Source organism: Dermacentor variabilis, chromosome 8, assembly GCF_050947875.1.
Source record: "Dermacentor variabilis isolate Ectoservices chromosome 8, ASM5094787v1, whole genome shotgun sequence".
NCBI classification, from domain to species: Eukaryota; Metazoa; Arthropoda; class Arachnida; order Ixodida; family Ixodidae; genus Dermacentor; species Dermacentor variabilis.
In genome coordinates, this window is record NC_134575.1 from 72,318,835 (window position 1) to 72,443,579 (window position 124,745).

Here is a 124,745-nt window from a genome sequence, read left to right on the forward strand (position 1 = left end):
GGTGGTCGTTAGCGGTGCCTGTGTATGCTGGAGCGGGTGTAGTAGGTTGAGGTCCTATGTATCGGTCTATCAGCTCTTGAAGAACTTGTGCGTCCGTGCCCGGATGGGTGTGAATAATTTTTTGCAAGTTGTGCTGTTGTGTGTTCTTGCTGTTGGCCGGATCGAGGAGGTAACGGAGGATATTCCACGTTTTGGGCAGGTTTGGTTGCCGCTCCATGCTGTCGCATGTGCTGTGCCAATTTTGACGAGTAAGTTGTCGTGCGTAGTCTTCAATGTGAAGGGTGAGAGTACTAATACGTTTCCTGAGCGTTCGGTTGAGCTTGTTGTGTTTGTATCTGCGTTGCAGACTGGCGAGGGCTTCCCACATATGCAGTAACTTGCTATCTGCCTCCTGCAGATTAGCTTCCTCAGGCACCAATTTAGTGGCTTCGCTCGCGTCTTGCAGCAAGGATGCGACCCAATCTTCGAAAGGGGGTTGGGTACCCGAGAAAGAGGTGAGGGCTCTGGCCTGCCAGAAAGCGTCCCAGTTCGTTATGCGGAGTTGACTGCCCTTAGGCTTTCGCGGGCCCGCTCGAACTGTTGTTTGGATTAAATAGTGATCGCTGCCCAAGTTGTCTTGTGTGTTCATCCAGTCTGCTTGTGGAATTCGTTTTGCGAATGTTAAGTCCGGAGTAGTGTCTCTGCTAACGCTGTTTCCCATACGGGTGGGACAAGTTGGATCCGTGACAAGAGTAAGACCTAGATTCTGTCCGTCAAGCCATAGTTGTCTTCCCTTTCGGCGGTCCATTGGGTATCCCCATGGCACCGCAGGGGCGTTTAGGTCCCCTACGATGAGCAGGGGGGCTCCCCTAGCTACTTGATCTGCTTTGGTGAAAAGTCGTAGAAACCTATGTTGTTGTTTGGGGCTGCTGTACACATTGAGGATGAAGAGACTCTGCTGCTTGCGCCTTGCAGACGGGATGATCTCCAGGAAAATGTGGGCTGCTGTATCAATGCCTGTGTGATGCTGTATAAACGGAATGTTTCGCTTAACTAGTGTGGTTACCTGGGGCCTGCGGTTGTCATCACAAACTGCGGTGTATGCCGCGTATCCCGACAGCTTAGCCGCTACTCCGGTCTCTTGTAATGCGATAACATCGGGGGAAGTATGTGGTGCGAGAGAGGCAATATATTGCTCTAAGTGCGCTCGTTTTCGCCGGAAGCCCCGGCATTTCCACTGCCAAATGCAGTAGGTAGCACGTTCTGGATTACTCGCAGCCATCTTTGTCGGGACGCGAGTACGGCTTCTTTAGGGGACCTGCTCTGGGATGGAGTAGGGTGTTTTCCAATTCTGTCAAACGGGTGTTGTGATTTTGAGCCAGAGTCGCGACCATGTCTTGAAACACTTTGCGCGTGTCGTCCATGTTTTCCTGTCGCTGTTCTCTTGCCGCAAAGGCTTGCTCAATTCTGGGCAGTAGTAGCGTTTCTAGTTTCGCAGTAAGGAGGTTGTCCATTGCGCGTTCGAGAGCATTTGCAATGGAGGCGTCGAGCAACGTGGCAAGCTTACAGTCTATTGCTTCGTTGAGGTTGCGTTCTATCCGCTGTTGCAGCTCAGTGAGGGCCTCACAGTTGACATTTCCTTCTGAAGTGTATGCTGGTGGTGCCGCTGTTGCGATTGGTTCGAGAGCTTTGCGCTTGTGCGGGGTTGGTTGTTGGGTGGTTTGCGGGCAATCTATTGCAGGGACAGGAAGGTTGTCTGCATTTGATGGTAAGTGTTTGGGTTGTGTGTCTGCAAGTTGTGATTTGAGCTTAGCGTTTTCTGTCTTGAGGTATTGTATCTCAGCACGTAAGGATCGGAGCTCATGCATGAAGCTGTGCATGGTACCGTCACTAACTGTGTTCACTGAGGTTGCTATAGGTTGTGAGGTGTGACCTGTGTGGGAGACAATGCTGGCCCAGCTTACCTTGGGGGGTGTGTCTTGCACTTTAACTGTGGTCGTTCGAAGGCTTGCGTTTCCTTGCTGCTGCGGTGGTGTTGAATCCGGTCCGCTCCGGGAGTGACTGCGTCCTTGTGACTGACTGCGACCTCGGGAGCGGCTGCGTCCACGAGACCGACTGCGTCCTGCGGTTGTGGTGTCGGCTTCGGTGTTGGCAGAGCTGAGTCTCCATTTGCTGAAGTCGATGACCCCGTCTCCTGGTCCGCTCCTTGCTGTCCCAGTCGTAGGCGTTGCCATCGTCGTTGGAGTAGGAGGTGTGGTGTCTGGAAGCGGCGATGGCAGGACTTATCACCAGTCGGGTGGCCTTTGCCGCAGAGCGCGCAGCAAGGGTGACAGGGGTGATCAGCCGGTGGATTTACTGTGTCACAGCTCTTGCATTTCTTCTGGGTTGGAGTGGGGCATACATCGGCCCTGTGGCCGACGGTCCCGCAGATGTCGCAGACCTCGATGCACTTCTTATGTAGATAGCATTTGTATTCTGCTCCGCGGTAGTAGACATGGTACGGTACTTGCTTTCCGTCGAATACGATGAGCACTGAATTAGTACTGCCCATTCGTCGGGCCTGCAGAATCGTAGGGTTCTTCTTGTAAACGAGACTGTTGGTAATGTCTTCTTCTGTGTCATATGCAGGGAGGTTATGTATGACTCCTTTGGCTGTGTCCTCCGGCAGTGTGACGTATGCTGTGGCTGCGTAGCGGACTGCTCCGATGGGGAGGCTGCAGATGCGGCAGTATTTTTCGGCGTTAGACATGATTGGCGTGCTAACTACAATGACGTTATTATCCGTGCATGAGCGGTAAATGTCGTCCTCTGCTTCTTTGGTTGTAATGCCCGTGATCTGTAGTATTGAGTCGCGTATCTGGGCGTCTCCTAGTTTGGACACGTTGAAACCGTCTCTTGGGCGTATGACGATCTTGATATCATTCTTCGGAAGTCGTGGTTGCCGTGGTGCGCGTGGGCGTAGTGCGGACTGCTGGGTACTCTTGGTGCGTGCGCTTGCTGTTGCACGGAGGGAGCCATGTATGGGTAGGGATGATGCCTGCGTAGTCTGTCGTTGCTTACGGTGGCTGACAAGCCACCCTGCCTCAACGGTAACTTCTTCGGGGGCTATTTCCGTGCCCTCAACCTCTACTACCTCCATAATGAGGGGAGGGGCTGCGCTTACTTGATCTCACGGGGATGCGAGTCGTTGGGCGAAGTCCTCGGGAGCCGGGACTGCGGCAGCGACGCCGCGCACCTTCGGAGCTGCGGCGCACCTGTTTCTCGGCCAGACGGAGCAGCTGAAGATCTTGTTAGGGTTAGCAATCTTGTGGTCGTAGAAACCCTTGTCCTGGGTCCCTGGCGTCGGGACTGGTCTTGATCGGTAGCTGACCACTTCCGGAAACTGGTTCCGACGTTAGTTCGAGTCCAGCGGTGATTGTTTGGCCACAAGAGTTTGAAATATACGGAGCCCATACGAGGCGCATCCGGACAGTTGCTGTTCTATTGGTTAGGAAATCTTTAATATAGCCGTAGGTCTTGCGGCCACACCCCGTCTTGCGCAGGTTCTCGAGCACGCTGGCGTGGGACACGTTGTCAAAGGCCCCTTTGAGGTCCAAAGCCAGTATACCCCGGGGCGGGTGCCTCGTTGCTCTTTAAATAGTTCGTGTAATTCGATCAGGACGTCTTGGGTACTCAGGTGCTGGCGGAATCCATACATGGTCACCAGCATCTGATTTGTCTCGTCCAGGTGTGCTTGAAGTCTTCCGAGAACCATGCGTTCCATGACCTTGCCCACACAGGACGTGAGCGAGATAGGGCGCATGTTCTCGATCGTCAGAGGTTTGCCAGGTTTAGGTATGAACCGTACCTCGGCCTCTTTCCAAGCTGCGGGCAACTTCGAGCTTTCCCATGTTCTGTTGATGTGACCCAGGAGCCCGCGTGCCGCCGCATCACTCATGTTATTGAGCAGCTTGTATGTAATGGCGTCCGTTCCGCATGCGCTCGTCTTATTACTTTCGTCTATGGCTGTTAATAACTTCGTGATGGTGAACGGTTCATCTAATGCCGGATTTTCCGGTCCCCGGTACTCCTTCGGTATCGGAAATCGCCCTATCTCCGTCTTGAGGTGGATAGCCTTGAGGTCTTCAATGAGCCTTTGGCCTTTGCCATCGTAAGCGTTGAGAACTTTCGTGAGGTTACGGTTGGTTGCGGTCTTGCTGCTCAACGGGTCGATCAGGTGTCTGAGCAGGCACCAGGTTTTTCGCGCCGACAGCTTTCCCTGCAGCCCGTCGCACGTACTCATCCAGTTCTCTCGGCACAGCTTGGTTGCGTATTCAGCGATCTGTTTGTTGAGGAGCGCGATGCGTTTGACGAGCTTCTTGTTTCGACGTTGACGCTTCCATCTTCGTGTGAGCGAGTGCCGCGAGCAAAGAGTCGGTTCTAACAACCATTCTGTCTTCCCGCTGGGCTTGCATGTTAGTAGAAAGTGCTACAACTTCTGCAATGCTTTTGCGAGAGGTCACGGTAACTACAGCAGTCAAGAGGCTAATGTGGCATCGCCCAGGTAGTTCCAGAGGGTATTGTGCACATTCGACGCAGTGCAAAGGTCCAAACAAGTTTCTGACGTTAGATTTCTTCTCTGCCGCGCTCCTGTCTTGTATACACACGCTCTGAAGCACACCTGGACACAGTGTGCCAGGCAGCAGCAGCGACAGCAGCGGGATAGAAAAAGGAAGAGGCAAAGAAAGCTCCGCTTGAAAGGGCCACTCCGGCAGTTTAGCTATGTCCACTGCTCTTAATCAACTGTTGGAATATACGTACTCTTTTACACTCCGATTATCTGTGCCATACAATATGGCTGCAAGTCACTTGGTTTTCCTGAAAATGAATTTTGGAGATTGGTTGCGTGTTCCCGACTAACATTTTACTTGCCACCATGTTTGTGACGTCAGACAGCCCTGCCACTGAAATCGTCAGTCTAGTTCGGAAAATCTGTAAAAGCTGTGTTACAGCTTGGCATTGGCATTAGCGCCACGTGTACTGCGCGTTTAGCAGACATTCTGCGTCTTCGCTATGGCAGTGTAGGACCCGACGTCTACCCATCGCGACATCCCACGACGCAGCTACCCACTTCAGTTTCGACATCTGATCGATTGGTTATATGATTGAATTTCTAAGCAAACTGAACCAACCTACTAGTGAGTGACAGGACTGCCAATGCCCATTTGAACATATCCTAATATAGTTTAAAAAAACCCGCGTAGCCCTTTAAAAAAACTTGCCACTAGTGGGAGCCAAACCTCCACCCTCCGCATACTATTAGTGAAGCATCTAAAGGGCCAACAATATGTACTCTGTTACATAACAGGAAACGCTAAGGCTAGAAGAGAGACCCCCCTATAGATCAATGACGTAGGTATGCATCATGTAATTCGATGTAAAAGTAATTTTCATATGGCAAAATATGCATTGATTACATGAAAGCCGTCGGGGATCTCTACCTATATGCTGTTAAACGAATGGAGTGACATGCATCTGCAACCAGCAGCCACAACGCATCACTTGCTCTCGCAACCAAAATATGGCACACTACATTATTGGAAGCGACAAACATTCAACAATAATAAACCACTCACCGTAAGTTTACATGCATACATATCAGTAATATATGAATGCATTCTGTAGAGAATGTCGCAGATCAAATACGACTGTACGGCCAAATACATGGAGCGACTTTTACGACCACACAACATTCCGTAGCTTCAGCAGCATTGCCTGCCATGCATGGAACAGAGTAAGGCATCTCTTGTGCATGGCAGTGGTCGCAATCTGAGCTACCCTTGCAATGTGCTCATCATCACTGTGGAAAAATATAGAAGTGCCATGACGAATAAACAAGCTGCAAATTTCGATAGCCACAGCTTCAACTTCAGCGAGCCTGCGTAACCGCTGCAAAGTGAACAGCAACCATCAGACTTGAGTGCAAGACAATGATGTGCCGTTTATTGTCTCAGTCATGGGCAGTGCCTATTCGAGGCCGCGCAGCTCCCTCTGGATCTTCATCCAGTTGTTGAGGGGACCGTGGCCACCGCGGTAGTGGCAATAGCAGCCGTCTGGCTTCAGCCTGCCGTCGGCACGCATCTCCTCGTACTCCTCGGCGTCCCACTTGGTGAAGCCCCACTTCTTGGAGACGTGCACCTGCAAAGAAGGCATTGAGAAAGAAGGCTCAGGATTCAAGCTCCAAGTCAAGCTGTGACAACTATTATAAGTCATTTTAGCCCTACATCCCTGGCCATTCATTTCACTTGTGGCATCTTTTGTTAAAGCTCAAGCATACCATAATACCACGCATAATCCAAGTTTTTTTTCTCTAGATTTTACCATGTGAAATTACTGCCCCATACTCTAATGTTGAATTCCAATGGCGGAGTCGGAGCAGCCGACGGACTCCGCGAGCGAGCACTCGACTCTGGCGTAGATCAACGCCTCCAACTCCACGAGTGGAACACAACCTGCGCCGCCGGAGCAAGGCAGAAGCGGAACTTCTATCGCAGAGTTACCCAGGATACCTTGCGTGTTGTCATTTCCTTCTGCTGTTGGCTCCCAGTACCGCCGCACCGGTCACTTGTCTCTTCAGCACCGTTCACCTGTTGCTTTTTTAAAAGTGCGGAATGGATATCTCGCCAAGCATGCAGCAGCTTTTGCTTCCTCGCGAGTCGTGACCGGTGGCGCCTCCAAGCAGGCAAACGCGGTAAAGGAAACACGTCACGCAGAGTGCCGGTCCACTCCGCCGATTTTGGCGGAGCATCTTTTTCTGCTCCACGGAGTGACTCCCTCTCTGAATCCACTCCGACTCTCTCATTGGAACACCTACTCCCGCCCTCACTCTGTCATTGGAACAAACTTGCTCCGAAACGAGCAGAAAAACTTGCTCCGACTCCGCCATTGGAATTCAACATAAGCAGATCCCAACAATTTTCAGCCCGAATTCGCAGTTCCTGTTTTGCTATTGCTCGGAGTTATCAGCTCCATGCACCTTCATCAGACACCAGTGTAACCATGCTCACTTTACAACGACCATGCTTTGCACGACGTCAGGAGCATGAAACAGTACGTTTGGCTACATTTCAAAGTGATTGTAGCTGCCAACACCACCAGCAACTGCACTGCAGGGAAGCAGTTCGGTGTGAAAGAGTACACAGGAAGCAAGCAGAAGGAAGCCCTCTTGTACAGCAGCTCGACAGGAAGTTTCCAGGGGACTAAGAAGGACTGTTTCCCGAAGTTGAACTGGACCCAACACTTAGATCAAGAACGAGCTGCACACCTCGCTGTCAACATCAAGTTGCTGCAAGCAAAGGCAAGGGATCGCTAGAGAAAAAGTCATTCCGAAGATGGACTTCATGGCAAATAAGCACTGGCTGTCTAATTTTATGAACGCTGGATTTTCTTTACACATGCGCATGTCGGTATCACAGAAGCTGCCATAACCTATACAAAGCTGCTTGTGGTCTTTCAGCATCACATGATTTTGCTGCTTAAGTTGGCCAACTTTCAGCTGGGCCAGACTAGCAATGCTGATCAAATGCCACTGCAGTAGAACCTTGTTGATACGTTATAGGAAAAAAATTCGAGAAAGCACACACTAACCGGGAAAACATTCAGTCTGAAGACACCAAGAATTACGCAGGCAACTTAGTTGACATCCACGTAATTCGAAGCGCTGCGCGAATTGTTGCAGCACAAGTCACCGACAAAAGAAGGACAAGTGGGGGCTGAGCGACCCCAGACACACTGTCCTCACGGCTTTGGCAAGCTTGCAATTGTATTCCTAGAATTAAGCCTGCGTCAGCAGCTCTTTACACCTTTTTTGAGCCGGGCATATTGGTGGGAACATACGTGCCCACTCACTGCGAGAAGTTGGACATGAGATGCCAATGCGCATGAAGCTGGCGACAACCGAGAGACAGTTTTCCTTTACGAAACCAAAGCAAAATCAAGCTTGCAGGCGACGCCAGAATACGACGCCATCCATGTGAGACATGACGCTCACCTCGCACCACCTGCGTCATGGAACGGTAGCGTATTTGAGTATGGTTGCAGTGGCACAATGTCACAAGCACTGTGGCACGGATAGGTGAAGATACTTATGGCAGTTGGGTCGGTGGCGATAGCTGTGAATGCGGCATGTGACGACCGGGGAAGAGGATCTCTGCTGATACAGCAATGTAGACCGAGAATACGCTAACATTCTCAAGCGAGACGGGTGGACAAGTACTGCGGAGAAGCTGCTGTGGTGGGCGACTACCGTTTTCGATCACGCGCACCTCTTGACTACTCATGTTTACGTGCATCCAGTGGCCAGCAAATGTACGACAGATTGGCAAAGTACTGAAAATTAGGGGTGAAAGACTGGTTTCCGGGAACATTACCCGTTTAAAAAAGAAGCGTAGCTGTGTTGGGCCACTTGTTTTCTATCGCAAACGATAGCACCGAAAAATCGCACGTGACGGGATCGTAATAACGAGGTTTTACTGTTCATCTGGACGTGCCCCCAGCACTAATGGTGCTGCAGAAAAGCTCCAGCCAATTTTCCATGACGTAAAGTGGAAATGAGAAAACGCATGTCACCGCAACATCCGGCACAGCAGACTGATGTTCAAATGGAAGACTATGCCAGAAAACAAGTTTATAAGATATCTTGTCTGCTGTCAAGAGAAAAGATGAATGAAGCACTGGTGCTTGATTGGATGAAGCCTGTGTGGTGTCGGCCACCCAGAGCACTGCTGGGGCTCCATTACAACTTGTCCTGGAAGCTTTTCAATGTCACCTGCCTGACTTCATGAAGCAACTACAATAAAACCTCGGTAAACCGTACCTGCTTAAACAGTAGTTTAGGTTTAAAAGTAGTAAAGCCAAATACCCAACTCAGTGGCCATTGAACACAATACGTTTTGTATCCGCATAAACCATACTACCTTACTGCGTACAGATCGGTCAACGCATAGCGTTTCCACTTTTCATTGCACAATCACGGAGGTGCGTCGTCTCCATTGGGCGGCCCGGCAGAACAACAAGCCTCAGAGATCGGAAGAACGGCCTCCAAGCGCCCTGTGCGTTTGCCCATGAAGCCACATCGACATCATTATGACATCGGGCAAGCAAAGACTCCCATATGCTGAAGCTTGGATAAAAAACATCGGGTGCTCAGCATAGAAGGAAAATTGTACATCGTTCAGGCTATCGAGCGTGGCAAGAAGTCAGCACTGGCATGCGACAGGGATCTACCGTTGGATATGGTGTGTCGCATTTCGAATGCGAAAAGATGTCTGCTACAAGGTTTACTTTTCACCTTCATTGCTTCTGTTGCCGAGGTGTTGCCCAACAACAGTGGCAAGGACAACACAAGAAGCGACAGCAAAGACCTGTGTGGTATCGTAGCTGGTTCTTTATTCTATGGTATCGGTACTTGTCATGGCATTATCGTAATGACACCAAACTGGCGACGCCACTATAGTGCTGCTTTCAAACGAAAAGTTTGAAAACATAGTGTTGCAACGTCAAACGTTCCAAGCCGGGCAGGACTTCGGCATCTAGGTGAAAAATGTGAGTCGTCGGAGGGCTAACGGAGGACACCTTCTGCATCTGCCGCAACGATGAGATGACAGCGATAAGGAAAATGAGCGTGCGATAACAGAAAGGAGCTGTTCACCGAGATTGCGCAAGAGATGTGCTACACCGTCTGCACATGCATGGGCGCACAGACGCAAGCTTGCGTGCAGTCTGGGCTATAATAGCGAGAAGGCTAGCAGCGACGATAACGTAGAATGAGCTCGACATGTTCATATCAAGTAAATGCTGTTTTCATTTTGTGAACGCTGTCCCCACTTTTTGTTCGGCCTACCATCGAAGTACGCTTTTTTTAATTTTTTCTGGAATCGGACATTCAGGGGTCGGCTTAGAATCGGGGCCGGCCTAGGTTCGAGTAAATACAGTAATAAATATACAGAAGTTTCACTTTGCCAATGCACAAGCAATGATATGGACACTCCAGGGGCATCATCGCAGTGCTCCCAATGAAGTCCAGTGGCGATAAGATCGTTCCCGTGCACCACATGCCATATAAGCAAGTGAAAGCGTGCGATGGCAAGAAAGATCGTGCCCAGGGGAGGAAAGCGCGGAGGGAAAAGGGCGTGGCTTGCACTCTGGTAGCAACTGCATATTCTGCACAGCGACACAAACCACATCTTGAAAGCGATCTGCAGATGTGACGACTTTGGAGGCCGTACACTCGCGGTCGGCCTGCCGCCACTTGCGTTGCTGCTCCGTCCTTCTCGCACGGCAACTTGATCACGAGAACCACCCGGTACTTCCATAGCGCGCAAGCAACCACCTGAAGAGTTCAACCCAGCATGCTTCGCGTGGACATAGCATCCAATCCGATTTTGATGGCAGTTTCTTTTAAGGAAGAAAAGAAACCCATGTAAGTCGCACGATTCGACAAGACGCACCGACGAAAAATTCACAAGAACACTGCAGCTTGTACGCAAGAAAATACAGTAATCGCATTCTATTGCCTCTATACTTCATTACTCCTCAGTCCCTTATTTTCCCAAGCAAAGTAGCAGGGACTCTGCATCTACTCAATTCTCCTGATTTCAGCATTACTGTTGGATCTGCAATTTTTTTCACTACACGCGGCCCAAACAATTACATCTGTAATCATTCAGTTGACTTTAGCAGCAGGTAGAGTTTCGTACAAAAATTTCTGCTGTCCTCCTGCAATTATTCTTCCATTAGGTAAATGAATTTGATCTGGAACTGAAATTTCAGTTTGACACTGCTTTGTATAGCAGACTTCCATTAATTCGACGCCAAGTAATCCAATCCCGACCAGCACCTACGCATGTCTATGGGTCCAAACTTTCATTATATCGATCCTAAAATTGGCCCTCGCAGAATAATTCTACATGGTTTGTCAGCAAGCACACACCTGACCGCTATGGTGACCCCTTTATTGGCAGTGTGTCTCAGCAGGGCTCAGGAGACGGCGAATGCATTGTACACAACTCGTAGTTCGTCAAAAACGCCTATTTTCGGCCTGCCCTGGGAAAATTTTCAAGCGACAGCCGTAGCTCAATGTCCGATTGCAGTATTTACCACATTCAAATGGACGTTTCTTTAGAATTGGGCTAAAGGCTGCCCACGCGGTGCAATCCGATACAAAAACAAAACTGCTTTTGTGATACTTGTATGCTTTACCGTGCAACACAGGTGTATTCCAGCAAAGTAAAAACCATGTTTCAAAGCCTACACTAGGAAACCAGTTGTCATTGTGCAACGTATCTTTTTTTGCTAAGAAATCCGGCACACATTAGATTTTCACTTTGCGTAGAAGCTTCATGACATACATCAGTACTCTACCTTGGACACGTACAAAGAGGGTGCCCATTTGATTCAGGGCATGTTAAATCGGACAATTCATCAGTGGTGTGCTTTGGCACTTTTTCTGTGTCTTGTGTAATTCAACCCACCAGATGCTTTGATCAATGTCGTCAAGCCCCTTTGGTCGAATTAACGGAAGCCGGCTGTATTTACCTGAACATCCTTCAAATAAAAGTAAGCGGGCCGCAAATTGCCTGTTCAACGCAAATGAACACGAGACCAAAACCACCATGGACATGTTTGCGTGCTTCACCGCATAATTGATGTTGCTGCAAAGCTGACTAGGAAACCAGCAGTCACTGTACAACGCATGTTAGACCTTTGCCCATTTGCTAAAAATTTGGGTGCACGTTACATTTCTACGTTGTTTAGGAGCTTTAACCCTTTCGCTGTCTGACCTTTCTGGCTGTGACGCACCCCCCTTGTCGGCTTGGTTTCAGGGAATGAGCATAGCAGGGAATGAACATGGCAATTTATTTTTGATTATGATTGGTATACAAATAACATAGTCAATGCAATATGCACATTTCAGTGTTCTACAGCTGTCGTTAGTAAACATTATCATCATCATCAGACTGACTATAAAATCGTTCAACATCCGAATCTGACGATGCGGAACCCTCTTCCTCGCATGCGACTCTGTCACGAGTCCGAATCCGAGCTCGGCTCGTATTCTGAATCGGAATTGAGCCACCACTCCAATGAGCAGACGAAGGTCCCGCGCGCTCAGCCATCCGAAAGTAACCGCGCGCAGGGAGGAGGATGCGCTTTCAGTCGCCCGCACAACGGAGAGAAATGGGACATTGCGTGATCAAGAAGACGGAGATGGAAAAAGGCTAAACAAAGTTCGAAGGGCTTTACGTTTACTGCTGCAAGTCGGAAGCGAGGGTGCGGCGAGAGAGTGAAAGCAGCAATAGAGTCACTTTCCGAGAGGCAACACGTGTGCCTGAACTTGACGCGCCGTAGCAGACACATCAAAGAAGAAAAATAAAAACCTTCAAACCAGCGGAGATGGCAGAACAACCCTTGAACCCATAACCACACGCGCACAACGCATGATCCAGCGAACGCAGAGCCACCGCGCCACTCAGCAAAGAGAAAGTGGGGAGTGGCAGTCGCACCGTACTCTTCAATACATGTACTAACACAGGTTGGAGCGAATATACGAACTTGTAGAAAGAGTCAACAGATGGCATGGCCAACCCAGGAGCACCAGCTTTGTGCTCAGGCACGAAATTTTCAATGCACGATAGAGAATGTACCGGTACGTCAGTGACATTGTGGGGGGGAAGCGCGATGACGTACCGGTACGTCCGCGACAGCGAAAGGGTTAAGGGGGCACGTAAGTCTTGGAGACAAAAAAATAAAATATTTTTCATTCTTTATTTTTCTAATCTTCATATCAGAAATATCTGTAGGCAACTAGCTCAAAATGCCATTTTGTTGAGAAAGAAAACACTAGTTATGCCATGATTGCAGAGTTTTGCCCACTGAACTGTTGAGATTACTCAGTTTGCATCATTCCCTCTTCCAAAACCGTGCATGATAGCTGCAACATCTGTGTTTGAATAAGCATCTTTACAGCTTAAGTTCCAGCCAAAACAAGCCATCAATGCTAACTACCTGGTTTTCTAGCATAAAATGTCTTTCTCTCCCAAGTTTTCGCATCTTAAAAATTTATTCTTTCAAGTGTCAAATTTGGGAGCAGCCTGCTACTCATTCAATCCTCTTGATTCTTCTTTTTTGCCTGAATGCTGGTGAGTGCACGAAGGATATGACATAGTAGTTTAGGACACTGCAACATTTTGATATCTTGAGATCAATAAAAATTCACAATTACAAAGTTTCAAATTTAGAATTTCATAACTTCAGCTAAGATAGAGCTAAAACATTAAAATGTAAACCTGCACACTTTGAACATTCAGGAAGATACCTGCTTACTTTAGGTCTCCTGGTGCAGTACATTTTCTTGCAAGTTACATTTCAAATTTATAACATTTTTCTGGATTGACTTAGAAAAAAACTAATTGTACATTTCTAATCAGCACACAAGATTTATATTTTATGAAAATTTCACGTGTCGAGACAACAAGAAAACTATCTCAGACCCAGGCTCCCTCAATGTCATCTTAAGGTTTTGTGCTTCAGACACACGAAAAGTGGACGTGCTTTTGATTTGGTAGCATGTCAATCTGGAAAATACTGCCAAATAATTCAGCAGTGCGTTGGTTTTTTTTGTTTTTCATCTTGTTCAATTCGACCCACCAGATAATCAAAATTTTGCTGGTCCCATCAGGATTTAATTGAAGGAAGTCAACTGCACATGGCTCTCCGAGGCAATATCACGTGAGCGTTTCACTTTCTGAACTTTCGCTTTGCCTCCTGCATCACTGAGAAGGCGGTGTTCAATTCGTGCTCCCGCTTCGCCGCGCTGACGTAAGCATAATAATAATATTTGGGGCTTTACGTGCCAAAACCACTTTCTGATTATGAGGCACGCCGTAGTGGAGGACTCCGGAAATTTTGACCACCTGGGGTTCTTCAACGTGCACCTAAATCTAAGCACATGGGTGTTTTCGCATTTCGCCCCCATCGAAATGCGGCCGCCGTGGCCGGGATTCGATCCCGCGACCTCGTGCGCAGCAGCCCAACACCATAGCCACTGAGCAACCACGGCGGGTCTGACGTAAGTATGGTGCAAGTGAATCACTAGAGTGGAAGCGAATGTTTTGAAAGCTAGATGCTCACATGATCTCGCCCCAGCGCACTACTGAGAGAAGCCCTGGTATGGGGGGAAAAAACAGTGAGCAAAGCAAACCTTCTGGCGGCCGGGGAACTTGAACTTGGCACGACGCAGCGCTTCGATGACGTTCTCCTTGTGCTGCTCCTTGGCGCGCACCGACATGATCTTCTGGCCAATGTGCACCCTGGCGACGGTGCCCTGGGGTTTGCCAAAGGCACCACGCATCCCTGTCTGCAGCCTGCAACCAGCAAAAGAGAGACACGGCGTCAGGCTGACTGCTAAGCACCGTTCAGGGTGTCTCAGTCACACCTGGCATACTCCCATGAGACTTCCCGGCTGCGCTTTTCTCTAGTACTAAAATTTCCACGACGTAACAATTCTGGAGTAAAAGAACCTGCCTATGAGCCAAGCCATCGAAGGGGCTCCAGATTAAGCTTCTTGTTACCCCCCCGAGGATCCACATGTACGCCTGCCGGCAACGAGCTCGCACCTAGGCATGCACAGACGGCGTGTGGTGGCTCACGCGCACCAAAGCAGGGGAATCTGCTCCAGACAAATATGGGCACTCAGGCTGGCTTGCATAGCCACTCCTGGGGCCACTCCGTGCATGCATGGCGGTAGTGCGCACGTCTGGCCGCACTTTGTGAAGATCAGCGTAGTACTGCGCCAGCGCCACCCACGTATAGCAGCCAAATCCAGATTGCACATTTTTCAAGCACATCAATCGCTCAATACGAAGCGACGTCTGCCAAGGCATCCAGCCAATATATCAGAGTAGCCGCTGGCGTGTCTTCAAGAGCTCGCGCATGTTGGCAAGTGAACGTGTTGTCTGGGCTTTCAAATGTACCTAAATCTACATGCAGGTACAGCTAAAATGCATGCAGTTTCTTGCGTTTTGCCCACACCAAAATGTGACCGCCGGTACTGGATATAGAAACTCAATAGCCCAACACCAAAGCCGCAAAGCAGCTTGCGGCAGGTATAATTTCCACCACTGAGAATGTGGAACTCTTATGAGCCACCTTCCGGAAGTTTTCATGCAATACATTTCAGGGTCGATACTGAAGTGAGGTTAAGGGGGCACACCCCTCTTTGAAAAATTTTTTTTATTTGTGGATTGATTGCAATGAAACTTTCATGTTTCATTAAGTTTTATGCACTGATTCTAAATCTGCATTTATTTTTTCCATACAACAAACAGTTTTCAAAATATTTACAATATTATGTTTTTCCTTTGGAGTTTGATAATTTCCCAAACAATTGATGCAGTGATAAAATTTAGCATACCAAATTAATGTTTAACATCTAAGGAATGTAGTAAAACAAGAATGAGTCTCCTAGGCCAATTAGGTCTAAAGCTAGGGGTTGCCAAACCCATTGCAGTAAAAGTTCCCTCACCTGCTTTATACAAAGTAACTTTAAAAAAAAGGTTACTGACCAATATGCGCAGTGAAATTAGCCTTACTACAAAGAGTAAGAGTTTCTGTTTTCAGGGAAAAAAAAATTACTGTGCTAGCACAAATACAAACAGAAATATGTTCACTCCAAAGCTGCTAGTGTGTCAAAATTGTAGTTTTGAGAAAATGAAGAAAAACTGTTTCAAGCACCTTTACGAGAACGAAAGCACCTCAAATTACGAAAATGCACCTGGGGAATAATCTGGGTGCATCCCAGATTGGTGCTTCTTTTTTGCCATCGTCTGGAGGCCTAGTGACAATGCCCGTTTTTTCCTGGAAGCAGTGGTGCGACGCAAGTCTTTTTCTTTGGCTCTTTTTGAGCCGGAGTCTGTCACATTCATATTCATTTCTTGAAGAATGGCTGTTGCTGCATATTCATTTCCAGTATTGAAGCGTAGCACTGCTTCTGCAACGGCTGCCTCCACAGCAAAAAGGGAGAAATGCTGCTCTTTGGAAATCATACTCCAGATGACTGAGTGGAATGATTCATTGGAGTTTTGGGTTCTCCCTCGCTTGCACCTATTCAGCAGCTTTACATCTGCCAAGCGCTCATACACAGGCAAAAGGGCCTTTGCCACGTCCGCTGGCAAGTTATACTTGTGCCTTGGTTGTGGCTCACCTTTTGCTGTTGCCGCATTATGACGGCACCAAGAATCCTTGCCACTTGGGCACAGGCTGTGGTTAGAGCAGCGGTCAGTTGACGTGACATGGTGGTACGTTGCCATTACCGCTCTCTGCATGGCGTCAACATCACCACAATGTGACTTGAGTGCTCGACCATAATAGGCACTCAGCCTGTTGATGAGGTCTGCTGTGAGCCTCCCCTTGCCACCAAGTCCCCGCATGCCTTCCCTTTTGTGCTTCTGGAGCAGGTTTCGAAGCGCTGCACCCATACGTTTTTGTACATGATTGATGCAGTCTTCTTTCTGAACATCTACAAAGCCGTACACCTTTGCATCCTTGATAGCATTAAAATTGCGGCTGTCACCGTCGCACAGCATGGTTGTGTACTTTACTTTGTTGCGTTCTAAAGAACGCTGGAACAAGATTAATCCAGCCTCAACTTCCATTTGGCCAGATTTACAATCGGTGTTCTTCTGGCACTGATGGGATTTCCTCCACCCAGCATACTCTTCAGAGTCAGGTGTGGGTCCAATTTCACAGCCCAAACAAAAGTTTGAAAGCACGACGTAGTCCAGGATGTAGCCGGTAAATAGCTCCGCCACTGCGCCTACTCCTATATGCGAAGAATGGCCCCGCGTCATCCAGGTGCCATCAAAGCACACAGCAATGTTGCCTTTGTGTCCAAAACACAAGTTTTCGTAAAGTGCAACCGCTTTTTCTGCGCACTGCACCATAACAGCCTCAGCTGCACGCGTCGCACCGGGGTTCAGAGTTTTTTTCAAATGCTGCTGAAACGTCTTGTTGTGGAGACCTCGGCTAGACAGGCCCATCGCTGCGAAAATGTCATTCATGGCTGTCTGGCCGTTACCTGTTGCGAGCATCGCACGCCCGGCAAGGATATTAATTTCAAACGGGTTGCATTTCTTTTCACCCTGTACCCGTCGCGAACTCCACTCAGTCGCTAACTCACCGCACCTCTCGCAGATCAGCATCAGTTTCACTGCGAGGCCGTACTCGCGATCTCCTGTCACCATCTCCGCGCGTCCTTGACAAGTCTGGCAGCGCATAAAGCCAAGGAGGGAGTTTATCGCACGCATGTCGACGGCAGTAAACGCTGTCTTACGTTCGTCTGTTACAGACGCTGCCGCGCCGCCGAGGTCCGTGAATGGCTCCATCTTTCGCGTCGTTGCTGCCGTCGACGCAAGCCGCTCGAGCGTAGCCTTTTCACGAGCGCTTGCCTCCCTTACGTCGCTGTCGGTGACAGTTTTAGAGTCAATTCTCACTCGGGCGGACACTTCAGACGCGTCGGGTGCGCTGTCCACCGATGCAACTTCCAGCGCGGCATTGTTTGGTTCTCCGCGGCAGGGCGGTTGCCCGTCCGTGCGTCGGTCGGCGAGTCTGGCGTCCGCAGGCGTGTTGGCTGCACTGTCCAGCGAAGCATTTTCTGCTTCTCCGCGACAATCGGGCGGCTGACGATCCGCAGAAGTGATGGGTGCACTGTTCAGCGATGCGTCGTCCAGCGATGCATTGTTTGCTTCTCCGCGGCTATCATGCGGCTGCTCGTCGGCACTTGCTCCTCGTCGGTCGCTGGCTTCAGACGGAAAAGAAGACGATTCCCCTACTTTCTTCTTCGTTTTCCTTCGTCTCAAGCCGAACATATACACCGAATGGTGCTTCTTCGGTCCCCCTGGCATAGTTCCGTGCAGTACCGAGGACTCGCTCAAAATGGCGGCATGTGCAGCGCTCATGCCAGGGCAACCGGCGTAAGCCTATCAGATGGTGCCATTCGGGTCACGTGCTTTTTCCGACCAATAAGAACGCGCGTTGAAGAAAACTTTGCGCTTGTTTTATTTTACTGCGGCTGGCACATGGTGGCTGGCCGAGAGAGGAAGGAAAGCCAGACGCGCGAGCTTTCAAACAAGACCAAGATGGCATAGGTGCGGCTTTTCGTTTTTGCGCGGCGCGCGGTCGTAACTAGCGCTGTTTGTCCACAATTTAAAGGGCGCTTTTAGAAACTACACTATTTTAAATCGACATTACGGCGCAATTACGCATAAGATTTAAATGGAAATTTGCTCAAAGGTGCAGAATTATGCCATGAATCCAAAAATGAAAAGATTGAAAATCGGGCTTTTTGACCGATTTTCGGTCCCAAAGAGCCGTGTCTCCCCTTAAGAGAGAGCAAAAAGTATTTCCGCTTGAGCTTTCCTGTCGAGCTAAACTATGTTCACAAATGCCCCTCGACCAAAACAAGCTCACTTGACACCTTGGCTTCAGTCCTCTAGATGTTGGACCTTCCCCCACCTTTCCATCATAAAGAGCCATTTTGCAAATTTTAATTCCATAACATGAAAAATTAAGTTACCTGCACTGTGCTCCCGAGTCTATAGGTTCCTTCGCCGCTGTTTGCCATTGTAGTGTAGCTAAAAGAGCTCGCCTCCTATTACACAGGCCTCATACAGAAACTCGTTGATGCATTCCCATTTACAATTTCCTGGTGCCAACATTCAAAATCCACAGCACCGAAAATGACGCAGTAGTTACACTTGTTCTTACTGGTTGGCATTACATGGATATTTATAATCTCCGTACTTCTCAATTTGGGCATTCTTGCAGCTTACTTAATTTCTAATTTTTCTAAACACATGAAGCCAATAAGTCTGCACACCTGCATAACCATTGCAGATTTGCGCATTTGTAACAGTTTCAGGAAAACGTGTCATTTGCAATGCCTGGGAGAAGAATCTATCTACTGCTCATAATTCCCAAGTAGAATGAACCACACTACTTGTAACTACACCAACACCATAGTTCCCTCTAGCGATTCCTTTACTGAACTGTGCCCGCAACCCTGCGGTCCAGAGAGAAACGTGGCCAAAACGCACCTATCGGCACCAGCACACGACAACATTTTGTTGATTCGGATGACGTGGAAGGGGTGGAGTCTCATCCGGAGGTGGAAAGCGTCCTTGCCGCAGGTCTTGACGAGGTACTTGTTGGCGCAGATGCGGCCGGCCTCCAGCGCCTCGGACGAGATCTGCTCGAACTCCTTCGAGATGAGGTGGATGCAGAGCGGGAACTCGTCCACCCGCGCCTTCTTGCGGCCCAAGTCAAAGATGCGGATCTTCGGGTCTGCAGCGAGCAAAAAAAACGGGTGCAGAAAGACTTCAGTCCCACGGTGCGGGATCATTTTTACACTCTAGAAACACGTTAGGTCCCACCACCACGACAGTTATGATGCCACACAGCGCCTTTCTCCAGACGTGGCTAGTAGTAGGACAGACTCCCTTGAAATACTGTTCTTACCCAATTCTAACACACATTTCAAGGAAGAAAATCTCAAAAATCGCCAGCGTATTAAATGAGCATACGAAACGGTGTATGCTGTTGGCAACTGCCCGCCATCATGGCCACTGTCAATAAGATGGCCCGTTTCTGCACAGGCTCCTACGAAAGCTAATGCAAAAAAATCTTTTACTTGCTAGCCTCTTAGCAACAGAGCTGTATCACGGATTTCGAGGGACACACATCATAGGCCTGCCTAACTGGGAAGTAGTGTTGGCATGGCCCACTGCCAGCAATTGGAAAGCTTGCAAAACAGTTCAAGCAATGTGGAATATGAAATGCAGCTAACTGTACATTAGGTTAGGGTCACATTTTGTTACGCCGAAGATAAAGTTTGTGCTCCTTTTGAGCAACTTAATGTTAGAAAAATTTCTTCAATAAACAATATGCAAAGTGCACTTCTCCGCTTGCCTTGTCTCCCCTAACCAAGATGGCAGAGATGGGGATAAATCGTAATTAAAATGACACTAACACAATACACTAGATCAGCTTAGACTGCTTAAAGGGACACTAAAGGTTACTATTAAGTCAACGTGGACTGTTGAAATACCATCACAGAAACCTCGAAACGCTTGTTTCGTGCCAACGAGAGACTTATTTTAAGAGAAAATGCGTTCTGAAGCGTCCGCGTACCTCTAGCGCAGTTCAAATCGCCCGCCCTCCGATCGAGGAGTACTGACATCATGGTCTCATAGTGACGTTGCGCCATCGGCGAGTAGAACGGCGTCCGCAGACGGCGCTACGGCTTTTCTGCGCAAAACGCGAACGCGCGGCCAGAAACAGAGCCAAGACAGAGCCGACAGCAGAGCGAAAGCGGGAGTATGGTGGCTAGCGGAAGGAGAAACGAATTACGTCCCACATTACGTCCCACGGCACACGGAGAGTCCGTTTTCGTTAAACTATAGGCTGCGGCGAGCTCGCAGCGTGGTCGGCATGGTCTATGAGAAGCGACGAGCCTTTTCGCACTCGCAACAGGGCATAAAAATGTGCGAATCGACGCAAAACTCGGCCTAGAAACGTGCTTCACCACAGCCAGGGCTCAATACGACCCAAGCTGGCACGACCCAGATGTCGTCTCCCGCACCGCCACCAGGCGCCGCTACTATACCTCAAACTCCAGCGCAAGATGCCCATAAGCTGGTACTTCATTCTATGACGCTAACTTCGACGCTCGTCGCAATGGACCCTAACACCGACAGATTGGCTCGCGATGGTGGGCTCAACTTCAGCGATTTGAGCACCGACGAGCGCGACCTGCTGCTGAGGGCTCGCACTGCCGGCGTCGTTGCATACTACGACAGCGGCCTCGACACCGGCTCTCCGGAGCGGGAAAGCAACGAGGGCTTCCCACGACATCACATGGACGTGGCATTCTCGCTGCTTGTTCCAAATGAAAGTTTCGCGAGCCAGCAGAACCCTCACAGCACGACGCGATAACGAAACTACTGAAACTCCAAAGCGTGCGCGGCGCAGAGTCGAGCGCGCAGACTCGAGCGAAAACGAAACCTTTCGAACACCCATATTACTGAAGGGCAACGTCAAAATGTTATTTTTTCTTAGAATCGAATAGACGTAGACAAATAGCATTTTTTTCCGTCTTATAATCGAATGAAATTATATTTTTAATACGAGTAGTTGAGTATTAGTAACACAAATTATGAGGAGTCCTTTCGTCATCGGGCTAGTACCGGAATGTCGCTGGGGGGTCTCAAATCGTGTTATGCATTTACCTCAATTTCTCGGTTACTAAAGCTCTGTTCGCGATTATATTGACGCCTTAGACGTTCTAGAACATTGCTCTACCACTTTAACTTGAGTTTCTGGTAACCTTTAGTGTCCCTTTAAAGGGGTCCTGAGCCACCTCTCGGGCTTGGTGAAACGCCACGCACCGCAGAGAGCATACGAAGCTGTGAACAGCTGTGACAAATTTTACAGTCGTGCACGGCAGGGATCATAAGCTATCTTTGACTGCTAATAACTCCGCTTCTGCTGAACACATTGAAGTACCTTTCGCTGCAAGGTGTTTTTGAAATGGTCTATCTTAAAATCAAATAGTTTCCAACTTCTACAAAAGTGGTTCAGAAACCCTTTAAATATGGATAGACTCAGTAATAGTTTATGAAACTTGACATATTTTATACCTGGCTCATTTAGAACACAATGTAGTCTATCTTTAGAAATAAAACAACTAGAGCCCGGAAGATGCCGTCAATATCCATTACGTCACAGCAAACTGGTACCAGAACTTCGAAGTGGCATCCTCACCTGTTTATTCTATTTTGCCCCTTTTCCAACTTGCAAAACCTTCTCGCAACAGTAGTGCTTTTGGTATTGTAGAAGGGCGATTTACTCGTGCAGGTGAAGCCAGTTATCTCTTTTGGTGCATTCCTTTAGGGTGGCAGCACGCGGACTGGTGCCATTACCGCTGCCCTGTGTTGCCCATACTTCCAAAATATGTCCCGCATTTTTAACACTGCTACTAGAAGAAAGATGCTCCTTTTGGCTACGATTAGGGCATGTTAGATGTGTGGGAAAGCCTGAAACATTCTGAAGCCAATGGTAGAAATAAGGCCCAATTATTGCCACACTGCATACGCCCATACATATAGACCAATTAATGCCAGACTAATTTTCAATGTAAAACGAGCCTAATATGAGAAGCCACAAAGATGCTTGAAAAACTAGAGATTACCTATTTTGCACCTATATTCTCAGTCTGAAATTGCCGTTTGTAGTAGAATACGATTTACTTAAAGGTGCAACTCAGTGTGTGCCGCTGACACACGACACTGATTGCCTAAATAGCAACAGCTAAACTGATACGTCAAACACCCTGGTACAGGCCGCACTTTCTGGAAAGACAAGACTAACACACCAAGAGACTGGCTCATGGAACCAGGCTGAATATATGCTACTCCTGCACTCACGGTTCACAAGCAAGATCACTGAAGTCAAACAATAAAAATTCCACTTTCTTTGAATTAGACCACTCGTGCACTCTAGACCGATGAATGGACGCACATGCGAAATTGCGTGTCTACACAGCTCTATGGATTGCAAACTAAAAACTAGTACAACTTGGGAGTAAGAACCAGTGGTCATTGAAGATAAGCCACATTTGTTTGCCATAAGACAAACTTCAGGTCGAGTGCGTAACGACACCTTTCCTGCACCCCGTCAGCAGCAGATCTCTTTGGTTCGACCACCACTGTTACAACGCAGCCATCCAGCTGTTCACTTCGCTAGGACAGTAATTAGGATAAGTCAGCACAGCATCTTAAATTACGTCATTTGACGAGCTCTAGCTGCCCACTGCTGAAATCGCTTGCTCTGCCACGAAAATGCGAGGAAAAATAATTAAACAACGACGACGGCGGTTCGACTCGCGCGGTAAAAGGAAGCTTGATAAGAGTAGTAGGCAAATCTCGCGCTCGTCAGGATTACCAGGCCTACGAATATGTTTCTGGCCATCAATACCACACATCCACGCGGACCCCACCACAACGCCGCCAGCGAGTTAACGTAATACTGGTTTGAGCAACGTGCTACATATCTACTCGGCAAGTATCTTAGGAAGTCATCTGCAGCGTACAGTGATCCTGTCAGTAAAGAGTGTAAGCGGAAACTTGCAATTTCAATGACAGCTAAGCCTAGTGCCGGGATACTCACCGGGGACACCACGACAGAACCGCGACTTGGGGTACGGCTTGTTCTTGCAGTAGCGATAACTGTCACAAAAAAAAAATGTATGTGAGAAAATGCCAGCGACAGTTGCGGTTAGTGATACGCAAGATCGCACACAAATGAAAAGTTTCTTCATACATCGTGACAACGAGTACTACTTACCATCTTGCGGGTCGGCGACCCATCTTGCTGGCTGAAGTGCCTAAGACACGAAAAAAAAGCGAAAATGTCACTTACTCATGCTTTAAATTACAGTAAAGGTAGATCGTGCTTCATATTACGCTGTTCTATGACCAGTACTATCAATGAAATTAGCCGATTAACTTAGATTTTGAGTACGAGTAGAGAGCACACAACCACGCAACTTACCGAGCAAGAGCAGGAAAGAAACGGAAATACATCCGCGCCACCTGCCTACTTTTCCAACTTCGCCTAAGCTAGGCTAGGCTTAGATTTTTTTATAACTCAAAACTAGTTTCGGTTTCGCTATAGTTTTACTGTCTCATATTGTTTATGCTCATCGCTGGTGGGCAACACCCCGTTACCGTAGCTACCATAGCTTAGCGGTCGCGCCTCAGAGTTTGAACACCGCTTTTGTAACTAAATTATCTAATCAAACAAGCTTGAACAAATACAAGAGGTCCACGTTAACGTGGTCATGCCGTAAAACGCCGTAGACCTTGGAAGTGAACAAACCTATTCGCAATTCACGGTAACAATCAAAAATCGCGGCGAAGAAATTGGATGTCGTTTATATTTAAGAATATATTTATATTCAGTAAAGAAGAAAAAAGGCATGGTTGAGAAAGGGATACAGCCAACAACGAAAAAACTCACAAGCCATTCTCTGTGAAGGTGGATGACTAGCGAAGCCATTCAGCGCGCGACACAGAGGTGACACAAAATTTTGAACAAAGGTACGAACCTATTTATTGACCTGATCTGTTGTCATCGTGCCGATTTAGGTACGCACACACATTCGCGTACCACCTCTGCAATTAAATGTGTCCGTTACGTAAGAAATGACTCACACCTCCTTAAGCAAACTGTCTCCCCATTACGACGACAGAAGTGAAATTCCACGTTCGTTGGAATGACCAGCGGCAGCGGAGTCAGCTGTGGAAGAAGACTGCGACGCTCGAGCGACTGCTGCTGCTGATCGTTTTTTGCACAACGGAGCGCTGTGGACGAGGACGATCGACGAACGCGCGCGAGCATGCAGTGGCACGAGAGCGTTACCGCGGTTGGGGCCGATAATTTTTTTACAGTCCTTTTTGAAAAAAGTTGTACAAATCATTTTTGCAAAAACATCTGTTCTTACCCTTATGCGTGGGACCTCTATGGGTCCCAGCTATAGGGGTATACGTGACAATTGGTATACAGTCCCCGAGCCCACAGGGATATGTGCCCTGTGGGCTCCTACACCTGAGCTTGGACCCTTTCTTCACTATCACCAGGATCGGCCCACATGATAGTTTCTGCACACAGACGCTACGAAACCCCGAGCCGCTGTAGAAGGTTGGCGCAGCGGATATGTGGTAATTGTAACAATCATTTTAGACCGTCAAGATGCAGTTGATGCCGTTGATACATGCTGGATTAGCATGCTCCATCATAAATAATTATGTTATCGTGTGCTTTTAAACTATGTACCGTATTTCTTCTCATTATTTCCGCATTGCTTAGTCGATCCCCTCTTCTTTACTGCTATTATGTGCACAAATTTTATTTACCATGTATTGTACTTTTTTCTTCTGGTTGTGTATGCACTGTTGGGATTTTTCGCCCCCCCCCCCCCACCCTTTACACAATGCCCCACGGGCCTGTAAGGTACTTCAAATAAATAAATAATCCGATCAGCTACAGACGCAACTACCTGCACAACAAAAATAATAAAATATAAGAAGTACTTTCTTTGTTGCTCATTTGAAAAACGTGGGCTGGTAAAAAAACGTAGGTGTTTCTCAGGAAGATCAACCGCAGCCGCGCATCACTACCGTTCCCGGAGAAAAGTACCGTTCCTATCTCGAATCTGTGAACAGATCGATACGGGAGAGCGTAGCTATGTGTCAAATTAGTAAGAACGTACGGGAGGGAGCAGAGTCAACAAGACCCGACGATTGATTAGTCAGGTGTAGCGCAATGAAAGCGGCTGCGCCTACCGCAGCCAGCGGCGCGTCCATTGATTTTGTCGATTCTAGGTTCGCTTGGTTAGCTTCTGCAGCCGCAAAAAGCGCTGCAATCGCTAGCGTCGCGATCTCTCTCTCCGCTCTCGCCGTGTGTGGTGTGATGTGGGAAGCGGCCGTGATCGAGGGGTGTTTGCGAAATTTCTCTCTCTGTGGTGCGGTCGACATCCCTCGTGCCCGCGATGGACTCACGGACAGAGGCGTAATCTTGCACTGCGCTTTATCGGCGAGATTATCGCCGGCTCCCGCGTGCGGGGCGCTGCGGCTCCACGTAGCGAAGAGGACCATGTGTGCGTGAAGCCCATAGCAAGTCTATGGTGAAGCCGTGCTGCTAACGGAGCGCAACACACGGTGAAACAACGCCGCCAGCCGCCGCTGCTCGGTCTCGTCGACAATGAGCGGTGAGATCGCTGCTGTGTTTTTTTGCTTTAGACCGCAGCGTGAATCTGGTAACCCGATGCGACTCCGGACGCGGTTGCAGGTGCGATCCCTCGCGGATCGGGAGTGTTTCGCATTGCATTGTTCGTCTCCGTACAACATCGCGTCTTTGGTACCCTTCAATTCATCGCGCATTGTGTTTTGCAAGACTTAATACGTTTCTCCGCTACGAAGTCGGTTATATCTTCATCTCGTTTTTCCCTCACGCACATGAAGAAACAACAAACAAACAAAGCTGCGTCAGGCAAGTGTGTGGTTTCGTTTCGCTCATTTTTAAAGGGGATGTGCTTGTCAGACTTCGCGCGTACCGTTCGCTAGCTGTCAGTTCCGACGTGCGATCTCTCGTTTCTTTGTTGCGTGTTATTCCGCACTGCTTTAACGTTTCGTCGCATCCTGCCTCCTTTTGTTTCAGAGGATACCAGTCCGTCGGATCGACAGATCCTGCTCTCCCGTTTGCTGGATGCCGTTAAACAGGTGACCCGCGCGTTTCGGACTCCCCTCTCTTGCCCGGGGTTGTGCTTGCTTTGCAACGCTTGCCCGTTCACCAATACGTCGGGGAGGAGTCAACTATACCACTCCCGAGTTTGTTGACTCGGTCGCGGAATTTTCCCCGCTTCTGTCGTTCATGTGCTTGCCGGTGCGTGTGGTCCTCCGATGCGAGACTTTCTCCTGGAGCTCGTACGACGCAATGTTCAAAGGAACGCCCGTAGTTTCGGCGAGCGTTCGCAATGAAACGAACGTTCGCAGTAGGCACTTTGCCCACATGCATTGATCGCGTAGCGTTCGTTTCTTCTGGCAATCGAATGGATGCGCTTGACCAATCGTTTTGCGGTGCTTAATTTCAGTGCCAGATCCGCTTCGGGGGACGCAAGGAGCTCGCGACGGAGAGCGACAGCAGGTGCGTTTCTTCACGCGTCTTGTCACCTTCGATGTCGAAACGTTGTTTGTGTTTGTTTCTCTTCCTGGTGCGCGTCGTTGCTACGCGCTGACTGACCATCTGGCGCGCGGCCTAGTTTGATAACCTTACCAGCCATGCGGCTGCGTCGCGAGTGACATTTATAGCGCGAGCTAGTTATATTGGTTTCGTTTATCCTGGTTTTGGTTTCCCCCTCGCAGGGTTGTCAACCTGTGTACGCAGTTCGAAGCCGTGTTGCAGCATGGAATGAAAAAGTCTAAAGGACTGAGCTCCATCAGGTGACTTTCCTTTTCTATTTGTTTTTACATTCACCCTCCGTGATAGCCTATTACCATCGATTGTTCTACCCAGTTATCAGTTATTATCATCAACTGTTTATTATTCTACTCTGTTATGAGCAGTTCTGGACAGTGAAAGATTCCCAAGAAATTGTGCACTAGGGAGCATCACATTTATGGCCAAAATTTGTCTTGTACAGCAGGCTTCCTGTCAACTGACTGACTGAGCTAACTGTGTCTGTAATTAATTAAAAATTCTGGGATTTTATGCACCAAAACCATGATATGATTATGAGGCATGCCATAGCAATGTACGGCATATTAATTTTGCCCACAGGGGGTTCTTTAACGGGCAACCAGTGCATGGTACACAGACGCTTTTGCATTTTGCCCGCATCGAAATGCCGCCGCCATGGCCGAGATTTTATCCTGTGCCTTCGGACTTGTGGATGTTTGTAATGGCCGACAGGCTCAATTTTAGTTGACTACATAAACACATTAGCAAGCATTGATGCAGACACACCTTCATTTGACCATAGTTGGCAGACATTAATGATGGCCATAGTAGCATTTTGATTTGTTAGCTGTGTACATTTCTAAAACTCGCTGTTTCACAATATGTTAATTGCACTTCTGCACATGTGACGTACAGTGAAAAGTTTGCTAACTTTTGCTCTTCACTTCACTCGTTTGTCAGTTGTACACTGTGTGTAGTGGTGTAGCATGCCTTCACATTGACACATTTCAGAAAACGACCCAGTGTGGCTTGAAATTCAATTCAATTGTGAATTTTTTTTCAAACGAGCCTATTTTAGTTGATGTAGAAGTGGCAGCCACACTTGGAACAAACATTGTGATATTTAGATCTCTGAATGGCTGCATCATTTCTCCAACGTAAACCAATGACATGTTTCTCCCAACTTTCAGGCAAGTCTCCGAGATTGTCAAGGGCCTGAATCTCTGGAATAGCGACTCCGATTACGGTAAGAATGCCTTCTCGTTTGAGTGTTATGGCATTCGAAGCTTGCTGTCAGTATTGGAAATTCTTTTTGTGGCTGAATGGCCTTCAATTGTAATCATAACACTTTTATAGCGAACTTTTGGGACAAGCATCCAGCTACATTTAGCAGTTTTCAGAGTTTGCAGCCGGGCTTCGCATGATGTGCGATGTGATGTAACCTGCCGTAGTGGGTTGTGTTTGATAGGCCATGGCTACTCTAAGTCACATCGTGCCATAAACAAGAAATAATAATGTTTGTATTATTTGCGATATGATGGCTGGGATGCTTACATAATCTCTCAATTGTTTCGCGCTCTGTTTTTATAAATGATTTGACCTAGTTTCGCGCGAGCAGATTCGTTATCTCAAGCTTGCATGACCAGCAGTATTTATGCCTTGAAAATGAGGATCAAGTGCTTGTACAAATAGCTGAGAAGAAAATAAAAGTTATCAGCTATATTGAACCACAATGCAGACTGCTTGGTGCCCCTATACCTTGGCCTCGAGCAGCACGCAGTTTCCGAGATGTTTAGAGAATTCAGCTGTAAGAGTGGACACAATATGTGCAGATGCTTTCTCTGTGCCAATCAAAGTGTCTCCATCAAGAATGGATGGTACGATGACATAAGGCACTAGAGACATGATGTTTCCGGGTTTTAAAACATACGGTTTTGTTTTACCATGTTGTGCCTTAATTGAAAGTCCTGAAACTTGAAACCCTAGAAAACTAACTGGCGGCACATACGTCCTTTGGAGATGATTTCCAACTTTAATGCAATTGGCAATCTGTCCTGTGATAGCCGTGTAATTGGTGAAGATATGTTTTATGTGTTAAGTGGCACATTCCCAACGACCAAAGTTTGCATTAAAGAGGTTTATCGGGGGGCATCAGCACATAGAAGGCCCTTTGCAGATAACCCAGGCACCCAAGATGGTCCAGTGGTTGGTTTTGAAGCCAGTTTCCTCAGCACAACAGCCCAATGCTCTGACCAGTTGGCCATGGACTATCCATGTTTACCAAAGTTGATGTGTAAGCGGTTAGGCATGGACGCACAGACATACTGCAAACTGGGTGAATTCCCCAATGAATGCTGATCACATCAAAATACTGCTAAGCCTTGGAGCACTCCAATTAATTTACTAAGTGGTTTTTCTGTAAACAAGTTTCGCTTTCCTTACCCCAGGAGGCGCATGTGAATCAGGACACAGAATTTACCAATGTTCTGGCATTCTATGCTGCTACTCCTCTGCACACTCTGCATAAACAAGCTATAAAAGTTTGCCATTCTAATGGTAACATTGTAAATGTTGACAGATTATTCTATTAGGTTAGTTTTAGGGCTGGGTGATTGATTCATTTACCTTCTGATTAATCGATGAATGCTATAATGGTTGTTAATTGTATTGATTGCAATTAATCAGCTGACGTTGTATGAGCAAAATCAGCCAAGTGGTAGTTCTGAGGTCACTGCTTCACTTGCTCAAATGCACAGAAGGAAGCGACAGATTGAGTTTTAAGGTTCCTACTTTATATTGTGGTGGAAAAGAGGTAGATCCTTGTGAAGAAACAACTGGACAGGAAACAGCGTCATCATGCTTTTCTTTTGTCTGCTTTTTTGTTTTTGATTTTTGCACAGCATAAAAATGTCACCATTGAAAGAAGCAAATGTCAAACAAACATGAAATTTCAGCAAGATCATGAAGTTAGTAATCAGCAGAAATGAAAAAAAAAAATAGAGTGCTTTCATAACGTTAAAAAAAGCAAGTTCCCCGTTTTGTTCACTGTACATCTGAACACATCCTGTACTAAGCTGGCCTGTGTGTCTCTTAAAGAGTCTCAAGTAATAAATGTTTATCACCACCACCACCACCTTACGACAAAAGCACTTATGAGACGATATACAGTCTCTGGCTGCAGCTCCTAAACAAGGGCTCTGAACAGCGACCGGCGACATGCTAATGAGAATTGCGTGTTCTGCAATTGGACTGCAAGAAAACGTTAACACGGTTGTTTGCCTCTGCAGCAGATGGACTTACGATTGCACCTGTGTGCATTTGATATGATCACTAACTTTAAAATTTCCCAGACATGGTATTGACCCTCTAAGTGCTGCTAAAAAAAAATACACACACACACGCACGCACACACACACACAGCATGGGGATAGTCAATTCACAATTTGTGTCCAAAAATATAAAGTGACAGGTCCCGTGCACATTGTCTAAAGGTTTCGAAGTTGATAGGAGTTCAGTTCTGTCGAAATCACTCGATGCTACTGACACATTTTAGAGCACAAATTTGATAAGAAATGCCTGCAAATGCGAAATGTTCGAGTTCACAACAAGTGGTCATGAAGGATTAGAATGTTGCTTTCATATTCTAGTTCTCAAAACACATACGAGGCAAAGGCCCGTACCGCACTCCTTACATCAGAAGCATGTTACTTTGCGGACTCTGTTAGCAACGTTTGCAACAGACAACACACCGCCTTGTTGGACGTTCCTTGTTTGCTGAAGACGGGATAAAGTCCACAGAGTGCCTTGCCGCCAGACTATACCGCCTGCTTCTAAAGAATGTGCACGCTTGAGAGAGCAGCAATGTGCAGCTGGCAGGTGACATTTTTAAAATCTCTGGTGGAGTCCGTAGGCATCCTAGCGGGATGATACCTTACATGATGTCTATGTAAGGTATCATGCGTACCTGGTTCACTTGCTCGATTCTATAAAGTACAGAGAAAGCAAACCAGATACTGTGAGGCAGAAGCTATAGACGTGACTGAATGTCAGGTGCTGCTTACTTTTTTTTATAGCTCTGCATGCATCTCAGCCTTCCCATTGAGTGACGCACCAGGAACCAATAAGCTGCCATTGGTGAAGGGCGCACGTGAGCTGTCAAAACACTCCTGGGTTTCCTGGACTGATATTGAGTTGCATCTATTCAAACATAGCCGAGTTTTCGCACACCGTGTTGTCTTATCAGTTCTATCTCGGGCAGCAGACTGCGTAATCTCGTTCCGGTGTTGTGGCCAACACAGAGCCTGACGCACACCTGCCGCTCTGGTAGCCACCTCATCACCATTGTGCCGTGCCGAGTTTTAATTTTTGAGGCGCTGCTGCCTGCTTCCCTTGAACAAGAGCACGAAATGGAGTGCTTAGCCCCAGGAAGCTTGTCACGACATCGCTGTTGACTTACGCTGGCACTTTGGGTCGCGTCGGTAAGTCTTGCAAGTGAAAGCATTTGTGTGTCTTTTCCGAGGAGCAACGCAACTAAATAGGGTTAATATTCTGTCTAATGCTAATGCAGGAAAATTAATGTAGTAACATACTTATATTTCTGGTCATGGTGAGGGGATAACACGGCACAGCAACATGAACTTAAACAACAAAACTGACAAATTGACAGCTGAAACATGCTTCTGTTTTTCAACGCTGTAACTCACTGGTACTGAATTATCGTTTTTCCCTTTTTCGAAATATACTTTACAATTATGGGAGATACAGTAGTTATTGGCATTAGTTAAAGCTCTGTCTAACAGAATTGTGTTGTTTGTACCTCTATTTCTTAGTAGTCAAGACAGCGAAGTCTTGATGGCCTTTCCAGTGATCAACTTGTCCATGCTTTTTCCGAAGACAGTTTGCGTTCTCAAAGATATTGTTGCCCAAAAACATGTATTTACAAAAATTTACAAGGTAAAATACGAGCACAGCAGTCACCAGTATCACACATAAGAACTGTCACCCTTTCTTCTCGTTAATATTGCCTGAGAAGATGCTTTGGCCTTCATCAGTGTGACGGCACATGAAAATGCTCCGGTTTGTAGAATTCTGACGAGTGGCTTGCGTATCTCATTAATGCTGCTGCCTATTGAGCATGCAGCGCTCCCACACAAAAAAATGGGATGACATCGCTGCCTTATTTCGTTCTCTCCTTGAAGACTGAAATGAGAGCTTAAAAGAAAGAATTTTCGAGATGTGAAGCAGATGAGGAAAAAAATGACTAAGTACTGTGGGCTGCAAGTTTGCAAGAGCTTTAGATCAGCTTTTAACAATCGATGAAGCGGTGGGACAAGTCTGTTTCATCCCTGATGGAGGTAATTTCAAGGTTAATAGTGTCTTGGAGTGCTCTGTGAAATAGGTGAATTGAAAAAAAAAAGTTATGCAGATTCAACACGCATGTTGTAATATATGGGAAGCAAAGCTTTTTTCTCAAGCGGTTATTTAAATAATGTTAAATCAAATGTGATGCATACGATTGTCTTTATTGTCACCTACGCAACATGTAATCTCATGCAGTGTTTATATTTATGTATGACACTGTTTGCAACTTTAACGTGATGGAATGTTTACATTCATGCAAACTTGCATTGTGAGACGTTGCAGTGATCTCAGGAGGACGAAGGTGACATTTGTCAAAGGAAGAATGGTGAGGACAGATGTACGCTAAGTGAAATGTGATGGAAAGGACGGGAGTAAGGTTGACTATTTTTCCCGTTTCGTCCCTTTGTGCCCAGCCTGATGGAAACTGGCACTGCATACGACATGCTCTTGTGCGCACATGCTGCATGACATGAGGCATGCACTTATTCAGCAAGATAGCAACAGCCACGGTCTAGGAGGGTCCGCCTAGAATAGCTTTGGCTTAACACTCTGAAAAAAAAGCATTATTTTTGGATTCCACATTGTACGTGTCGATTGCATTCGGACCGTTTCAATCGGATTGGCCTCGGCGGGCATTCGAGCTTGCCTATGTGCCCATCTCAGTGGCAGTGGCATACTGCTGCACAGAACAAGGTTCCAGATTATATTCCTGGCCATCACGGACGCATTCCACTAGGGGCGCAACGCTTGTGCACCCATAGAAGTGCAATGATAGTACCATGTACCGTCTGCGTAAACTGAAACACGATCAGGAAGGAACTAATTAGAGCACTGCTTATCAGTAATTGCATGGAAGGGCAATGTGCAATCACTACATAGCGGATCCTAAGCAAGGTGCAGTCCCAAGTGTACATTTTTGAAGGTTAATTAAGCCAGTGTCACAATGGCAAGCGAAGCTGGAATTGCAACATAGCATTGTATGTTCACCTTGTATACAGTTGAATTTGTGCTGACACGGTAGAGCCTTGTCATAACTAAGTTGCATGTCACATGAAAACATTTTTCATTCTATTCTACGTTTGCCATAAGCATTCGTTCATTACATTCTGATATCAAGAAGAGACATTATCGATTTACATTGTTATATCTGATGAGTTGTTACTTCTGTGTTCGTTATATCAAGGCCCTGCTGTATTGGGTACCATGTCATAGAGCCGCCAGACAATGGAAACTGCGCCAACACAGACCTCTCTTCGGCATTGTTTCAGCAGAGAATGACTCATTCCATCGCATCCCTTTCTTTTGCAGCATGCTTTCTTTATTTGAGCCAGACAGCAACGCCGGCCTCTCCTTGGTTTAGCAGCGTATTCATTTCACCTAAAACATAGCAGCCCGCAGGAGAGGATGTGGCTCGTAAAGTGAACCATGGAAAAAGGAAGGCACAGTGCATTGAACTAGCAAAGAGGAAAGAAATGACTCATACTCAGAAAACAGGATGAAGAATGACAGCATATGCAGTTTAACGCAGTGTCCGAAGAGATTGGGACAGCTGCCGGTCATAGGCAGCGCACGCCTGAACCCTTTCTGCAACCAAGCTGTCGGAATGTTGACATTAGTGGACCCCTGCAGTATACAGCCTTTGTGCTGATTCACTTGTTGGGTTCTCCTGCTCTAGAGGGCTGTGCCCCTGCATTGTCGTGTGAGTGTGTCGAAGTGGTAATGTTGTTTTTTTGTAGTCTTAAGCAAGTGTGCAATATGTGTGCTACGCTTCTTTCAACACCTTGGAAACCTGCATCTCTTATCCAACAGCCAGAGGAGTGCATTGGATTCGTGGGAAACTAAGCCGAGGTCCTATAACTTCAGAAGATTGGAAAATTTGACATCACAGGATTCAGTCAAGACTGAACGCACTTGCGTGCGCCAAGCTTTTGCGGCCTCTGCAGTCCCTTTTGGACTGCCAAGTCTAGCTGTTTTAGTGTCATAAAACCGGACTAATACCTCGACGCTTTGCTAAAGTTGTAGTCCATTTACACCCTCTCATCACCTGCCTCATTATGACCAGTACAGCAGGAAATCATTTCCCATTGCCCTCCATTTAGTTGGGCCAACGTTGCTCAGCCTATGCCGGTGAATTTCCAGGATCTCATCATTCTGTCAAATACTGTACTGATATCTATATCCATCTCAGTGGTAAATTTGTTTTAGCTTGCCATATTTGTCTGCATTAATGGCTAGAGGAAACTATGGCATTGTTCTTTCCAGGTGATGTCTCAAGCAGTGCCGTTGCTTCTAAGATTGTTTTATCACCTTCAAGAAGTGTTAGTAACTAAGTGAGAAAGTCGCTAAATTTAGTGAGCCAGTCATGATGACAAATATTCTTTTTTTTTTTGGAGTCCTAGGAAACCCAGTAAATTTCCTCAAGGGGTTTTGGCCATGTTGAATGTCTCAGCCTCACTTTATTCCAAGGGGGAGATGTGTGCCACCATTTATTACTACTTTTAAAGACGTACCTAAGGGCTTATTAACGAGCCATATGGGCACATCAAGGCTGCTTTTCTAGGCAAAGCACAATCTTAAGGTCTTGCACTGCTTTATAGAATAAGGGATTGTTTTTACCTTTCAACATTTTGACCACTGACTCGCTACTGCAGGCCATAATTTAAGACTATAGCTTAAAAAATTAGAAAGATGTCTAGGAATATTCAAAATGTCAAAAAGATAAAATTCTGAGCAAATCATCATCGTCACTTTTTCTCTAAACACGGAGTGTTTTGGGCCTCTACATGGTGACCTTGTCCAAAGAAGGTCACTAACATTGGCTGGTGAGCACCGCAATTTAACTCGATAGGGAGTCAGTGTAATTTCAGTTTGAACATATTCTTCTGCGAGGGCAGGACAGGAATGACACCTGGTCATTTTTGTTACGATTACCTGCTGCCAATGCCACAGTTTTGTAAAGACCGGAGTGCTTCACAGAACTGCGAACTGTGCTTTTGCATGTTGCATCTCGAAGCCAATTTCAAGCCTTCTTTACTATCGAGATACTATCGCTGAGGATGGGTACACTGACCCATGCCAATCGGGTGTTTGTGATTAGGAGAAGGAGGCTTACTTGAGTGCGCACACCCTTGAAAGCCGAGGGCTCAAATAGCGTGTGACACACAGCCGCTATCTCCGCGTCACGTTAATGATTGCAAGGTGAAAGTGGGCTCATGACACGAGCGTGCTGATAAAGCAGCTTTAGAAAACCACACTCGTGACATCGGCTTACTGATAAGCAGGGTCTGAAACAATGGAGACGTGTTGTCGAGTTGAAGCGGCTTGCGAGGGTCCTGAGAGGCGCACACTTTTGTTGCCTCTTTTTACACACCTGCAATGAATGACACTTCTTTTTCTTTTTCTTTTCTTTTTTTTGCTGAAGCGGCAACACACTCACATGACATATGATGGTGTGACGCATTGCAAGGAATCTATCAGTAATGGATGTATCAGTGCTTGCATACTGATAAAGCTTCACTGACTCTTTGTTTTCTTCCTTTATGTGTGTGTGTCTTGCACTTAGATAGTGATGAATAATTCCAAGAACATATTGAGCCTTTTGACCGTACCTGTACTGCGTTAATCAGGTCAAGTTGCCACAGAACTTGCAATAAATGGAATAGCACGGCAGGATTGCCCCTTATGGAATAACCTCTCGTTGCACAACTTTCAATGCATGTATATCGAGACTCAATTATCTTGACTTGTGCAGTGTAGCATTTTATTGGCTATTTCATTCTTTTCTCATTCAAAACACACTGGGCCCGTTTTGCACCAAGCTGAACAGGAGTGCCTTACCTCTTGAGTCTCGTCGATCAGTGATTAGCCAATGGTGATTATTCTGAAGCTGAAGAACCAATGAAATGAAATCAAATTTTTCTTGATAGCAGAACACAATTTCTCTGTGTAGTTATGAACCAAAGAACGTTAGTTCATATTTTTGTTACTTGTTCTAGTTTGGTTTTGACTTACAGTGCAGAAACTTAAATTTCCTCCTTTTATCAGGGGTCTTGCATTCAAGCTTTTATGCCCTGCGAGCAGATCCAAGTATGGATTGCTGGTGCAAAGTAGTGCTCCAAGATAAAGTCCCGTTATGTTGATTGATTGATTGATTGATTGATATATTGATTTATTGATTTATTTATTGATAATGGATTGCAAATGTTGGAACCGAAAAGTGTAATACGTTGTTGGCTTCTCTACATCATTGACTCGGTAAATGTGGGAAAGATGGTGATTGGTTTAGGGAAACATTTTAGCTATTTAGTAGTTTGCAGCCCAATGTGGGGGCAGTCAGTTGCAATAAATAAATAATTAAAAGATTGAGGGCGCAAAAATATTACATTTCTCATAGTCTGACATATAGAGTTCAGAAAACAGTCTTCTAGCGTTTACAGGCACTTCACAGACACTTCACAGATAGTCACTTCTAAAGAAATGTGACGACAGCTTCTTAGCCACCGCTACCTTCTCTGCTGCTCACCCTTGAAATGTAGTACAGGTTTATGGAAGGAAGCTATGACTGAAGTCATTCAGTCATTGTCGGAAAGCTATGACTGAAGGCATAACTTGTGTGCAAGTTAGTGTTTCCGCTTTCATTAAATTTTTGGCACGTGTTACATGTTTTAAAGTACAGTGCATGTCTTGCTTTCTGCAGTTCTGAAGTGAACAGTGAATGAAGCAGATTCGTGGTTTTGGGCAGGCTGAAACTCGTTCGGCATTAAACATCTGTGCACAAAAGACGCGCAACACTTTCTTCCATCGATCCTTACTCACAAAGGCAATTACAATGGGAACACACGCAAGAAGATTGCATGCAATCACGCACTTGCATGACAATCGTACATTATGTGGGTAACCATCACATGGATCCCCACTGCCCTCACCTAGACACAAAAGCTCTTTATCTGTGAGGTGCGCTGATGGCGTGCGTATGCTTGGAAGTCACCCGAGTGGGCCATTTCTGCAGCCTCATTATAATTTGTCTTGTGTTTTTACTGCAATTCTGTGAAGCAAGAAAACTCTTCAAACGAGGCTTTGCAGCCACAGTTTCTTACAGAATGCCAAGGTGCACAGGACCTGTGTTGTAAGCATACTATAATCGTGCTTTCTGAGTCTGTCGTTAGACGGAAGACGTTTATTACCGACGTAGTTTTCTCCAAAACTTAATGCCATGGCCTAGACTACACCTTTCACACAAGCCAAATATCTCTTCACATATTCCGTTTTATACAATAACACTTATCGTTTGCAATTCTTTGTCATGCATTACAGTTAATCTGTATAGCCACAAAAGCTTTTCCAGGATAGAAAGAAAACCACCAAGACACTAGCACTATAGGTCAGCAAAATGAACACAACTCACCCAGAGTCACTTGCAAACTACTTAGGGCAGACTCAGCCAAGCTCATATGATTAAAACTCGCCAAGAGCAGACCCATTCTGGCTCGCTTGGACTTGTGCTTGCCGGAAAGCAGACCTCTCCATACTCGCATGAATGCAAACTCGCCGAAACCAGACTCGTGCAGGCCCACTCGGATTCATAAAAAATCACGAACTTGTTCAGAGTGAACAGAATCACGAGCTCATACCCTCTTGAGGTCACGTGGAACCAGCCTCACACGAGGTCCAACAGAGTCAGTAACGACTTGAATCACATGTGACAGACTTACCTAAACTTGCTCAGACTTGTGCAAGCTCCAGTTCACTGGGACTTGTGCCCACTTCGACATGCGTTGACTCACCTCGGCTCTGACTCACACTTTTGCAGACTCACTTTGACTCATTCAGATTCAGATCCGTGGATGGCTTCGAGTCTGTGAGTCGATTCCTGAACGAGTTTGCCGGCACATAGGTGGCGCTGTCGCCAATCTCTTTTAGAAGCCTTTGAGAGGCGTAGTGCAGTTTTGAAAGCGCTTGGAACAGCGAGAATCAAAGCGTTTGACGTTGGTCCCTGTCCTGCTGCAGTGTTCTGGCACTATGCACGGACCCACCTGACCAAGCATGAGTTGGAGCGGTACCTGGTGCTGAGGCACGTGAACACCGACGAGGGCCGCGGGCGGGCCTGGCTGCGGTCGGCACTCAACGAGCACGCCCTCGAGCGATACATGCACATGCTCGTCGCCGACCCCGCTCACATCAGGTGGGGGAAGGGGTCGGGGTTTTTTTCATCCCGCTGTGCGGTGGCATCGGGGCTGCTGGAAGGCTGCTCTTGTCATCGGCAGTATTGAGTGTCGCATAACTAACAAAACCGCTTGTCCTGGGTGCACGAGGTGTTTGCGAACTCAACTGCAGATCAGTGCAGAAGTTGACACTTGCATTATATATCTCTGGAGCTGCTTCACTTTGTCATTTGGAGGGAAACGAACAGCCATGCAAAATGCACCGCCTAATGTAAGCTTGAAGCTTTTGTTGAAGCTACATTCAGTGATTTTACCGAGGCGGTTTTGCTGTGCAATTTCTCAAAACAGCAGTGAGGCTGCTGCGGTGTACAGCATAAATTTACCAACAGGACTTTAAAAGCGGTAACACGCGCAACAGTTATAGATTCCAGCTGATAGTCAACCTTGTGTGATGTTGCCTCCTTCATATTCTTTTCATATATTTAGGCTATATGCCACAGTAGTCGTAAGTCATAAACCAACTGGCTCAGATGAAAACGTTGTAGCTTTGGACTAAGTGGTATTGCACAGTTTTGTGCAAATAGTATATGTATAATTTTGTTTCACCTACAAAAGTTGTCAGGTTCTTCAATGCCTTGCACACCTGTTAAATGGCTCTTCAGGCTAAGCTGCTGGTACTTAAATTTCACATAAAGGCGCCAGTGGACTTGGAATAAGCTTCTGTTGAGCAAGCAGTGCAATGAGGCTATTTGAGGTTTCATTAATTGATTCATTCATTAGTACAAGAGGAGGTCCTGAGCAGAAGTGTGAGGGCAGCCTTATATCAGCGATTGACACCAGAATTGATGCATTACGGGTAACAGAGTAAAAGAGAATAACACGGCAAGTAATTAGAAACAGTAAACATGTTTAACATATAAAAAGCAGGTGCAATACAGAGAAATAAATTATGCACAATGCGAGGCTACAGGGAGGTTTGTCATGTTATATTTATTGCCCACAGCCAGTTCTATGAGGACACAGCCTTCCTGATGGACCAGGAGAAAAGCAGCATGCTTCCCACCATGTCAGCAGGTGAGTCAGCGCGTTCACTTGCTGCACTGGGCTCTGTGATCATTTCTTATTCGGCCATAAAGCAGGAGAGCTACGCTTGCGACGTACTTTCTGGGGTAGTGAAGCGCAAGGTGCAGTGACTTAGCTTGTGCTTATGCATTACAACACAGTAGTCTGACAATGCTTGACAACATTGTCAGTTTTCTTGGAACAGATAGTGAATCAGTGTTGCTTCCGCATGCACCAGTTTTGCATTTGCCAAAATGTGGAAGAGAAAAGTGAACAAAATGAAATCGGGACTAACGCAGGGGCGTGTATATATATATATTTTTTATTAAGCAATGTAGTAAATGAGACGTTTATGTTTGCCGTTCCTCAGCATAAACCGACACAAATCAGACTGGAATTATTTTCAGGAATGCTCTTGTGCACCCTTTGTCTCCACAGCTTTTCCCTTCATTTCCACAGAAACATGTCCATGTGTATATTGTGAAACTGTGGTTGTGTGTGCGTGTGTTTTTTTTAAAAGAAATTTTGCAACAACTTTTTTACACCAGGCACGTCCTAAGGGTCCAATACCCATTTCTTGGGTTGTCCGTGTGTATGTGCCATCAGTGTCACTGCCGCTGTCAGAGGATACAGGGCCAATATTGCGACAGGAAGATCTAAACGGGAGAAGAGGCCTGGTAAAGTTGGAATGGCTGTTCAGAATTAGCACTCACGTGTGTCTCTTCACCACACCTATCACCACTTTCACAAACATGGCGTTTAATGCTCGTAATGCTGTGAGTGCACATAACGTCTGTTATCTCCAAGCTAGCATTGCTCGGTGGAAGGACTTTTCAGACAACAAAGCCAGCATGGGTTTCAGGACGCTTCGTTGTGCTTCATGATGAGTGATGCCATTTCTCTGCCAAGAGATGAAGGAGACCAAATTGAAGAAAAGTTGACAACTTCCTTTTGTGTGTTTTGCTCAAATCATAGGCTGCACTGACGTAAGTGAAAGTCGGGTAAATAATTGCAGTGGTGTTGTTGCCATGATGCCTTGGTTGGTTTATGAAAGAAAGAAAGCTCAGCTTCCTAATGACATAGTGCAATGGAAAAGCACAAATAGGGTCGTTGTAGGGAAAAAAAACAAAAGAAAACCAATTTTTTTTTGTCTTCTACGCCTTTGACCATATTTGCAGGGCTTGGATCCATCCTGTTTGCAATCAACATTGACAATCCGGACCTGAATCCTCCCGAGTCAAGTGTTGTTGTGCGGGTTCCCACACAGGCAGGGCTCGCGGATACGCGTCCAGTCATTGCCAAAGGCTTGGGTATGGCACTTTTGTCATTGAAGGACTGGTCCGTGTAATTAGAGGAACTTAGAGATGAGAAATCTAGCTTTCTTTTCTTCTTTTTTTTTTTTTACATTTGCACAAGGCAAATATAGGTGAAGGGCAGAGGGTGCATCTTTTAGAGTTGTACGAGCGCACATCATCCATAGTAAGTTATCCGTAGCCACCATTATTCTGTGTAAATGTACAAGCTTGTGGGAGCAGACTGTTCGCATTGAATCGTATGACCTGCAAGATTTGCTTTACTTGGCAGGGCTTTGTGTGTAGCTAAAGACTCTCTTCACTGGCTGTTCCCCCTTCTGGCAATTCTGCAGTAGCCTTCTTTCTTGGCCGCTGTGTCCGAACACTTACCTGTGCGCTGTCTCACCAACTTCGTGTGGCTGAATCGCTACAGCCAACCTGAATAAATCTGTAACGGTAGTACCGTATTTACTCCTATGTAGGCCTATGCATAAGTATTTAGAAAAATAATGTACGAAAGACGAGCATTGGCTTAAATTCTAGGATGTGGCTTAATTGAAACTGGCAGCAATGACGCCTCTTAGCCAGAACACGAAAGAAATGGAACAAACTTTTCGACTGTACTGCAAAGTGGATGGCTTTTACCAGGCTGTGGAAAGGTTGACACCATGAGGTGGAAAAAAATATATTGTCAATGTTACCAGGACAAAAAAAGAAAAAGAAAAGAGAAGCGAAAATGTCTATAGCAGTGGAGATTATACAGGTAGAGGCGATCAACGCTGCAAATGTTCTAGGCGTCATTTGGAACAAATTCAAATGCCTGCCTCCTTTGAGATGTTGACAGATTGTAATTAAATGCACGTTCTTTTCACAGTAATATGATTTTTCTTTTTTTGTTTAGTTTACATTTAAGGAACTTTTCCTCTTTTTAAAATTTTTCAGCTTTACAAATTGTTGGGTTGGTCTAGAATCGAGGCCGGCCCAGATTCAAGTAGATATGGTATTAGTGTGCAGTGCTAAATGACTTCTTCCAGTCTTGGAACATGCAGTGGGTTCTCCTCACTGATTGGTTGAGGAGAAATGAGCCCTGGCCTTAGCAGCCCTGCATGCAGTTGATGAGACAGAATAGTTAAGATTCTTGGATGATCTTGAATGTGAGGGCCATGTGTGGTGAAACCTCCCATAGCACTGTGGTAGTCACCGCCTAACACATTTATTATAGCTTCGCACAAGGTGCCCACACTGGCTGTGGAGTTTTCTGAATGGTTTATCATCAAGACCTCGCTTTAGCAAATTCTCAGTTCAGTGAAGTTTTCAGCTGAAAGTGTGATGTCGACATCACGGGTTTGATCGCAGCTGCTATGGCCGCATTTCGGTGGGAGCGGAACTAAAACATGCTCTTGTACAGTTGAATCTCGATAATTCAAACTCGAAGGGGCCTGAAAATTTGTTTGAAGTAGAAGGAGGACCTATTCTTGAAGTACTCGTGCACCATAGCACAATGCACTGGTTCTAGTCGTGAAATATCACGGCGCGCAAGCACACAGCGAGCAACTGTTCGCTGTGTGCTTGCGCCTATGACTGCCTATGCGCCTAAACTGCCTATGCCAGCCCCAACACTCGCTTCCCGATAACCGTAGAAAACGAAACTTCAGGGAGCGGGCTAAGCTGGCACTCGGCCGGTGGCGCCGGCACCGAGACACGCCCGCACGTTGGCTATCAAAGGCGAGGGAGTTGAGAGGTAGGGCGAGGGGAGCGCAGTTGCGAGGAAGGGTGGGAAGCAAGCGGATTGGCTTTCCACCAGCTTGGTGGATGGCGCTGCTTACTTCTGCCACCTAAGACTGGCACCAAAGCGGCAGAGTTGCTTCCCACTGCGTGCTCGCGTGCTTTTTTCTTCGTCTGCGGACAGATTGGTGCTGCATTTATGTTCTTCGTCCTGCATTCTTAATGCGTCATGTCTTATGAAGGTCACAAAGTTGTTGCCACTCTTCATAATTGTGTTGGTGTGCTCCCTTCAGTTGCAGCATCGCCACATACAAAAGACGAGAAGAATGAGGTACTGGTTGTCGCCTTCGTGTCCTTGTATTCAGGATCTGTCTTGTTGTACAGAGTCGGATGTGGTGGACTGTCCCCGACAACCTTTCCATTGGGATGTCTCGGTTTAGACTCGTCATTGTAAAGAAAGTAGCAGTTTCACCCGAAAGGCGAAGCATTGGTTGCGATAGCAAATTCGTGGACAGCTCAAGGAACATAGGTTTGCATAGTAGGATTATCTGCCTATAAACTTGTAAACATAGGCATACCGTATTTACTCGCATAATGATCGCACTTGCGTAATGATCACACCCCTGAATTTTGTCATCAAAATTCATTTTTTTTTATTTCCTGTGTAATGATCGCACCCCGAACTTGCCGCAACGATATGTCGTGTACCAAGTCCTGCTTAGCATCTGTCGAATGCTACGCGAACTTCTTCAATACAAACGAAGCGGTCTGCACGCACCAAACATTCTTAAGCAGATACCCCATTTCATTCCTTTCATCACTTTCCGCACTTCCATGACAAAAAAAAAAAAAAAAAAAAAACTACAACCACATTTGTCTTTATTATGTGTAGGTGTTATAATGGTTGTGGTCAACAACAACAACAAGAAAGGCGCCTTTTGATTCTTCTCGTCTGCACTCGTGGGCACGCAACAAACTGCGAGCGGCAACGATAGCAGGCACGTTTACACTGATAGGTTAGAAGTGTACCCTACTTATACGCCGACGCTTGTAACGCAGCAAAGATATTCGCCCACCCTTAGCGGAAACGTGCCGTATTAGGATAGTAGTGAAGACAAACTCCGCAGTTTCCGCAGCATGCCTGCCATGTGTTTCTATGTCACTGGCAGCTAAGCGCGCCCACCTGTTTCTGTCCCCTCAAAGTGGACATGGCTACGTTATTGCTGCAAACTTGCCGATATTAACGATATTATTCATTACAGATACGGGAGAAACTGTTTGAATGCACGTAATGTACCCACGAGAAGACAAAAAAATCGCGTTCGACATACTCCACCGGCCGCCATTTTTGTTTTGGTGTCCCGCACTACATACAGCGGCAGCCACCAATTTGTTGACCTCTTGTCATCCCGCAGCAAACGCAAAATGAAAAAAAAAATAGATATTTTTTTCTTGCGGGAAATTTAACCCGCGTAGTGATTGCACCCGTGAATTAGCGTCAATTTTTTTTTACAAAAAAATGCGATCATTATGCAAGTAAGTACAGTACTAACTAAATTAACAATCATGGTGTCTCGCACGCATGAGGAAACCCGGCATCAGCAGTGAGCGAAGTGACATTCGTGCTGTCTATCGCTTTGACGCAAAGTGTGCGCCGAAAACATAGAGCACGCACTAAGCTACAGGCGGCCGACGCACCTAGACTCTGCCCCCAACGCAGATCACTCTCAACGTATGGCTGCACGATCGTGCCCAGCCACCGCATGTGCAGTTGCAGCCGGTGTAAAATGCTGCCTCCTCCCCCTGATGCCTCACAACGTTGTGTGCCTCGCTTGCAACGGAAGATGGCGCATTTCTTCCCGGCTTCATCTCTTTCGCATGGGCGAGGTTGAGCCCTGATGTTGGCTCCCTTCGCATGTTTTCACTCGCACATACAGCGTAGGTCGCACGGCGACGGTGTTGTAGCACTGTGACGTTATACGGAACCACATGCGCGACGTTGAGAGGTCTCTCATAAGCTTTTCTTCTATGGCGCGGTCATAAAAATGCTGGTCGGAGGGGCCACTGTGTCATCGGCGCGCTGCATTGTCGGAGCATGGTATGTTCGAATTAACCCTCACTAATGCTTGTGCGTTCGAATTACCGGGCATTTTCGCCTATTGGAATACACGTATCTTTGATGGGACCACAGCGTCAGTTTGAGTAAACATGAAGTTCGAATAAAGCGTGTTCGAATTAACGAGATTCGACTCTACGTAGATTTAGGTGCACGTTAAAAAACCACCAGTGGCTAAATTATTCTGGAGTTCCCCACTGCGGCATGCCTCACTATCAGATCATGGTTTTGGCATGTAAGGGCCTACAATTTATTATATTAAAATGAAGATACAGTGTATTTAAACTAAGGTTTAACTTCACAGTAAGCATAAATAAATGTTTCTTAATCCTGTGCCACTGCACTTTTAATGCCATGTAGTAGTGGGCCTTTTCAGCTGTAATTGCCAATGCAACTGCCTGCCTTGGCCACTTGGGTTAATGAATGGACTGAAAATAGCAACCGTGTTTGATCTCGCAGTTGAGGGCAAGCGGAAGAAGAAGCGTCGCAAGCCTCGATCCAACGTGGTCTCCTTCGACAATGAAGATGACGAGGATTACACATTAGACAGCAGGTTAGGGTTGTTTCCTAGCTACTGGCCCTGTCCAGTGATATTATTGTTCTCCCATTCAATGCTTGGACCTTGAAATGACTGTTGCCGAATGTTTTATCAGCTGAACCCAAGTGTATTTCGGGAATTTGGAAACCAGTGTGTCTATCAAAATGCAGGTTCCTGGGCAACCACAGCTGCTTCAGCGCACCAGCAACGTGTCTCTCATCTCCCGTGGCAACAGAGTTCCCAAATGTGGCCCTGCAAGTCAATGGTGACGCGTCGTCTGCCACGGGCGACACCGCAGATGACGAGGGAGCCGCCACTGCCGTGCCCACCAGGGTTACAGCAGACGACGCGCAGAGTGTCGAGTCCCTTGCCACTTCCGATGGAAACCTTTCTGACGAGAGAGGTCAGTGAGGGCACCTCGCTTGTTGAGAGAATGGGGGGCCATTCGTCTTCATAGTGGGGTGCTGTTGTTGAGCAATTTTATTGTGAGAGCATTGTATGAGCTCATGATACAAGGGTGAGCGAGTTGGTGAGTGCCCATCGTGAAAAAAATTGCACCAAAGTGAGTTCACATAGACGTACCGCTGCATGTATGTCCTCTTACATGTCCTGCTTTTTGCGCTTTTCGTGTTTTTCATTATGAATTGTACCAACATTCCAGCCACATTCGTAGAGTCGGCATTGTGTCCCAGATATGTACCGTATTTATTTGAATCTAGGCCAATAGATTTTTTCAAATAATTATATACCAAACTCTAGGGCCGGCTTAGATTCGAAAATCTTAAAAAACGCCAGTTTATAATTGAAGATGATAAATATGGTGCATAGCTAGCGCCATCTAAAAAAGTCAGCATCGCAGCCGCTACACGACGTCCACAACGTCTCCCCGAAAATATCACCTTGCAGCATTGGTAGTGCCTTACAAGACACTGGCGACAGCATATATAATGGTGTAACCATGGGTGCAGGGAAAATGTATCTCGTCTGTTCTTACGGTGAGGCTGAAGGCTACCTGCCGAGTGCACTCTGACATGTCCATGCATCACACCCACGTGCTCTCATAGCGCTAATAGGTGTGCCAGCCACTTATCTCAGCAGATATACTGGGAGGCTATCACTTGACCTCATCCTCCAAGGATATCAGCTCTTTTCTTTTTCAGACGCTGAAGGGAGCGCAATGATTTCTGCATATTAGTGCATTCCGAGAATTGGAACCTTGTAGAAAAAAAACGAACTTCATTGCATTTTACAATGCACCAGGCTTTGTAAACAATTATATTTCCGTTGATGACCTCTGTTATTCCATCCCAGCCACTGTCCTTGAAGACAGTAAATTAAACTCTTCCCCAACCACATCAGATTGCTTGTGATTGTCATGAACTGTCATGCCTGTTGCTTAATGAAGTGCAAGGTACTGTGATCACCAGGTAGAGTGCTAGCACACTATCGATGGAGTAGCACTTATCGGCCATTTGTGTGTTCATCGCAGAGCCCAATCCACGGGGCAAGCCATCGGCAGCCATCCCAGTGGAGCGAGCAAAGACGTGGTCAGGATCAACAGAGTCCTCGGGGTCACCGAGACCTGAGCTGCCCAATTCCATGTCCTCATCGCCAATGAGGTGACAGGCTGTTATCGCTGCACTCGCCAACTATGTTTTGCATTTCGTTTTGGTGCATACCTTTGCCACCTGGCACTGATGTCAACCAGGAGCCAAATACATTTGAATCCAGATATATTGAACCCGGGTATTTCGAATTATTGGTTATATCGAACATGCAGATTATCCCCTTGAATATCCTGTGTAAATGTATGGGAAAGTTGCGTCATATATTGAACTCTAATTTCGCAGGTCATTCAATATATCGAACTCCTTGCTGCGCACTGGAAGGTGCGCTTTCCCCAAAGGCGCAGTTATCTCCCATGCCCATCTGTGGTCGTTTGGTGCATGACATCACGTGACGTTTCCGAGCTGCGTGCACAGAGGAAACCTGCTTGGCGACAGCTGGTCTAGAGCAGCGCCACGCCCTGGAAGGTGTGCTTTCCCCAAAGCCCCTCGCATCTCCCGTGGTCGTTTGGCGCGCGGCGCCTCATGACATTTGCAAGTCACGTGCGTGAAAGAAAGAGGAAACCGGTTAGGTGACGGCCGGTACGGAGCAGACGCAGCCATAGGAGCCTTAGTGTGGAGACAATGCAAAAAGGTGAATGAAAGTGTGAGGGAGGCATGGTGCCTATGCACGGCGCATGCCGCCATTACGGCCATTACTGCCGAGCGCTGCCGAGCTCTCTCTCCACTCTCTCTGTCCTTCCCTCTTTTTCTTTTTCTCCTTCGTAGCAGTATGCAGGCACCAAAAAGCCAGATCGGTGCATGCCAGACAGAACGCCTGTCGCTTTTTCTTGTGTGTGGCGAATGTTCCATGGGTGGCGTGTGTGACGTGCTGCTTTGTCTTGTAGTGCAAGCGGCACCAGCTGCGAACGTAAAGAAGCAGAAAAATTTGTACTTTGCAGCCAAATTGGCGATCATACAGAGTGTTGAAAAGGGCGAGAAGAATGAACGAATGAATGAAAAACTTTTTATTTCCACCATCAAGGGGCTGTCTGAGCCCGGGCCCGGCATGCAGGCCAAGGGCGAGAAGAAGTCCTTGGTGGGTGATGCATTTGGCATTCTACAGAGCACTTTAAATATGCTGCTCAAAACCAAGGAAGATATCAAACTCAAAGCACCTGGGCAAAGTCACTCTGGAGCGTGTCGTGCTCGCCCTGCGGCTTTTGAGATAGTTGAGAAAGCATTGTGTGCCTGGTTTCTGGAGGTCCGAGCTAAAAACATTCCCGTGGATGACCCCATGTTGATGGAAAAGACGAAATAGTTCGCGGCTGCTCTCGGCGAGGAAAACTTTTGTGGTGGCACTGGGTGGCTGCAGAGGTTCAAAAGCCGCCACAGGATTGTGGGAAAAGCCATTTCAGGCAAAAGTGAAGCTGTCAGCAGCCAGGAAATGCAACAGTGGCTTTCCGAGGAGTGTTCGAAGATCGCCGCGGAGTTTTCTCCCGCAGATATCTTCAATGCGGATGAGACTGGACTTTTCTGGCAAATGTTGCCATGCAAGACGCTCGACCTCTGAGGGAGCACGTCATGGTGGGAAGATGAGCAAAGCGCGCGTTATGGTTTTGCTCGCAGCAAATATAGATGGATCTTGCAAGCTGAAGCCATTTGTGGTTGGAAGAAGTATGTCACCTCGGCGCTTCAAGGACTGCAAGCAGCTTCCAGTACGCTATGGCTTTAACAGGAAAGCATGGATGATGCGGCAGCTTTTTTCTGAGTGGCTTCAGGCATGGGACACTGAATTGGGCAAGTCAGGCCGTCGAGTTTGCCTTCTCGTCAACAGCTGCTCGCCCCATCACACCACTTGCGAGCTGCAGCATGTAGAATTTAAATTTCTCCCGCTTAACACAGCAGCAAGGTTGCAGCCACTGGACTAGGACATCATAAAGGCACTGAAGGTCGGCTACAGTAGGAGACTTGTTCAGCAGCTCCTAATTAACCTCCGCATGGGAGTCGATCTGAAGGGTGACCTGTTGGGGGCCATTCAGATGATCGCTGGGGCCTGGAAAGGACACAGTGGCCAATTGTGTCAGAGTGCCGTCCCACTCAAAGTGGCTATCGACGATTATGTCGATGCTGACAGCGATGTTCAAGCTGTAGCCGCTCTAGCTGACGATGACATTGTGGAGGGAATTGCTGGAACCCTAGAGGAAGGCGATTCCAGTGGTGATGGAGGTCACCGTGGTCACAAGGAAATGCGCCCATTCACAACCGCTGAGCTGGCGTCAGCGTTCAGCCTGATTCGGCGTTGTTGCTGTGAAATGGAGCGCACCGGATTATCGCACCTGGAAAGTATCGAGAAGATCGAAAGCAGCGTTTTCAGCTTTATTTCCCAGAACAAAAAGCAGTCAGAGATTAGTGATTTTTTTTCTGTGAAATAAAGTGTGCCTCCACGTTGTGCATATGGACTTCACTGTTCTTGAATGCTCCGATAAGCCACTATTTGTCATGACCGCGAGCGACGTCTCAAGCCGATTTCTGTATATTGAATTATTGATACATCATACTATTTCTCGATCCACTTCGAGTTTTATATATCCAGGTTCGACTGTAACTGGACACACTAAGGGCAAACGTCGACTCCCAGATTAATCTCTAGAAACCTAGAAAAAGAAGCTTTAATCCAGGAGATGTTTACTTATATGCAAGAAAAATAGGGGCCAAAGAAGTGCTCTGCCAATGAAGTTGCTCGTGAAAAATCTGATCTCCTTCATAGCTGTGCCAGTGATTTTCGAGGTCATGCTTTTCTGAACTCAGCAGCCTTATTTGAGTTGGAGGCTCATACAGAAAGGGCAGTGTTGTCAGACTGATGTGGTTTAGCTCTTGTGCACTTGTTTATATCGGAGCGATGGCTCTCTAAAGCTCATGCACAGCCGGTGTTGCAAAGTATACGCGTGGGAAGTGACGAAGTGCACAGGTTGAAGCTTTTGATTTATCCTTCTTAAACTGGAAGACTGTCAAAGGCCCATTCTTGTTTAAATGCTTCAGTTAGATGCTTTATTGTGGGGGCATCTAACTGTACCTGGGGGTCAGGAGCTAGGCTCTCTGACGCAATCATGATTGTCAGGTAGCTATGATGAGACTTGTCACAGTACACCAGAATTTGGCACGCCATCCTTTGTGGCTCCTCATAAACACCTTCTGTCAGCTGGAAACACCGATTGCAGTAAAGTGATGGTAGCTGTCAACGAACACACATGCCAGGCTATTGCTGCGTCTGTTTTCTGTACACGTTCCACCAGACCGTGCATGCTTTAGAAGCCAGATTGTACTTGCACCATCGGGCGGTCTGAATGCCATGCTTCGAGGACTTGCTTTGTAGGTGCTGAAGAGGCATTTAATATGCGGCTGCAAGGATGCGCTGTTTTTCTCATGTTTACTTGCAGCCATGGCCAGGAAGCAGGTTCCAATTGCCAGCCATCTGCCTTGACGCCCATCCTGGACCTGTCCATTGGGGACCTCATTCCCATGTGCCATCCTGCGGAAGATGGGGCCAGATCAGGTAAAATCATCGACCTTTGCAGTGATGGCTTCAGTGGGCCTTCCATAAGTCCTACGATTACTGCAGTCAGTGATTGAGTGGCTGTCCTTAAAGGAAAACATGAGAGGCTCCTCACATGTTTATTAGTGCGTCAGCACGAGGAGTGTCAGAGTGGAAAAAAAGCGTGTGTGTGGGAAGCCGGTCATGTGGTAGAGGTAGACAGTGGACGGGAGAGCATGTGTCTTTGTTTGTGCATATAGGGGGCTCCTGTGAAGACTTCACATAACATTTAAAAATAGCTGCTTTGAAATAAAAGGACAGCTCCTTCGGAGACATGCCATCAGCGGTGGTGACCGTGAGGTGACGGTGATACATCGTAATTAGTTGCTAATTAACAAAAGTCCACCAATCAACTTTGAAGCTTTTAGTTTCAGCATGCTCATCGTACAGTCAAATCCACTTATAACAATATTCAAGCGCCACGAAAATTTCATTGTTATAACTGATAATTGTTATAACCGGGTTACATGAAAAAATCAAAATACGGGGATGGCAGAGCTGATGTGAGAAAACTATAATGGCGGGGAGACCAGTGCCCCTCCCCATCCTCCGTCCATTTCGGCCATCCTGCTGCCGGTTGTGTTCACTCGTTTGACTGCGTCCTGGGTGCTCCGATCACGTGTAACAAGCTGCAGCTGTTGGCGTTAAAGAATGGCACTGCTATAACAACTGCAATGAGGTGTCACTGGTGCCAAGCAATAAGCGAGCACCGCCGAGGCATCGCTTTAGCGGCCCAGAAAGGGGCATTTTAAAAATTGCGAGAAGGCTGCCGCGGCAGCCTGTCAGCTTGAGAAAAGCAAAAGAAACGCTGAGGAGAGATCACCACAAGCATCTCGCCACGTACTTCTCACTGGCTTGCACGAGAAAGGCCTACTTCTGTCAGCCTTGCATTCTATACATGAAGCTTGCCGACAGCCTTCTCCAAGGCATCCAGCTGCTCCATGTAGTGCAGCGGAAGGTTCCTCGCGAAAACGAAGCCCCGGAGCGACTGAATCATCTACCAGGCCTCCTGTGAGGACAACGTTGAGGCAGCCTGCCCTACCGCGTCATTGCTGCCGTCGTCACCGTCGCTATCCGATGCAAGCACATTCGCGACGATTGTCTCATCGGTTAAACTACTTGGTTTCCAAATCTATAGCCGCGCGCTTTGTTTTCACTGGCAACATCATGCATTGCCAATGATCAGCGGGCGGATCAGTCATCTTCCGTTTCGGTGGCGAGACAAGCAAGGCTGAGAAACCGCGTCGCCAAGAACGACTTCGACACTACCAACTGTGACATAAAACCAAAAGTTCTGAAGCTGCGCTACTGCAAGTGGGTCCGTGTAAATGAAGAGCTCCAAAAAAAAAATAAGGCTCTGAAAGTTGTTCACTTACAGTATTCTTTGAAAATCAATTTTGCACTAGATGCAAATGAAAAATCTTAAAATTTTCCATGTTAATGCCTCAATCATAAACAAGTTCTAAAATGTTGGACATTTTGCAGTAAAATACGCAAAAGTCTTGCAGCAAGTACTGTGTACAGTAGAACCCATCTCGTGCATTTTCCACGGGACTGCGAGAAAAGATGTCTTTATGCCTGAGAAATTTATTATGCAAATGTGGTGTTGAAATCACGTGAACATGACGTTAGATGCTTTTTCTCTCTGTCTGCACAGAGGACTCCATTCCTAGCTACAGTGAAGACACAGAGACGGCAGCGGCTGCCCTGGCTCTGGCACAGAACGTGTCGTCACTCGCCCTGGGTGCCGTCGAGTCGCCGAGTGCTGCGGCCGCTGAAGCTGAGCTTGCCTCTGACATGGCGTCTGCGACACCAGGTCAGGCACCTTGCACGTTATGCACATTACGAGTCATGTTAAATGTGAGAGCATTCCTATTGCCACCCTACCTCACCCTTGTCTGTATTATGTGGCCTCGATGTGATGACTGCGTACTTAAAGAAAAATTAAGAAAATAAACCCCGTGCGAGGAATTGAACCTAGGCCTGTCGCATGGTAAGCGAGTACAGTCGACTTCCCTTAATTCGGCCCTGAAGAAAGCAACTGGATTAATCTAATTATCTTGCGGGTCAAATTAAACAAAGCACAGAAAAATATGGCAGAACACGCCACTGATTAATTTGGCAGTATTTATGCGATTCTAACATGCCCCCGAATTAAATGCATGCCCACTTTATGTGGGTCCAGTGTACAAAACTAACATGGAAATTTTAGACATCCTTAACAAAATAGAAAACTAACGCACACCCGATTATTTTAGCAAGAAAAATTGGCAAGGGTATGTATGTGTTGCACAGTGGTGGCCGGTTTCCGAAAGTTAGCTTCGCTGCATTGCATTGTGATGCGGTAACGCATACAAACACTGCGAAGGTGGTTTTCCGATTGTGTCCAATTGCAATGCGTACGGAATTTCCGACCCCATTTTCTGGGAAAGAAACAATGTGCATGCTAGAATTGGGTAATTACCATAATCAGACATGGCGAGGTTCGGTTATTACTTAAATATCTTTCTAGGGCAGGCCGAAAGTAGGCGCTTTTGATGGAAGATGATGTGTGTTCAGTGCATTCACCATCCTCTAGGCTCTGCCACTAAAGGAATCGCTATTGGGGTCACTGTAGGGGTCGGGCATCATGACTGGTCAAGCTCGATTTATCCAACGAAGGCCAATTTTAGCACTAAAATAGCGGATGCTTGGGCCCACAGAAAGGTGTATGCGCCGGCCAGGACAGCAGGGATCAAATTAGCCGAAAAAGCAACTTATTGTGAGTCAGGTTTACAGAAGTCTGTTGTACCTATGCTTGGCCCCACGTCGACAGCCGAGGAGGCGTGTGAAATATGCGTGACAGTAGAGCAAAAGGGTACCGCCGCCATCGCCGTGCCATCAGAGTATTGACGTGCACCTGTGGCTTGCACATGTGGGGTTGGAAGATTTAGAGACACACAGGGTGTTTGGTGTCAAAAGTGACGAAGAACAGACGCACCGTCATGCTCCGCTCAGGCGGCAGTTGGACGAAGCATGTGTCAATTATTTGAGTCAATTATTGGAGATGGGTGCTGCCTGAAAGTTTTTTTCTTCCCCTGGATCGCGCTGTCAACATTCATTTCTCTTGTCTCTCTGTTATGATGGCTCAGTGCCTATGACATTCCGTTGCCAACTACAAGGCTGTGGGTTTGAATTTCGGCGCTGCATTCTGATGGGAACGAAACGGGAAAGAAAAAAACGCTTGTTCAGTTTTAGGTGCGTGTCAAGGACTCCCAAATGATTGAAATCTATCCAGACCTTCCCACTACGACATCCCTCATAGTCACTGAGTTAAATTTAATTGCTGGTGTCGCAGATGGTGCTGTGGTGACATTACGGAAAATATTCGCTGTCAGTTTGATGTCTCACAGGAGTTTTACTGGGGGCAATATTTAGAGCATGTGGGCAGACTGGCTGATGGTTACTGCCTTCTTTACATTGCAGATGAGCTCAAGCAAGCTCTGCTCGTCATGACTCAACAAATCAAAGATGTTGAACAGGAGAACACGTGAGTGCTGTTTATTTTTTTGGTTATTGATTAATTGGCCGATTGAGTGAATGAATGAATGAGTGAATGGAGGATTAATGGCAGTGAGCTCAAAATCAAAAGGAAGAAAGAATGCATGAAGGCACTAGTTTTGTAACTGCCTCACTGAAGTGAAAGTTCTTGAACTATCCTGCAGTGAGCAAGGAATTCAGGAGCGTCAGAAAATAAAGGTACGCACATTCATAAACAGAAGATGTGAAGGAAAGAGGACTTTTCACTGCGGTGCATACAATCACAAGCAAAGGTTTAGAGACCAGTGATGCTGCAAAAAAAATCGTTTTTCTTTTTGGCAACCGCGGCATGCCAGCTGAATTGAGCACTACAACCTACAGGCCCACCTATGACAAATGCAAAGGCTTTGAAGCAATTCCGTGTTGTGAAGGAATTTTGGTTTTATTTTTTGCTGATGCTGTGGTCTCTGAACTTTTGTTCTCAACTGTAATCGGTGAAACTGCGCAACACTCAGTGTGATTCCGAGTCCACGTAAGGCCTGTTGTATCTCTTCACTTGTCATGCCTCCAGTCATACAAGCCCTTCGCACTTTACTACTACTAGTAGTCTTTTCCTGCATTAAGGATCACATGTTCAATGCTGACTCTGGTACGGTCATTGTGGCTGTCACAACGTCCACATAAACAAAGGAAACTGTCAAAGCCACTTAAGTGTGCTTTATATTTTCGCTGGTGGATGGTGTTCAAAGTGTGCGCAACATTGTCTGTAGAGCGTATGTCACCTGAAGAAAGACGTGTCCACTTGTCGAAACATTGGCTCCTGCTTTCACCTTGTTCTCTCTTTGCTCATCAACATCATCTTGCAACTTAAAAGTGGCACCGTCGATAAGAAGTTAAACACCATTTTCAACGTCATACTACCATGCATCTGGGAGCACAGTTCTTGTCACTTGTTGAACTCGCTTTTGTGCCATTGCGTTGCACAGTGCCTTGCGGAGGATGATGGAACAGGAGAGTGAAGTTAGTGCCAAATTGAGGGCCGATGCTCGGGAGGCCGAGAAGCAGACCAACGAGCGGCTGGACAAACAGGAGTCCCGAATACAGACACTCACCAGGTATGTCCGAAATAGCTTTGAAGGCCCGCCATTACAATTATTAGGCACCTCAGTGCTCATACTGTAACTGGAGACAGTGAATGCCTCCTGTCTAAATACATAGGAAAGGAGTAATCGTTTTTCATGGCAACCACTGCACTGAATCTGATAGTTTGTTGCATTAAAAGAAAGCTAAAATCTAGTCACTGTTAGTCGCAAATTTTTTTTATTTAGGCCGTCAGTTTTTTAGTAAAATTGATTAAAATGACAAATTTTCAGAAAACGAAACTATGCATTTTACAACTGATTCGGCAATGAAAAATTTCATTACAGTTCTGTCAATAGAACCTAATAGTATATCTAAAGCGGACAAAGTTGATATATTATGCATGGCTCTCAAATAGACCACTAATATGTGAGCAGAACATTTCTAAAACCTTTGTAAAGAATGTAACAAAATCATGTTAGATATAACATCAAATTTGTCCACTTTGGGTGCCCTAACGGATACAGTTTACAGAACTGCGATATCTATTCTAGGTGCAGAGCTACAAATTGTGAACTTTGTGCTTATATTTTTTTCAAACTTGCCAATTTTCGAAAATTACATTAAAACAATTCTGGCTCTAATTGAAGTTCTGCTTCCTATAGTCACTAGAATTTAACTTTCTCTCTAAAATGCAGCAAATTTCATTAAAACAGGCCCAGTGCTTATCTCAGAAAAGTGTTTCTGCGTTTTACATGTACTATCTGAATAGGTAGCATCGGAGTTGGGCCCGAGCTAAAGCTTCCTCTTAAGGAACACATTTTATGTCCCGTGACAGTAGGCCTTGGCACTCTTGCTGTGCTTCACCACAGTACAGTGTGCTTACAGTAGACTTCTGTTAATTCGAGTTCGGTTAATGCGATCCTGACCGAAGGTCCCGGTTGGCTCCCATGCTTTTCTATAGGACCAGACTTGCGTTATTTTGATCTGAAAATTGGCCTTCGCCAAATAAATTGAACTTAATTGATCAGCTTCGCCGCAGTACAGCCATGTTCTGTGGTGAAGCGTACAGGGAATGGAAAGGGGCCATTGTGACGGGACACAGTACGCGTCTCTTAAATATACCGGGGCATGCATGTGTCGTCTCCGGTCACAGTACGAGCACGTAGCCACCTAATAAGCATACTGGCAGCCACTCAGAGCAGTTCCTAATGTTGCTGTGGGGATTTTGGCCTAAGTTTCGCCCACCATGCGTGTCTGGTATACGAGACTATTAGCGGAATCAAGTATGCATTCTTTAATTATATGTGCGTGCACGGGCCGTGCACCGAGAAGTGAAGAAAAATCATTTACCTGTGTTTTGGGAAAGCTAGCGATATAGAAAGTGCTAAGAAGAAAAAACTCCGGAAGTCAGGAGGACGTTTAAAGCCTACAAAAGAGTGGGGGTCTATCTAAAACTCTGAAGGCCTGCCAGTAAACCTGTTAGGAGTCTCGGTGCCCTTGCTGTTACCGGAGATGGCACGTGTGCGCGTTTAAATTAAGGGACACGTGCTGTGTCCCCTAACAGTGGCGTCTTTCCTCCCTTTGTATGTTTCACCGCATAACCGACTGTATTGCGGTGAAGCTAACTTTAACGGCAAATGCTGCCAAGTGAAGCAATGGCGTGTTTCGGCGTTTTTCTTGCCTGTTGTTTAATTTGACCCACCAGATCTTCTGTGCCGTCAGGAACGAATTAATGGAAGTGGACTTTAATTGACCGTGTAACACTGCCATGTTGCAGCGAAACCCACTTTTGGGAACCGCCATGCCAGGCCTTCCGCACTTTGATGCCATTGTCAGGATGAGGGCAGAGTCAGCGCCGTTCCTGACAACGGCGAATACGATGAAAACCTCAGCATTGAACAGCAGGAAGCTTGACAGCAAATGTCAAAGCAGCTAGACTTGACACAACAAGACGACTACTACGGCTGCTAGTGGATCGGCGCATGAGAGTGCTGGTTCGAGGTTGCGAGATAATAAAACAGGCAGCGGTGGTGGCTTCAATTAATGCCGTTTCGTGCCTGCGGTCACGACAAAGGACGGCAAAGGGTTTCAGACATTCCTTATACATTGGGTCTATGTCGTGAAAGCGTCCGAATTATGAGGCATATCTGAGAAATCGCTCTTTGACTGTATCAGATTGGCGAGGTGTCCCATGAATCGGCACCAGACACATTGAAGGAGACAGCCTGTAGCGTGCCTGGCATGTCTGCCATACTACGTCAACATGCTTTTATTTGCTGAATGAATCAGCAAATCTTATTTCTATGTCACACAGTGGCAGTGCTGAAGCTGCAATTCTCGTCATCTTGCGACTGATTGGCACTCGCTGTGGCGAAGGCTTCACAATTTCCTTCAAAGCATGGCTGCGGCGTGCATCTTCATTTGAGACACGCTTATCACTACCACGCCCACATTCCCATTATTTTTCTCCAGTGTCACCAACAGATAGTTCGTTTATCGTGATGTAGCTGGTGCTCTTCACCTTTTATAGCTTTGCACTGAGGCAAAACGAAACAACTGTATACCGCATTCGATGCAGTCGAAACTGCAGCCGCTTTTGAAGCGATCGTGGACGGCGACCTTGCAGTTCTGAAAGCACGTGGCCGATGCATAGACCGAGTCAAAACGAAAGTACCGTTAGCTGCAAAAGCTTCAGCGAAATTGCGGTCGCTACCAGCATGATCATGGATGGCAACTACAGAGTTATGAAGGCATGCTGCCGATGCGGTCTTATGCGTAGCTGTAAATGCAGGAATAAAGGCTCTAAATGCAGGAATAGGGACTGAGCATTCTGGCGTTGCTCTCATTCATGTACGATTTCCAATTACGACTGGCGATGTGGACTAGCTGCTTCGTTTCGGTTGGACGCTAGCGCCGTTCTTGTTCTTTAATCTCGCACATATGTGGCGCTCTGCCCTTGCCAAATTTGGGAGTTGTCCGAGTTAGCCAATGTGCTACCAAATATGTTCGAATTAACGAGAGGTTGATTGCATTAAATAATGCATACACCTGCAAAGACCGGAGGATGAGTCCAAATTAAATATTTGGTTTTCTGAATTAACGAGTGTTGAAATAACTAGGTATTGCTGTACTATTTTACACTCTTCCGATCTCTTTAAATTCCTTTTCTCTTTCCCTTTGTGCAGGGTCACAAACTGGACTTTTTGCTGGTTAACCTCCCTGCCTTTTCTATGTTTCTATCTCTATCTCACTCTCGCTCTCTTGCACTTGGCCCGACTTAAGGCACAGCCACCACTGCAGCTGGGAGCAGCCTCTGCGGCTGGTTGTTTGCAGCTGACGAAACTCTGTTTTGTGCAGGGAAAACCAACTGTTGAAGCACCAACTCAAAAAGTACATAGCAGCCGTGCAGATGCTGAAACGGGACGGCCTGGCAGCCCACGAAGGTAAGTGTTGGCCTACAGGGCTTATTGCGGGCTGGAATATTCCAGAAATGTCCTGATGGGATGCAAAATAAAAAGAAAACCAGTTGATATTCCGCCTCGACAAAAGTGTACCAGACACTATAATTGACTGAAGCGCTTACGTTTTTCCTTTTTTTCCCTTTTGGACTGAGAAGACTGATGATAAAATTCAGCATTATGGCTAGTGCTAAGTTTCTATCTCTGTTAATGATAGAAACTTAGAATGATGAATGCTGATTAATGCATCAAGCTGTTGTGCCCGAGACTTGTAGTTGAGCAACATGTGCGATGTGTATGTCTTTGTGGTTATAATGTCTCAAGCTGGTTAACGCCTGAAGCAAGAGCACTTGACAGCTGGAAGCTGTCGATAGTTTCATATACAGTAAAACCTCGTTAATACGTAATTGGCGGCTAGCATGGATCAGGTGTGCACTAAGCAATGTACTAATTAACTGACAATGGAAGATGAACGGCGATAGACTTACTAGCCAAAAAAAACAAGTTAATCAGACACACATGGGGAAGTTTTATTTGCGAGCAGGCAGCAACAAATTTGTGATTTTCACTTGCTGCAAAAGACCACGTCCCTGTCGAAAAGGTGCAGGGCATTACCTGCACCGAATGCCTCGCTCCGTGTATTGGGGTGACTAAAATCTTCCCGGAAAGGATTCTTCAACACAAGAATGATCTTCGCCACCGAAACAAACAACGCAGTGCTGCGGCAGAGCACGGCAAGCTTTTTGATCACCAGTTTAGTCCTGTCAGCGCTGTCATCTTGGAGAGAGAAAAAGAAAACTACTGGCAGTGGCTTTTTTTGGAATCGTGGAATATCCACCAATCGGTCATCAGGAATACTTCCCACAATTTACTTTCAAGGTCTATGAAAAATGTCTGCATGCCTGTCAAAGTGCCAAAAATGCGTTATGCACTGCTATGCCTCAGGCCATCTCATCCCTGAAGAAGGAGCCGGTGGGGCTCTGAAATGTCAGGCTTTTAAAATACATTTTGGTTGGAGTTTTCCTTCTCTTCAATTCAGTTGTTTCCAACTAGGCACATATCTACCAAAGTACCAAAGGTTTACTTTTAACTAGGGTTATGCAAGTATTCGAAAATTTTGAATATTATCGAATATTACATTTTTAATATTCGTATTCAACTTGAAAACTAGGTATTTGAAAATTTTATAATATTCGCTTGGATAGGAATATTCGAAACAAATCGGACGTGCTGCTGGCTGTTTGGGAGCAAACATGGTTCTTGGAGTTTATTTCTGTGCAATTCAAGAAAGTATCTCTGATTATGTGGTGAATTTTGCGATAATCTCATGTTGCTGGTGAAATTTCACCTGTAAATCACGCTTAGCCACTGGACAAAGCTCTGCAGGGAAGCCACCCTCACAGTAGCAAGAGGCACGGGTTTGCGAACAGCGAGGGTGCACTCATTTTCAGGTTCCATCCACAATCCTGAGCTTATTGCTTGACAGTAAATGTGAAGAGTGACGACTGCTACAGGGTCAAATTCCTCTGAGTTTATGAGAAATTGATGCGGTGCAATATAATAAGGCACAGGTTGGCAAGAACAGACAACTAGCAGAAATTATTTAATTTTCCAAAGCTAACATGAGCCAAACATGCAATCTTTTAGTATAACCGCTCACTAGTTTAATTTTTTACCAATGACAATGTAATTGCAACATTCCAACATGTTAAAATGAACCAACTTGCCAATAAATGCATGTGCATGGCATTATTTGATATTATGTGTTAAGTATTTGTATTCTGTTCGTATTAGAAAATTTGGATATTTTAGCCCAAACTTCTGCACACAACTTTCTGAAAGCTGCAGTCTCATTCATGCCTTCCGTTTATGCATTGCCGTTTGTTCTGCGGTCACGCTGAGTACGCGTTCAGGGACAGCCAAGGGTTCATCTTGCACATTGTGATAGCACTGTGGTGCTGTCGCACGTTGAGAGCCTTGCCGTGCTAGGTTTGCCTACGTCCGACACTTGGTCTCGTGTTGTTGTCTCAGAGCTGCGCAACATGGTGGGAGACGTTGAGCCAGCCATTCCGGATGCCAAGCCACACATCGACCACCAGTTTGAGGCCAGCGAGTACGAGAAGAAGCTGGTTCAGGTACGGAGAGTGCTTAACTGCACTTACTGCGGTTGGTCCACACGGGCACTTTACCATAAACATATGAGAGTGGTTTTAGAGAGGCCATTCGGACCAACACTGCTCTTTAAGTTATATTTGCTGTTTCCTTTCTTTTGACAATTTTGAATGCTCCAACCTAGGTTCCTGCACTGCTTTCAGATTGTAAATCATAATGCGTCGCTTTGTGTAAAGACATGCTGATTCAATCCATAGCCTGAGATCTAAAGCTGGTGATGGGCACAACAAAGTGCACGCATTTAATCCTTGACGATTTAACCCTTTACAAGGCCGTATCATGGCATGTTAAGGAGAGGCAATGACTAGAATAAATGAACCGCACACAGAGACATCATGCTTGCAGCAGTAGCTATAGTGGATTGCTGCCTCATCTCAAAATGATGGCAATGTGCTTGACATATAGTACTGCTACCATCATCCTAGAGGAAGTTGCAGACAACAGGGCAAAAAGTGCGTACTGGATGGAACATCGGAGTAGCTTTGCTATATGGTTGCCGAATTCTGCCATGTGAAGAATGTGTCGTGCTGTCATCATCAGGTTGTCGCCATCTTCATCGCGGTTTTCTTCATTCTGAACCAAGGTTGTCTCTTGCCATCATCATCCAGCTCAGTGTGATGCGCAGTGATGCACAGCATGTCATGTCTTAAGTGGCATCTAATAGTGTGTTGATTGTAATAACAGTGACTTTCTCTCTCTAACATAGTCAGAACTTGCAGCTCATATTTGTGGCCCTGTTATGTTCACATACACAATACGTCAACGTTAACATCATCCTTGACAAACCTGTGGAATTTTGGCGCTGTGCAATGGTCATCCATCATAAGGTTGTGTTGCGGTCACTGTCCACAGGTTGCCGAGATGCATGGGGAACTGATGGAGTTCAACGAGCGGCTGCATCGTCTGCTGCTCTTTCGCGAATGCACTATTCGCAGGCTACGCGAAGAGCTCACCGACTTGCGTGGACCGGTAAGCACACCGCTGTGATCACTGTCCTGATACAGTGGTTCTGCAGCCTTGGTGCATTTCTTGGAAGTGCCATGACAAAATAAGCTTCAGTTTGCAGCTGTAGAGTCTGCCCATTTGAGGCAGTTCCTTTGCATCCACTGAAATTCCGTTGCAGCTGCCTGATGAAAACCAGACTTCCGATGACGACCTGAGCGTGACGTCGGACTATGATGCGTGAGTTGTCCTTTCTGGCCCTGCTCTCCCCCTTTCATTTGAGCTTGTCCCCCCCCTTGGAACTGTGCTTGAAAAGTGAGTGTGTCACCTTGTGCGTGCAGGTCATCGCAGAGTGCATCTTTGAGGCCGCTCATCAACTTGTGGATCCCCTCGGCATTCCTCGCTGGGCACCAGTCGCATGCATTCCACGTCTACCAGGCAAGTATGGTGCACAGAACATTCAGCTTTTTAATGCGTTTGCATTCTACGAGATATTATCAGCAGGCTTCTGTGATTATGAGTATCAAACGACTATTCCCTGGAAAGCCGACCAGCATTGGGCGTTTCTAACAGTGCCAACTGCTCTTGTTCTGCTTAGCATCTAGTTATTAAAATAAAGCAAACACAAGGCAAAATCTGAACATAATGACATGATGAAAACTTGACATTTAGAGGCCCGTACAAAATTTCAAGTGTGTCGTGACTTCACTTGTTCGCAATGTACAGCGAAGGCAATCGCCCCTGCTTATGTATGAGTGAGATTGCACAGTACACATGCGTAGATGTTGTTCAGATGACCATGTGTCCTGATTATCGCTTGGCATGTAGTCTGTGCAATCTCACACGCACTTAAGTGAGGGCCATTGCCTTCGCTGCTGATTGTTAACGAGGGAAGTCATGGTACACTTGACGTCTCGTACGGGCTCCGAAATGTCCAGTTTCGTTAATTTCATTATTTTTTTATTTGGTCAGTGTTTCATTTCGCCATGTTTCACTTTGCCAGACAAGTTTCCATCGAACTCTTGAGTATTAAGCATCTACATGCTAATGTTACTTGCTTTGCTTGATGTCAATGCAGCAGGAGACTAAGTTAAAACACTTGAACCTGGATATGCCACACCTCAGCCACGCAGACTCCAGTTTTTGCACTTATGTCCTGCCAGCCGATGTCGAGATCTGCGGGATCTAGTCAGCATTTCGGCTTGTTGCCTTGTCCTGTGTTGACGCAGAGCAATGCAACGCTAGGCAAAGCCGTTAGAACTGTCTAGTGTGGGTTGACCATAGAGGGGGCATGAAGGAGAAAAATTATTTCTGCTGTGTTAGTAAATTACCCTTCTGCAATGCCAAAAAAAACACTCTGACTATGCCAGAAAAGGCACGAAATATTGAAGATGTGGTTGGCGACACCACCTTCAAGTTCCTGCACCAGCTTGGCATGACGTCACGAATTTGGACGCTGTTTGCACAGTCCTAGTTAAACTTTTATCAGTAAAATTGGAGCACATTGTATGCTAAAAGATTCCAGCGCTGACCTTGGAAGGTTTTGAGAGCTTTTACTTAACCACGTCCAAAATGAAAAACTAAAAATGCTTAGCAATCCATGCCAAGCCAACAATCCCGACATCTCGCCCACCGTGAGAGCAAGGCGGGAGTGGACGTGGGGGGATCGCATGACCACTTTAAGAGACATTATGCAACACGATAGGTTGAACAGATGCAAATACCCACCACTGCATGCCAAACTTAACAAGAAACAGGTGGTTGCCTGGATGCAGTTGCAGACATACACATATCTGAACTCGGCAATCCTTAGCCTCTGCTACCTCAACCTTTTTTCATGTGACTAGTGTTAAGCCTGCGGTGCCAGAGCGACGCTGCAGCACATGCTGTGGGAATGCATCGGTAACGAGCAGCAGGAGTCCCAGACGAACGGGGTAGACATGGCAGACTCGAACCGCAGGGCACGTTAGGAGGTGGCCCTGCTCAGCCACGACCTTGCCAATCAACTGTGGGCCGTCCATCATGCCGAGGAAGCCGCCCGTGTCCAAGGACTCGAGGCCGTCACCTAGGCTGGGGTATTTATGGCCCCATCCCACCCAAATTGCCGAGAATTTAGAATAAAGTTTTCAGTCACTCACATTTCAATCCGTGACATCCGCGACTAACATACCAGCCTTGGGGTTTAGGCAAGGAGGTTGAATAAGCATATTTGAATAAGTACTGTGTGTGAAGCAGTATGACTGTTGCTGGTTTATATTGCTGGATGTGTCATTCAACTTTTGTACGTGCACACTCCTCTTCGCAGGTGTACGTGCGTATAAGGGACGACGAGTGGAACGTGTACCGGCGCTACTCACAATTCTACGCCCTGCACAAGCAGCTCTGCAAAAAGAACCCCGTCATCTATTCTTTTGACTTCCCACCCAAAAAGTCTATAGGCAACAAGGTATGCCACTAGAGTTGTTTTCCACATAAACCGGTTCATCATTTTGAGTGGGAGGGGTGGGTGAAATTAGACAAAATACACGGTAGTAAGAAGAGGGCATGTTTAGGCTGAACTAACAATTTTTGTCTTCTCTTTTTGTTCATCAGAATAACTCTCACAACACTGCAACGCATGTGTCAGACAAAAATCAGAACAACTGACAGCCTTTCGCAAGCCCTCAGGGTGCTTACGTTTTCTTATTTTAAACACGAAAACTACAGTAGAATTTCGTTCACTTGACTTTGGCTAATTGTATCTTTTGCTCAATTTGATCTTGACCTTAGGTTGCAGCCAGTGCTCATACATTTCTGTGAGCCAAATATTTCATTAGTTCAATGGTCACCAAAGGACTCTTTCTTTGGCAGTTGGAACGCAATTTTGCCTTACACTGGAGGCTGTAAGAGTTGGGGTCAGACATGCCAAAAGGGGTAGCTGGCCTAGCCCATCGTCTGACTCATCCCCGCTAAGGACATTGTTGAAGGGACGAACCTGTTCTCATCGAGAACGAGAAGTACTGCGTATATTTACAATATATACATGAAGAGTGGAGAACGTTGCGTCTCATCGGTCTAGCATGACTGCATTGAAGCACACTCAGGAGCTGAAAAAAGTTCGCTTAAGCCCCCTCTGTCCTCCCTAGATCCCTAGGCCAGGGAAACCTGCCGGGCCACTACCCCCACTGGCCGATCATAACAAGGCGGGGATTTGAGAGAGGGAAAGTTTCAGCATTTCGAGAAAAGTGTGCGGTTGAACGACTCTACAACGAAATTGCCTGTTGATTATTGTCTTGGCCGAATTCCTATGTTTCATACATATTTTCAACACTTCTGCAACGAAAACCTCTACAACGAATTTGCCTGTACAGCAAAGGAGTTTAGGCATCCCCGATGGCTGATTTGTTGCTTTAGAACGAAAGCTACCTAGCACTGTCGCCACTGCCCTCTGCAGACGTACCCAAGGTGCGCTTTGCGCTAGCGCTAGTGGCAGCACTTGACCAGCATGCCAATATTAGTAGCAGTGATACTGCACTGTTCCAGGAATTGCTGAACTCATACGCTGCCTGTTGTAATGCAGCAGTGGGTGTGACGGCTGACAAATACATCACAGTTGATGACAATGTGATGATGTAATCGTAACTTACAACCTGCAATGTCTTCCAAGCCAACTAAGGTGAAAAGGATGCAAATGCCAAGGGAAGCAACCGTAATGAAGGTCCTGTAAACGAACCAAGAATTTTGATGGCAAAGGAGGCAATAGCGACATGTGATAAGTGCAATAAAGTTGGCTGCTGTCACACATTGTCAGACAAAAAGTGTGCACAAAAAAATTTGTGACTTATTTCACTCTCCAAAATTCATGATAATAAAGGTTTTCTTTTGTTGAATCTGCTTAGCCTGCTATATTGTGAGTGGCACGGGGTGGGACCTTTGCTACAAAGCTACCTGTATGAGAATGGATATTGGAGGTCCCGAGAACTTTATTATAAATGTGTTCGACTGTACTTTAGACTAGTTTGGAAGGACTGTGGACTGCAAAGTGCACTGTTTGTGTGGTGTCTACCAGCTGGGAATTCTCAGGGATTTTTAATAGTCTGGAAATACTTGGAGAAAACTCTGGGAATTTGTGCTATCAGGGAAAATTAGCGGTAATTTTATTGAAAGGGAATGAAAGTCGCGGTAATCCTGGCCCGAGCTGGAGAGAGGAATTGTGACATATCCTCTTTAACACCGTGCCATCGTCTGGAGGGTTGCCCGTGTACAGTCAACGACTGACTTTATGGAAGCCCGATTATTCGGACGGCTTCGTGGCACCACCACGTACCCAATACAGTCAATGTATAAGAATGTCTGAAATTTTGTACGCAAGAACCCTTCGCCGTCCGATTTTTCGGACTTTTTGCCATGACCGCAGGTCTGAAATGGTATTAATCAAAGCCACCACCACTGTCATTTTAATTACCTCGCCGCCTCGAACTGGCACTCTCATGCAGATCCACTGGCACCCGTAGCCACCACCGCAGCAACACTAGACCTAGCTGCTTCGACGTTCACTATTAAGTTTCTCGCAGTTCTGCTTCTTGTTTTTCATTGAAAGAATTCGCCGCTGTCAGCAATAGCACCGACTCCACCTTTGTGGTCCTCGCGATTGGCTTCGAAGGTTGGAAAGCTCGGCACGTTGCATAAAGCCGGTTCTCGAAAGTCAGCTTTGCCTCAGCACAGCCATGTTACGCGGTAAAGCATACATGAAATTATCGCGGTGAAGCATAACGTGCGTGGGAAGGGGCAATTGTCACGGGACACAACATGTATTCCTTAATTATACAAGCGTGCACCCGCCATCTCCTGTCACAGTACGAGCACTACGCCTAGTAAGTGTATTGGCAGGCCTTCACAGCTTTTTTGTATGTCCCTGTGGCGATTTGAGCGCCCTTGAGGGCAGTAAAGGACATGCATTCATTTTATTTTTCAAACTGACCGATTTTTCTAACGTTTTTGCGGCCACTAGGGAGTCTGAAAATCGGATGTTGACTGTACAACTGATAGTTCAGATAGTTCGTGTGGCGAATGCGTGGGGAAAGGAGTACAAGAGAAAGGACCTAAGCATTGAGGAATGAACAGGAAAGGAAGTGTGCCACTGGTTTTTTGAAGGACCTTGAGCTGAAAAAACAAAGTGTTGGCTGAAGCCGAGATACACCTGTTCCTCACCCAAACCAAAATAAACTTTATAAAGCAGTGAAACACAACAATCAGGCATATGCGCACGCTGAGAGTATGTCAGGACAGTTACGTTGACTTACCAGCTGTTGAAAGAGAATCTCACTTGTGACAAAGTTTGGGCCTCATACGAACGAGCTTGCTATCAGTTAATAGAAACAGCTCATATTCAAAAATATTTGCTTCTGTATGTGTCTCCTTTTATTTGTATTTGAGCTTTACCATTGTTTTTAAAAGATATTTTATTTGCTGTGCACTTTAGTAACCCCTTCCTTCTGTTTTTTTTTAATAAAATAAACACTACTCTTTACTATTCAAACTGGATTAAGTCATTTTTTTTATTTTTTAACATGCTTATTGGAGAGTGACAGCATCGGGCGACATGGTGTCAGCCAGTCTTGATATAAAACAAAGTTTTGTGTCACTTAGGGAATTTTGCATAGGCCCTCAGGGGAAACCTGGAAAACTCAGGGAATTGGGAAATGTCAACTTGGCAGACACCCTGGCTTGTTTGTGTTAGGCTGAAGTGTGAAAGTAAACTTCATGCTTCTGAATTGGAGGTATGCCACATTTATTTTGTTAAATATCAAATGCATGTTCGATATATACTTTGTTTAAGAGCTGTTACATATCCATGTTAATGTCATTAGTAGCCCTGATGTCATTTTTACAACAGTTTTCCACTTTAAAACACAAAAGCTGAGTGTGCGTTAGATTCAGGGGCATGCATGCAAGTGGCAAACTTATGTGGAGGTTTGTCATTGCCGTTGTTCCCCCCTGTTATTCCAGGATGCCAAGGTTGTAGAAGAGAGACGCCAACGGCTGCAACGATACTTGCGTAGTGTCCTCAACTTCCTCACGCAGACATCGCAGGAGCTTATCGACAGCCCCGACAGAGCAACACTCGTCAAGTTGCTACCGTTTTTCAGGTGAGCCATGACGAGTACGTTCATGCGTGCAGTGGCTCGGTATCCTTGAAAGAGGAAAAGCCAGAAAAGTACTGATGGTAAAGAGCCTGTGGAGTTGTAGTTAGATTTAAGCACACCTTAAAAAAGACACTAGCGAGAAGAGTAAGTGATACTGTAGTGGTAAATTATCCCTCTACATTGCCAAAATTACTCTTACTGTAAGAGGAAACACCGCAAGCCAGCAAAGATGCAAAAAAATAAAAGACTGATGGCTACACTGCCTTCAAGTTCTCGAACCAGCTTGCTGCAACATTATAGACTTGGTGGTGCCCACTCGGGTCCAGTTAATTGACTACAGTAGACTTCCGGTAATTTGACTTATGTTAATTCATTAAACAAGGACCTGGCCAGCACCCATACATCTCTATGAGCCCAAACATTCATTATTTCAATCCAGAAATTGGTCATTGCCAGATAACTTGAAGTCAGCTGATCACCACACACGCACCTGACCCCATTGCTAATCCCAGTGGCAACTACAATAGTGAAAGTGTCCGTCTTTGTGGCTCTTAAGGTACAGTCAGTGTGTCGTAACACAACTGCATCTCCTGTTGGAAATGTATATTTTCAGCCTGGCTCAGGAAGATCTTAAAACGAGAATGGTAGCTCACAAGAAAATATTACACTATCTATACACGATTATAATGCCATTTTTTGAAGACAAGCTCTTCTTTGCTGACTCACATAGGTTTGACGTATCTGGGATCTGGCTATCTTGTAACCACTTCCAGGATATAAAAAACAATTGGTTAGGTGACTTGTATATACCGTATAAGCATGAAAGTGCAATGAAATACCTCTACATGCCAAGGACACCTAGCAATAGGCAGCAACTAATGATATAATCAAAAAGGAGTATAATTGGCTATAAACACTCGTTTATAGCTATAGCTATAAACTTATATTAGCTGTAAACACTCGTTTATATTTTTCTACTAGCGCAGTCTGCCAAGTATGCGCTAACTTACATGATTGTGCTGTGTATCTTGGGTGTTCCTGCACACCCCATGCTTTTGCTGCGTGCGTCAAGTTTGCGTTTTTGGAGACAAGGTCTTCTTTGCTGATTCACACAGGTTTGGTGTTGGTAACCACTTCCAGAAAAAAAAATCTGTCAACCAAATGTTGATGCTAAAGACAAGGTCCACTAATTGCGTGTGAAATACGATACAAATGAGATACAAAATGAGATCGACCTTGTCTTCTTTAGGGTCGAGGCTTGGTCTCAACCCTTTCTTTTTTTACAGTATATGTCAGAAAATTGCCTGCATGGCACAATCCAAAATGAAAAAAGCAAAACTGCATTCGTGCCACTTCCAGCAGTCTACCAGTGTCATCACCATTTCCATCACAACATGTCAGCCATGGATGGCGACAGAACCATAGAGTTTCCTACAAAAATTACTAGAGAAAATTTTGCCGCTAGTGTCTGCAGGAACTGCAAGTATGGTAGTTCATAAGTCATAGGAATGATATGGATTTGCCTAAACTTCCTCCTCCTGGCTTCGAATGGCTTGATGACTACAAATTGATCTAAGAAAATATTGCATTATGAAAGCTGCAATTTACAGTTATGCGTGTAGGCAGAGTCCTTTTGTCTTCTGCATTTAAAAAAGTAGGATTGCTTTGAAATAGATTTTGGTGAATAAAGTCAGATACAGTGTAATAAACAAAGCTGCAAGAATGCCTGAAGCCACAAGCATGAAGATCAAATGAGTTCATGTACTAACCGTCATTGCCATGGTAGCTTAATGATTACAGTGCGGCAGTTCTCTCAATTAATTTTAGTAGGAAGCTGTACAGACAGAACAAGTTCTCCCATAGCATGAAAATGACGACATGCTGTTTTGCAAAAGCACATTAAAATGCTATTGTATGTATTAAGCTAGCAGCAACAAGTTGCGTCATGTGTTTTTGACATTTTGGATAACTGCATTCTTCACAGGATAAATTAGCTAAGTGTAGATGTGGGCCATCATCTCGTTTGTGATTGTTGCTGAGTTGTTTCATAAATGCAGAATATCAAATACCGTACGAAGGATAACATGTTGTGGTTCTTCATAGACATCAGTAAAGTGCTGTACGAGAGTGATGGCGGTGGACATAAAGCCAACAAATTTCCTTTCAATTACTGTACAGTTTGCTTGTCTCGTCTTTTTCTTGCTGCCAAAATACGAGGCATGCTAAGTTTTTCTTGCTAAAGAATTGGCCGTGCGTTCGATTTCTACTTTGTTTAGGAGCCCTAATGTGCTTTTTACACAAGGTTTCTGCTTTAAACCCATAAAAGAAAATTGTGGGTGCGTGTTCACTTTGAGGATGTGTTAGAATTGGGGCAAATACTGCCAAATTAATTGGCAGTGTGTTTTCCTTTAACTCAACTGCTGGTAATTTAGATCAATTTTGATGGTCCTGTTAGAGTCAAATTAATGGAAGTTAGCTGTATGGCCAAATATGGACTAGTTCATTGTGTCCTAAAAAGTCAAAGATTGAACTTGGCAAGCTTTTTTTTGAAGAAGAATCTTATTTATTCACTCACGAAAATAAAAGCACAGTAACAAGATATACAGAAGGAGGTCCCAATGTTCAAGGCTGTAAGGGGACCTCCTGTTCTAATTAGAAAGAACAAATTAGGTTAGAGCAAATGCAGCAAAGTTGTAAGTTTGTCTTCAAATAATTACACACGACAGCAAAAGAACTGAAACATTATGTAATAGTATATAGAATTCCGTTTTGAACAAATAAAAAGTAACAAAACAATTCAGGTTAATGCAGATAAAGCAAAGAGGTTGAATTGTTAACATGTATTAATGGAAGAAAACAAACTGAAAACATGGCATAACGCTGTACAGAATTGCATCTTGTACTGAATTAAAAACAAAACAAATAAGGGGAAGTGAAATGTAGCCAAGAGGCAGAGGTTTAACAAGTATGGACACAAGGAAACAAGTAGACTGAGATATGGTGAAATGTTAAAGAGATATAATGGTTTACACATAATGAAGCAGACAGAACATGTTAAATTACATCACAGCATTGAGAAGTTAACTAAATATGCGAATAAATGCTTTTTAAAGCTGCCTATACTAAGAGACAGCTTTATGTCTGTTGGAATACAGTTCCAGAAAGACATCAGTGTGAATGCAGAAGTGAATTTACCAAAATTAGTTCTGATTTTAGGTAATAAGAAGTTGTTAGCGAATGCAAATCGAGTTTTATTATGATTAGCAAGTTGTTCAGTGTTTAAAGATTATTTGGGGAATGTTTGGGTGAAGCAAATTATAGACAAGAATTGCCATGTTTAATTCAAATAGTTTATAAATTGTGAGAATGCGATGCTCTTGCAAAAGAGCAGATACACTACATCGGTGTGACTGGAAAGTAATAATGTGGATGGCCTGGTTCTGGACGTATTGTAAGGGAACAAGATGAGAGCTATATGTGTGAGCTATGATGAAGAGAAAGCAAGGTTGGTAGACTTAAGTATGGACGTGCTTTTATAAGAATCCAGACACCATATCCAATTTCTTGCTTTCGATGTGAAATATGGGTAATGTACTTTAAGTTGGAATCGAGGACATCCTCCAATATACGACAATGACTAGAAGGTTTGATGGGATAACTATCGATAGCTATGGTCTGAATATTTATTACTTTCTTTTGAGTGGGGTGAAAGAGCATGGGGGGGGGGGGGGGGGAGTCTGTTTTACTAGGGTTAATTTCTAAAGAGCTACGACAACACCAGCGAATAATATTTTCCAAATCGGTATTGAGCTTAGAAGTTAGGCTATTAATATAGGTGTTAGCAGTTAGAATCGTAGTGTTGTCCACATAGAGACAAGGTTCACAATGCTAAAGATGGACAGTTAGATGATTAATGTAGATAGTGAAGAGTAATGGGCCTAACATAGACCCTGAGGAACTCCCCTATCAATTAATTTGAAGTTAGAAAGGTGATTAGAAATGCTAACAGCCTGGTGTCTGTTAGTTAAATAATCATGAACAAAACCAGCGCCGGTCCTACTACACCGATTGTGTTTAATTTAGTTATTAAAATATTATGAAGAATTGAATCAAACGCTTTGGTGAGGTCAATAAACACTGCTCCAGCATATTTACCTTTGTCAATTTGGTGCTTAATTCGATCAGTGAATAAAAGAAGCACAAGATTAGTAGAGTAACCTGCACGAAAGCCAAACTGCGTGGTGCAAAGAATGTCAAATTTTGTTAGATACTTAGACGCTTTTCAGAACATTTCTGTATAATTTTGCTGAACACGGATAATATAGCAAAAGGGCGATAGTTAGCAATCAACCCCCTATCACCATTTTTATATACAGGGACTATTTTGGCTTTCTTAAGTTTAGATGGCAATACACTGCATTTAAATAAATGGTTAATTACATAAGAAAATGGGTCAGCAACGATATCGGCAACATATTTTAGGTGCACTGGTTGTATTTCATCAAGACCTGCACTTGTTAGCTTTAGTTGTTGTATGACATTGTAGCTTGAAGAGCTTTTGCTGAGCAAGAACAGCTCAAACATTGAAAAATATTTTGGATCCTGTGACTTCACACTGACTTGGTTATGGTGCGAAATTAAATAAGTGTGACTTTGTCCAGTTTCTTTTTTTTTAAGTTTACGAAATTGGGTTTTCAAAGCGGACTTAGGCAGTCTAAACTGTTTTAGGGTTTCTTTGTAACGTCCCTTTAACCCTTTCTTCAGGGTCAATTTTTTTTCACCATATGCGGCCGCCCAGGGTAAATTTTCTTTATTGCAGGTTTAAATTCTTCAAAGGGACCTATTTTTAGCATCCCTTTAACCCTTTCAGGGTCAATTTTTTTCACTATATGCGACCGCCCAGGGAAAATTTTTTTATTGCAGGTTTAAATTCTTCAATTTAAAAAAATTTACCACAATTTTTCTAGGGTGACCTTAAAGTGAGAAAAAAATATTGTGCGTTGGTATATATGTATTGTTTATTCATTACTAACAATAAAAAAAAAGGAAGTAAACTTATAAGAATGAAAAATTTGATGTATTGTTATACACATAGTTCAAGGCTTAGAAAAGGCGTGCACGAGAACATTTCGCAAGTCTCAAATGTTCCTGCTCTCGCACTAATATTTACATCCATAGCTTAATCGAAGCACGTAGGTGAGCGCGATCAAGAAAAATGTATGATTGTGTGCCCTTCCAAAAAACAAAATGTGCGACAAACTTCTGCTAATCTTCATCTTATTGCCAACCAGAGGGAATTAGTTTTTGCGAGTCTCAAACAGGCTGTCGCCCTTTGAGTGATTAGTCATTTTGCGATTGCAACAAGCCGAAACCGCCCGCGGAATAAAACCCAAACTAACCGCTGCCCACCCACACACAAATGCGCGAGGAGTATTATATAGATGCGCCGGAGCAAACCATGCAACGAAAACCGAGAGGAGGACGCTTGAGAAAAGGGTTCCCTGTATTCCTGCACAATGGCAGCACATGCCAGGAAAGAAAAAGTTTGGAAATTGGCGGGATTTTTAAACGTACGGACGGTGCTGTGAATATACAGCAAGCTTGAGTGCATGCTTATGACACATAGTGCGACAGATTTGGCGGCTTTAACGTAAATGTGTTTGCCACTCTATGCTAAGTCATAGCATTTACAAGTGGCACGCGCAGCATAGCATTTACAAGTGTTCACCTTTCCAGGGAACAAGACACAACACACTCTAAGGTACGGCAGGCGCGGCGCACGGCGCAACGGCTCCGCGTGCCAGTGGTGTCCGGCAGTTCGCCGAGCCAAGGCGCCAGCGTGGCTCAGGCACCCGTGCACCACTACATGGGCCACTGAACAGGCGCTCGCCGGGCGAGAGACCAACCACGTCAGAGAATCTCAGCAACTTGTTGGTTTCCACTCCCTTCCCCATCGTCACCATCTTGCTGCCGCCGTGTGCTACCAAAGGTCAAGGAGATGCTATGTATTTCCAGTCTTGCGCTCTGTGTCCCATCTTGAAATGATGATGTTCTGATTGTTGCAGAAGTCTGATTGTCACTGCTGCTATGAATGCCTTCGATCGTGGGTGCTGATGCAGAGTAATGGCAGTTTTGTCACAAGTAATGGAGGGGAGAGAAGCCATGCAGTGGCTTCGGCAGACTCAACGGTGCCGTTTGTCATGTGCCTGAGTTAGCAAGCAATGCTAAGATCTCATTAACCCTTGACTTTGTCAAGTGTGCCATTTTATGACTGCACAGACGCTGTCGCCCCCCACCCCACTGACGTTTCCCATCAACGTTGACTATCAAAGTTCCTGTTGGGCAGACAGCACAGTGCCATGGCTACTTTTACTGAGTACCAGGTGTATTTCATGGTGCATAGTTCTTGTGCCATTTTCACCGGCACTGCCACAGGTGCTGCTCACTTGGAATGTTGCATTTGGATAGTGCAGTATGCTATTTTAAATAGTTGAGCGTGCTAGCTCTGACCCCCAGTTGGCACTGTCATAGGTTATGGAAAAAACTGGCCAGCGGGCTGAAAACAGGCTGTTCATCCTTTTTGTCAAGAACAGTTGGTTATGTTACTCACAGTGAGGTTACATGCTCCCAGTCTGATATAGCCTTGCCGATAAGTTAAAAGTACAGGTCAGATGGCTGTGGCCATCCACGTGACCTAACTTAAAAAAAATGAAAAAAATTTTTATTGTTACCTCAACACTTCTGACCTGTTTAATCAGGCATTCAAGTGGTCCAAACTGTGCCTGGTATCTGTTGGTATCTTGATCGTGTTTTGTGTGTCAACAGCCCCTTTGAGTACAGTGCTTAATATTGTAAAGGCCAGAGTAACACCTCGAAACTGGAATTAATAATGAAAATTATGTGCTAAATACAGTGCACACATCTTCAGACACTTCTTATTTAGACCTATGCTGCGAAATTTATTGCGCACAAAGTGCACTTGAGAAAAATGGTTGGGACGTATGCGTTTGCATGTTTGTTCACGATGCTGGTATGTAGCCATGCAATGTAATTTTTTTTTTTTTTTTTACATATGTGATTTACATTAGGCAAATCGTGTCAACTGGCCGAGTGTCTTTCCCAGTACACTACATGTCAAATAGTCAATTACGTTTCCGTGTACCTGAAGTATTTTGAGAGTTAAGGGAGTCCATGTGTTTTGGATGTTACAGAAACTCGCTGAAAAGTTCAAAATTGCTCATTGGTTCTGTGGCTGTGTGTTGTGAATGATGCTTGAAATGCAAGAAATGTGTTGGAACTAATTTTACTGACATTATTTAGATCTGTTCTGTCCGGGGTGTCATGGTGCAGACAAGATGACCGGATGGTGAATCTACTGCCAGTAAAGGAATGCTATTGGATTCCTTACACCAATGTGGCTTTGGTTGGTTTTGCACTTGCTATAGTGTCAGATGTTAGAATCTGTACCTGTAACTTACAACTAGACGTAGCCACAGCTATGTAGTATCTTTGCTTGCTAGAAGTGTAGAAACAGCAGCTTTTGAGGTTGCGTTAGATGCCAGGAAAAAACAGCAAGGCGTTTCTAAGTGCATGTTTGTGATTTATAATAGCCAGTTGGTAACATGAAGCTTAACACAAACTGAATGCAATATTTTTCCTAGTCATTGACAAGTCAAGACGGCTAAAATACAACCGAAACGCCTTCTTGTGTCTTGAGACAGGTTCAGTGTAATCATTTGTGGCACACATCAGGGTTGCTAGGCTGGGAATCTTTGGAGCAACCATGAATTTGAGAAAATAGCCACAAAATATAAAAATTTTGCCAAAAGTGAGCCAGTTCTAGGCAACATATAAGAAAAGTTGCCACGCAGGGACAAAATGGTGCTCACAGCGAAAAAGTTCACCAAGGAACTATCCATGCTGCGAGTTGTACCAGCTTTAGAAGCAGAAATATGCATTGTCCTATTTTCATTAGCAGAATATGATTGTCAATGCAAAATTTGAATGAATATTGATGTTCTGTGGTACTGAAGCATTCAAGGTGATTAAGTGTATAAAAATAAATACCGCAATATCTGATAGTGATCTCAGAAGCAACCAAGTGGTAGAGCAACCAGAATTATTTTTTCTTTCAGCCAGCAGGCCCTGAAGTAGTCACTTTCGCCTAGCATAGCCAAACCTGGCAGCCCTGACACAATATGGTAAAACTTTAGAATGAGCAGAACTTGGTGATAAGGTTGGACTTCAACGGCCATACATGACAGTTAATGCTGCGTCAGACAGCTTTGAGGCATTTGCTGCGCAACCGTAGCAAATAAATTAGCTCATTGTCTGCTAAAGAAGCAGAACTTGAAGACAAAGTACAACACTTCACAGTCATTAAATAAGAATACTCACACAATGTTCTAGACTGTTGGCATTCTCCGCGCAAGTTTTGCGAAACAAGTTTTTGCCGTGCACAGCTGCAAGGGTTTTTGATGTTGCCACTTCCACGGATAGTGGTACAGTTTGTTTGCATATTGTCAGTTGAGATTTGACCACTTGTTTTGTCAGTATGCAGATGCTTGTGGGTTAATGAATGTAATGGTAATGTATTGGAATGTAATCACTGAATTACGAACCATACTAGAAACTTCAAAAGAGGGACATACCACCTGGTTGATGGTCAGCGCTTTGTCTTTCTTTTGGTCCGGTGTGGTTTTTGTGCTGAAGATTCAAGTTTGGATCATACGGTTCTTTAGGAGCCAAGTTTTCAACTGGTGGCAGGACATGGTGACCATCTTTTTGCAATCGTGCATGGCTTGATACAGTCGTACCTCAATAAAACAAACATGGATGTAACAAATCATTGTACTACAAATATCGGATATACCAATTGTATTTTAATCTTGGATGCACCTTAATCAGGTTCGACTGTAGTGGTATCTCTCTAGCCATAATCTAGCGCTTGCAAAATTTTTACACTGTTGTTAGAGCTGGGCCCTGTGGTCCAACGCTTTTGTAGGACTGTTACGTTTTCCTGTAATTGGTCACTCTACCAAGCACTCATGCGTTTGGGGTTCCAGGCTTGCTAGAACTAGCACGTACACTTAGGTGCAATGTCGTGGACTGTATGACCTAAAGTTCCTTGGATACTTTGAAGTGCAGAACTTGTGTGCCGGCTAATCACAGCTACAAGAAAGCTTTAGCTTGTCTGTTAACGTATTACGCTTTGCAGAATACTAGGCCCCAGGATACATAGGCAGCAGGGGCAATGCTAATAGCTCCAGTTAGTGGTGCAAAGTAGTACAAGAGACGCCATGGAGCTATATTATTCTAGTGGCCAACCACATTCTACTTAGCTGCTGGTGTGAAGTGTTGGCAGTGACAATCGTTTAACATGAAACCTTTTATGGAATTTCTTTCTCAGACCTGAACCCTCATCTAAAACAAAACCGTTGGACAAGACCTTGCTCTGTTAACATCTCTGTTAACTCAGTCATTCTGTAAAAGGTAATACGTTTATGGGCAAACTAAAACTATCTATTGTTTGATCGCTATATACTAACTAGGCCAGCATGTTAGCATTGAACGAAAGGAACTTCACATTTGGATCACAGCTCAGCATATAGAGTTTGTAAAGACAACCTATCGCAATCCTCCCCAAGCACACAGTGTTAGTTTCATTTGAGAAAATTGCTCGATGAAATGAATGTGTGCATCATATGAATGGCAGCGGCATCTTTTTAGAAAAGTACCATATCTTTACGAATAGAGTGTGCCCATTAGTATAAAATGAAGGGGGTGCTATTGCCCTCCCTGCAAAAGAAATCTTTAATAATAATGAACAAATGACAGGAAAAATATGTCGCCCAAAAAATGGTGACAGCTAGTCCTTTTCACATAACAGTAAAGAAAATAGTAATGCAAGATTAGAAAAACACAGCACAAATTCAGAAAATTTAACACAGAATACCCGAGAAAACAAAGTGGAGTTCCAGTCTAGTGTGGAGCATACAAGCTTTCCTGTATGCTCTACCCTGAAACCTAAAGAGCTAAAGAGGCACATAAAGTTGCTATACTATAATTGTAACACAAACCATACAGGTGACTTTAAAAAAAAATGAACTTTAGCATTGTGCTGAATCATGCCACGCTAAAAGCATAGTCGTGTTGCATGGATTTGAACATTATGCAGATTGCTTATTTGAACTGCTTATTTTGCACGCATACACTAAAAAAACAATGCATACATCGTATTCCTGAAAATACCATGTATGCCTGGTGGATAGTTAAAAAGCATGCTGCTTGTCCGTTTTCACCTTGAAAAAGCCTTCCGTATTTTAATTATTTGAACTGCTTACAGTCTGTGCTGGTATGCAGTACATTATACAGCGTGCAAGACATTCCCTGCCAGTGTTTTATTTTGCACTATGCAGTATTATGCATGTTTGTTTGTAGATATATATATATATATATATATACTCAAAACACCGATAATGTATATGCCTTTAAAGCACTGTACTTATTGATAACTTCTGTATAATATGGCTCCATATTTTTTTTCCTGTTGCACTACACACGTGCTTATTGTTACATTGTGCAGCTGTTGCAGATAATGTGCCCGGAACGAAAAGAAGACAAAGGTAAACGGTTGTGTATTCGATTGGCAGCAAAGCGAAGTGTGGGGGCAGGAGAATTGTCATGCGACTTTGTCCTCGCACGAGTGTCGCTTTGCGAGGATGTGTGGATAGGTTTGAACAGCATAGCCCGCGGCGATAGCTGCCCCCGATCTGATAAGGCCGAGACGCGACCTGCAGGATTTGGCAGCAGAGGTCACCGCCATGATGAGGTTGTGAGGTCACGTCTCCACGAGACTGCGCGAAAATCTGCAAGTGGCAAAAAAAAAAAAAAAAAAAAAGAAAGAAAAGAAAACGTGACAGCCGGTGTTTGCTGTACCTAGAGCAGAGGTTTCAAGCCCAAGTCTGGTGTCTGGCTGTGGACATGTCACCTTCTAGGGAGAGAGGGTGGGGTGCATGAGGGCTGAGTAAACCACAGGGAACTTTATTTGGAAATGGAAGACAGCAAAAAAATTCTAGAGAGCCAGACACGAGCACTTTGCGGGCTTCATGTTTGAGACTTCTGGTCCGGAGTTTTGTGCATGCATTATGTTGTTTGTGACACATTTATGTATCTCTGCAGGCTGTAATTCATATGCACTATTATTTTCCATCCATATAAATAAGTGTTTTTCTTTCCCCATGCATGCAGTAGCCAAATCCTTCTCACATACTGGTCAAGGCTCGTCATTGTGTGACTGACAGCCACGAGTGGTGAAGGCTGATGTGGCTAAAATGTTCGCAAGTGCAATGGAAATCTTTCACCTTTTATCTAATGCTGTGTTGAAGTAACTGCTCTGCATCACGCATTCAAAAGCAGGCAGCTGGAGGAAAATGTTGCCGAATGGTGAAGAAATCTTGATGTACAGAAAATTACAGCTACATTTTGACATATGACACACCATGCTGCTGCGCGAAGCATTTGTGCTTTTGTCCACACGTGTAAAGCAGCTGGATGAATGTTATCAATAAAAAGTTTACTTTCAAACTGTGTGTGATGTGTGCTAACTGTTCCTTGAGAGTTTTTTTTTAAGATGCACGAGTGTTTGGTGCTTTTCACGTTTCAGCACAGTGGCAAGGCACTGCCATTCGGAACAACCAAGCATACTGCATTCCTAGCTTAGTGTACCTTTCGCACTGTGCTGCGAAACGCTGTAGAACACCAGTGCATTCCATGTCAGGTTTTGGGGACAAATTATTTGGGAATATTTGCTTACAGGCCTTATAACTCGGAGGAGCACGTGATCGTTCATGATAGTGATTTCCCTCTATCTGCACTGTGTGTTGCATGCCTTAATTCACTAGCATTAGACATGTTGAAGCAGCCTACATGCTTTTGATGCTGGTGTGCAGAAGGCAAAGGACGTTCTTCAGGATGCTCATTCAGGAACAGTTCAAACTATTGAAAAAGATTTTATCTTTTGGATGCCCGTTGCTGATATGTTGCTGCTGTTGCTAGCAGCTTGGACGATAGACTCTCCCACGGATTAGTACCTCTCGTGGCCATAGCATGGGCGGGGATCGCAACATGCATGGTAGTTTGGTTGTGCCGATTAGGGCTGTCCAAGGCCACATTGCTTTGTGTAAAGGTTTTGCACCTCACGCTTAACGAGCTAAACTGTAGAACAAAAAGTCTAATCTGCTCAAGAGCATGCAGCCTGACAAAAGTTGTGTTGACATGAGACTGAAAAATGTCAAGCTGCGCTTCATCTTCGCCATCATTCTTCCACGGTCTCTGGCCTCTTGGCACTGTGCCCTCCACTGACATCACCAGTAAAGTTAGGCAACTTTAGAACAATGTAATCATGCTTACGTTATCTTTGTGTGTCGCTGGTGCATCGAAACCATTTTGTAAGTAAAATTATGTGACATCTGCGAATATTCCAGACGTAAAACTTCGATTTTCTCAGAGATGGCATGTTACTTGGCACTGCGCTATCATTGCCAAAACACTACATGCATCGTACGTGTTTCGTGACAGTAGGCGCCGACATTAGAGAGCTTTAGCGGGTCCAGTAGGTATTCAGGTAAACGCAAGTGGACTGGATGTTTCTATGTCTCGTAGCATTTTACCGGATGAGCAGAGGCACAAACGGCCTGCACGGTGCAGCCACCTGGTGGCGTAGAATTCAACCAGACAAACACGGAGCTAATCTTGCAGTAACCAAGTGCATTCTGTTGCTGCCAAAAATCATCAGCACTATCCCGCTTTAAAAAACCCAGGTTGTCCAAATTAATCTGGAGTCCTCCACGATGGCGTGCCTTTTAATCAATTTGTGGGTTTGGCACATAAAGCCCCATAGTTCAATTTTGAAAATGCAGAAGTTGCCGGCATGCTTCGAAAAAGGTGAAGGCACAGTTGCGTTTATAGGACATATGAAACCCCTTGTAGCGAGATCAGCATCAGAAATGGAGTGCGCAGAAACCAATTCTTCGTAGATTTCCTGCGCATGTATTGAAGCACGCACATTCACCGGTTTAAATCTGGCGCCAGATTGATAGCATGTTGCTACTTACAGCCCGCAAAAGGGGCACGCAATTTAAACTGTACGTAAAGAGCAAGTAAAACAAAATGCATGCTGTTCAAGAAACGTAGCTGTGCTTTAAAGTTCTTTTAAAGTTGAAATATGTAAGCATGAGAAAATATTAGCTTTATTCAAGCAATGCGCAGGTAGCGCCAATCCAACAGTGCCACTTCACGCTCTTTGCCGATTTTGACTCGGCAGATGTAGCACTGTATTTATTCTTTAAATGATTATCAGTTTAGTATTTTGTGCAATATCACAGTGGCATCAAATTAAGGGCTTCACAACAGCTCATCTTGTGAATTTGCACAAAGAATACACCGACCACAGCCAAAGTGAAAATTTTACTGTGGTTGTTGCCTTGCTTGTGCTTTCGTAGTGACATATAAAATAAGAATTCAACCTTCCAGGATTGTAAACATGGTAAGCAAAGCTATCTATAGCACCTGCCAAGCTGAGACAAGCCTGTACATTGAATGTCTACACCACGGCTACAGCAGTGCTTCCCAAGATGGCTACTAGACGTCAGTGAAGGGAGCTTTAGCTGAGCTACCAGCTGGCTTGTAGAGGTCTAGGTCCAGAGAACAGATTACAAAATAACTCTACTTAAACTGTGGCCTTAGCTAGATCAAGCTGGAAAATGTCGACTAGCTATCTGCATGCTTCCTGGGTATCCGCATAATAGTTGTGCTGCTTGATGTGTTTAATTTTTTTTTAAATTTGTTCTGGAGGGATTGGGGGCAGTTTTTCGGGAGATCTATGGCTGTCCCGTACAAAACGGGATGCTTGGTCGGAATTCGGGAGTTTCGCGGACAAATCGGGAGAGCTGGCAGGTATGGCCCGTACGTGTGCCAGCGTTTAGTATAACAAGTAAACAAACATTACACCGCATAACTTGCCAATATATACGCACCCACTAGCTGCCGGTTGGTCGCACTCGTCGTTTGTATTCCCACCGTCCTCGTGCTCCGTGGGTTGGCTGTTGCCTGGGTGGCCTTTGGTGTCATTGGTACCGCACACTGCGTTGCCACGTCAGCCTTTCGTAGCCCTAGAAGGTAAGGAGAACAAGAACACCGTTTTGGGTGCAAGGGTAACCTTAACACCATTCGAAGACACTGATGCATCGATATGTTTGGCATGCTAGCTAGATATTGCTGTGCACAAAGGCGGCAGGTTCCAGCCTCGACGGCCGCAAGAACCATACGGCACGTGTTTTGCGCGAGTTGAAGAAGCCCAGGCTGTCGAAAGTTCTGAACCTTCCACTGTCGCCTGAATTTAATTGAATCCCAGGGCATTACGTGCCAAAACCACGATTTGATTATAAGGCACGGCGTAGTGGTGGACTTGGGATTCATTTTGACCAGCTAGGGATCTTTAACGTGCCCCCAATGCACAGGACACAAGCGTTTTGGCATTTCGCCCCCATCGAAATGTGGCGAGGCGACCTTGTGCTTGTGCCATAGCTGCTAAGCCACCACGGTGGGTGAAATTGTTAGGCGCCACATCAAGCCTTCACTGGAAGTGTGTGTACAGATAATGCACCTGTACAATCTTGTAAAAAAAAAAAATGTGCAGGCTGGAACATCCATGGTTGCAATGGCGCTGGGCTGTGCTGCACTGCATCTGTCCTCATTGCTTGCTTGCACTAAATGTATAGGGGAAGAGGAGTAATGACGCTCTCACATTCAACCTCAGTGGAATATAGCAGAGTCGTGATGGACATGCAATAACATTCTGACAAAAAGTTGTGACAGCTGCTTTACTGTTCTGTTATTGCTTTAAGCTAACAAATACATCCAAGACACCTTCACTTCTAGAATTCAACTAAAGAGCTACTGAAAAAAAAGGTATTTTAGTGCAATCATGTATCTGCATGGACATGGGCAAGGTTACAACAGCTACCGTGACTTTGCTCCTGGGAGCTCGGTGAGCTTCACTCTGTCACTATAGAAAAATTATTTTTCATAGTTCTAAGAATCTTTTTCCCTGGTTACAGATAAAGCTTTAGCATATAATGCAGCATTATAAATCATAGAAAATAAATTGATGCGCACAAGTACAGAAGTTTCAGGCAAGAAATTTTCAAGGAATAATGAACAAAATTTCTGAACCTGGCTACTTTGTCTATAGCCACATCAATATACAAGGTGTTTCAGCTAACATTCACCAGAGTTTAAAGATATACCGATGCACTCTATGACGACACAACCAAAGGCATGTTGCTCACTTTTGTATGTAGCGTCTCACGCTACTTTTGTATATTGCTTAATTAAATAATTAGAATTAGTTAACCAACTTCTGAAGCACCAAAGCTAGGGAAAAAGCTCCAATTAGAAAGTTGCAGAGCGGTTTGCAAGATGTCAGGAAAAACTGCTTCTGTCTTTCTGTCTATGAAGTATTAGTGTTTTTCAGCTTACTGTGAATGCCCGCAAAGCAAAAAAAAAAAAACATCACGTGACATGCCGTCTAGCGCACGGTCATAACTGCACTGCTCCCAAGCATTCCGTGCACAAACGAACATAGTGTTTTTCAGGTGCGCTGCTGCTGCGTCTGCTTATCATTATTATGAACCACCATGAGGTAAGCACACCGCTGGAGTAAATCGCACAACCGACGCCTTCGTCATTGCCCTGTCGCCTTTTAAGCGGCAGCACGCCCTGCTAGATGCTATGTCCATTTGTAGAGTGCTCACGGAATGAAATGCGCCAATTTAGGGCTAAGTAATTCGCATACTTTCATTTCCACCGGCTGCAGTTCGTGTCACATTGACGTAGTTTTGGCGCGTACACCTACATCGGAGCCCTCGTCACCCTTGGTGACCAAATTCCTTGCGACATGGCATGGTGCTCTCGCGTACTTTGCACATATGCAGGGTTCTACTAAATGCTCTGTGTCGCATTTCATTCTTAAAGAAATGTCGTTTTATGCCTTGAAGCACAAAAGTAACTGGAACGCCAATGCATTTCTCCGCAAAGTTGGGGAATTAATATCTTGAAACCGATGTCATCCTGAGAATTCGTTGCAAGTGGACCCTCCTCGCAAACTCCACGGCTAGAATTTGTAAATTGCAATATGGGCCATAAGGTAATTAGTTAAAACATAATTAATGTATTTTGTTAGTCGATTATGCATTTCCACTTTTCCTGCAATTAATGTCCGCTGTTATTCGAGTGCACCAGTTCATGAATTAGAATTGCGCTATTTGCCACAGTTAACCTTTAAAAAAAATTAATGTGTTCGCTGAAGCACCCAGTAAACATACATAAAAGTTGAACCTCGATATAACGAACTTGTGCTTGCAACGAAAAACATTGTTAAATCTAGGATGTCATTCAATTCGAGGTTTTAATATTTCAGCATTAAAAACAACTTAATGAATTACCAGAGCATTCCTGGTGGACAGTATCAATTTTTATTTCGCAATCTTTCAAGAGCATCTTTTGCTCCAACGATTATCGTCATCAATGTGGCGTACGCTTCCTTTATATACCAATCTGCGCTCGTTCTTTCCTATCCAGATCGAACTCTATTGTCACGTTGATAATGCGCGTGCCATTCGCGACCGGAAAGGACCGAGAGCGCAGTGTTAAAGATAATTCTAGAGTAATCTTACATCCCTTGCAGGTAATCTGGTAACAACGATAATCGCCATTTATCTCGCCTGCACTTCCTCTATTTAGCAATGGCGCTCGCTACTTTACTGTCAGGAACGCTACGTTAAGTTGTTATGCGCATGTCGTTGGCGACTTCAAATTACTAGGCGCACAGTGTTAAAGGAAAGGCAAGCAATATATATATATATATGACAAGCCACGAAGAGTAAACTACCTTTAGTGTGCAGGATAATGTATTACTGTTTGGGGACAAGCTGTAAGCCCCACGGAGTGAGTGCACATTTAGGAGTTGTTTCAACACCGCCAACACTGCCCCTCTTCGAGTCCCCTCTGTTACGATGCTACAGATGCTTCTCGGGCACACTCAATGCACATGTGCTCGTATACGTTCTTTATTCGCACGTAATCGATAGCAAAAATACGCAGCTGTACGCACCCATTTGCTCCATGATGCGTCCCGTTTGCAAGCCTACTGTGCTCGTGCGCTTTGTGCGGACTGCCATGGTGGCCTTTGGTGTCATGAGGACTGCGCACTGCGTTGTCGCGTCAATCTTCAGTTTCCCTAAACGTGAAATAAGAAAATAAAAAAGAAATGAGCATCGCGTGCTGTCACGGCTCTTCTATACAAAGTGCATGTGAGACGTATACGAAATGTTGAATCTCGTGCCATGCACACAATTCAGACAGCTTGCTGGGCCAGCTTGCCAGCTGACGTGTCGGTGGCCTGTTCCTCAGCTGATGAAAAGGTGCAACTCAATCTTGGAAATGGGCCACGAATCGGAAGGTACGAGGGTTCAATCATTTTTTTTTCAGTGAGAGTCAACCAATTCAGTTCCAACAAATCCTGATGCTGGGTATGTTACTAGCAAATGTGGCTGGCAAAAAAAAAAAAAAGGCTCCCTATACAAACAAAAAGGCGAATTCAGCCCGAGAAAAACTTAAACCGATTGTTAAATTAAGAATTCACTCATAAATATCAGTGCCAACTAAATAATACAGTAAATAAAGAAGTGGCAATAGGAGAAAGTTGAATATTTGAATCAATTTAGCCTCTAGCTGAAGTCGATCAAGGACTATGTCTTCCTGAGCGAGTTGGTGGCGAGAATGGGGTAGAATCACTACGCACAGCAGTCTGTCGTGTCAAGCCTAGCGTGAGAGGAGTAAGAGTGTCGGACTGTATAATTCTGTTTACCGCGCAATCTTTGGGATCGGCCCATGTTTTTCAACTGCACTACCGTTGGGATCGGCCCACATTTTGGAACACAACCTGCGGAATTAGCCCACGTCCTTGACTGCACCATCTCAGAGATCCTCCCAACATTTTTAGACTTTACTACTTTCGGGATCAGCCCACATTTGTGGACTGCGCTGCTTTCGGGACCGGTCCACGAAAAAAAAAGTGCTAGAACACCCAGATACCCGATACTGGGTAAGGAAAACATTACGCTGCCAGGGGCTCTTCAACAGATATGGCGCAGGTTGAAGCAGCTGCAAGAAAATTATCTTACTTGCCTAAGGCAACAATTGGGCTACACTTGATCTCAAAGATTTCTTATGCAAGTTTAATATGAAAAAATTACTGAAGACACTTTGGAAATTCTAAAGTGTGCTTGGCGAAAGCCTTGTGGTCAACCCACTGCATATACCATGTTGGGTAACGCTGACCTATTACTACTCCCCCCCCCCCCCCTCTCTGGCTTCTGGATTGGATTGACGCGGCTCGCTACGTGCGTGCGCGCGCGTTTCCTAGCGCAGATTGGTGTGTGCCTGATTTTTGCACTAGGCTCTTATACGATCGCTTTTCCGAGCGCAGATTGGAGTGCGCCTGGTTTCTACGCTAAGACTTTATACGATCGCTTGTCACTGCTTTCCTTTCCTCTGGATTGATTCGGCGCGGCTTGGTGCCGGCACACTGACTGCGTGTGCGCCTGCTTTTTGCACTGGGCTATTATGGTGGCACCATAACTGGGCTTTCAACACATCGATCGCGCGTCTCTTCGCGGAAGTGCTGCGCCGCGGGCATACCGTGCATGTAGGCGCGCAGCAATGCCGGGAAACACACAAAAGCAAAGGGCCAGAAAACTGCGATTTATTTTCCTTTACTTTGTCAAGTACCTTCACGCTGGGTAGCGCCGAGCGATCGCTTCTTTTGTAGCCCCGGGATCCGTTGCAGCAGAACGCTCTGTTAAGGACGGCTCACCCTGGAACGTTGAGGTAGCGTGGACCTGGCGGTCTGGAGCTTCACGAACATGGAGGCCGGTGCCCAGGTACAGATGCAAGACTTCGTATTTTCAAGCTTCCTCGATTATGCAGAGCGACACGCAGTCGAGCATGCTCAACCGCTGAAGCTGAAGCTCGCTGCTCTCCGCCGGCTGCAGGGTAACTGCACCGCTGCTGGAGTCGCACCTCACATGACTGTGGTGGGAGTCAATTATAATGGCCACACGCGCTGCAAAGACCAATTTCTGAGTTTGTTAGAAGCGATATCGCTCGGCGCTATTCAGTGTGAGGGTACATGACAAAGTAATGGAAAATAAAGCGCAGTTTTCTGACCCTTCGCTTTTGTATGAATGTTTCCCGGCATTGCTACGCGCTTACATACACGGTAAGCCCGCGGCGCAGCACCGCAGCACTTCCGAGCTAAGCGACGCTCGTTTCAGCGAGCGATGTGTTGACAGCCCAGTGCAAAAAGCAGGCGCACACCAAGTCTGTGCGCCTGCACCAAGCCGCGCCGAATCAACCCAGAGGAAAGGAAAGCAGCGACAAGCGATGGTATAAAATCTGTACAGAAACCAGGCGCACACCAATCTGCGCTTGAAAAGCGCGCGCAAGCACGTAACGAGCCGCGCCAATCCAATCCAGAAGCCAGAAGAGGGGTAGGGAAGCTTTTGCGTCGTTTGCGTTGCCCAGATGTTCTGTGGTTACCCCATGTCGTACACGGCGCCGCAGTATCACATACTGCATACACGGCCCCGAATGGGTTCTGCACGAAATGCTTCTCGAAGTAGTACGTAGCCGCCGCATGCACCATCTCGACGATACGTGTGTCGAGACTTGTAGAGAGGCGTTTGCGCTACACGTACTTGGACCCGGTGCGTTGCTGTAGTTGGTGCTGAATGTACTGGGACCCGATGTGTCATTGTCGCCTATGCTGGGGCCTGGTTGTCGGTCGTCTTCTCCCTCTTGTAGGCGTGTGCCACTTGTGTTATCCGCGTTTTTTAATGGGCCTGGTCGCGACAACCACTGCAGCCGCTTTCGTTCCGCCTCCCTGGCTTTGCTGTTCGGTGACATAGCCAGACGCTGCTGCCGTCTGCGCTCCGCTTCCCTGGCTCTGCTGTTCGGTGACATGGCCAGTCGCTGCTGCCGTCTGCGCTCCAATTCATTCGCTTTGGTGTTCGGCGATATCGCCCGTCGCTGCTGCCGCTTTCGTTCTGCTTCCCTGCCTTTGGCATCCGGCGATGTAATCAGTCGTTGTTGGCGTTTCCGTTCTGCTTCCTTTGCTTTTGCATCTGGTGACATGTTCAATCGTCGCATGCGCATTCGCTCCCTGTTCTTCTGGCGTTTGGTGTTCGGGGAATCCGGCGTCCGTTGCCGCTTCCCCGAACCGCTTGGCGCGGAATCGCCAGGCCGCTTCGCTGCCATGCGTCTCACTCACTCGACTGCAACGCGACGGCGACGTCTGGCGAAGGAGCGGCCATGGAGCGACGGTGCAGCCAGTGCAGCTCTATGGCGCAGCTGCCACCGCCGACGCGCGCGCCATGTGCGCGCTCTCGTTCTACCGCTACTGGATCACGTCACGGTTGCTATGCGCAGCTGCGCCCCCGACCGGCGCGCCGGTTGCTAAAGAGGGGAGGAGGTTGCGCCAGTTGCGCCGCTGCACGGTGGAGAGGCCACAGTTGGCACGATTCCAGCGCACGGACGGACGCGACCGCGGGCATGATGCTGCACACACCCACACGGTACCGACAAACGCTGGCCGCATGTGCGCCACCGGCGCACCGTGCGACCAACAAGAGCAACTTGTCATTTGACGAGCACCTCACGCTTACTTCCCGTGCGTTTCTTAACTGAGTCAATGGTAAGGCACGAAACTAAACAGAAGGAAAAATGGGGGCAAACGCGAGAAAAATGCAGCATTACACGTCGCACCTATCTGAAGTCTCCGGTCATTGATTCAAACCGCGTTAACCACATCAACGCCTCCTATAATGTAGGAGGCGTTGACCACATTGCGGGGTGTTTGTTCAGCAGCTCACTCGACACAGGTCCTTATGCTCTTAGAGGACTGAAGTGCAATTGACGGTGGTCCATAGCCGACCACCCTCAGTTGCACTATATTTACGAGCACACACAAACAAAAAGCGCGCGTGCTTGTGTGGCCTCTAGATCTACACCACGTACTTCACACACGTACACACTTTCCACTTCGACACTCTTAATGCTAACGCATTAAAAACAAAAACGTACAAATAAATATTGACACGTGTAGTTCTTTATCGGGCGACCACTTCTCACCGCCTAACAAATGTTATCGCACAGCGCAGGACGCGCCTGCATGTAAAAGAAGTTTCTGGAATGTTATCGATGGTTCCGTCCACTGTCTTTCACTGCAAATTGTGTAATCGGATTGCATGTACGCGCGACGCGAATAATGTAGAACTTTATGGAAGACACGCGGGTCCCAGCGGTTACTCTGGAACATTCGACGACTGATCTATAAAAGCCGACGCGCTTGACCCGCTGATCAGATTTTCGACGATCGCCGACCGTGTTCGCCGCTATCGTTGTGCCATAAGTGTAGCCTGTCAAGTGGGCACAGGTTCGTCCAGTAAAAGTTAGTTTTGTCGTTCACAGTATTGCTACTGTGTTCTTCAACGTCACCACCACGTGACAATATGCAGATCCAACGCACGTGTTTGAATCTGCGGGTTATTAAATGCTTCACAAGTAACGGCGATACGCACAATTTTGTTTACTTTCACCCAATGCAACGTGTAATGTCGTGCCATGTTTATGATTATGCACCACAAAGGTGACAACTTTATGGTCAGGCAATTTTTTTATATGCACTACATCGCTCGCATGCTATGCCGATATGCAAACTCCAAATCAGGCGGATGCGCTGTGTGAGAGATACGCGCCGCTACGTCACAAGGTCGAATGCGATGTATACGATTCTTGTCGAGGGAAGAATTGGTGATGTAGGCACAGTAAAGTACCACACGTACCAAGCGACATGTAGAAATTTTGCATGATCTCGTGTCATACTGGATGGACCAAGAACGGGTACACACCTCTATAACGGCACATACCGAATGAATATAAATGAAAGAAAGGAAAGTAAATCACAGAATTAGGGGTGTGCGAATAGTAATATTTGAGATCGAATACGAATCGAATAGTGAATACTACCCCGGTCATGCACTAATTGTGGCCATGTTGTCCTTGCAAACTTCTTAATCTCACCCGCCCACCTAACTTGCTGCCGCCCTCTGCTACGCTTCCCTTCCCTTGGAATCCATTCCGTAACTCTCAATGACCATCGGTTATCTTCCCTCCTCATTACGTGTCCTGCCCATGCCCATTTCTTTTTCTTGATTTCAACTAAGATATCATTAACTCGCGTTTGTTCCTTTACCCAATCTGCTCTTTTCTTATCCCTTAACGTTACACCTATCATTCTTCTTTCCATAGCTCGTTGCGTCGTCCTCAATTTAAGTAGAACCCTTTTCGTAAGCCTTCAGGTTTCTGCCCCATACGTGAGTACTGGTAAGACACAGCTGTTGTAAACTTTTCTCTTGAGGGATAATGACAACCTGCTGTTCATGATCTGAGAATGCCTGCCAAACGCACCCCAGCTCATTCTTATTCTTCTGATTATTTCACTCTCATGATCCGGATCCGCAGTCACTACCTGTACTAAGTAGATGTATTCCCTTACCACTTCCAATGCCTCACTACCTATCGTAAACTGCTGTTCTCTTCCGAGACTGTTAAACATTACTTTAGTATTCTGTAGAATAAATTTTAGACCCACCCTTCGGCTTTGCCTCTCCAGGTCAGTGAGCATGCTTTGCAGTTGGTCCCCTGGGTTACTAAGCAAGACAATATCATCGGCGAATCGCAAGTTACTAAGGTATTCTCCATGAACATTTATCCCCAATTCTTCCCAATCCAGGTCTCTGAATGCCTCCTGTAAACAAGCAGTGAATAGCATTGGAGAGATCGTATCTCCCTGCCTGACGCCTTTCCTTATTGGGACATTGTTGCTTTCTTTATGGAGGACTACGGTGGCTGTGGAGCCACTATAAATATTTTTCAGTATTGTTATATACGGCTCATCTACACAGCTACAGTTACAGCTACAGCTACACGTCTACAGCTGTTAACACAATATAATTCGACGTTCACATCCCCGTATTCTTAAAGTTAGCAAGTTTCTGTCATTACGTAGCACTTCATCAAGCAAACAAGTAGTTTCTTCGAACGCCCAGGGCTCTTCAGAGAGTGTGAATTACTGCTGTACAGGTTGCGAAGTACGCTTACCTGACGTAGCCTACTCCACGACGCAAGTTCTCATGTCTTATCATGTCTGTAATATGGCCACGGGGTGATAACTGACCGTATTTTTGCTACAATTCTGTGTTTATTTGTGCGCAGTCGACGTTCTGAAATAGTTTAATTGAATTCTGGACTTTCAAGTGCCAAAACCACGATTTGATTGTGAGGCACGCCGTAGTGGGGAACTCCGGTTTAATTTTGACCAGCAGGGGATCCCCCTATGCCCGAGACATGGGCGTTTTGGCACTTCGCCCCCATCTAAATGCGGTTGTCGGGGCCGGGATTTGATCCCGTGACCTCGTGCTTAGCAGCCCAACACCATAGCCGCTAAGCCGCCGCGGCGAGTTTCTGAAGTATTCCAAAGGTACTTGAAAACATATTCGCAATAACGAATAGTGCCTGTTCGATTCGAAGACCGAATGGAAACGGATCTTATTTAATTCGTTATTCTAAAGTTGCGAATATTCGCACACCCCTACAATGAATCCGTGCAATATAATTCATCAATCGATTAACAGTTTGGTGGGCTTTAGAGATGCCGGTGAGCCGTTATTATATACGCAGATTTTATGCAGGAAGTTATCTTTGGTTACGCAGAAGCGCACATGGTCAGCATACAATAAGGGTTATAGAAGCCGTAGTGTTCATTCGGCGCTCATGTACAGTTTGTTTACGAGGGGCGTTCATAAAATTAGTATTATCACTGCCATAGTTTTATAAAAAGCGTACACGACAGGCAACAAAACGAGTGTGGGTCTGTCTAGCTATCGCGCAATTTTAGACATGTTCTATATAGTACCGCGCAACACGACTAGGGAACAAAAAATCACCAACCCTTCCCGTACCGAAAAATTGGGGTAATCAAAGCTTGTCCTGAGCGCATATGACTATCGTCACGGTTAAGTAACACACAGGAAACGGTGCCGGATTGCTTCGGCCTCCCGCTCCCTCTGCTCAGGATCTTCTTTTCTTTGCTGTCGGATTGCCTGAGCTCAGGCGGCTATAACGACTCGATCGGCGTGCCGACGGCGAGCCCTTTCACGGGCAACTTCTCGCCGCCCCTCGTCGAAGGCCGCCTGTTCCGCGGCGGAACGCACAAGGCGTGGCCGTCTCATCCGTTTTCCCTCCCTGCCTTTCCCCTTTCCTCTCTCTCTCTCTCTCTCTCTCATCCGTTTTCCGAGACTGAACTGAATGGAAACGAAGCCGGCGCAGCGCGCGCGGTACCATTTCCTGGCCTTCATTTATGTGTCCTAGTAGAACCCTGGGAGTTTAAATACCCAAGAAAGTGGATGGGGAAACAGCGCCGCGGTAGCTCAATTGGTAGAGCATCGCACACGAAATACGAAGGTTGTGGGTGCGGTTCCCACCTGCGGCAAGTTGTTTTTCCATCCACTTTAATTTCCAATAATTTATCATTTCTTTATTTAATTTATTAAGCACAAGTAATTTCCCCTATGTTGTCCTTGGTGTCAGTGTTTGTTGGCTTCTTATAATATGACTAATAAAAAATCGGGACCCTTGGTTAACCCCCTCTCTTCTCGTTTATATATATATATATATATATATATATATATATATATATATATATATATATATATATATATATATATATCCTTGACTGCGACAACAGCCTGTAATTACGTTAACCTGTTTTAGTAGGCATCCACGGGAAACCTGGGAAAGCAGGCAAAGGAAGCTTCGCTATAATAATTACGTAAAAAAATTTGAAGGTCCAATCCACTCTGTGAAGGTGGATTGCCTTCGAAGCTGTTACCATCCACTTAACCTAGCCGTTCTTCGACAACGTTCAGCGGGGGCAGATGCGGCGGAATCGGAGGGCACGAGTATCCGCGAGTCTTGGAAAGGACAAGGAGTTTGCTTTCTAGTAGACAATCCTTGCAGGTACCGCACACCTCGAAATCAGACACGGCGTCTCCAGGGAACGCACGAGCGAGAACGTCGAGGGCACTGCGTTTCTTTGCGAAGTTCTTTACGGTGGCGCGCTCGCTCGAGCTGCGACGAGAGACAAGAAGCGGAGAACGAGGCGAAACGCCGCAAGTACCACGCCGACAGGATCGCCACGTCGAGGAACCGCGCGACAAGTCGTCGCGGTCACCGAGGAACTTGCGCTTGAATTTCGGAGTCGCTCCCTCGAACGTGGCGATCCTGTCGGCGTGGTACTTGCGGCGTTTCGCCTCGTTCTCCGCTACGGGATCGAATCCCGGCCACGGCGGCCGCATTTCGATGGGGGCGAAATGCGAAAACACCCGTGTGCTTAGATTTAGGTGCACGTTAAAGAACCCCGGGTGGTCAAAATTTCCGGAGTCCTCCACTACGGCGTGCCTCATAATCAGAAAGTGGTTTTGGCACGTAAAACCCCAAATATTATCATTATTAGCGTTCTCCGCTTCTTGTCTCTCGTCGCAGCTCGAGCGAGCGCGTCGCTTGCGCTCCGCTTCTTTGACTCTCGCCCGATGCTCGGCCTCCTGGTTCGAAGGGTTTTGCCTACGACGTTGCTTACTGGCCGCGAACTAGCGATTTCGCCGTGGCGGTGCTCCGAGGAGGCACATGACGTCACAACGCGCGCTTCGCCGCGGATATTTCTCTCACTCCCTAATCACTACTGCGCATGCGCCACTAGTAGCACCGAGCCACAGGTGTTCCGCCCCTGCGCAGCGCCGCGCCTTTCTGCAGCCGCAGTTTGGTATGACGTCACACTGCGTTCCTCGTCGCTGCGCTCGCCTCCGCTCGCTTCGCCAGCTGCGTCGCATGCCTGATAACATGTCGGAGGATTGAAAAGGAGAGCTCGCGTGCGCCGCAACCACAGTTGAGGCGGCAGTGTGGCCGGCGACAATTCTGATAAGCAGGAGGAGGCCTGGAATCGACATCGGAACGAGATGAACAGGAAACGAATGCCCAGGAAGCAGACGAACAGCGCGCCGAACGACTGGCTAAACGCTGCAACATAGCTAGACAACCAGACTAACCTGGACTTGCAATCAAGATTAAACAAGGCTAACGATGCTATGCCTTAGCTTTCGCTACGTATACCCTGGCATAGCCGAGCTAAGCCACTGCCAATTTTTGCCTACGACGTTGCTTCGAGAGCCGATATTGCTCCTTTCTACGCGCATCGTATTCCCGTTACTCCTTGGGAGTTTGTACTTTGCGTGGCCTACCCATAGCAAATACTCTAACTAAACCGCGTGCATACGTTACATGCGATGTGTGTTTCTATATGTAAACCGAGTCATACGTATTCAGATGCATCTGGCGCTAACGCCGCTCGTTTCTACGCAGGAAACTTAAAGTAGCGTCAACCCATTGTTCGGTGACTCTCGCCGCGATCCATCACGCACGGTGACACTATGCCGCCCGTGTGCGCCTGCGCTACATGTGTTTCTTGCGCTAAATCGCCGATTTCTAGAAATCCGACTTTTCTGTGGACCGCCATGAAAGCGTCGCCGGTTGGGAGAGGTAAACAGCTTCGTTGTAATAAATAAAATATCCGAGGATCTAAGTACTTATGAATTGTGTAGGCGAAAGCGGTCCCTCGTGTTACGAAGTGCTCGCGGGCAAGGCGAGTTCGTTGAGACGCTTGGCGCTTTTTGATTCGGCCTCACCGAGACGGATACCCCGCTTGCCCGGATACCACGTCTCCGAACCATGCCATCGAGTTCTGGCGTGCACCATACTGCTGTTCCTCCAGGACCCTGCGGCACCACCCGTCGGCGATCGGCTCCGCGACAGCCACAAGCGTTATGCGGCCCCCACTTATAGCTGCCTCCAGGACGTTCGTTAATAAAACGGAGGCAGCCTTACCCTTCTCCTTTTGCAATAACACCGCTCCCCTTTCCACCGCAGCGTCTTCGGCGCATTTTAATGTGGAATAAACGTGGTTTCATTCAGTCATTCCGAGACGCAGCCGGAACGCAGCGGGAGAGCTTGCTCGGACAAGGAACGCGCGGACGACACAGGCTTCCGAGAGCGAAGGTAACGCGGCGTCGCGGCGATGACTTCTCTCCCCCCCCCCCCACGCAACACCTGGCGCGCTAGCGTACGTACGGTGTTTGCGGAACAAAGCGTCTTTCCTTTCTCTAGATCATTATCCTCACTATCACCCGGTGTTCCCTTTCCCCCGCTCTGTTCCGTCGAGGCGCGCTCGTGACGTGGCGTCGCAGCCAATGGGAATTTACCCGGCGTTTCGCTGCAACAGACGACAAGCGCCGAGTCTTCCGCTTAATAGGCCATCTGACGCTTTCGCATCAGTAAATACAAAAAATCCGCCTCCATTCTACTCTGCGACAGTGGCTGTACAGCGAAGATGTTGCCGACGTTAGTCAAGCACAGGGTGGAATGGAGGCGGATTCTTTGAGCGACAGATCTACTACTCCACGTGCAAACCCAGAAAACGCCTGGTTCCGTAACTCTGACCTTCAAGCTCAGGCAAGGTCAAACTGGGACTTAGCCTGCCACTACCGGCGGCTGCTACGTACGACACGTGAGCGCCCATGTTTTGAAAGTGATCTGCGATGTGGACAAAGTGCGCGGTCGCGCGGGGTTCTCCTCAAGGCGATCTGCGATGTGTATAAAGCGCGCAGTGTGCTGGTATATTCGAGCGCGCTGTGCTTTCGACGCTTAGTTCGCTCGCTGCTGCTGCCACGCCGAGCAGCGTCTGTGCCTTTTCCCAAAGCAAGCAAAACCTTCCTATCGCCCGACAAACTTGGTTTAACCGCGTTCAACCACGGCAATTTCTTTAGTCTCGCTCTTTCTTTCGTTAAAGTGCAAACGCGCACCTCATGAAGGCGCGAGCATCTTCGCTTCCGCCCCGAGCAACAGCGAGCACGGCGCTGTAGCGACTGAGGTTGTAGCGTGCATCGCGCGTGATCGAGGGACTCACCGGAAGAAACAGCCGACCGACTCTTTGCTCGGGATCGGGTCCATCGGGTCCCGACATGGTCCGTCATGAAGAAGGGCCGAGAGGCTGGGGCGACATATTCGTCGTCCAAGAACTGGCGCTTGGATTTGGGTTTGACCCTCTTCGATTTGGCCAACTTGTTGGCGTGATACCTCTGTCGCTTCGCGGCGTTGTCTGCTTGACGTCGCTCCTCGTCGTCCTTACGGGCTCGTCGCTTGCGCTCTGCTTCTCTGGCACGGAAATTCGGGTCCTGCCGGGCTTTGCGCATGCGATCGGCGCCTTGCGCACGAAGTTCCTCGAGTCTGGCAGCACGCCGCTGCTGGTTGTACTGCCGTTTCTTTTCCTTCTGCCGTCGTTCGTGCTCACGCTGCTCTTCGGCAGACCTACGTATACGCGGCCTCCCCATGGCGCAGCCTCAACGACACTAAAACTTTCTCTATGACTAAAATCCGTTGCTAGGCTACTTCTCCTTGAGAAGGCCCCCGCCATCTGCCATTGGGCTACGCCGACTGACGTCAATTCACGCGCCGCCAAATGGAGGTGCGCTCTGTCTAACGGCGTTAGCACGAACGTCCCCATTTCCAGCTGCCGTTTACGGTCTGTCTGAGTGTCCGCGGCCGCTGGATGGCGGTACTATTTTATTGCGATAGCAATTATATGGACACTCCAGGCGCATTTTTGCCGTCGCCGTGAGGTTCCGTATGAGTGAAAGCGTGTGACGGAGAGCCGGCGAACGCGGTTCAATCTCGTGTGCGCGAGTGAGGAACGCGGTAGAACGCGGGCAGGATACGCGCCCTCTTTTGTCGCGCGCGAGGCAGGGGAGTGAGGCGAGGGAGGAGGGTGCTCTTTGGTGCCTCGATGTCCTCTCCCGCCGCTCTGTACAGAGTGGAGGTAACCGCTGCGTCTACTATACTGCAGTAAAACACGTTGTGGGGCTAGTTGGCGCCAACAGTGACAGCACACTAAGAAGGAACAAAGACGTGACAATTAGTGTCTTGTCCTGTCATTGTTCCTTCATAGCGTGCTGTCACTGTTGGCGCTTTATCTCTTGAAAGCCTACTACTGCGTTGGCTACGCGAATCGCGGACGCCGTAGTAGACGCCTTTGCGGACGCCGTAGGGACGCGCGGTGCCGGCGTTCGTGTGCCTTGAGAGCGATCTGCGACGCTAGTGTTCCTGTATATGCTCCCGCAGGGAGCAGAGTTGCGCATACCTTTTCCGGCGCCGCTCGCACAGCTATTGGCCGAGCGCGAAAAATGACGTCAAATGATCCGCGCCGCTGAGAAGCCAACTTTACGGGCGCATCGCCGACTAATGCGAACTCGTCGTTTCCGTCAGTGCCATCGCCATTGCAATCAGCGGACCGTCGATCCTGCGTTGAGAGGAGCAGCTGCGGGTTTCAGGTACGGTATTCGACGATGTGAAGTCAAGGACCTTGGTGAAGTGATACGAAACACATCGTACTGGCACTTGTATTGTGCCATTACGATGCCAAAAATGTGTTGTCAGATTACAGTCTGCACTGTGTGAATAATTACTCTGCAAGTTTGCCATCTTGATGTGATTAGTGCAATAAAAATAACCTGTTGTTACTCTTAATAGCTTGTTGCCTTCCCATTTTCTTTGAATTCTGCCCCCAAGGTTCCAAGAACCAGCACACTTGGCCTGCTGCCAGCAGCCGTTCATGCATTCCCTTGTATGAAATAAATTTGATCTAGAAGCTCTTGCATCTTGAATCTTTTTCCACTTGCAGATTTGGTGATACTATATAGCTGATTAGTCTGCGGTGTGAATGAATCGTAAAAGTAAGCTTTGCTTAAAATGTGCGCATGTGAACATTTGGAATGCGCTTAAATCTGTGTCTGCACCGCATGTATCGAAAACGTTCAGCTGTTTTGAACGATGGTTAGTGATAAATGACGCTCTGTTAACGGTCACTGACATAACTGCAGGCACGATAGCTCTCTTGGCGACGGTCATTAATCGGCTGGTTTCGGCAGCCAATATGCGCTAAGTGTCCAGCTTACGTGTGTGAAGTTTTAAACACTCTCTAAAACATTTCTTGCTTTCTGACAATGATAAGACAACTTCATATGCATGAAAACCATTGCACCGCCTTTTGTGGCAACGTAGTGCGCGTTTGCGAGCGAACTTTGAAGCTGTTCGAGTCACGGGAGTATCTAATTTTGGGGAACTGAAGGCGGTCCTACCCCCTATTTGTACGTTCATGTGTGTGTTTGTATATGCGTGTTTGCATAGGTGCATACAAAGTTTCGGTTGGTTGGAAGCCCACCCCCTCCGACTGCACGAATGACTCATTCGAGTGTAGCCTGTATTAAGAATTGCCCTTTGCTAAGCGCCTGCGAACAATTGGCGCTTGTAGCTCGCGACCACTAGAGAAAAAGGCGGAACACCGCGTGGCATTTGGCTCCTGCGCGCGCGAGGAGGGGCTTCGCTGCAGAGCTGGATCACGACGGCGGACCTATGCGCAACTCTGCTCCCTGCGGGAGCATATACAGGAACACTATGCGACGCGACCAACGTGCGCACCCGCGCGGGCCCCATCAAACCGAGTGCCGGTACCTTCGTATGCGTGGTGCTTTCGACGTTTTGTTCGCGTTGAAGCGAGATGCATGAAGGTAAATTCGCTTGCTGTTACCGCGATTTCTCAATCCAGAATTTTGACAGCCAGCTCCCGCGCGCACCGAGGGAGATGTTTTCATGTTTACCTGTGTGCGCGTGACACTGTGCTGGTTAAATTATAAAAGACGTAACACGTTGGCGGGCTAATTGGTTTAAATCCATCATGATAGAATGTGTAAGCGTGACTGAACAAGGACGTAGAAAGAAGCAGACAGCGCTGTCTTTGTGTGTCTGTTCCTTTCTAACGTCCTCGTTGAGTAACGCTTACACATTGTATCATTGTTAATTTAGTTAGTAAGCGAATGTTTACAAGTTTATACGGCCGATAAAACTACTATTCTTACTTCATACTCCTATCAATTTTCTATCGCAATCGGTGCTTCGCCTTTCGGGCGGAACTGCGAATTTTTTTGGATAAGCACAAGCCCAAGAAAAATCCCGACGAACTTACAGCTTCGCTGTAACATCCGAGGGCACCTAAGCACTCATGAGTTGCGAATTCGAAAGCATATATGTCCAGTTAAACGAACCTGAGCGGTCCTTCGAGTCTTGCGCAGCGAGTGATGTTTTCGAGTTTTGATGCGGAGTATGTTATCGAGCTCTGCGGTTTAATTGGTGCCTTGGGAGACGTTGGGTATCTTCTAATCATTCAGCGACGTGAGGCATGTGCGACAGAGTCTGAATGCCGTGACGTTCCGACCTGGGAAGCGTTGTTCCAGGAGGCAATGCGTCTTTTCCGGTGCCTTGGTCATATCGTAAGCAAAACCACTATCTGTCGCACACACTACACGCGGTGCCGAACGGATTCTTGATGTACGCTTTGACGAATCGGTCTGTGGCCGCTTGGTGCAACTGCGCAGCTTACTTCGGCTTCCTCTCTGCGTAACTTGCGCGTCGCCTCTGCCTCCTTCTGCCGTTTGCAACGCTTTGCTTCGGCTTCGCGTTTTCGAACGGCTTCGTCCTCTTGCCGCTTGAGTCGATCGCTTTGCATGGCGATTCGCTGCTTTCGAATGGCTTCGTGCTGCCCCCTAGCGCATCGCGCCACTGCTCATTCCGCCCGCCGAGTAGTGCGAGACTTGCCGACGATGATGGATTTCGTTCGCCGACGACCTCATCGCTCGTTTTGCTGCGTCCTCGTGCTCCCTTACTTCGTCTTCGCTGTGCTAGTGCGCACGGCGACGTTTCGCTACTACCGAAGTTGCGACCGTCGACGATGTAGACGCTTCAAACTCCGTAGCGGTACGTGCTGCCCGAGCCAGCAAGCAGCAGCAACTTGCGGTGCGAACACCGCGTGCCACCGACGTCCTTCTGCGCCAAGAGAGACCGGCGAAGCAGAAGCGGTCACCAATGACGGTACGCGCGCATAGCAGCTAAGCTGAGGTGTAAGGAGACGCACGTCGCGGCTATGCCCTCTCACCTCATGCAACACCTGGCGCGCTATCGCGACAAGTGTTCCGTTTCGTCTGCTCTGCTGCGTCGAGGCGCGCTCGTGACGTGACGTCTCAGCCAATGGGAACTCAGGCGCTGTTTCGCTATTACAGACGCCGGCTTTTTCGCTCAATGGGCCATGTGATGCTTGCGCATCAATAAAAAAAATCACGCAGAAACTCCTTTGGGAGTTGTCTAAGTATGCGTAAGCATTGTGCCACTTGTTCATCTCCACGCAGCCCGGTGTCATTATCAATGTTATGAAACTTGATCCGATCATTATAAACGACAGCGCTGCGGTGAAACCGTTGCGAACGGCGGCGCAAAGTGAATTGATGACGCAAGCAAACTACTGCAGCTGGCGGCGCCAGGTGCGCTGATCAGGTCCGATTATTATGAGCCGTTATCGCTCATTAGCGCCTTATCCACCCCATCGCACCATTGCGCGGAACGGCGGACGTTGCGGCTGGCGAAGAAAGTCGCCTCGCGAGGAAGTGGCCTCGGCGAAGCGAGCCGCGTGCGGTGCGGTGGAACGGGACTCGGTCTGTGTGAGTGGGTAATCTCGCGATGCTGCCGGACTAAATAAACATTTCTGACAAGTTCGGGCAGGTCCGGCCGGATGCATAATGGAAGAGCACGACTCGCCTGTACAACACAAGCCAACAGCGGTCCCGCCTCCGATCCCGGCTTCCATCGTCCAACTACTGTTGGCTTCGACGAATGGGACTCTATTGGACATGGAGAAACTTGCGGCTGAAATAAGCCAAATTCTGCGCACTTCGCCGCTCGGTGGCACACCTAACGCGACAGCCGGAGTAGCCGACGCGGAGCTAGTAGTCAACCTCAAAGGCACGCTCGTTCCGACGTCGAAGTTCGTTGGCTGCCAAGACGCCCACTCGCCGCAGGATTTGCTGGAGAGGTACTCCGTGTATTGCGACATTTCCGGGATTCATAGCGACGGCCACTTGAAGCTGCTTCCATCAGTGTTGGAAGGGTCCGCCAAACAATGGTGGCGATTTTCGGGCGGGTACTCAAACCTGATTCGCACTGGCAGTCCTTCGCGTCAGAATTTACGGCGGAGTTTACCCACATCGACTACAAGTTTAAACTGAAGGCAGAATTGGATAAGCGCATGGAGCACCCGGCGGAGAACCTCAAGCAATTCATGCACATCTTAGCCGCATACTCTGATCGCATAGCGGAGCCAGTCTCGAACGCTGAGAAGGTGTAGTAGTGGTGATCTAAAGAAGGAAATGACGCTAGATTCTGCAACCCCTGAGGAAGCACGGCGAAGCGTCGTCAGAAGAGAGACAGCGGGAAGTGATAGTGCAAGGGGAGGGTAAAATGTGTAACGTGTACGACGACCAATGCATCCAATCTTCGAAGACTTGACAGCCAGCATTACCTTCGCAAACCTGAAAGAAATGGCTAAGGGGGCCATGGTCCTATCATGGACCGCGCGTTGCAGATCGCCTGCGTTACGCATCGCCACCGCGAATAGCACAAGCAGCAGCTGACCTAGCCTTCGTCGATTCGTCTGTGCACACCAGGGTAGCTACCAATCGCATCTCCCAAGCGCAGAGTGGCAACTGCAGCCTGCGGTGGTGTTGGTTTCCCGTCCTGAGCGGGATCCGCCGTCGGCGACGCTCAACGCTGGGGCCCCAGAGTGCAAGACCCCATCAGCACAGCTCGCTCGCGCGTCAGATCCACGTGGTAACTACAGTTCGGCCCCGCAGCAACAGAACCAACTCGAAAGAGAATCAGAGTAATGAATTCCAAGATGCGAGCCACCAAACCACGGTGCCGCGTGTCGGCGTTCTGGCGGTTTTGCTCACTTTGCACGTCAGTCCGCTACTGCAACAGCACGCAGTCTCAATCCCGTTGTTTTAGCTGCAACTCACCGGGACAACTGCAAGCAGATTGCCCGAGAAACAGACGAGCGTAGCCGTTTGTCTGGCCGAAGGCTGCGCAACGTCCCTGCAAGTGCTCGCAACAGACGGGAGTAAAGAACCATTGATTGAACTGATGATTGATGACAATGTCCTTTATGCACTCATGGACCCCGTAGCGAGCGTCAGCTCACTAAGCAGGGGGGCCATCGCAGCTCTGGTGCTACCTTCAGGGAAGAAACACGAACTCTGAGGCTTGCTCATGGCTATAGTCACAAACTGCACAATCTGTGCTTTCTTTTGCCAGAGCTGTGCCTCGATGTTTTCCTTGGGCGGGGTGTTCTTGAGGTGGCTGGAATATCTCTGCACATGGGCCGTTGGCGGATTATCACTGCGCTCTGACACATATAAGGTAATTAACCTTCACACGGCATGGGCTCACACATGCATCAGGCGCTGGACAGCAAGCCCTTCCAATTTCTGAGACAGTTGTGAAATGTGCTACAAATATAAATAACTCGATGAATATGTGGCCAGCTCCCTTCAGTCACTTTTTACTGAAGATGTGCAGGATTTATGCCACGGTACCACCGAGAGTGTTGAGTGTAATTTTGGGAGCCTTCAGAAGGAGTAGAGGTGGAAACTAAGCGAAGTCCTTGAACGTCTGACCATGTATTCACAGTTTACCCAGGCTGCATATCCCTGGTTGGTCACAAAACAGACACAGGCAGCCACCATCCAATTATCTGCAAGCTGCGTCCTGTTAACAGTCAGAAGAAAGAGCCTTGATGGGTGCATCCAGTATTTGCTGGACCAAGATCTCGTTAAGCCCAGCTCCAGTCTATGGGCGCCCTTGTGAACTACATATTGCTGAAATACTGCGTACAATTGGATCGGCAGCTCTGATCGAGTTCCGATTCAGGTTGTCGTTTCTTTCCTCGTCCACGTCTTTTTTGTGCTCCTTTTTATTAAGGTGGACTGGCAATTAATCCCAGCAAAGTGGCATCTGGCAAACAAGCATTGAAGTTCATTGGGTACATAATCTCTCCAGGCACACATAAACCTAATCTGGACAAGGTGGAAGCCGTTTCAGAAGTTGCACGCCCCAAAACGGTTAAGGACCTCCAAATATTTTTGGGCTCGGTGGGGTACTACAGAAACTTTACCACTGGTTCTTCAACAAGACCAAGGCGCTGAAAGTTTTCCTCAAGGAGGGCATTTGGTTTGGGGTTCTGAGCAACAGACAACATTCGAGAGTCAACGCTGGCAGCAGAGGTAGCCGTGCTGCTGTCCCACTTGAACAGACCATTCGTGATGAGACAAACGCCAGTGGAATTGGCATAGCAGCAGCGTTGTTGAAAGTGGTCAAAGGCCAACTCAAGCCAGTGTCATTTATCAGCAGAACCCTCACCGCAGATGAAAATAGCTACACTGTCCAGGAATGGCAATGCCTCGCAGTGGTGTGAACTGTTAAGTTCCGGCCATATATTGAGTTCACTTCATCCGAGGTACAATCCATGTATCATTGGCTTGGATGTTCAATACGGAGTATACACATCATGCAGAGCACAACGTTGGGTGCTTAGATTGCAAGGGTTCAAGTGCACCATAAAGCATCACAGAGGGCTTGCTAACATCCCGGCGGATGCATTAAGCAGGTGTACCATCGCTGCCTTGGAATATGTTCAGCCCTGCTTACCAGAGGACTGGTTTGCTATTGAAATGCAAGAGCCACAACAAACCATTTGTTTTGAAATGGCAGCCCCTGCTGACTTGCTTGATGTGTCTCTCCTCCCTAACAGTGCAAAGTCCCATTTGGAACAACAAAAAGACCCATTGTTGCAACAACTATACTGCAATATGCGGAGACTGGCTCACCACCTGACGACGCCAAAGTCTAAGAGAATACAGGACCCAACTAATGGCAGTGAAATATCAGACACTGGTATCCTCACGTGTACGGTCGGTGAACGGAACGTCACTTGGCTTCCCCCACACCCGGAGGACCCATGGCGCTGACAATGAAACATGATCATCCTCTTAGTGGACATGCAGGCTTTAAAACTTGGAAACGTCAGAAAAAAGGCTTTCACGTGGCTCTGTATCCGCTAAGACACCTCCCGCTACGTTCGCGGCCTTCAAGCATCACCTGCAGAAACCTAAGGGCCTGATCAGGGCTTAAAGTCCTCCTTCAGTGGAGGGGGGGGGGAGCTCATAGGGCGGCGACCAATATAGTGCGCGCACATTTGCCCACACACGCTCATAAACAGCAGGTCAACGAATATAAACACGTAGGAAAAATACCGGGATTTTACGTTTCGGCCGGGGACCGGCCTTCACTACAGCCATATCAACCGATTAATCGCGATTAAATCATTAATCGAAAACTTGGAGAGTTAAGATTGCCCCGCACGAGAAACCAGTGGTAATAAGATCACGCCCAGCGCCTGTAGAATGGGTGCCACGGTGCTACATACAATTGGCCTGCCAAGCGCCACCTCCCCACTCCTGACTTTAAGCACTGAACCTGATGGACAGCTCATGGGCAACCTAACCCATGCAGCAGCTATTTGACCACTGCCCACAGCGCCTCGACGCCTGGAGTACATCCTAGTGGTGCTTGACACGTTCACAAAGATTGTAGATGTCTTCCCGTTACGTGCGCCAGGATGACTGATGTTTTTACCGGCACGGAGTACCTAGCTCCATCTTTAGTGACAATGGCAAGCCATCTGTAAGCAAGTGGTGGAAAGGTATCTTCCAACATTGCGGCATCACGGAACGGCACACAGTTCCCTACAGACCAGCAGGACAGACTGTAGACCATCGCAAATCAATTTTTAGACAATGCCTTGCGGGCTACTGCACTTAGCATCATGGACTTAGCATCATGGACTTAGCATCATGGAAGCCTGGGCGTAGCCTCCGTGACGAGAATCATGGCACGCCGGTGCCTGCGAACGCTGAGAATTGCATGCTCGCTTGCCGCAGCGACTCAAGTTGGCGAGATGTTAATTGAAAAGCAGTACGCAGCCAGTGCATTTGTGAGCCTGCTAAATCACCTGGTTGCTGTCCTTTAAAAACTCTTGCGATGTGAACTCGATTCCGCCCAGCATCGGAGAAACTTAAAGGATCTTTTTCGTCGTGGTAGAGCGTCACATTCCCAGTGGCACAAACCTAGTTACCCAAGGTCGCGTCAGGCATTCGTTGGAGAGCAACACGTACATACTGGAACAGACCGAGCGACGCAAATTGGCGTGAAGAGGTTCATTGAAGGCGAGCCCAAACCGGGTGACACATAATTAATTAGTGCTCCAAGTCGGCGCCAAAGAGTTTCACTGAACAGCAGCCCTTCCTCGTTAGCCAATCCCGCATCAACAATGACCCGTGTCGGAGTGAAAGAGGTTCGTTGAAGAGTGGCACATGTACGCATTGCCAATACTCAGTGATCCGAGTTGGTCCGACGTTTGGTTTCGAACCCTGCTGCGTTAGCACAGCCGCCTGATGCGCTACCGTCGACGTTGTCTTTTAATGCGTTAGCATTCTTCGGGTACTTCATGCACTTCCCCCGGGGGGGGGGGGGGGGCTATTTATCTATCTAGTTATGTATGTATATTTGTCTAACCGTTTTCCCGCCTACTTGGGTCACTGCATTACAAGACAACCAACCCTTGACCCTTTCCCGATAGAAGCTCTGGCCCCGCTGCCTCCACGTAGTCGATGCCCCAGCTATGGCCCCCAGCAAGCGCTAATATAAGATGATGTGTGGTTAGTTGTGCATGACACAATGTTATTTGCTGCGATGTACGGCCGCTTGATATTGTGTCGTGAGATAAACGAGCGTAAAAGACGTTGAGGCGCAACTGTCGGTGCTACTTATCGTAGTCACGACAAATTGAAGGGGAAAGTTCGGAATGTTTACAACAAAAAGTCGCATTGAGAGCTCCCTGAGCATGTGCTGGTGGGCTAGTTGGTTAAGCATGATTACAAAGACGGCGCCGAATAAAACAGCACACGAAGAAAGGAGACACGAGACAAGCACGTAGGCGCACTAACAACTGAGTGTTTTATTTCTTGACATAGTAATATATAGCTGCTGTCAAGGATCAAAACAACAAGAATAAACAGGGCAGTCATCTGCATCGCACAAGGAAGCCAAGATACAGAATAACTTCTAAGTGTCGCTCTCAAGATACGCCAGTTCCTTTGTCGAAAGAGAAACTGAGGCTTCACTGATACAATCAACACCACACTTCTTGATCTCAAGCGCTTCCAATATCTCCTTTGTCAGTTGATCATCAGCTCTGTTCAAAACACAGGTTCTATCAAAATCTGGGATGCACTTGTGAGCCTTACAATGCGCACTTACATGACCAGAGAGCTGGTTTCCCATCTTATATCGATGCTCACGCAATCTGTGTAAGAACCTGAATTTAACGAAACTGGTGACTGCAATAGAATCGACAGAAGCGTTTATATACATACACGTCACAAGAGCTATCACTGTGCGCTGCAGAACACTTATATGATTCATAAAAAACATTCTCTAGAACACCAAGCATGCTTCGCATTATGTAGAAGTCACCTGCAGGAGTTGAGTCTGATCCATCTTTGGTGTGAAACAGTAATGCCCTCGATAAATGATGATGATTGGAGACATGACCCATAAGGTGCAAATTTATATTAAGAGTACAGTTCAGGAGTTGTTCCCGACACCAGAACAACACCGCTCTTGGAGCTTCCTCAGTTTCTTCGATCATTCTCTCGCATCATCTTCACCATTATGTTCGTATATAGGGTGCCCCAGCTACGTTAGCCAAGCAGATGAATGAAAAAAATAAGATGAGAAAATCACGGTGCAATATACCATTGTAATACCGTACGCTACTCGGTCCCCAGACCTCTCATGACCGAACACCGCGGTTCTTATAATCGTATCTCCTACCGCGATTTTTAAATCTTCCTCCTTTAAACCTTCCTCGTTAGCCAATCCCAACAGGTTGGCTCACGTTAGCTGTGACACGCGGCATACTCGTATACATTCTTAATTGCGACGCAATCAATAAGGAAAATTTGCAGCAGCATACTCACCCACTTCCTCCGTCATGCGGTCCGTTTGCACGCCTACGGTGCTCGCGAGCTTCACGCGGCTCGCCATGGTGGCCTTTGGTGTCATGAGAACGGCGCACTGGGTTGTAGCGTCAACCTTCAGCTTCGCTGCATGGAATCGAGCAATGTACAACTTAGCACCGGGGCCGGGGCTGCGTCGCCGCTGTTCTATGTAAAACGCATGTGAGACGTACGACATTTTATAGCCTCGTGCAATACACACAAACTCGGGAGGCGACCGCCGAGCACACGTGCTTTTCTTTTTGTTTTACGAACTGCGATACACGTTTCGTTAGCATTATACGTAAACAGATCGCACGTCGGTCGACTGAAACGGTCGGCTGACGTGTTAAGGCCAGAATACATGGAGCGAATATGCGACGAATAGTCGGCGTTTGACGCCCGGCGGCGTACGCGCGGCACGCGGCGGCGAAGAAAACGTCGTTCGCCACCGATCTGGCTGGCGCAGAAAAGTTCGTCGGGCGTCGGCGATACCGGAAGCGGCAAATGAGCGGCGCCCCAAAGCGAGCCAATCAGGTCTCACTATCCGCCCCGACTTCCGAATAGGCTTCCCCGCTTGTCCGTGTATCCCGATCCCGCTCTATCGTTCACGCCGGTCTCCCGCTTTTCGTAGTCATGGCTTCCAAAGCGGCGCGGCTGGAATTTAACGACAAGTTAATTTCGGCTGTTAAGAAGTGTGCCGCGCGCGCGTTCAGCCACAGAACAGAGCCGCGGAGTTGGAGGAGCCGAAAGTTGTTTACCCGCCCAGCATCGCCGCCTTCTTTAATCTACATCGGCACATGAATGTCTCAAACACATAAAAAATGCTAGAAATCATTTCTAAAGAAAATTTTACGCGTTTTTAGACTGTTCCACAATTCGAAAGCGATATAGTTGTTAAAGTTTTTTTTTTGTTTCATGTGTTTCACTACAGCGCATTTGCCTCGTCTAGCCAGACTGATAACAACGCAGCGACTCGCCGGCGGCGGCCGCCGTGTCATCGCTCCATGTAGCGCAGCCCGACGAACATACGGCGTCGCGCCGCGGCAGATTTTCTGCCGCCCGAACTTCGTCGTGAAAGTTCGCTCCATGTATTCTGGCCTTTACGCTGCACTCAGAAGTCATCATCATCATGAGCCTGGCTACGCCCACTGCAGGGCAAAGGCCTCTCCCATACTTCTCCAACTACCCCGCTCATGTGCTCATTGTGGCCATGTTGTCCCTGCAGACTTCTAAATCTCATCCGCCCACCTAACTCTCTGCCGCCCCCTGCTACACTTCCCTTCTCTTGGAATACAGTCCGTAACCCTTAGTGACCATCGGTTATCTTCCTTACTCATTACATGCCCTGCCCATGCCCATTTCTCTTTCTTGATTTCAACTAAGATGTCATTAACTCGCGTTTGTTCCCTCACCCAATCTAATCTTTTCTTATCTCTTAACGTTACACCTATCATTCTTCTTTCCATAGCTCGTTGCGTTGTCCTCAATTTAAGAAGAACCCTTTTCGTAAGCCTCCAGGTTTGTGCCCCGTAGGTGAGTACTGGTAAGACACAGCTGTTATACACTTCTTTTTTAGGGATAATGGCAAACTGCTGTTCATGATGTGGGAATGCCTGCCAAACGCGCCCCACGCCATTCTTATTTTTCTGATTTCAGTCTTATTATCCGGATCCGCGGTCACTACCTGCCCTAAGTAGATGTATTGCCTTACCACTTCCAGTGCCTCGCTGCCTATGGTAAACTGCTGTTTTCTTCTGAGACTGTTAAACATTACTTTAGTTTTCTGCGACCTACCCTTCTGCTTTGCCTCTCCAGGTCAGGGAGCATACATTGCAATTGGTCCCTTGAGTTACTAAGCAAGGTAATATCATCAGCGAATCGCAAGCTACTAAGGTATTCTCCATCAACTCTTATCCCGAATTCTTGCCAATCCAGGTCTTTGAATACCTCCTGTAAACACGCTGTGAATAGCATTGGAGAGATCGTATCCCCCTGCCTGACGCCCTTCTTTATTGAGATTTTGTTGCTTTCTTTATGGAGGACTACGATGGCTGTGGAGCCGCTATAAATATCTTTCAGTATTTTTACATATGGATCGTCTACACCGATTCCGTAATGCCTGCATGACCGCTGAGGTTTCGACTGAATCAAACGCTTTCTCGTAATCAATGAAAGCTATATATAAGGGTTGATTATATGCCGCACATTTCTCTATCACCTGATTGACAGTGCGAATATGGTGTATTGTTGAGTAGCCTTTACGAAAGAACTAGCACTCAGAAGTATAGACCAGGAATTCGCAGAAACCCGCGGTGGTGGCTTAGAGGCTATACGGCGTTGCTCTGCCGAGCACTGTAGGTAGCGGGAACAAATCCCAGCCTTGCACGGCGGCCACACTTCGATTGAGGCGAATATGCAAGAACGTCCGTGCACCGTGCGTTGTGTTCAAAAAGAACGCCAGGTGGCCAAAATTATCAGTTTGACCACCAAAGTGGCCAAACTGCACAAGCCTGTTCTTGTGCCCCGGCTGCAGCACCGGCATGGCGTAGACGAGCTCGTTCCCGGTTCTGCTCGCGGCGTTGCTGATCGAAAGTTGCCTGCTCCTAAGGAGTACGTATGACGTGTGGCCTACCCATTTCGGAGCCGGAGAGAAACTGCTGCATGCGCGCTCGGCCGCGACAGAGAGCAACATTATCACTACTGGCACAGCCAATCGCGTGCCTCTATTTCTTTATTTTTCACGCATGCACATGGGGTTGCGCCAGAAGAGTTTTGAGCGTACAGGCGACGGACACGCGAGTCCGTCAGCCATATACAATTTCGTTGCAAAATTTTCGCTTTAATGACGGAATTATGCGCGTAAAGGCGTATGTTCAGGCACTCTTTGGTTGTTTCACTTCGTATTTTCGTGGAGAACACAGCCGGCCACCTGCGCACCTGTATAGGGTTCGTACAGATAGATAAGCCGATTTGTTATACGAGCGCTACCATGTGTGCGAGCCGTACGGCGGCGGCAGAGGCCGCAGCAGCAGCAGTAGCAGCGTCTAGATACATACTATAATATATATACCACGCAAATTGAATTATGAAACTTTCAAATAATATATCGTCAGAAATACCCGCGCGAAAAAATACTCGCAGCAAAAAATGAAATAAAAATAAAATAAAAGTTGACTCATCGAAAGAAGATCCGGTATTCGGATAAAACGCCGAAAAAAAATAAACTAAGCCGTATTTTCGAAAACATAGAAACCGAGAACTCTGGACCCCATTTATTATTAATTTTTGGGTTGATCGAGCCATTAGTCATAATTGATCGATCCATTAGTTCAACAAACCGCGTTTTTACTTCCCAAGAATATATGCATGGGCTACAATGCCAGACGTTGAAAGGTTGGCGAGTGAAGATCAAAGTGCATCGAAATGTCGATGTATACGAGGGGTTGTGCATGGCTGGTAGTACCGGCCGCGAGCTGAACTCGCGATTTCTTGTTCCGCGGTGTTGACGCGACCACCGCTGAGCCATGGCGGCTGGTTTATTTCTTCTAGTTCCGCACCTGCTTTATAAGCACGCATGGTTATTGCACACAATATAGTTCATGGACGGTATGTCTTATCCGGGCACGAAATGACAATCGTCGTACACGCGTGTATTTCTTTGATTGGGGGAAAAACACACTCACACGATCAAATTACTGCGTACCTGTGGTCGTTGCCTTGCTAACCATCTCGAGCCTGCAGTGACCCGTCGAGACAGCAGGCGTACCTCTCACGTCTGAACAACACTGCGTTTGAAAGGTAGGGAATCGGCGTACGCTGCCATCTCACCAGGTCAAACAACTTCATAAAGAAAAAAATATATATAGGTTGAGCTGCACTAGTAAATCATCCTTTATCTGGAAAAAAAAAAGAAAGTTTCACCCGCAGGGCGCAGCAATGACAGCTAGGGTGCCTCGATACCACGCTTCTCGGAGGCGGCGCTGGCATCAAGGCAGATTACTGACAGCGATAGCGGTTATAAAGTTTAGCGTTGCGCTGGAACACCTCCGACGCCGCTCTAAGTATGCACCGGGTGTTTCTGAGAGGGCTCGCTTGAGGTCTTCGTAGAGGCACACAGTATATATACGCGGGTGCGCCACAATTTCTGGCTTCCTAGAAGCTTTTAACACACCGTGAAAGGCCTGTCATCATCATCATCATCAGCCTGGTTAAGCCCACTGCAGGGCAAAGGCCTCTCCCATACTTCTCCAACTGCCCCGGTCATGTACTAATTGTGGCCATGTTGGGCCTGCAATGGCGTCGAAAGACGCCACTGTGTTGTTCGCATAGAGCGCAGCCATTGAAATTGTACATCGTGAGCACTAAAATTACTTTTGAACTTTTCAATGGTGCGAGAAGGTTTAGAATAAAAGACACGCGCTGTGAATGAAATAGTTTCACTTTATGACCGCCGTCAATGTCACTTCGCTCCTCGAAGAGCCAGGACGATTGTGCAGTGCGCTCCTGAAGGCCACTTTGGAATGTGCTAAACGCGGTTCAAATCATGGATCCGGGACCTTCAGGAGGTGTGACGTAACGCTAGAGCATTCCGCGAAATCACCGCTGAATATTATTTTTTTTTACCAGTAAAGATGGACCATAAGATGTGTTCTATACGATCCAAATACAACTTAGCAAGTTTCGAGAACTTCAACTGTGGGGAAAATGCGCGGAAATCCAAAGATCACACCGACTTGCCGCTGTCGAATTGGCGCGAAAAAAAAAAAAAGTTCCGCCTTCAGTTCCCCTTCTAGTAAAACTAGTAAAACCTCCAACAAAAACAAAAACAAAACAGAATATAGTATTTCAAGTATGCCTTATCAGTCTGAACTGTTCTGTTCAGGTTTCGTAGCGAAATTGAAGAAAGTACAAGTTTAGCATGCGTTGTCTTTTCCAGTCGTCAACGTCTTGGAGCTAAATTAACGCGAATACAGGTTTAAACAATTCTTTATCAGTCCGAAAAGTGCTAACCGTTTCTCTTTGGTGCATGAAAAGGTCCCCTGTGCAGACCTCGCAAACAGGCAAGTGCGGAGGGTACAGACAACATGGTAAGGATCGTGTTTGCTCAGCGAAATTGAAACCGAATATACTCGGACAATGGCGGCCGGCGTATTTTGCGTTACCAGTGAGCGCTCGGTGATTGCTGAGCGCTGCAGTGGACTAGAATTCCGAGGTATAGTGAATTAAAACCATGTTCTAGTTCATTGCGCTGAAGTGCCGAATGCATGGCACAATGGATTATACAAACGCGCGCTCCTTCGTGGGATACGAAAAATAGATATGGATGGGCGGATGGATGGAAGGTAGGAGCGTCCCCTTTGAATCGGGGTGGTGGCAGTTGCCACCATGCTTAGCTTTTTATTTGTGTTTAACTGTGTTGGAAGTAACTGAAATTAGCCACTTTCCTTAAATACTTCTTTCGACACTTTTAACCTGATGTCACCTCTCTGCTTTTGAGCCACCAATCTTCCAATCGCTTTCTGCTCATTTCCACCGCGTACTTATATATTTACATGACTACATTGTTATCTCTAAACCCTAGGGCCTCGGGAAGCGTGACTGCGCCCGCATCGACACCGGGATGGATATCACATTCCAGTATGAGGTGTTCTATTGTTCCTACAGATTCACCACACGCTAGTACACGTCTTATTCTTCTTCGTTAAATTTATTTTTATAGCTGCGCGTTCTAAGACATCCTGACCTAGCTTCGCAGAGTAGGGCACTGCCTCTTGAGTTATCATAAAACGCTTCCTTCCTGATCTGCTGTTTCCAGTACCGATATAGTTCAACACTATGCTTCTTTTCCATTGAATTTATCCAATTCTTCCGCCTTTTTAACCTGTCGGTGCTCGGTGCCCCCAGCGCCCACTGGTGCCGCAAGGAGTCTCTAGTAGGCCACCCGCTCCGAGTGTCGCGCTTCGATCGCTGAGCGCCGCACTTCGCGAAAGCGGCTTAACATCAAAGGCTTAACATTAAAACAGAAGGCCGCACTGGGCTTCATTTTCGCATAGGAGCCACGCATACGTGCACCCGCGAACGAAATGATGCAACGTGCGTGCTCTCGCCCCATGCAACTATCTGGGTTCTCGCGAAAAAAAAAAACTCGAATGCGCAAAAACACCTTTGTAAATGCGCCGCGCAAGGAAGAAATAAAGGAGAAGAAACGATCGCGTGGGTCTCGGCGTAAACGTTGCTCGGGTCCATCGAATACCGATATGTGAGAAGTACGGAAATGATATTTTTTTTTAAAAAAAGAAAGAAAAACACATTCCGGGGTTTTACGAGCCAGAACCATGATTTGATTATGAGGCATGCCGCAGTATAGCAGACACCGGAGTAACTTTGGCCACCTGAGGTTACTTAACGTGCACCTAAATCTAAGTACACGAGAGTGTTTGCATTTCGCGTCCAACGAAACGCGGCGACATGAACCTCATTGGATGGATGGATGGATGCTATGAGCATCCCCTTTGGAACGGGGTGGTGGGTTGTGTCATCAAGCTCTTGTTATTATATTGCGCAAACTCCTATATATGGTAAAAAATACAAGAAAAAAAAATACCCGCGATGAATTCCCATAACCAAATTTTCTGAACCTCTATTGCGAATTTTGTTTTTGCGCGCCTCCGTTGTTTGTCATTTCCCTACTTCGACAAAAAATTGGATGGATGCACGGAGGAAGGGAACTGAGGAGAGGCCCTCGCGAAATCTCTCGCGAAACCACGCCGCACTGCGCGCAACCGTACTGCTCGGCCGCGCGCGCACCGCAGCAATACTAAACAATCGTTAGCACGTTAGCATGATCCCGCCAAAGGGGGCAAAATTTCCCGCGGATATCCCTTCATCCGCTGCCGTTGCCATGGCGCGGTACATTGCGTACAGCGTTGCATACGCGTTCATTTCACGAACTTTAGTTCCTCCTGTCCCACCTGGCCACAGCAACATCCGGTAGAGCACGGTACAGATAACGCAGCGCAACAAAACACGGAGACCCCACTGTAAAATAATTGACACCCCTAAGGGTTTTTTTCAGTGTCTATAACTAACCCGCTAGCACCCTTGAAAAGGCTGGCTTTTATAGGGCATTACACCCTTATGATGGTTGCCGCGCGCGCACCGCAGCAATACTAAACAATCATTAGCACGTTAGCATGATTCCGCCAAAGGGGGCAAAATTTCCCGCGGATATTCCTTCGTCCGCTGCCATTGCCATGGCGCGATACATTGCGTACAGCGTTGCATACGCGTTCACTTCACGAACTTTAGTTCCTCCTGTCGCACCTGGCCACAGCAACATCCGGTAGAGCACGGTCCAGATAACGCAGCGCAACAAAACACGGAGACCACACTGTAAAATAATTGACACCCCTAAGGGTTTTTTTCAGTGTCTATAACTAACCCGCTAGCACCCTTGAAAAGGCTGGCTTTTATAGGGCATTACACCCTTATGATGGTTGCCGCGCGCGCACCGCAGCAATACTAAACAATCATTAGCACGTTAGCATGATTCCGCCAAAGGGGGCAAAATTTCCCGCGGATATTCCTTCGTCCGCTGCCATTGCCATGGCGCGATACATTACGTACAGCGTTGCATACGCGTTCACTTCACGAACTTTAGTTCCTCCTGTCGCACCTGGCCACAGCAACATCCGGTAGAGCACGGTCCAGATAACGCAGCGCAACAAAACACGGAGACCATGCAATGCGAACTTGCCCGCACGGCGCCTTTGCCACGGTACGAAGCCTACGGAGCAACAAGTGTGAGCGCACAGAACAATAACAAAGCCGCCATTGTGGCCCGAAAGGCGTGGTCACTACAGCAAAGAAATAAAAAATCAGCAAAACAAAGGAGAACCTACTACGTCATTTCCTCCGCACTTTTCTCCTAGCGCGCGGAGGGGGTACGGCCTCTCCTCAGTTTCCTTCCTCCATGGATGGATGGATGGATGGATGTTATGAGCGTTCCCTTTGGAACGGGCCCGTGGGTTGCGCCACCAAGCTCTAGCTGTTCTACTGCATAATGTCCTAGCTAGGGTAAAAAGAAGGTTAAAATTGGGGCGCTGATCCAGCGCTCCCTAGATAGCACAAGACCGGTGCACCTCGATCCATGCCGTCATGCTATACCTTAAGTATGGACAGCTGGGCTAGGTGGTAGTTCCAGCGCACATTTGGACACGGACGAGGAGAGAAAGACAACACGAACGCCAGAGGGTCGAGGAAGGGTTTGCACATAAAGTAGGAGGGGAGAAAGGGCCCAATGCACTAGAAAGTATATCGCTAAGTATGGACAGCTGGGCCAGTTGGTTATGATTAGCATTATGAAACATAGTTCCAGCGCACATTTGGCCACGGACGAGGAGAGAAAGACAACACTGGCGTTCGTGTTGTCTTTCTCTCCTCGTCCGTGTCCAAATGTGCGCTGGAACTATGTTTCATAATGATATATACCTTGCCCGAGTGCCACAGAATCCGATGGGGATGCTCCCGAGTAAGCCGCGGTGATTTTGACGTCCCCGCTTTCGTCACGCCGGGCTTGGCAGATGGAAGTTTCGGTCCGAGTAGCCCGTCGTCATAAAGGAAGAGCGCAGAGGCTTGATATCCAGGAGGCGTCGGCTGACAAAGGGAGATAGAGCATCTGCTGTGGGGAAAGTAGTCCACCTCGTCGCACCATATAGCCTCGCAACATTTGATTTTCTTCTTCCTCGACTGTTACTGAATAACCTGTTTAAAATTGTTGCGGCAAAACGTTTCTGTTTTCTACGGAGCCTCGTGAGTCCCCCTTAAACAAACAGCAAAAGCAGTATACCAAGCTGCGTTAAATTATACGCTTCTCGGTTACAATACACGTAAACGATTAACCAAGCGCGGAGGCTCAATAACACGGCTGCCGCGATTACTAACTTCGATCTAACACGCCAGCTTACCGTGATATCATGGACTAGGCAAACGGCTGGACGACTGAAATATTGATTTTTCATTTTCTTTAGGTTCTCCAGTTCATGCACAACTTTTAGCGAACTACTTAAACAACGAGCGTCCTTTTTCCTCGTTCCATCATGTCATGTAAAATAAAAGAAAATTCCCATCAAGCTGCCATGGTACAGCTACATTTCGCGAGACGCTATAGTATACGTACTACTCACGTAACTACCTCTGCACAAATAACTTGCGTGTTAATTACGAAGCCAAGCGCCACATGCTTCCGCACTACTTTCTTCACATACAGTCGAACGCCTTTATAACGAAGCGATTGGAGCCTCCGGTATCATTCGTCATATGGCTCGCTGCGTTGTAAGGGTGGCGCACCACACAGCTCACAACAGAAGCGGTACAGAGTCATGCCTTCTCTCGCAAGTCGTTTCGTTACAGAGGCGTTCGACCGTACACGGCGACCGCATGCACAAACCTCGCGTCGCGGACGCCTGTTGGTGAACGGCGCAGCGACCACGCTGCCTCCTGGCGGACAAAGCGTGCGCACAGCGGGGTAGACGGTCGGCAGCGCCCCGGGCTCCAGGTACAGCCACTTGGTCGAGAGGCCGAGCCGGGCCAGGCTCGCCGGGTGCCGCTTGTAGCAGGACGGCGCGAAGTGACGCGAGCAGATGCGGCTGCTCTCGCGCGGGGTCCACTCGTCCCCGCGCCCCGAGGCGCGGACGAAGTCGATCCAGCGCTGCCGCCGAGGCGACGACTCGCGGGGGAACCTGTGGTGCGGCACGTCCGACTCCCCCGAGGGACACAGCGAGACTACGCAGAGCTTCCTCGTCATGGCGGAACCGACCGGTCGTGACGACGAGGCCCGTGGACTGCGCACACCCAGATATGTCGGCCGCACCTCTCGGACCAGACGCACCTCTGAACGCTGGGAAGCCAGCGGAAGGAACACGTAGTCGCGCGGCTAGATAGCAGCACGGACGCGTGAGCACCGAAGCAGGGGACAATGACGATGGTGAAGATGATGATGACCGTAGAAAGTGTGGCACGTACCCGCTGTGGCTGTTCGGCCGTGAGTGGAATGGCGCAAGGAAAAGTACGTTAGGGTGTCTTTTAAAGCCCTATGCATTAATGGTGAAATTGTTGGTCACCTTCCCGGGCTTCGGCGAAGCAGGCACACCTACAGGAGCCTCCAGCCACATTGCCCAGGAGCATACCTCTCTCAATAATTAAGTCTTAGGGAATGAGGGCAAAAGAAGTGGGGAGTAACCATACTGGTATGTGAGCCGAGAGACAGGAGAGGAAGAAAAAAGAAATGTACGAAGCATCGAGACAAAGCAAGAGAGCAATTGTAGCTATTAGGAAATTTATGTTCCATAATAATTTCGAATAATCCACCCATTTCCTGGCCAATCCCCCATCGTGGGTAGGAGCCACACGCATCACAGGCTACAACTACTAATACTTTCCATCGCATTGTATAAACAGGCTTTCCTGTGAACAAGAGCGCAGTGCACTTCAACCGATACAAAAGAAGAAGGAAAAGGATTCCCACTGTGCACAGTAAGTGCCCGGATCTTTCAAATTTCCTGAACGCGTACTGAAAACATCTTCGAATGCTCTTCTGAAGACGTCCTGAGGATGTGCCGAGGCCGGACAAACGGACGCACTCGAATGTGCGTTTTCAGGATGTCGTTGCATAGTCTGGATTAATGCAACGGCCACACCGATCGACTAAGCGATATTTCTAGAGAAAATCCGTCGTCCGAAATTGAAAAAAATGACAGACTAACAAACAATGATCACAGGTTCGTCGCTGGAACGATCGAGTACAAAGGGGAACTTATTGGGAACACCGGCAACGAAGCGCAATTAATGACTGCGCAAGAAACGCCGGCGGAATTAGTCACAGCAGCGGGACCCCCTTCGGAACTGCACCGATGACAAGATGCCTGCGTGGCATGCGCAAATCTCAGAAGGTGCCATCGTTATTTGCTTTCGATACTAAGACTGTTTGATGGCGCTTCTGTATTCTGTGCAGGTGCTTCACTTGTAGATGCCGCTCGTTTGCTTGGTTATTGCTGTTATTATTTCTGAACATATGTATGACTATTTCAGCGTTTCGGTTTTCGATTTCATTGTTCAAATTTTGTGCAATGACATCATTAGACTCAGTCTCTTCCTCCGCCAGCCTCCTCTCACGCTGGAAGACCGCGCTGCTCAGGTCCAACCTGACAGCACAACCTTCGGCCGTCCAGCGAGCCGAGGAAGCCGCTTCGAGACGAGGTCTCGGAACCGCGCCCGCGGCGGGAACCCAGACCCACTAAAGAGACGCCGGACTCGAACCTCATTGATTTGAAAATAAAGTTTACACTCTCTCTTTATTGAATGTGACTATTGTATGTGTGTCTGTTGAAGATTTCCTGCACCACTCGTGTGCTACTGCTTGTAGGGGTTTACCGGACACAGCCGAGCTCGCAGGCAGCTTTTTGCCAGAAAACCCTCCAGTTGAACCTGAAAAATAAACTTATAAGCGTCAATTACGGGAAGTGGCGGGAGGGGGAGGCTGCCATGGCGTGTGCTCGTCGACGCCTAACCCCACTCCCTTCTGGGCGGCAAAGCCTAGGCAGTCCCAATTATCGGTTGTTAGAAATGAGATTGCTTTACAATGGTATTCTTTCTGTACAAAGGAATGATGCATAAATAAACTTGCAAGCTTGTGATAGCAACAGACTGATTTATTTTGTATGTATCCCTCAATGCACTACAGTCGGTTCGGCTTTTACATGAACACTACCCCCCTCCCCACCCCCTGGGAAAATAGGAACGCCATCTGGTCACATGGTAATTTTTCTATTTCGCGGCCTTTCCCCGCTTGCCAGAAAAAGTAAACACGTGATGTGTACCGTTCTGGATATACCACATTTTGACATGTCTTACAATTCTCTATGTAACCGCCTAATTAGCATTTGACAAATATAACGATTAACAAGTTAGCTAAAAACTTCTAATAAAAAATTTGATGCGTCAGGGCCTAAAAAAATTCCGGCATGCCAAAAATTCCTGGTTGCTTCTCAACAACTCTGAACGATCTGCAATTTTTCTTTCTTTCTACCTCGGTGCCTCCTTAGCTGGGACACCCTGTATAGTTCAGACATGTATGCGCCTGCACCATTCCTAAGTATTTGATCCCTTAAACATGACCGCATCGCAAGGGCAACGTGAAAGCAAAAGAAGTATGCCGATTCTGCACGCATGCATCCTTTTAACATCAAAATCAAATCTTATATCATCCTCGGAACTACACCACTTACAATTCCCTTGGAGCAGGAAATATTGCAAAACCAGAAAGACGGAAGTGACATCAACGAGACTGCGTTGTCGCGTCCCGTCCCTAAATTTCTACATGCACCGATCTGCTCTGGCAATATCCCCTTTGTACCATTTTTGCAACTCATTAAGAGACGATCGAACACTACTTACTGGAAAGCCGGCGTTTCTCCTCCCTGAGAAAAATGACATTGGAAATTACAGTGCGACAGCTCGGCCTGCCATTTAACACTCCAGCACTGCTGTCTTTCGGAGCGTCTGTGCTTCGGCACTCCCACAGGAATGTGCGCATCGCCTTAGAAAAATTCATTATTGAATCAAACCGATTTCTTCGTTGTTGATCGTATTATTCATTTCATTCTCCCTTTATTGCCTCATATATATATATATATATATATATATATATATATATATATATATATATATATATATATATATATATATATTCTCTTGATTGAGAGTCTACTGAATCGTTTTAAATTAAATTTATAAATGTATTACCTGAACACATACGTAAAATCTGCCCAATTCTTGGCCAATGCCCGCGAGTGGATATGCGTCAAACTCATCAAGGTCATCATCATCATCATCATCATCATCATTAGGTCTCCATCAATGGGCGGGAAGGTGTGGGGCTCAAAGGCCACCCCTTCCCCTTCACCCAAGAAATATGTATATATAGTTCTTTCACGTTCACATTTTGTTTACTTTATTGGAGCTGAAAAAGCCAACTTTAAGTAGTGTAGTGAAGCGAACTTTCACAAGAATAAAACAAATTTGTATGGGTGCTCTACAAATAAATATAATATTCTGAGTGTCTTTCGGGTATTTATTTACTGAGCCGATTCAATCAAGCACGTTGAAAAAATTGGCATTTTCGGAAACGTTTCTTTTTTGCAAAGATATCACGGGAGTTAAAGGGACACTAAAGGTTACCAGAAAGTCAAGTTAAGGTGATAAAGCAATGCTCTAGAACGTCTAAGGCGTCAATATAACCTCGAACAGAGCTTTAGTAACCGCGAAATTGAGGTAAGTGCACGACACGATTTGAGACCCCCCCCAGCGACATTCAGGTACTAGCCCGATGACGAAAGCACTCCTCATCATAATTTATGTCACGAGTACTCAACTACTCGTATTAAAAAGATCATTTCATTAGATTATAAGACGGAAGAAAATACTACTTGTCTACTTTTATTCGATTCTAAGAAAAAGAAATAACATTTTGACGTTACCCTTGAGTAGTATAGATGATCGAAAGGTTTCGTTTTCGCTTGACTCTACGCGCTCGACTTCGCGCCGCGCGCGCTTTGGAGTTTCAGTTGTTTCTTTATCGCGTCGTGCTGCGGTGGTCCTGCTGGCTCGCGAAGTTTGCATTTGGAACAAGCAGCGAGAATGCCACGTCCATGTGATGTCGTGGGATGCGCGAACGGTCCGCGGAACTTGGCCAAGGGCAGTTGCAGCGGCGAATCCAATGTTACTTATCACTGTGTGCCAACGAGTGAACCTATCCGTTCGAAGTGGTTAAGTAGCGTACCTCTGCCACAGGCGCTGGCAAAGAGCCGAAAAATCACGTAGTGTGCTCGCTGCACTTTCGTCCAGAGTTCAACGCCGACTTACTGAAGTCGCGCTAAGTGCCTTTCAAAGCAGGCCGTCGTCGTATTAGTACGCAACGACGCCGGCAGCGCGAGCCCTCAACAGCAGGTCACGTTCATCAGTGCTTAAATTGCTGAACTCGAGCCCAGCATCGCGAGCTAATGTGTCGTTGTCAGGGTCGTCCATTGCAACGAGCGTCGAAGTTGGCGTCATAAAATAAAGAACCAGCTTATCGTCGTGCGCTTTCCCTTCCGCTAGCCACCATAGTTCCGCTTTCGCGCTGCTGTCGGCTCTGTTTTGGCTATGTTTCTGGCCGCGCGTTTGCGTTTTCTGCAGAAAAGCCGTAGCGCCGTCTGCGGGAACCGTTTTACTCACCGACGGCGCAACGTCACTATGAGACCATGACGTCAATACTACTCGATCGGAGGGCGGGTGATTCGAACTGCGCTAGAGGTACGCGGACGCTTCAGAACGCATTTTTCTCTTAAAAATAAGTCTCTTCTTCGTACGAAACAAGCGTTTCGAGGTTTCTGTGCATGCATCGGGGTGGAAAGGTGTTGAAAATAAACAACAGACCACGGAAAAAAGAGCAGTACGATCCAGGCTCAATTCGAGAGGCTTGACTCGGTCCAATGCAGAGCTGGATAACATTTAGATTTTGCGTACGCAAAGTTAGGGGATGCCAACCGGCAGCCTTACAAGAGAATGTACACCAAAGAACGCAAGCCGGATCCCTACGAGGCAAGTCCTTTTGTCTCTTTGGGTACCAAAGACCTGTTTGCGTATGCAAAATCTAAGCTCCATAGCTGCTGCACCACGCCATGCCACTTTTGATACTGCGGATCGAAAAACGGCGCTTGACGACTTAGTTCTGCTAGTGAAAGCCCCAGCACAGGCACGTACCCAGGGGGGGGAGCGCCCCCCCCCCTCGAAATTAGACGGCATACCCCCCACCCCCTATCCGTCCACGCCACCATCCTGACACACATTCCTAAAGCGCCGATAAATCAATCTACTCGGCGGTCAACATTTTGCTGCCTTTTACAGCGAAAGCAGTGTATGAATAACTTCCGTAGTTGTTTTTCGGCGTCCGCTAACAGAAAAAAATCATAAAGTGAGCCGATCCTGGTGATAGTTCAAAAAGGGTCCAAGATCAATGGCACATACCCCCGTGGACTCGGGAACCTATAACGCGCCCTTCGGAACCTTCGGGATGGGCTGTAAATTTCGGAGTCGGGCATGAAATATGGTAGCTGGCCCATGCAGTCGTCCAACTTATCCACGCTGAGGACGTTGTTGAAGGGAAAGACTGCTTCTCATCGAGAACGAAGAATATGGGTTTATTTACAGTATGTACATAAGGACGTTGCAGTTCATCTAGCATGACTGCGAGAAAAAAGCACACTAAGTAGCCGCACAACAGCTGCTTATAAACACTCCGTCCTCCCTAGATCCCTAGGTGAGGGAAAACGGCAGTTCACCGCCAATTCGTAGCGTCATTCGTCATCGTAGTCGAACCGCGTTTTTGTAGGAGGGTTACACACACTTCCACACAGGTTTTACTGACCACGCCGAGGTGAGGGGGTTCTTGGAGACACGGGGGGGCTTGGCCCGGGCAGGCGCCTCTTCATCCCAGTGTTGACTCCGCAGACAATGGCCACCGCGTCCGTCCCCGACTTCTATAAGCCCCGTGAGACGGCCGCGCAATATATCTTCCAGTGGCTCCCCTGCTTCAAACAGCGGACACGGCGAATGCACGAACAATGCTTGGCCCACCGACCGCGTTTAGTCATAGCGGCGCCGAGGGGGCGTTGACGCGGCACATCGTCGTCCCTACGAAACGAGTCACCGCGGCAGGTGGTGAAGGTTCCATGGTCTCTTCGGGGAAGCTCGCCACGCTCGCAGCTGCAGCTGGCTGAGAAAATTTCGCATGTCAGCACCTCTGCAGGCCGTTCCTAACAGGGCCCACGTATGGGGAGCGCTTAACGCCTGCTTCACCTCCGCCGCGGCTGGGCCCGGTAATGCAATGTCTTCGGCATCGGCCTACGTATGGGGTGTTGTTAATGCCTGCTTCACCTCCATTGCGGGTCGGCCTGGCATTGCACTAGCTTCGGGTGGACCCACGCATGCAAGAGTTTTAACGCCTGCTTCCCCTCCGCCCAGGGTGGGCGCGGTATTGCAATATCTTCGTGATCGGCCTACGTATGGGGAGTTCTTAATGCCTGCTTCACCTCCGCCGGGGGTCGGCCCGGTGTTTCACTATATTCGGGAGTGGCCCACGTATGGGGAGTGCTTAACGCCTGCTTCACCTTTGCAACGGGTCGGCCCGATATTGCACTATCTTCACGCCGACCCGCAGCGGATTTGAAACACTTTGCGTTTCGTTTGAGAGCTTTGACTCGGCTTTCGCTGCCATTCCATCTTCACAGAGTAGAATGGTTGTCAATTTTTTCACATCCTTCTGGATGGCGGTAGTTATTGGCATCTCCTGGGGCGTGGAGGCCAGTTTTCTCATCGATTCGGTGCCCGCACGATTAACTCAAGATCAATTCAGTTGTCACCATCTATTGCCGCAGGCAGGACGTAGTTTATTGTTTTAATTATAGTATTTCATTTATAAGGCCCAACACAATTTTTATTTCACCATCTATTCAACGATCACACGCAACGCTGTTGCTTCGTTAGTTCAACCTTCTTTGTTTAGACTGATCCAGGGGCCAGCAAAGAGATTCGGTTCATAGTCAGCTGGTCTGTATGCTCGTGGAGCGAGTTGTGGCCGGAGGAAACAATTGCGTTTAACTTTTCCTTTTGCTTCGTTATTTCCTCGAGTGACGGCTCGCGGCGACGCTGGCCGATCCTCGGAACCATACATCCGCGATGTGCGTTAGATAAGGTGGAAAATAAAATATTGCGAAACAGCGTCCAACTACAGACATTGCAATAACCGTTCAACCCATAAGCAGTATGACTGTCACCCGTAACCTCGTCTAATTTTTCCCTAATTGTAGAGCACTTTTCGAGCAAAATTGGCAACTGGAAACAAGAGGTGCAAGGAGATGAGAAATTAAGCGATCTACTAAAGCAGAAAGCCAAAGTGACAGCCAAACAGGGAGGAAAAGCGAAAGCTGTTTGTAAAAATATTAATCAACATTTCTTCATTTAAGAAGTAAGTAGAGAAAACGCCGCCGGATGTGGAGAATAATTCCGTGTGTTTTGCACGACGCTTCTACAGTTATCAATCGAGCCGCCTGATGTAGCCACTTCCCTGCTGCGCTAATGGGGGTGTTTTTCTAACCTTCCGTGGTGGGCGCAGCAAGTCTAGAACCGCAGCGTCCTGCTCTCTACGCGGTTTTACGGGACTAGTGACCAGGCATCATTACGTAACTTCCCAAATAACAACAGGAGTCGGTTTTGGCACTTGGTAGAGCAGTACACTAGGGATCCAAAAGAACTGTGATTGTTCCAAAAATATTCATTTCTCTGTAATTCTTCCATAGCTAATTCAAAAAACGCTACTAGAAGTCTTTATTTTGCACTTTCGCCTGTTAACTTGTTCTTGGCAAGGTCCTTCCTGCCCATCTTTCATGCGCGAGTCCATTTGATGTGGTTCGCTGTTTGCCAAGTAAAGAAGAGGCGTATCTCACAGGCGTACCTGTGAGATACACGTTATTTCAATTCTCTTTTGCGGGTTTACGCGTATTTATGGCGAATGGTGGGATTATTCACATTAGTACTAGTAAAAGTACCCTCCCCCTCATTTGCACAGAAAAGTTACCTTGAATTGCCCCCCCCCCCCCCGAAAAAAAATCCTGTGTACGTGCCTGCCGCAGCAACTATGTCAGCACACGGTGGGCACAAATTTTTTCAATATATTGCACATATGTAGCAAGATGTAGCAGGGTTTGCCTCTTCACGCAGCGGTAGTATCACTGCAGCACACACGCGCTAGATTCTCTACAATTGAGCAGACATGGAAGAGCTTCGCATGAAGCGAGGATGCTACTATCTAAAGCTGCCTCAAAGTGTTCTCGACAGAAAGTACAGCATAGGAGTATGTCTGA

At 46.9% G+C, this 124,745-nt stretch overlaps 4 protein-coding genes across 5 annotated transcripts; 1 reads left to right on the forward strand and 3 right to left on the reverse strand.

Moving 5' to 3' along the window:
• Positions 1-1,939: 1,939 nt before the first annotated feature.
• Positions 1,940-3,124, reverse strand: LOC142591438 (uncharacterized). Its single transcript, XM_075703766.1, has one exon. The coding sequence runs from the start codon at positions 3,116-3,118 to the stop codon at positions 1,940-1,942; it is 1,179 nt and encodes a 392-aa protein (XP_075559881.1). The 5' UTR covers positions 3,119-3,124.
• A 2,815-nt stretch (positions 3,125-5,939) lies between these two features.
• On the reverse strand, positions 5,940-23,572 carry RpL10 (ribosomal protein L10). Its single transcript, XM_075702365.1, has 5 exons — positions 23,416-23,572; positions 23,239-23,297; positions 19,110-19,356; positions 14,219-14,381; positions 5,940-6,156 (listed from the first exon to the last, which is right to left on the reverse strand). The coding sequence occupies exons 1-5, from the start codon at positions 23,436-23,438 to the stop codon at positions 5,986-5,988; spliced, it is 663 nt and encodes a 220-aa protein (XP_075558480.1). The 5' UTR covers positions 23,439-23,572; the 3' UTR covers positions 5,940-5,985.
• A 1,936-nt stretch (positions 23,573-25,508) lies between these two features.
• On the forward strand, positions 25,509-79,087 carry LOC142590329 (sorting nexin-29-like). 2 transcript variants are annotated; one of them, XM_075702366.1, is made up of 23 exons: positions 25,509-25,840; positions 26,290-26,351; positions 26,723-26,775; positions 26,994-27,071; positions 27,999-28,054; positions 38,176-38,350; positions 39,334-39,404; positions 40,571-40,702; positions 44,985-45,078; positions 45,234-45,466; positions 46,553-46,682; positions 50,048-50,163; positions 51,860-52,018; positions 53,668-53,731; positions 54,708-54,836; positions 58,162-58,247; positions 60,294-60,397; positions 61,287-61,403; positions 61,558-61,616; positions 61,718-61,814; positions 63,682-63,822; positions 67,365-67,504; positions 73,238-79,087. In XM_075702366.1, exons 1-23 carry the CDS (start codon positions 25,834-25,836, stop codon positions 73,377-73,379), a joined length of 2,445 nt encoding a protein of 814 aa, XP_075558481.1. In that variant the 5' UTR covers positions 25,509-25,833; the 3' UTR covers positions 73,380-79,087. The 2 variants fall into 2 exon arrangements, with proteins under 2 accessions (XP_075558481.1, XP_075558483.1); XM_075702368.1 differs by lacking the exons at positions 25,509-25,840; positions 26,290-26,351; positions 26,723-26,775; positions 26,994-27,071; positions 38,176-38,350.
• LOC142591439 (uncharacterized) lies at positions 78,120-116,960 on the reverse strand. The gene is made up of 8 exons (XM_075703767.1): positions 116,910-116,960; positions 116,237-116,722; positions 115,279-115,443; positions 110,492-110,573; positions 106,768-106,893; positions 84,675-84,800; positions 81,538-81,672; positions 78,120-78,369 (listed from the first exon to the last, which is right to left on the reverse strand). Exons 1-8 carry the CDS (start codon positions 116,958-116,960, stop codon positions 78,317-78,319), a joined length of 1,224 nt encoding a protein of 407 aa, XP_075559882.1. The 3' UTR covers positions 78,120-78,316.
• Between the last annotated feature and the right edge of the window lie 7,785 nt (positions 116,961-124,745).

Bases quoted from the DNA above. Each gene is read 5' to 3' on its own strand.
- LOC142591438 (XM_075703766.1), bottom strand. From the start codon at position 3,118: ATGGAGGTAGTAGAGGTTGAGGGCACGGAAATAGCCCCCGAAGAAGTT.
- LOC142590329 (XM_075702366.1), top strand. The intron at 28,055-38,175 runs GTAAGAATGCCT...GTCCTGCTGCAG, and splicing joins GAATAGCGACTCCGATTACG to TGTTCTGGCACTATGCACGG. The intron at 63,823-67,364 runs GTATGCCACTAG...CTGTTATTCCAG, and splicing joins AAAAGTCTATAGGCAACAAG to GATGCCAAGGTTGTAGAAGA.
- LOC142591439 (XM_075703767.1), bottom strand. From the start codon at position 116,960: ATGTGGCTGGAGGCTCCTGTAGGTGTGCCTGCTTCGCCGAAGCCCGGG. The intron at 116,723-116,909 runs GTGACCAACAAT...GCTGCTATCTAG, and splicing joins CTTCGCCGAAGCCCGGGAAG to CCGCGCGACTACGTGTTCCT. The intron at 78,370-81,537 runs GTGCGTATATAT...TGCCACTTGCAG, and splicing joins GACCAACCGGCAGCTAGTGG to ATTTTCGCGCAGTCTCGTGG.
- RpL10 (XM_075702365.1), bottom strand. From the start codon at position 23,438: ATGGGTCGCCGACCCGCAAGATG. The intron at 23,298-23,415 runs GTAAGTAGTACT...TTTTTGTGACAG, and splicing joins GGTCGCCGACCCGCAAGATG to TTATCGCTACTGCAAGAACA. The intron at 6,157-14,218 runs GTTTGCTTTGCT...CCTTCTTTGCAG, and splicing joins AGTTCCCCGGCCGCCAGAAG to GTGCACGTCTCCAAGAAGTG.